Here is a 144,179-nt window from a genome sequence, read left to right on the forward strand (position 1 = left end):
GCAGGAATGAATCTGCTAGTCGCAGGCACGTGGATAGACAGCCATGTGTGTGCCTCCTTTAAAATGGACTCCTGAGAACCTCGGCAGGATTCCCTGGATCCTGGCCCCAAGCCACTCTTTCCAGCCTCTCTGTCACTTCCTACACTACATTCTGTTGTGGTCTTCATGTGTTAATTTCCAGCCTCAAATTATGTGCCTTCTTTTCCCTTCCCTGCTTGCAACATCCACTTATTTTGCAAAGCCCAACTCAAATGTTTCCTCCCCTCCTGCAACCTGTTCTCTCCCTTTGAATTAATTGTCTCTTCTATACTCAACATATTTATAGCTCTTACATCATTTCATTTTGCATAATAGTTGGGTATAATGCTTTCTCCACAACTAGATCATAGTCTCCTGGGATGAAAGGACCTCCTTTTATTCTTTGTACCGTCATATCTAGCATGATCCTTTCTGTACACAGTAGCACTGAACTCTAAATGTTTACTGTGGCATGTGACAAATTCCGTATGAGTTACAGATGCTATAGGCATTCGGAAGAGGGAGATAGTAGTTCCCCGGAGTTTGGGCTCTGCTTCTCAGTCTACATGCTGCCTGCCCAATCTCATCCACACTTAATGGCTTCACCTACAGCCTTTATTCTGATACCTGTCAAATTCTGTATTTCTCAACTCAGAGTTCCAGCCATCTCCTGAACATCGCTCACATGTTTTGTCAGAATTTCAAACTGAACAAGTGCCAACCTGAATACATTATCTCCTTCCCCAAACCCTGCCCCTTGTCCTTTATTCCCTGTGTTACGGTGTGGCTCAACCATTGCCTGGGATTGCTCAAATCCGAAACCTGGGAATTGCCTACCAATGCCTCTCACCCCCACGTCTGGGTTAATCCAGCCCTGTCAATTGGAACTCTCACCTGCCCTCTCTTCGCCATCCATACTGCCCTCATTTAGGCCCTTGCCATTCTTGCTGGCCTCCTGGAGCTTCTAGCTACACAAACCATTTTCTACATGGCTGCCGGACGGAGCTTTCAAAAGGTTAATCTGATCTTGAGGTTCAACAGCCTTTAATAAACCCTTATACCTTGAGAATGAGATCCAAACTCCCTAGCCTACCACACAAGGCCCTTCGTGTACCTGTTCAGTCGCTTTTATACCCCATGTTCTAGCTTTGCAAGTTACTTGGAGTTCCCTGAGTGTGCCATGTTTTCCCTCTTTCCCGGCTAAGCCTTTCTTGGCCTCCAAGAACCAGCCTGGACATCATGATCTCTGCAAGTTTTCTTGAACCCTGCGGGGCAGGTTGACTGCCCTTGGTCGTCCCATAGCACCTGTGGATACTTGGACGCCCACCTCCTCTGACACTTTACTACTGTCTTCTCTATCCCACCCTTAACTGGACTCCTTGAGGGCAGATACTGTGTCTTTTTATTTTCTAAGAGTCTGACTTAACGTCTGGCACCTGGTAAGTCCTCCTTAATAAAAATAGAACCCAGAAACTTGGAAGGTCACCAATGAAATGCTCCTGGTGAGGAGGGGCAGCTGTATTAGCTTGATTGTCTGCCAAACTTGACCTCCCTGAGGAATTTCCCTCCATTCATTTCCACTACTACCGACTGCTCCCATGTCTAGAAGGTTGATGCAAATCACTATCACAGTTGTCAACAGATACTTCTACCCTTAAAATCTCAGTATTTCTGATCCAGGTTGAAAATTTCCAGTGAAACAGACCACAGGCAGATCATTAATCCTATGAAATGGTCTGTGGCAGAAAAAAGTATTTGGTGGTCACAACCTAGAGAAACACTACATACAATTTCTTTTTCTTAGAGAATCTCAACAAACAGCATATATAAAGGATTGAGAAGTACTGATGTGAACTCATTTTGATTTTGTTGAGCTCAGTGTAAACCAAACATTTGACCACTGAGCTTTGCATGGAATATATATGATCCGTGAATGTCCTTGAAAAAGCCAGGCTAAGGAATAAGTGGAAGAAAACAAGTACAGAGGACTACTAATTCAGGTACTCTGGACTACAAAATAGGACTTCCTCCTGCAGGTCCAGTTACGTAGTTTCCAGGCTGAAGTCAACATTTGGCCAAGGTGACATTACCCTGGGGATTTCACATCCCAAGGAAGGTCCCACCTCTCCCCAGGAGTAGGACGAAGTTGTGTAATTATTTGCACAACTTGCACGGTTTAAGGAGCAGGACTTCCAGAATGGCCAAGGAAAGAGTTCAGCAAATCCTCTCCCACTAAACAGCAATGATAAAACCGAACAAACTTGTCAAAAAAAAAGTAAAGACATTTTTTGACCAAAGGCATACAAACAAACTGAGAAGCGTTTATTGAAGAAAATGTACTGAACCTAAGAACTGTGATATTTTTGCCTGGGGCTGTTCCCATCCCAACTTCCCTTCCTCCAGCTCTATGGCACAAAAGTTCTACCAGGGCCCTCGGAGGGGCCTGCCTTTATTCGGAGTGGAGTGTGGACAATTCCATATGTCACTGTGGCCAACACTAGCTAGCCTGAGGTCCCAGTAATGATCAGGTTTAGCGATAGACTGGCAGACACACCAGCCAGAGATGTAACAGATCTTGGGAAAGACACCTACTTTATCCCTAGTGGTCTGGAAGGCTGTGCTCATGGACAGGGCTGTGTGCACCTACGGGGACCCGCAAGAGGGCTGTGGCAAAGTAGTTGCCCCTGGCTGGATGTGACGCCTTCCAAACAGAAAATACAATCTGGAATAGACTTGGAAAGTGCTCAAACTTTGAATGCATCCCCCAGGCCACACAGATTCATCAGCAAAGGGTGGACGCCTTACTGGCTCAAGGTGTTTGTGTGATGTCACCAGTCACTGGCTGACCACCAAGCTGTGCTGACTCGGGTGATCTCTGGTAATCGAAGCTTAAACCAGAATTTTTAACCTAAACTTTTAACAAGAATTTTTAAATTTTTAACAAGAATTTTTAACCTGAACTGAGCAGAGACATCACAGGCTGTACACTGGGGTGGGGAAGGGGGGAAGTGAGTGGGACAACAGACTCCACAGAATTTGTCCAGGCAAATCATTAAACAAACACACCAAAAACTAGCCAAAGCAACCAAACGGAATCTAGAGTTGCTACAATATGGTATCTAAAAGGTCAAATTTCGAACAAAAAAATGACAAGCCATGAAAAAAAACAGGAAAGCGTGACCCATACCCAGGAATATAAGGAGTCGATAGAAAACTGTGTCTGAGGGATCAGTGTGTTATGGAGAGCCATATATATATATTATATATAAAATATATACACGTATATATATTATATACATATATAAATATATAAATGTATATATAATATATATTAATATTACATATATATTAATATTACATATATACATGTATATATATTAATATACATACATATTATGTATATTAATATATATACGTATAATATATGTATAATATATTATATAATAGTGTATATATATTATATACGTCTGATTATTTCCTGAATGTAGTTTTCTAAAGCTGGAATAAAATGAACTATTTAAAATCCCTGACAAATACTGCTGGATTAAGCTCTAGGAAATTTGTTCTATTAAACCCACGTCAGCAGTATGAGATTTTTAAAAAGATTTTTATTAAAATATGGCTAACAATATTCTGTTACTTTCAGGTGTACATCATAGTTATTCAACAGTACCCACCTGGCACTATACATATTTATTACAATATTAATGATTGTACTCCCTTATGCTAAAGAAGTGATCACCATAAGTCCAGCAACCATCTGTCACTGTACCACACTGTCACAATATTATTGACTATATTCCCTGTGCTGTACATTACATCCTTAAGATTTATTTCTTTTACACCTGGAACTTTGAACATCTTATTCCCCTTTATCTTCCCCCCCTTTTTAATTTTTCAATTACAGCTGACATTCAATATTATATTAATGTCAGGTGTACAGCACAGTGGTTAGACATTTATATAATTTAGGAACTGATCCCCCTGACTAGTACCCACCTGGCACTATACATAGTTATTACCATATTGTTGACTATATTCCTTATGCTGTACCCTACATCCCCATGACGACTGCATAACAACCAATCTGTACTTCTTAACCCCTTCCCCTTTTTCACCCACTTCCAAACCCCTCCCAGATGGCAACCATCAAAATGTTCTCTGTATCTATGAGTTTGTTTCATTTATTTTGTTCTTTAGATGCCACTTAAAAGTGAAATCATATGAAATCTCTCACTGTCTGACTTACTACACTCAGGAGAATACCCTCTAGGTCCATCCGTGTTGTCACAGATGGCAAGATTTCATTCTTTGTTACGGCCGAGTAATATTCCATTATATGTATGCACCACCTATTTTTATCCATTCATCCATTCAGGGACACCCAGGTTACCTTCATATCTTGACCATGGTAAACAATGCTGCAATATGGATGAGCATATGGTTGAGCACGTCCCCTCAATGTAGCTTTTGGGTTTTCTTCAGATAAATACCCAGAAGTGGGATTACTAGCTCCTTTGTCTCTTGTTAACAGTCTTTGTTTTAAAGTCTGTTTTGTCTGGTATAAGTATTGCTACCCCATTTTTTTTTTCATTTCCATTTTCATGAAATATCTTTTTCCATCCCTTTACTTTCAGTCCGTGTGTCTTTTGATCTGAAGTGAATCTCTTGTAGGCAGCATATGTAAGGGTCTTGTTTTCTTATCCATTCAGCCAGATTAGGGAAGTTTTCCGTCTTTATTTCTTCAAATAGGTTTTCAATTCCTTGCTCTCTCTCTTCTTCTTCTGGTACCCCTATTATTCAAACATTGGTATGCTTAATGTTGTCCCAGATGTCCCTTAATCTATCTTGATTTTTTTGGATTCTTTTCTCTTTTTGCTATTCTGATTGGGTGTTTTCTGCTACCTTATCTTTTAAATCGCTGATTCAATCCCCTGCTTCATCTAATCTACTGTTGATTCCCTGTAATGTATTCTTCATTTCCATTATTCTTGATTTCTGACTGGTTCTTTCTTATGTTTTCTATCTCCGTTTTTATGTTTCCTATCTCTTTGTTGAAGTTCTCCCTGAGATCACTGAGCACCCTTATAACCAGTGTTTGGAACTCTGCATCTGATAGGTTGCTTGTCTCCATTTGTTTAGTTCTTTTTCTGGAGCTTTGTTCTGTTCTTTTATTTGGGACACGTTTCTTTGTCTCCCCATTTTGACTGCCTCTCTGTGTTTGTTTCTATGTATTAGGTAGGGCTGCTATGTCTCTTGGTTTTAGTAGAGTGGCCTTATGTAGTAAGTGTGCTGTGGAGTTCAACGGTGCAGTCTTTCCGGTCACCTGAGCTGTGCACTCCAGGTGTGTCCCTTGTATGGATTGTGTGTGCCCTCCTCTTATTGTTGAGACTTGGTTGCTGTTTGCACATCAGTGGGAGGAACTGACCCTTGGGCTCATTTGTTGTGAGGACTGGCCATAACTACAGTGAGGAGCTGTAGTGCAAGGGCTGATCCTATGGAGCAGGATCTGCCTCAGCAGGGCTCTGGTGCCTGCCCAGTCCACCCTTTGGGTGTGTTGTTCTTGGAGGAAACTGGATGATGCTCCAGCTCATTTCAGAGCTTGCCACTCAGCGTGCTAGCCCCAGAGCCACCTTGGAGGGGACCTGCTGCAGGTCAAGTTCAGCTGCAGCCCGTGCTCCACATGGGGCCACCTGGCAGGAGCCATAAAGCAATCCGGAGATGGCCACCACCTGTGCCATGCTTGGAAGCGCCTTGAGAGGCCAAGCTGTGAACCAAGGCCAGCTGCCGCTAGTGCTGGGCTTAGGGCTGCTCAGCCAGAGGTACAGGACACACTCAAGCCAGATGCTGCTTGTCTGGGTTCTGTGAACCTTTGAGAGACCCTAGGAAGGTCTGCAGCTTAAGCCAAGGCAGGTGGTTCATAGGAAAAAGCCACTGGAAGCGGCTTGCGTGTGCCTGAAAGTTGGGGCGTGGCAAATGATTGGCATTAGAGACTCAGATATGGCAGCCACCTGCGTCTGCATGCCAGGAAGGGGAGGGCTCAACAAAAAAACAATGGCTTCCACCAATTACTCTGTCCAGGAGAAAGCTACCCCTCCAGCCCTTGTCCTGAAGCCAGAAAACTCAGTTCTCCCCATATGTTCCTGTCGCCTCTTCAGCTGCTGCCCTAGCGCTGGAGCTCAAAGCCAGTGATACAGGTGGTAAGTCCATGCATGGTCCCTTTAAGATTACCTGGGACTCCAGCCACCCTTCGTCTCATTCAGTCACAATCTCCACTGGTTTTCACAGCCAGAAATAATGGGGACTTCTCTCCCTGGCACGGGAACCCTGGGCTGGGGAGAGGGTGGGACCCCTTCCCCCTCTGGGGGGTACCTCTGCAGCTGAGATATTCCTCCCTATTTTTAATGGTCTCACAGGTGTGGGACCAGCCTGTTCCCCGTCTCTGCCCCTCTTACCAGTCTTGAGATGACTTCTTCTGTATATCGTTAGTCGTAGGGTTTTGGGTCAGCAAGATTTCAGGCGATTCTCAATGATGGTTGTTTTGGAGTTTAGTTGTAATTTTGATGTGGTCGTTGAGAGGAGGTGAGCACAGCATTTACCTACTGCACCATGTTGACCGGAACTCTCAGTATGAGTTTTTTCCATACTATATGGATCATACATATTAAAAAAGAAAGAAATCATTAGCAATCTAATAGGTGAAAGTTGTATTTTTACTTCTTCGATTATAGTGAGTGTTGAGTAATTTTTCACGTCTGTTTGCCACACGTTCTGTGAATTCCTGTTCGTGTCTTTTATGCAGTTTTCAGTGGTATTTTGTTGTTTCATTATGGATCTGGAAAGATTCCTCATCAACTATGCTTTGTCACACTTGAGAATACTATCTCAAACGATGACTTAGGTGTCTTTAATTATTAAGGCAATTAAAAAATATCGTATAATCAAATTTCATTAAATGTGGAAAGCGAATAAAACAATTTAGAGAAAACAAAAAAGATGGGAATTATACTGATGGAGCATAATGATTAAGAATCAAATATATTTAAAAGATAGGAGAAGCTGATAAAGATATTGAGAAGGACATAGTATACATTACAGATTAAAATGAAACCCTATTCAAAAGTTAACAGCATTGTCCTTAGATCTGGGGTAGGAGAAATTTCTTTGTAGGGTTCCATTTTCTGTAATGGAAATATGCATTCAAACTTTTATTGAATACCTGCTATGTGTTAATGGGAATGAAGTTAGATGGGAGTTAAAAAAAAAAGATCCATTGTGCTCTCAGTCTAATGAGGAAACATAAGCAACTAAAAATCACTTAAGGCAAGAAATAAAAATGCATAAGGCAAAAGACAAATAGAGGAAAAGGTAGGGTGCTGTGGGAGCTCAGAAAGTTACTATTACTATTGCTGAGAATCAGGGAAAGGTTTATGGAGGAACTGGCATTTCTATATGGTCATGGAAATTAAGTAGGATTTCTCTAGGTGGAGAACATAGAAAAGGGTTTTCAAGAAAGGATGTGCAAAAAAGCACAGGAGGTCACATGAGGCAGGAGGTTCTAACCCAGGCATGTACCCAGATCCAATCTGTCAGTCTTCTACTCAAGCAGATTCTAGTACTGGTAGAAATAACATAAAACAGCACTTAGTAAAATTTGTTATGAATGAAAAAAATGGCTGATGACCCATTTTAATTCATTAAATTTTTTTTTTTAACTCTGAGAATTTAAACACTAACCATGGAAAATTTAGACTCCATAAACATAATCAACACAGTAAAACTGACAATAGCTAAAACTTTATACAATTAAGCTTCTCGTCTTAGGTTGGGCTCCCTGGAAGTTGACTCCAAGACAAGAATGAGAGTGTAATTTATTTGAGAGGTCATTCCAGAAAGCATCAGCAGGGAAGGGGAAGTAAGACAGGAACATCACGCCATTTTCCACTGGGGGCGAATGGGTTCACTCTCCCCTCATCAGTTAATTGGGAAAAATGGTGTAGAACATACCTCACGATTATCCCACCAGAGGATGAGGAAGTTGGGGTATTGATCTTCCAACTACCATTTGTCACTAACTCCCAGCACTTCTGGCGCTGGATAACTCCTCAGGTGGGAAGTTGCAGGTATTTGCACTCAGAAGCTAACCACCATTCTTGTGTACTGAAGGGTGAGTGCCAACGGGGCATGGCGGGGCCACCACTACTATCTGCTATGTTTGTTATTGACTCAAAACTATTGGAAGGATCACATTTTGACAAAATTTAGACTCAGAAAATTTGCACCACAGGAAACTGGGAGATATGATTGCCATAAAAGTAAACTCACTTGTAAGCAATTAAAATTTAAAAATTTTTATTTGGACAAATTTTAACACAAATCTTCATGGTGACATTTTTTTATGAATAAACATTTTCCAGATGAAAGTAAAAGCAAATAAAAAATGCTAGAAATATTTTACCTGAATTATGCAGAAAATTGATATCAAGGGATTAAATTAATTTCAATTTGCTCAGGAAAATATGTTCTTCATAAAATTTCATCAATGCTGGCATGATTCTGATTAGAATGTTTTTACTCACAAACATGGAGTCACAGTGTCCTCAGGCTCAAAACAAGAGGAGGATCGAAACATCCTGTTCTTTAGTTGCTAGAGGCCAAAAAATGAAGAGGATTTGTGCCAGGGGAAATTGCATGGGTAAATGCAGAGTGGAAAAGCATATGGAATGCTTTGGGAATGATGAATTCCTCGCTGACAGAGCTATGGGAGCAGATGTTAAGCAAAAAAAAAAAAAAAAAAAAAAAAAAAAAAAAAAAAAACAAGAAAAAAAACCATATTCATGAATATTCTGTGGATCTGCAGATTTCTTTGTTGAAAGAGGATAAGAGAAAAATTGGATCTTATAGCCCTCTAGTGTAACTCTTCACAGCTTTTCACTAAAATATCCCATGACCTTACAGGAAAAGAATAAAAGCCCATTAAAATAATGAGATTGACAGACAACATAATATAAAATTGTGAGCAGCCTTGAAAATAATCTTAAGGCAAATAGAGTTTTGGAAAAATAGATCCATATTTCTTCACCTTATGGAACACTCGGGCTTCCCTTAATGAGAGAGCAAGTGGAGAAGGATGTTTTGAAAGGTACATTGCTCTTGCTCCACCAACTGTGTCCTGACTCAGAGATTCGGGCCTTTACTAGCCAGAGGACTAGGCATTCATCTCTCTTGATCCCAAGGAACTCTACTGTAAGAGGGCAGTTTTGTTCCTGATTTTTGCCCTTTGCTTCGAAACCTCTGGGCCCCCCCCAGCCTCTCACCCCCTGCTCCCAGCCCTCACCATGTTCCTCAGTCTGCCCACTGTCTGTTGCCATTTTTCCATTGAAACAGAACAACCCCAGTGATCAGCTAGGCAGGAAGTAAGGGCAGATTGGCTGTGGTAGAAAGCATATCCTCCCCCATTACTCACTCACTATAGGTGACAGACATAGGAAGAACGATTTCACTTACTGCCATTGGCTTCCAGTACCAGAGAAGGAGATGAAGAGAGGAGGGCGATAACCATCAGAGTACAAAGAGGTACAATAATAGAAAACCCATTAGAAGCTGAAATGTGGACTGGAAGCTGTGCCAATCAACTCACCTGTTTCCAGCTGCAAGACTTATCAAGGGGGTGGGATCACTACCCAAATGGACAGAAGTTGTGACTAAAGGTGACCCACACGTTCTGTTGCCACACTGAGACTGGAAGGGTCTTCCCTTGTTTGTGTATGACCTAAGAGAAAAACCAAATTGGGGTCTACAATTTGGAAGGATCACATGGGATTGGACTATGGGATTAAAAGGTAAAAACTATGGGATTAAAAAAAAATAGTTGGAAGACTCAGAGAAAGGAAATATACTCCTGGAAAATTACTTGCGTTCAAAGCCAGAAGAAAAAGTCAAACTATGAGGCATCTTCAAAAGACTGCACGAGAAGCAAAAGGTCACAGGTAGATGAAAAGCAGAAGTTGAAAAGGTAGTTGACTCCAAGACTGTAAGAACATTCCAAAGGCAACAGCAAATTCAAATCCATATGCAGTCAGTAAAGAATAGAAAGGATGGTGTAGAAAATTCACTCACTGATGTGAAAGACATCCTTGAGATGCTTTCCCAGAGTGAAGATGAAAATGACAAAGAGATCCAATTCTTCCCTACATGCGACATGAACACTTACTGCGTGCCAGTCACTGTGCTAGGTGCTGGGTCTAAAAGGCTATCACATTCTCTATCCTCAGTGTGTGAGAGGCAGCCATTAAACCCTGAAACACAAATTAACATATAATTGCAAATTATGATGGTTGCCTCAACTGAAAATGGGCACTAAAGATTCCCCTTGTAGGAAGAGCCACTTCTGATTGGTGGTTAGGGAGTGTCTGACGAAGGAATAGGTAGCTGGAGATACGAAGGATGAGTAAGAGAACTGCAAAGTAGAGAGTGGCCAGGGGTGTGCAGCCCTGCAGCAGAAAAGCGTGTGGAGCAGCAGAGTCTGAAAGAGGACCAGGGCATCTGGTTGAGGCGAGGAAGGTGAGGAATGTGGTGCAAGCTGTGACTGGAAAGGTACTAGGGCCAGATCACACAAGGCCACTTAAGGCTGGGTGAGGAGTTCGTATTTTATTCTAAGGGAAATGGGAAGTTACTGAAGGGTTCTGAGTAGGTGGCTGATGCGATTTCTGTTTTAAAAGGTCAACTGGTCTCCGAAGCGGGGTAAGGATGACACTGAAGAGCTTACTGAGGGGGCCAGGGCAGCGTGAAGGGCGATGGCGACTTGGAAGATGGTGGCAGCTGATGAGACAGAAGGGAACGAAGTTAGGTTCTGATCTGGAGGTTACGACTGGCAGAACTTGGGTCTGAATTGGGTATAGGAGGCACTGGGGCATGGATGGCCCAAAACAACTCATGGGTCCATTTTGAACACAGGGCCTATGATGATGCCATGAATTACGAGGAGAAAGATGAGGAATGATTGAGGAGGGAACAGCAGGAGTGCAGGTCCAGGCCCATTAGGTCTCAGATGCTTGTGAGGTGTCCAAGAGTGAAGAGGCCAAAAACATCTGGATATGTAAGTCTGGATGCAGCTCAGAAGAGAGGTCAGACTGGACAGTCATCCACTATTACAGATAGTACATATTTATTTTGGGTTTTCTGTACCCTTTCCTTATGGAAATATTCGAAGATACACAGAAGTAGGAAAAATAGCCTACTGAATCTCTATGTATGCATCATAGAACAAACAATATTTTGTCATGAGAATGGTAAGTGTCCTAGAGAAAGAGAAAGATGCCAATTACTCTAGTCTGAGTTTCCTCATCCAAAAAACTGGAATACTGTAACTGTGGAGTTCTGGTGAGAATAAAATGAAATTAACCGTGTCAACAGTGTGCAGTAACCAGTGTTAGCCAATCATATTTTGTTATTTTGGGGTGGGCAATATTGATCCAATATTGAGAAAGAAAATATATCAAGGTTAGTAGGTGGAAACAAATTGAGTTAAGTTTCTAAACTCAGGAGAAAGTATTCAAATCATTGAGCTCTTGGAGAGAAGAACAAAACAGAAGCTGTTGACACAACTATGGCAAGTTTTGGAACTCTCGCAAAGGTGAGGCAAGCTGAGAACAGTGAGGGAGAGCAAGTGACATTAAGGTTCCAATAAAGTGTGACTTGTGCATAAGACTCCTAGGTGCCCTGGCAATGGAGCCCCCACCTTATGGTAATAACATCATCTCGAGGGAAAATTCACACGAAAATGGAGTAAGTAGTTAAGGGTCAGAACATTACATGATCTGGTCTGCTGAGGAGTTTGAGAAGCTTTTTGCTGTAAAGAATGACTTCGTGAGTAGACCCTCCACAACCCCCAAAACAAAACTGAATGATGAATAAGAGGGTTAAACTGAGCCTGTGTTCTGGAGCAGAGCCTCTCAAACTTGAACATGCACACAGCCACCTGGGGATGTCGTGCAAATGCTCCTTCCGATGCAGTGGGTCCAGGATGGGGCCTGAGGGTCCGCAAGGCTTTCTGGGATCCTGCACAGCTGTTGCTCCTCCGTCTGCCTTTGCATGAAGTCTGCCACTGAGTTCTGTAGCGCAAATACCTGCGCCTGCTGGCACTGCTGCTAGAAAGACAATGGGACGTGGGACTGGACGACAGAAACCCATTCCCTCAGAAACCCTCCCGTAGAAGGGGCTTGAGGCAGCTTAGCGTCCTCCCGTGGGCATTATACGGGCTGGAGGGCTGGGAGAACAAGGAGTCAACAACTGTTGGCATTAACACTATCACCCACATGCGCGCCCTCAGGAACTCCACGTTCAGAGGAAGAGACAGGAAATGATGAGAGCAGAGCAAGATCGATATGGAGGACAGACAATGAACACCAAATTACAGGTGCTTGATGTTCCTGGCCAAGAGACGCATAATGAGAGATCTGTTAGAAAAAGGTTTTTCTAAGCTCAAGGAAGATCTCTATCTGCAGACTGAAAGAACTTACCCCATTTCAGGGAAAACGAACTATCAGACACACAGACACATTGGCAACTATTTTTAACTACAAAAGAAAAAAAGCTGCAATCATCAAGACAGGAGAAAACAAATCATTTATTGAGGGCTTACCCTGCTCTGCACACTTGGTGCTTGACATGAATTCTCTCATTTCGAGGTCACAGCATTCCAGTAAAGGGGTGGTGCTGGCCTTTAAGATGACTGGATTCAGGAACTCACACCATGTTGTCAGGATGCCCTTGCTCTCCAGCTGCCCGGGCTCTTTTATTCCTCGTGGTGGCAGACAGGCTTCCTCCAGACGTGGCACAGGCAGCTCCGGGCTCACATTCTCCCAGCTCAGGGACCCTAGAAGAAAGAGACGGAGTCTCTCTCCTGGTTTCACCATAGAAGGTCTCCAGTTGTCTTTACACCATGGGCTCGCCCTTGGACCCATCACAGGGGCCAAGAGAATGGAGCAAGATAACTGGCCAGGGGCTGAGCGTACTATGGTTAGAAGTCCCACCAGAATTAAAAGGTTGGAGTGACAAAAAATAAACAAATAAAAGAGAGCAAGGAAAAAAAAAAAGAGAGCAAGGACAGTTTGGCCAACAGATGCAAGGGGTCCACGACAGGGAGGCCTATGAGTTGCCTCACTTTACAGATGACGACAGTAAGGATTAGAGAGGTCAAGCAACTTGCCCAAGGTCACATATCCAGTATAAGTTGAGTCAGGATACAAACCAAGGCAGTCTGACTGGAACTCTTAACCGCTATGCTGTAAGGCAACAAAGTCAGTTTGGTTTCAGACTTCTCTGCAAATCAGCTTTCAGAAGAAAAGGGAGTGACAGCGAGACTTTTTAGAGAAAAAGACTGTGACCAATGATTTGTAGGCTCTGCCTCATTGTCTTTCACAATAATAGCTAACAAATATTAAACACACACTGTGTGACGGCCACTGTCCTACTTGTAAGTGCTTTTTATATATTGAGTCATCCACTTCATGAACAACCCTGTAAGACAGGAATCTTATTATCCTCATTTTACTGATGAGAAAACGATGAGAAAACTGAAGCCCAGCGAGGTTAGGTAAGTTATCTAAGAGCCAGGATGGTGCCTCAGCAAGCTGATTTTGTGAGCCCATGATGGGAACCACTCTTCCATACTGCCAGGGTTCAAAAGCATATCAATGCCCACTTCTTGAAACACATTTAACAAAAATATGCACCACAATAACGAGAGAAAAAAAAAGTTCAAAAATGAGAAAATCATGTGAAAACTACAAAGTTAGTTTTTAAAAGTATAAATGACTCATCTATATCTAAATGTAAGATTTTATTAACAAAGAGAAGGAGGAAAATAAAAGTGAGCTCAACGTGACTGAACCAAGGGGAACTAAAAGACTACCACTTCAGTTTAAAAATTCGGATAATTTAAGAAACATAGGCTGCAGAATGAATGCTTTTTAAATTATTGTTCTGCATGAATATTTTATTTAGCAATTTTCTAAATACTGCTGGTGCCATAAACTCCTCTACAGAAAAACAATGAGGTGTTTTTTAAGAAAGGTAAACAGAAGGAGTTTTTTTTTTAAATATGAACTCATGGATTCAAACTTATTTGATGAGTTTAATCCATGCAATTGTCTTTACTCACATTGTCCCAACCGTGACTAGTGGGAGCTTTAAGTTGGCTCCTGAGTCCTTGTGCCATAACCTAGAGGTCTCTGAAAGCTTTACTGCTATCAAAGCGTCTTGTATGTGTCCTTCCCCAGACCCACAGAATGCTTCAAGGTCATACTTACAATACTAAACGGTGTATCCATGCCTTCCAAAGCAATGAAGATAAAAGCAGAGAAAATCCTCATAAGAGAGAAACAAATCATAAAACAAAGGAAATGGCAAAGAGGCATTAAAAATAGCATAGAAAGGGGCAGCTGGGTGGCTCAGTCGGTTGGAGCGCAAGCTCTGAACAGCCCTGAACAACAGGGCTGCCGGTTCGATTCCCGCATGGGATGGTGGGCTGTGTCCCCTGCAACTAAAGATTGAAAACGGCGACTGGACTTGGAGCTGAGCTGCGCCTTCCACAACTAGATTGAAGGACAACCACTTGGAGCTGATGGGCCCTGGAGAAACACACTGTTCCCCAATGTTCCCCAATAAAATGTATTTAAAAAATAGCATAGAAAAAGATGACAAACTAAATGTATTAGTTATAATGATAAATATATATGGAACCTACTCCCATGTTTAAAAATAAAATTTCCATCTTACCATTTGCAACAACATGGATGGACCTAGAGAACATTATGTTAAGTGAAATAAGTCAGACAGAGAAAGACAAATACCATATGCTCTCACTTATATGTGGAATCTAAAGAAAAGAATAAGTGAATGAACTAATCAGAAACAGTTTTGGAGACATAGAGGAAAAACTGAGGGTTGCTAGATGGGCGGGGGGGTGGGGGTAAGGGGGAAGGTGAGGGGATTAGAAAACAATCAGTAACCACAAGATGGCCATGGGGTTTTGAAAATTAATTTGGGGAATGTAATCAACAATGTTGTAAAGATTTTGTAGGGTATCTGATGGACACGTGTCCCATTTGGGAGACCATCTCAGGGAAGATGTAGATGCCTGATCACTACACTGTACACCTGAACCTGAAGCTGAACAATAATGAATGTCAACTACAAGTTTGTATGTATATACATATATGTGTGTGTATATGTATGTACTTACAAACAGCAGAGTACAGCATTAGGAATAGAGACAGTGGAAATGTAATGGCTGTGTGCGATGTCAGAGGGGTAGTGTTTGGGAGGAGGGGGGTTCACACAGTGTGCGGGATATAAAAGATAAATGTCTAGTATTACTTTGTCTTGTGCACCTGAAACTAATAAAAAATAAATAAATAAATAAATAAATAATAAAATAAAATTTCCCAGACTGGATTTTAAAAAAATCAATTCTATGATATCTGAAAAAGGCACACAATGGCACAAAAAGATCAAATAAAGAAAATGGGGAAAATATGCAAGACAGACACAAATGAAGGGAAACCAAAGATTAAATACTTAAATTAGTAGAATTTGAGACAAAAACCTGAATGAAATGGCATTGAAATGTATAAAACCAAAATTAGAAGTATAGAGACTCTATAATACAATTCATACGTCTTATTTCATAGATTCTGGAAAGAAACATGCATATTAGACAATACACTTTTTTTTCCTAGTGCCCATGGAAGACTTAACAAAAATGGAATAGATAGCTACACTAACAGTGGCACTTAAACAGGTTCACTTGCTGAAGAAGACTCATGACAAAGCTTACAAATGTACCGTTGTTTACCGGGAAAGGACACACTATAGCCAGAGTGTGCAAGTGAGAATAAACATCACAGCATATGACTCACAGCAGGGGTCTGGAGAGGCCAGGTGCAGGCTTCTATTGTCCCCCTTCTGGAAGGGCCAGGCCAGACGTCTCATGGATGGGGAACCTCTGATGTGTGCACAGAACCAGGGAGACAAAAGTGAAGTCTTTGCTGAGGTTGTTTGTATTTTGCTGGTCACCTAGGCATATCTCTGCTGCAGGCCCAGCAGAACTCTGGGGCGAGGGCTGGGGAGTATCACACCCAGGCCAGGTGCAACCCTTCAATCTCATTGTTATTAATAAACAACTGCTGACAAGTTGGGTCAAACTTCCTGAAACTCTTTGGACTCATGGTTACACAGACACCCTGTATACCAATGTTTCATGCTTTGACACGGAGTCAGTGTCAGGCAGGAGTTTTAATTTAACCAAACAACTCAGGTTAATTGCAGACCTGCCGTGATTAAGCTTTGCAGCACAATAGCAAAACATGAAGTCTATCTCAATCATTTCTCAATCATTTCCAAAACGCTGAAACCATATAAGCCCTATTTTTGGACCACAATTTAAAAAGGGAATAAATATGATAAATAGAAAGTAATCAAAATGCAAATTAAAACAAGGTGCTTTTTTAAAGACTATAAGTCTGATGAAAATTAATAAGAATGTTCATATCCAGTGTCAGTAAGAGGCCTAGGGGAACTAGGCCTCTTTATTCACTGCTCCTGGAAACATAAATTTATAGACTCTTTTCAGGTCCATCTTGGTAATCTATCAAAATCATTAAAGGGTACATTTTCTCAGCTCAGAAATTACACATCTGGCATTTTATCTTGATATGGGCAGGCAACGGTGCTTATTGCAGCACAGTGGATAATAGCAAAATGTCCAATAACATGGGGAGTGTTTCAGTAAGTTATATCCATATCCAATTATTCAAAATAATTTTGTAGAGGTCTCTTTGTGGCAGGCTCTGCTAGTTGCACGTCCACAATGTTCTCCCCTCTTCATCTACAGTAACAGAACCCAGATACTGTTCAGGGCAGCAACGTTCACTGCTCCAGGCACAATGGCACAGCGGTCCTGTTCCCATTTCCCCAGCTTACCTTGTACCAAGGAGTGGCCATGTGATCCAGTTCCGGTCAATGAAATATAGGGAGTCTACTGGGGGCTTCGAGAAAGTGTTTTGCTTTCCGAATAAACGGGAAAGATGCTGTTGATGTCAGCAACCATCTACTGCAGCCCTTATATTAAGTGAGAAAAATGAACTATTCATTAAGCAAGAGCTGCTTGGGTTCTCTGTAATTTGGAGCCCAGAGAGTCGCTAGCTGTGGTAGATACTGTGATGTGCTTCCCCAGAACCCCCTTCAGGACTCCCAGATACTGGGGGTGCTACAGGCTGACAGTGTTCATTTGCCAGCTATCTCCAGGAATTGCACTCACTGAAGTTGGCTGCCTTACCCAATGTCGCATCCCCTAGGAGGACAAAGGCTCAGTCTTCTTTCTTCCATTTGGGACAATTCTGCAGGGCCCTCCCCGCTCCAGAGCTGGAGCCCTTGCAGCTACTGCCCCATTGCCTAACTTCCCCTTCTGCCTAATGCTACGTTATTCCCTTTCCCTATGGTGTTGATCTTAGGAGCACCCCCTAATAAGCTTCTTGCGCTCAAATTTGTTGTCTCAGAGTCTGTTTCCTGAGTAACCCGTCACCACCCACAGTACTAATGAAACATTTATTCATGTTAGAAAGATGTTGAAAATATATTGCTAAATGATAAACAGGTTATAAAGCAGTATGCATGGTGTTTTCTTATTATACAGATTATGTATCTGCACAGTAAAACTGTCTGCAAAGGAAAACACTAATATTTTATCCCCGGGACTTGTGTTTCCAACAATATGCTGGACTAGATGTTTAGAGAAACTCCTTCTATTAGGTTGGTGCAAAAGTAATTGTGGTTTAAATGGTTAAAAATAATTGCAAAAACCGCAATTACTTTTGCACCAACCTAATAGTTCAGAACACACAAAAATAAGTTTTAATATTTTAACATGTAGACTAGTGGTGAGAAAGTAAGGGGATTCCGAGGGTGGGGTGAGGACACAGAAATGATAGGAAAGCACAAATCCACAGGAGCTAGAGATCGTATCTCCTCTGGAGGTAGTTGCTGATTCCTGATGGCCCAGAGCCAGGTTTTCATGAGCCATTGCCATGGGGCACAGGAGACAAAGCCTAGAGCCTGAGCAGTGTGCGAGAGGTCAAGATGGAGCCCCTTGCCTTAAGGCAGGACAACCAAAGAGCAACAGCTTCAAGAAATTCAACTGGAAAAGCCCACCCTACAGATGGCGCCGGGGGAAGTCAACTCCTTGGGAACAGCCAGGCACTAGCAAGCTCACATGGGTGTGGGCCAGATCTGAACTGGAATCTCTGGGGCCCAAAATTAACACTATACCAAAGATAGAGTTCAAAATGGTCCTTGGTAGTGCCCACAACAAACTGCCAGAAGAAAACAAAAATTCTTCTTTGGAGGAATACATTTACAGACTTCAAAGAATTACCATAAAGTTACAATTTCAGAAAAAGAAATCACTAAATCCATGAGGGCCAGCAGAAACATCACACTTCAGAATCAGGTAAACACTCACACACCACACAAAACTATAGATAGTGAGATATTTAGATAAGAACATAAAATAATGATGTTTATTGTCTATAAAGAATTAAAGGTAGGGTTGATAGAACAAGGGCACAAAGGTTACCAAAAGTGACGGGTAGATTTGAAAAAAAAAAATTAAACAGGAGTTTATACAATAAAAAAAGTAATAATTTAAATTAGAAATGCAAAGGATATTACAAACAGCAGATTGAACTAAAGAGAAAATCAGAGAATTAGAAGATATATATAAATTACCAATATAGGACAAAAGACAGAATGACAGAAAATATTAATTTCAGGTTAAGAGAGGTTAAGAGAAACAGAGCATAAAGAAGGTCCAATACCGTGTTTCCCCGAAAATAAGACCTAACCGGAAAATAAGCCCTAGCATGATTTTCCAGGATGACATCCCCTGAACATAAGTCCTAATGCGTCTTTTTTTTTTTTTAAGCTTAAGAAACAGAAATTTATTTTCTCATAGATCTGGAGACTAGAAGTTCAAGATCAGGATGCCAGCATTGCTGGGTTCTGGTGAGATCTCTTTCTCTGCCTTGCAGACAGCCGCCTTCTCCTAATGAGTCTTTTGGAGCAAAAATTAATATAAGACCCAGTCTTATTTTGGGGGAAACATGGTATATGTTCCAAGTGGAATTCTAGAAAGAGAGAATGATAAAAGAGGAAAAGGCAATAACAAAGAGATATAAGGTTTCAGAAATTATGAAAGGCACTAATCTTCAGATGCAGAAACCCAAGAATTCCAAACAGGATGATTAAAATAAATCCACACTTAAACAGATAGTAATGAAACTACAGAATACTAAAGACAAGCAGAAGACTTTCCAGTAATGGTAGTCAGAAGACAAATAATATCTTTGAAGTGGCAAGAGAAATAACTGTCAGCCTGGAATTTAATACCCAACAATTAAACTCTTATGAATGTGGGTGAAATAAAGATATTTTCAGACATAAACAGACATCGTTAAAATAATTTTTAAAGAACACATCTCAGAAGCATTAAAAATGATTCTAGGAGGAACATCTGGGATGTAAGAAGGAATAGTGAGCAATACTCAACATTATACTGAAAGTCCTAGCCAGTAAAAAAAGGCTAGGAAAAGAAATAAAGGGCACACACATTGGAAAAGAAGAAATAAATATAAGTTTCTAGCGACAAAAAAACCTGTGCATGTAGAAAAACCCAAAGAGTCTATCAAAAAACTACTAGAACTAATAAGTGGGTTTATCAAGGTCATAGGAAACAAGCTCAATATACAAAAATCAATTGTATTTCTCTATACTAGCAATAAACAATGAGAAATTGAAAATAGTACTATTTACAAGAGCACCAGAAACATGAAATCCTTAGGTATGATTCTTACAAAATATGTGCAAGATATGTATGCTGAAAATTACAAAATATCAATGAAAGAAATCAAAGACCTCAACACATAATGATGTACTGTCTTCATAAATTGGAAGACTCATAGTTAAGATGTCTGTGGGAGGCAGCCTTTAAGATGGCCCCTAATGATCCCCACTTTCTGGTATTCACACCCTTGTATAACTCCCTCCCTTTGAGTGTAGGTTACACCTAATCATATGTTTCCAATGAACAGGATACAGCAAAACTGCTGTCACTTCTTCGATTAGGTTGCAAAGAGTCTGTGGCTTTTGCCTTGAGCACTCTCTCACTCTCTCGCTCTCTTGCTCTGAGGAAAGCCAGCTGCCATATTGTGAGCTGCTCTAGGGAGAGGCCCACAGGTCAAGGAACTGAGGGCGGCTTCCAGACAACAGTCTGTAGGGAACTGAATTTTGCCAACAACCACATGAGCGAGTTTGGGGGCAGAACCTCCCCCAGTTGAGACTTCCACTCAGCCCTGGCTACTAACTTGATTGCAACCTAATTAAAGGCCTCAAGGCAGAGGCACTCAGCGAAGCTACACCCAGACTCCTGACCCACAGAATCTATGAGATAATAAATATTTGATGCTGTAGCCTGGTAATTTGGGGCTAATTTGTTATACAGTAATAGATAATACAAAGATAATTCTCCCCAAATTGATACATTCCATGCAATCACAACCAGAATCCCAGAAAGACTTTTGCAGAAATTGTCAAGCTGACTCTAAAATTTATATGGTAAAGCAAAGGTACTAGAATAGTCAAAACACAGTTTTGAAAAAGAAGAACAAAGCTGGAAGACTCACAGTGCCTGATTTCAAGATGTGATAGCTAGAATAATCAAGATAGTGTGGTACTGGCAAAATAGACCCATAGATCCATGGAATAGAAGGTGAAGAGTCCAGAAGTAAACCCACACATATATGGTCAATTGATTTTTGACAAAGGTGCAAAGGCAATTTTTAGAAAAATAATCTCTTCAACAAATGTTGCTGGAACCTCTGAACAGTCATATGCAAAACAAACAAACAAACAAAGAACCTCATTGTATACTTCACATCAGGTACACAAATAAACTAAGCATAGATCACAGACCTAGATGTAAAACCTAAAACAATAAAACTTTTAGAAGAAAACACAGAAGGAAATCTTTGTGACCTGGGTTAGACAAAAATTTCTTGTCTCTGACAATAAAAGAACAATACACAAAAAATTGATAAGTTGGATGTGGGGACAGAGCCCCAGAGAACAGTTTCCAGGCTCTCGGCCTCATGTGGAAAGGTGCTGGCTTAGGTAGTAGATGGCCGTCAGCTGTGGCTGGTTGGCCGTCAGCTGTAACCATTGAGCCATTGGCCACTAATATAACTGCCGCGGCTACGGAGGGAAGTCGAGGAGAGAGGAGGAGACTGAAGGAGAGTGGAGGAGAGTCGGTCGTTTGGCAGCAAAGCGGACAGCAGGTCGCACGTTGTGTAAACCCAGCCTCCAGTGAGACCATAGTGGTATGATTCCTCGACCTATGGCTCCGTGGGTGTTCCTTTTTGGCCTAGCCATATCCTGCGTTCTTGTGTGGGGAGTGGGACCAGAGACCCCGCAGGCCGCCCTGCGTGACAAATGGCGCAGCGAGCAGGGTCTCCCGCACGACATTGGACTTCACCAAAATTCTGCTCTTTGAGAAACACTGTTAAGAAAAGGAAAGTGGCCTGGTGGAGCAGGTGGCTGGAGTGCTGTGCTCCTAATGCCGAGGTCGCTGGTTCGATTCCCACATGGGCCAGTGAGCTGTGCCCTCTACAGCTAAGATTGTGAACAATGGCTCTCCCTGGAGCTCGGCTGCCGTGAGCAGCTGGAGGTCGGCGTGAGCTACCGTGTTCTGCCATGAGCGGCCAGTGGCCAGCATGAGTGGCTGGCAGCCTGAGTGACTGGCAGCCAGTGTGAGCAGCCGGCAGCCGGCGAGAGCTGCCTTGAGCCACTGTGAGCCCAACCGATGACCGGTGACCAACTGCCTCAGCCGGGGGGAGCACAAGGCTCATAATACCAGCATGGGCCAGGGAGTTGTGTCCTACACAACTAGACTGAGAAACAACGGCTTGAACCGGAGTGGGGGATAGGCGGAAGAAAGGGGGAAAAAAAAAGAAAAACCTAGCCAACCCAGCATTCACCCACATGAAAAAAAAAGGAAAGGAAAAAGAGTCAGTTGTCCTTCCATTACCATATATACTGACTCTGGGTGGTGAACATACAATGCAATATACAGATGATGTATAATATTATATAATAGAAATGTGCATTTGAAACCTACATAATTTTACTAACGAATGTCACCCCAATAAATAAAAATTTTAAAAAAGAAAAGGAAAAAGACAAACCACAGTCTGAGAAAAAATATTTTCAAAATATGTATCTGATAAAAGAATTGTAAGCAGAATACACAATGAACTCTCAAAATTCAATTAATAAGAACACAGACACCCAACTGAAAAATGGGCAAAATATTTGAACAGCCACCTCAGTAAAGAAGATACGTGGATGGCAAAAAGCACAAGAAAAGGTGCTGGACACCATTAGTCGTTAGGGAAATGCAAATTAAAACCATAGTGAAACACCACTCCCCTCCCCTTAGAATGGCTAAGATGAAAAAGACTGATAATGTCAAGTACAAAGCAAGAATGTGCGGCAGCTAGAACTCTCGTGGGTTGTTGGTGGGAATGTGAAATGTTATGGTCATTTTGGAAAACAGTTTGGCAGTTTCTCATAAAGTTAAACATACATAGGCTGAATAATGGCCTCCTAAATATGCTCACATCCGAATCCCTGGCATCTGTGAAAGTTATTTTATATGGTGAAAGGAACAAGTTGCAGATGTAATTAAGTTAAGGATATTGGAATGAGATTATCCTAGATTATCTGGGTGGGCCTGATGTAATCACAACGGCCCTCATAGGAGGGACACGAGGAATCAGGGTAAGAGGAGAAGGTGATGTGATGATGGAAGCAGAGGTTGGAGTAATGAACTTTGAAGATGGTAGAAGGGCCCTCCATCCATCTTCCTGTATCCCACCTGAAGAAGGAATACAAGTGGCCACTAGAAGCTGAAAAAACAAGAGGAAAAGGATTCTCTCTGTAGAGCCTCCAGAAGGAATCAGCCTTTCTGACACCTTGATTTGAGCCACTTATGACTCCTTTTGGACTTCTGACCTCCAGAACTGCAAAAGAATAAATTTGTGTTGTTTTAAGTCACTACATTTGTGGTAAATTGTTGCAGCAGCAATGGGAAATTAATACAACTTGTCATACCACTCAGCAATCCCACTTCTAGATATTTACCCAGGAGAAATGAAAACATTTGTTTAGACAAAATCCTGCATGCAAATGTGTATGGTAGCTTTATTTATAATTGTCAAAAATTGGATACAAACCAGATATCCTTCACATAGTGAGTGGATAAACAAACGGGTACATCAACAAAATGGAATAATATTCAGCATTAAAAAGAATGAACTACTGATACACACAACAACATGGAATAATCTCAATGCCTTATGGTAAGTGAAAGAAGCTAGGCCCCAAAATCTACACACTGTGTGACTCCATTTATATGACATTCTGGAGAAAGACAAAACTATAAAGACAGAATAGAGATCGGTGGTTTCCAGAGGTAGGGGGTAAAGGTTGTACACAAATATCTATACAGCATTGTTCTTAATAGCCAAAAAGTGAAAACTATCCCGATGTTCATCAACTGACAGATAATAAAATGTGGTCCATCCATACAATGGAAGGTACAAAAACAAACAAAATCCTCAGTAGAAGAATGAGAAAGTTACTGGGGAAGTAAGACAAGGAAGGCAAGGCAGCCAATACAGGGCGATGTAAGTCCATTAACACTTTGGGTGACTGGAACTCAATCGTGCTGGGGAAATTCTGAGAACCAGTATAAAACACGCACACATACCTTAGTTACTCCACAAATGACAGAAGGAGCTGGGCTATTTGTACACCAATTTCTTTCAGGCATTGATGGAGTCAGAGCCACTCCTGAGGGGCATACATTCCCTGGCACTTCTGGCCTGCTGTGTAAAAACCGGTGGCAGCGGGCTCCACAGCAGAATGCCCTAAACAAAGGTCAGTCCGCTTACCAAACACAAAAACAAAATCAACAGTTTTACAAATTGGTCCCGATATTTATTCCTTTTCCAGATTTTGCATTTGTCTCTTAATCCACTCTTCTCTTCTTTTTGTGGTTGTCTCTCTGTACCGACAATTTACAAAATCACATTTTCCCAGATTTAAATTTAAAAGGTTGTCTATCATTAGTACATTTCAGTGGTCTTCTTAATAATGCCATTAAATATGAATACAGAATTTTATTACTAAGAAAATAAAGGTGGCCAGGGGCTGGTAAGTTGGAAGTGAGGCTCCATGTATAGAAGTGGTGAAGGCCAGGGGATACGGGCAGCAGAAACTACCTTCCAGAAAAAGATTTGTATTTTAGAAGGGAAATATGAATATCACAATTTAAGTTATTCCAAAATTACTCAAACTACAGGAATATATTCCTGGGAGTGACACTGTACAATTTTTGTCAAAAATAATATTCTTTGATGTTGTGCCTTCAGAAATAATCTGTGAAGGCAAAAAGTGACTGGCGATGCATAGTCTTTGAATAGAGCATTTTTGTTGACTTTAGATTAATGCAAACCTGAATATCATCATTTGATCCTATTTTCCTTAGCATGTTAAAAGAATGAATGAACTTATTTGTGTTACATGAGAAAGTACTCTGAATGAGAAAGTAATGGATTGCACGCTGAGAATAACCTATGGATTAATATTTAAAGTTTCTCAAGAGATGATGTCATAAAAAAACTCCTTGGAACAGATAGTATAATGGCATTAGTCATAGATTTCCAGAAATGCTGATCTAACAACTTTTAACACTGGAGACTTTTTATTTATAGAAACTTGTAATAATCATTGATCCAAAATAAGCTCAGATTGTGTTTGATTCTTTCTTAATATTCTATGATGGAATGGTATAATTTAGGGTATTTATTTTTTTAGTCTGGTCCATAACCATCATTATCTTGATTATTTCATCACTTTTAGAAGTTTCTCGTATCTCTGCAAATGTTGGAGAATTTTGGAGATATAATTTGACAGGTTAATTTTAATGCCAAAGATTGCCATAATTTAATATTACCAGGGAGAAATGAATATTCACTTTTCCAAAAATACAGAAGGAAATGACTTACTTTTAGAGGACATTAAAAAATGACACACATGAATATTTTAAACTTAATGTCATTTCTATGAGTCATAGCTGAATAAAATACTGTAAATTTATATAGTGTTGAAAATTTTTGGTTTGGGGGCAATTTTCATTCTTTCACATCTTCCTGGTCCACAAATCTGAGCATCTCACACTACTTCCAAGCAAAGAATTAATAATAGAGGTGAAGAAAGTTCTCATTACTAAAACTTCATTAATTTTATAAATATATATAACATAAAACATTCACTAGTACACTATGAGAATAAGCCACAAAACTATTTAAAATTAAACCACACTTTCAATAATTTAGCCAAGTATGGTACGTAACAGGAAGCCTTGATGTTCGATTTTAAGCAAATCAACATTTCTTCCAGTTGCCAATATTAGTCTAGAAATAATTAGCATTAGTTAAGGAAACTATATTATTGGTTCATCATAGGAAAAAGTTATAGAGAGCCTCAAGTTATAGAATCGTATTATTCTGTGCCTTTAAAACTTAAGGTTCTGATTATTTAGAAATATGTAATGAAATTTCCTCCTGTTCTTTTAAAAATCCTTTATTGCTGAGTTCCTACAAACTGTTCCTATGAAATTTGCAATCATTGTCCGTGGTGCTTGGTAAATGTACTATTATTAAAACCAGCCTTGAAAAACAGACAGCGGTTTCTATATAAGTGGGTTATACAGTTAATAATTTCTTCACGAAGACATTGCTATACTACTTCTATGTCATTATTAGGAGTCCCTTTGTCAGTTAATGTGTATTTCACACATAAGGCGTAGGTAGCACTTTTGGAGATGCCTTCTGAGTTGGCGAACAAGCTAATGTTATAGAGTGAACTATAACAGTTTGTCTCTCAAGAAAATTCTGTCAGTTGCCCGAAATAATGAAAGTCTTCAAAAATTACTTTGTAATTTTATAGCATTCCATTCAGGCACACAATAAATGTTCAATATATATTTGCTGAGTTCATGTTTTTGTTGTTTCATTGTTGTTAATAATAAAGAATGAGTCCCTAGATCCGATCCACCCACCAATTTATAGGAAATACAGAGGGCAGAAGAACATGTTAAGCTTCCCCAGAGGAATTCAGTCAGCAAAATCCAGATCATGGGAGATGCCACAGATAAACAATCCAGTTTTGTCAACAAATTGTAAAAGGACAAAAAAGAGGCAGACAGGGAACCTACAGATTAAAAAGAGGTAAAAGCCATATAAAAATAATGGGTGAAATTAAACCATAGTGTTTATGGATGCATGCTTAGGTGATGAAACTATAAAGTACTGAAATGATTACCATAAAAGTCAGAAGTACTCTTAGGAGACGGGGAGCAGATGGAGAGCTGCTGGGATGGTCAGCCATGGTTCTTTTCTTACATGGATGGTAGTTACAGAGGTGGCTTGCCTTACAATAATTCATTAAATTCTATATTTGTTTTACAGAGTTTTTCTACAGATGTGTTATACTTAATAAAAAAGTTTAAGAAACGAACAAGAAATACATATATTTTCAAGTTACCAACATGATATCACAACACAGTTATAATAGGTACAAATAACATCAAGATCATAGATTATAGTAAAATGTAATAAAATTAGGAAGTGATGAGTTTTGAGTAATTGTGCTTTTAATAGTTTACTTAGTTTATACAATTTAATTTCTAATGATAATTGTATTAACAACTGGCTCACAAAATTCCTGGAAATTTAACCAGTTTGAACAAGTTAAGGATAGCTGCTCCAGCACACCCCTGCCTGTATCCCAACAATTCTGATTTTTTGTATTTAAAAAAAATTTGTTTCAAATATCAAATGCATGCTTGTATGCAGTTTTGAAAGTCAAACAGTTCTACAATAATTGTTATAAAATCCCCTAGACTCTACTCTTTCCCCCATTTTCTGATCCTTAGAGGCAACCATTTCAATTATTTTAATGGATTCTGTTTTTACATGGCTGTCTTCTTATAAAGATACTGGTCCTGTGACTATATATATATTAAATTATAGTTCACATTCAATATTATTCAGCTTCAGCTTCAGGTGTACATTGCAGTGATCAGGCATCTACACCGTTCCTGAAGTGGTCTCCCTAATAAGACAAGTGTCCATCGGATACCGTACAAAATCTTTACAACATTATTGATTATATTCCCAAGCTGTCTTTCATCCTATAATTTAATATATATATAGTCATGGGATGTGGAGGACACATAGGGAATAGAGTCAATGGAATTGTAACAGCTATATACGATGTCAGAGGAGTAGTAGATTGGGGGAGGGAGAGTCACTTTGTGAGGGGTGTAAATGTCTAAGTATTACATTGTTTTGTACACCTGAAACTAATAAAAAAGTTGCAAAAAAAAAGATACCGGTCCTACTGGGTTAGGGGCCCACCCTACTCTAGTATGAGCTCATCTTTACTAATTGCAACTGCAACAGCTCTATTTCCAAATAAGGTCACATTCTGAGGTACTGGGGGTTAGGACTTCAACTTATCTTTTCTGGGGGAGAGGACAGGACACAATTTAACCCATAACAGTGGGGAAGGGATTTGGTGTTACAATTGCTTTTTAAACAGATTTTCAGCCAATTCTTTCTCCTTCATCCCTCACTTCCAAAGGTAAGCTGTTTGCTGTTGCCAATTCCTTAGTCTTCTGGAGGCCCCACAGTGTAAATTGGTTTGCTTCTTAGCTTTCCTCAAAGCCAGTTTAACATACAGTTTTCTCAGATCTGCTATGTCAATTACCACTTATAAATTTTCCAACTGACAAAGTTTTGCCATTGTTTTCTCTGATCTGTCTTTATCATTGAAGGTTTCTGCCTTAAAAAATCTCTTTATTGTTATTTTAGTGGGGTTTGAGGGAGGAGCAGAGACCTAGATATCTAAGCCAGCATTTTTAGCCAGAAGTTCTTCGTGTATCTTCATTCTCTCCTTATCAAGTGGTACCTTCTTTCTTAATTCTCTTGCGTCTTAAACCACAACAAAACTCTTAAGGGTAAGAATTTCTCTAATTCCTATATATATGAATAGTGGTGTGATAGGGAGAGATGGGATAGGGAGAGAGAGAATCAGATTTGGCTGATTCAAAGCCCATACTCTGATACTACTTTGTCCCATGAAGTGAATAAGCAAACATGAATCTAATGCTCACCACTCAAAAAGTGAACGGCTGGAAAGCATTCTGACAATGCATATGAACAGCTCTAAAAATGTTTAAAATCTCTGATGCAGCTAAGTAGTACCACTCTCAAGATTTTATTGTAAGGATAATAATTCAACAGAATGAAGTGACAATGTGAACTTTCACTTATGAGAAAATGGAAGACTAAATATTCTGAAAAACCATCCCACGGCAAAAACCATAGAAACCCTAGCTAAAATACACAAAAAAGAAAAAACAAAAACCAAAAAACTCTCCAAACTCATCCGATTTTTTAAAAGGTAGAGTTGAGCTTGTAAGAAGGAAAATCCTCAGGAGTGAAAAATAAAGCGGGAGTTACACACTAGCAATGGAAAGTGACTGATGACCCTGAGCTCATCTGTCACTCCCAGGACCCCAAAGTCTCGGGTTTGAATGACCGCATGATCTCATGTGTGTGGGAGACATGATCTTGGGCTCCAGGAAGGCCGGGGAGTGCAACTGAGACCTCTGTATAAAGACAGACTCTCAAAGGACAGGAAGGTGAAACAAAATGGAGCTAGGAGAAAGAGAATGTGGGAGAGTCAGTCTTCTTCAGTATAAATGAAGAGCGCAAAATACAACGAGAAAATCTTAAAAGCTGCCAGAGAGAATAAATGCGCAAAGTAAACAGAAATAGTCTCAGAGATATAGAGGAAAACCTGATGGTTGCTAGAAGGGATGGGGGTGGGGATGAGGAAGAGGGGGAAAGGATTAGACAGCATAAATTGGTAACTACAATATTGTCACGGGGATATGAAAGACAGTTTGGGGAATATAATCAATAATGTTGCAAAGATTTTGTAGGGTGTCAGATGGGCACATGTCTTATTAGGGAGACCACTTCATGGAGGGTGTAGATGCTTGAAGCTGAAACTGAAGCTGAATAATATTGTATGTCAACTACAATTTAATACATATATAGTCACAGGATATGGAGTATAGCATAGGGAACATAGAGTCAGTGGAATTGTATGGCATAGAGTCAGTGGAATTGTAATAGATATATACGATGTCAGAGGGGCAATAGATTGGGGGAGAGGGTTATCACTTTGTGAGGGGTGAAATGTCTAACTACCGTGTTTCCCCAAAAATAAGACCTAGTCGGACCATCAGCTCTAATGTGTATTTTGGAGCAAAAATTAATATTTTTGCTAATAACCCGGTCTTATTTTACTACAGTATAAGACTGGGTCTTATAATGTATAACATAATATAATATAATACCAGTTCTTATATAAGACCAGGTATAATATAATATAATACTGGGTCTTATATTAATTTTCACTCCAAAAGACGCATTAGAGCTGATTGTCTGGCTAGGTCTTCTGTTCGGGGGAAACACGGTATTGCGTTGTTTTGCACACGGAAAACTAATAATAATAATAAAAAAAAGCTGCCAGAGAGAAAAGAGAGATCATCTAAAAGGAACAACAATTAGACTGGCAGTAATAGTGGAACAATAACTTCAGATTGTGGAGAGAAAACCACTGTCAATGTAGAATTTGATACTTCAATTATGTATTTAAGAATAAGGGTGAAGTGAGGAAAACCCCAAACTGAAGGAATTATCACCAAAAGAAGTGCATTAAAGGAGCTTCTAAGGGTGTACATCAGGATAAAGAAAAATGACCCCAGAAGGAAAGTTTGAGATTTATAAAACAACCATGATTTGCAGGTTAAAAACAAGATGGTGCTAAAATATTGGATAACAATAACTTTTAAGACGAGAGGATGGTGATTAGCATTCTAATGCCCTTGGGTAGTTTAGGAGGGGTTAGAGCTATTTTGATTTAGACTTTAAGTACACATGCTAATATTTAAGAATAGAAATAGATTGTATAACTTCCAAAACAATAGAGGGGGAGATGTGGAATCAAAAGAACAATCTGAAAGAGAACAGGAAAGGGGGAAAATACATTTAAAAAAAGCAGGAGAGATGGCACAAAATAAAATGGTAAAGATAATTCCATATATCAACAATTAAATCATAGTAAAGTGTAAGCGGTCTAAATTCACCAGTTAAAGGAAAGATAACCTCAAATTGGATCAAAACAAAACAATCCAGATATTTGCTGTATCCTAGAGAAAACCTAAAACACAAAGACATGGTATATTAGAATAATTAATGTTAGCTGCTGTAACAAACAATCTCTAAGATAACTGGGGCTTAACGACAAAGTTTATTTCTTGCTCACATCACAATCCATCAGGTCAGGTTGCTGCTCCAGCAGTCGCTCCTTCAACCAGTGACAGAAATCTGGGATCCTTCAATCCTAGTTGTATCATCTTGGAGTTCCTTGCCTCAAGACATGTGAACAGGGGAGAGAACACATTGAAAACCATGCATGACCTTTCAGGGACCAAGCCTAGAAGTGGCATACATCTCTTCTGTCCACATTCCTCTGCTGGTCCCAGCAGAACTGCAAAAAGAGCTGGGAAATATAGTCTGTGTTCCCAGGGAGAGTAAATGGAATTAGCAGCGAGCCAGCCTCTGACACATAAAAAAAGTTGAAAATAGGAAAAGTTGCAAAAGGATATGCCAGGCAGACACTAACCAGAAGAAAGCTAGAGTAGCTCTGCTCATATTGGACAAGATAGTCTTCAAGGCAGAATGCATTATTAGGAATAAAGATAGTAACTATATAAAGATAGTAGATTCAATACACCAGGAAGAGATGCTAATTCTGAAATTATATATGTACTTGATATTTTCAAATAACAAAAGACAGAATTATGAGAAACTGACAAGTCCACCACCATAGAATTTAACATAAACCCTTCTCAGTAATTGATGTCACACAGACCAAAAATTAGTAGCACACAGAAAGGATAATACAATTAACAAGCTTCATCAAAAGGACATGTACAGGGAACAGTTTTCAATTAGCAATCATTGTGCCTTGGATAAACCTCATGGCTATTATACTGCCACTGCACAAAGCTGAAAAAAGGACATTGCATCCAACTACAGAGAATGCACATTTCCCCCCCCTCTGTATTGGATGCTTTCTTTCTTTTCTTTCTTAACAGTGCGAGAAACATTTATCCAAACTGACTATATACTTGGCTATAAAGCCAGTCTCAATTTTTCAGAATCAGTATCATACAAATCATGTTCTCTGATTACAGTGCAATTAACTTAAAAATAAATAACACAAAGATAGCCAAAAGAAAGAAAACCATGTAAGAAGATGTTCCCACTAGTGTTAATTAACTACAATAGTGAAAAATTAGAATCACTGAACTATCCAGTGATATGGGTATGGTTAAGTAAATTATGCCTCATCAACCCAATGGGCTATCATGTGGCCATTCAAAATTATTTTTTAAATTGACTATGTTTAAGATACAGTATTAAGTGAAAAATGTAAATCTATGTGTTACTCATGATTATAACCATGTGAAAACATGTGTGCATTTAGACACATTAGAAAGATATAAGCAAATGAAAACAGTTGTTATAGTGATGAGCTTACCTGTAATTGTACTTTTAAAAGGATTTTCTGTGATGTGGTTACATTGTTTAATGTGAGTTAAAAGAATCAACAGAAGACCTGATCTCTGGCAGCTGATGCTAGTGATATCTTAATATGAATTATCTTTTTATTATAACAATAGAATTTTAATTTAGTACACAACTGCCCATAACAAGAGTACATTTCCCAGACTCCCTTGTAGCTAGGCATTATGATGGGACAGAGTCATAGCTAATGAAATATGAGAAATGGCTGCCCTTAAAAGTAGAGTCTGTCCTTCCTTTGTCCTTTTCCTTCATTTTGTTGCCTGAAATCTCGCTTAGCTTTGTTATTGCACATACTATGCAATAAATCTGATACCCATTTGATTCAAATAGGGACTGCTTCTCAATTTAATGAATGAGAATATGTATGTTTTATATTCAACCAGCCTCGAGTACAAGCTCTGAAAACAAGGGGATTATTTTTGAGTATCAAATGAGGATATATTAATATTGAAGAGTACACATTTATGTTAAATATGTTCTAGTGGGAATCATACACATTAACTACAATCTCCTTGATCATTTAAGAGAATGTTTTAGCAAAGGATGAGATTAATTTATAGGCTGCTCTGCCTGAGTTAGATCAGTAATCAACCTCCACATTTTAAATGTTGAACAAAATCAAAAATTTAATTTTTAAAATTAAATAAATAATGCACTTTGTGTAATTATCACAGCTTCTGGTACAGTTTGATATCATCCAAGAACCAGGATCAGAAAAAAATATCAATAATTTGTACTATATCAGGAATGAGAATTTATCAATTCAAAAGGAGATTGATAAATATTATTGAAAACAGTCTTTATACTTGAAATATATCCAGAGTACAACATTAAAGCAGATGCAACATTCTGTCCCAAGTACTTACAATGCTCAATAATGATTAGGTATGCTATGTCACGCTGACTGTAGCAACAAATTCATTATTATTTTTATTATAATTCAGAATAGGTCAACCACAAGCTGTTCTGTAAAAACAACATGCTACTAAAAAAAAGACACTGGAGGCTGACCCGACAGTAGCCTTTTATTCTGTGAATTCTAATATTTATGCTAAGCATGGCCTGTTCAGATGTTTTTAAAAATGAAAATCAAAATTGAAATAAAAGTTCTCGGGACTAATTTACTCATCATTTCTTGAACAAAACTGTATATGGCTAGTTCGAGGGCATCTAGTTGAAGTAATTTATTCAGATTAAAATTCTGTCAGTAAAAAATATGGTACTACAAAAAGGGCCTAACAATCTGTGACGCATTTGGTGAAGAGAGCACACACACTGAGGCCTTGTTTATATTTTGCTTTCCTTTAGTGCTCATATTCATCATTTACAGACCCACAAGCAAATTGTTAAATAACTTGGTTTTCTGTCAATTAGCTGTGCATTAACATGATGGAAAATGATGAATATACAAGTCTTGACACCAGGCAAATAATCCCTTTTCCTTTTTTTCCAATTTGTCATCTGACTTGAGTTCATTAATTTTCACAATGTCAAAAGAGGGGGTGGAGAAGACAGTCATCTGTTGTTCCTTTGTACCTGTTGTTCCTGCGGTTCCTAGGTAGAATTATAAATAAAAGCAGAAAGTGTTTTATATTTGGTTTCAAATACTTCGTTTTTATATTTGACTGTTTATACTTAGCCTCATCTCAAAAATATTTATAGCATCTTTTTTAAAAATTACAAATACATGAATACATGTTCATTGTAAATATTCCTACAGAGTAGGAGTACACTAAGGCAGACTTTACACAGTATAGCTTTCAATAAGTTCAAAGACAAATGACTTCCACTGTGAGAAAAGCATGATTAGAGATGTGCTGAATCCACAGTATCAACATACAGAGATAATAGGGGTTATTTTTTTGCCAGCTCAAGCTAATGTGGAGCCAAAACAGGTGGTATTTATCAGGTTTAAGAATTTAAAAAATACCTGTTACCAAGAGGAATGTAGCTTTATACTAACCAAGGTATGTATATACCAAAGGTGTTTCAGCCTTGAACTTGAAGGTGAGGAAAATTCTATTTACGGAAGTAGAATTACTTTGTTTTCATATTGTCTAAAACAATGGATTCAGTACAAGTTAACTTACAGTTCCCACAGAAGCGTTTATTTCTTTAGCCATCTTATAAGCTTTTCTCATTTTTTCAACTTTCATTTGAGCTTGCTTAGATCGACGACCCAGATGTTTAATTTGAGTTTGCTGTTGGTAAGGTCGATGTAAAGGTTGACAAATTGATGGGGATGAAGAATGCCTAGGAAGTATTTGTATTATAGATAGAAAAATTGCACACAATAAAATTTAAATGTAAAGCAAGTTCAAAATTTTATTAAAGCATCCTCTAGCAATATAGCATAGATATCAGTACTTGGAGCAATACTGCATGCATATTTTTAGGCCAAAGTTCTCATTTCTGCTTGAGTTACATAGCACAGTTCTTTATCTGCCACTTATGAAGGTGTATAGATAATGACGTTGATGATGACGACAATGATGAAAATTATAAAAATATCAGTTTTCCTGGAAAACACCGTGTAGTAGCCTAGCCATAGTAGCCATTTGAATCTTTTTTCTTAACACATAGTAACACAAAAAAGTATTAAATTTCATATAACTAAAAAAAAAAATAGCTGTTTTTATCAGTGTTGGGCTCAGACACAGCTAGTGCCACGCCCATAGCCCCCTTGGCCTTACAAATGCAAAGCACACAGGCCCAATTTCCAACTGCTAGCATCAACCTCACTCAGGCTGAGAGCTTTCTTGTGAAAACAAGAGCCCATGTGTGGGGAAAGTGCCCGAGAATTAATACCTCCCCTCTGAAGTAACCCCTTCATCAATGACTAATGCGTATTGGTGTATAAATAGCTCAACTCCCTTGCCCCCATTGGATAACTGGAGTTGTATGTTCTATACTGGCTCGGACATTCCGGGGAGACTAAGCTCCAGTTACCCACAGTGGTAATTTGCTTGCTAACACACACTGTTCTGGCTGCCTGCCCTTCCCTGTTTCATTTCCTTACCTCCCGTCTTATCAGTGGTGCCTGGGATCACCTCCCAAATCAGCTACTCATACTCAAATCCTTGTCTCATAGTTTGCTTCTGGGAGATCCCAAACTAAGACTACATTCAAAGAAGCCTTTAAGAAAGTACTTCTCCCTCTTCAGTTGATTTAGAGTTTGGCTACTTATCTGGCTCTTTAAAGTGAATTATTCTTGGATAATCAGTAGCACGAGTCCAAATAGCAAGGAGTCTAGGGTTATACATGGTGGCAGAGAAAATTACATCATTTATTTGACCTTGGTGGTAATAGGGTTAAGTTCTATAATCAGTGCTTACATGGATGAGTTAGAGAACATCTATTTCATGATGACAGACTGCGCCCTACACCAGGCCATCTGTCTGGCAAATGTATAGCTTTGATCATAAAAATAAGTGGGCTAAATTATGTTATTGGGTCAGCACCACTCATCTCTAGTCCTGAAAAAAAACCCAGCGTGTTTGTGTGACAATGAGTCACCAGTGTCTTCTTCATGTACTAAAGGAACATTTCTCATTTCAAATATGATTGTGTGAAAACAGACTACCAATAGGTCCTCTTCAGTCTTATTAGCTCTTTCTTTTTCTTAAAAAAGAAAGCTTAATCTGTAAATGAGATGGGCTAGGTGAGACTTGGTGATGGAAAGAAAAAAAACATAATTGGTGCAATCATATTATGTTCATGTTGTTTCATATTATAATACCATCTATTTTACTACAACATGCGTTTCTGTAATGTTAATTGGCTCACATGCTATGGGTAAAGAAGGGAATAATGTCACTGTAATTTATATGCAATTTATCCTTGGCAAGAGAAGCCAGAATAGCAAGAGAAGAATTGTAACCTTCAGCAGAAAAGGAAAAAGCTCTGTGCAGCATGGGCAATGGGAGCCCTTTTGGCTGTATTTATAAAAACAAGCATTAGGACGGGCACCTAGGGCTCTCTCCCCAGGGGCACCCCACCCCCACAATCTACCCTTACTGTCCTCCACCCTACTCCCAGCCTTGAGTGGCTCTTGGTTCTTGGCAGGTCGCACTGCTTCTCATGTCCACTTAAAAGGCAACCACCCTGGCCTAGGGCTCCACTTCCACCTGCACTATCTCAGGGCCCACTACCTGCTCTATTTAAAGAGTTGCCAGCATTTCTACTCTATTGCTGTACATTTTTTGTATTTGCTGTGGTGGCCTCCAGCCATCCCGAACTGCCTGTCTGGTGGTACAAGTTCTCTCTCAAGGTACCAACTGTCCTTTTTGTTAGTGCTCTGTTTACAAAGTTGCATAAATTTTGAGCAATCTGCCCCAACCCTATTTTTCCCATATGCCCTATTATTAACTTTTGTGAGCTATTTGGCAGAATGTGAACATTTTCAGAAATGTTCCTTATATTATAATCCCAGTAAAGGATCACTTTTACCTAACTTCAGAAACAATCCGTAGCTGGTCCTGACGCATCTCTTCTGTTCTTGGTCTCTGTGATAGATATTTCATTTCTTTTTGCAGACGGTTTGAAATTACTCCAGACTCTGCGTAGTCAACTATGTCATACATTATCATTGTCGCGGGAATGTTTTTGAGGTCTAATATTCTCCAACAGTTATTTCTGCCACCAGAAGATGCAGGGGTCTCATCCAGAAGTTTGGAATACTATACGGAAAAAAACGATTAAGAATGATTGGTTGTGGGTGCTCTAGAATGTTTTTAGACACATGTCCCAAGGTTCCACTCAAATGTCACTTCATCCAAAAAGTATTCCTTGATCTCACCTCTGAATTTTATTGGCATCTCTCTTCTTGACTCTTATTACTGACTACTTGATGTTTTAGCTATCTGTGTACATCTTAGCTCCTCTACTGGAATGCAGGGTCCTTGTCACGCTAAATATTTCTTTAATGTGTGAACATTTTAATGACAAATATAACTCAAATTAAACTCAGGATGAGCCTAAACACTGATAGCTATGTGATCTGCACACCTGGTAGTGTTTGTTCATGACATGCTTGGGTTGAGTGGACATTTGCACAAACCTTTTTGAGAAATAACGAGTTCATCTCTGGAGCTAAATGGCAGATCTCACTATTTACATTTGGAATATTTGTAGAAATCCCACTTCTTTTTAAAAATTTAAAACATCAAATTAGGAATTTAAAAAATGCAAACATATATAATCAATTCAACCTGATAAATGTTCATTTAAGAGATAGGCATAGGGCAGGAGAAGCTATGATGCTAGGAAATGGAGTAACAGCTAGGCAGTCTCTCTCTGTCTCTCTCATCACACACACACTCACACAGACAGACAGACAGACAGACAGACAGTTCTCCCTCTGTATCATTTAGGCATGCATTAATTTTAATTACCACCATTTAGTTGAATAAGCCCAGTCCTCCAACAACACGGTTCCAATTTCAGTTATCACAGCATAATTGAGTAATTGCATAAAGTACAAGCTCTGCTGCTAGCTCTTCAGTCCATAGATCACTACATAAATAACAGATGTGTATGGTGATTAGTGACAAATCATGTTACTTCTTTCAAAGTGTGTCAGTGATTGGTCATTGCAGATCTGTTATTCCGTTCACACACAGACAGCAAAGTACGTGGTTGGGTTGCCTCTTTGTCTTCCAGTGAGAAAAAAAGATTGTCCAAAGAGGGAATAGGCCAAAAAAGAAACAAAAGTGGTGATGCTGGAAGTGAAATTCAAATAGAATGTAATTGGAGTTCTAAAAGAAATAGGTGACCTTGGCGATGTTGACACTGCCATCATTCAAGAGACTGTAGATAGGTAGCTAGAGGTGAAGCTGAACTTATCAACATAAATGAGGAAACTGGCTGTGGTGAAAAGGATGAAGCTGTCCCAGAGGAAGTGATGCTGGCAAAAAGGCACTTCACATTAATGAAACTCTAAGATATATCACAACATTTAAAGTGCAAAGGATAAAATGTTGGTGGGTGATTCAAACTTAGAAAGGCGTGTTAACAATTCACCAAGGCATAGAGAAGATGCTCACTCCATACTGTAAATTATATGAGAACAAGAAGGCAAGCACTTTGTAAACTACTCTAGTAAAACTGTTTTTTTATGGCTTTATTGAGATTCACATCCCATACAATTGACCCATTTAAAGTATATAATTCAATGGTTTTTAGTCTAGTCACAGTTGATAAGTTTTTTTATACAAAGAAATAAAACACTGTAATTCTCAATGTTTCCAACGTTTTATAGTGTGCTAAATACATGTTGTTGTTTTTCATGTTCCTATGTACGTGTAACAGACAGTAGGAGAGTTTTTAATGTTTTGACAAGATTTTTGTAACGGTATGGGCAGTTTGGTTTCCATGGTTTCAGCTTGCAGCCTTCTTTGTGGCCCACCACTACTGTACAAAGGGAGGACCGTCTGTATATTTTATTTCCTGAGAGTGGTGTAGTAAAATGGATAAACATCTCAGAACTGGCAATGATCTGGTCTGCACTTATTAGCTATGTGACCTTAGGCAAGTTTTTTTAATCTCATTAAATTCAATTTTTCTCATGTGTTAAAAACTGTGCTGTGTCCATAAAAAGCTCACTAAATATCAGGAATCATCATCTCTGTTTTCCAGTGTCTCAATCTGGGGACTTCTGTCTATGACACTAATCCTTGACATAGTCACAATCTGCCAAGTATGAGACCCACGTCCTTAGCAAAGATAGTTGGCATCGCCAAGCTCCACTTATTTTCTGGTCCAATTCCCTAATATTCTAGGTTAAGGCTCTAAAACAAAGAAAACAGAATTGGGAGTCTCTAAGGTACTACTTTAATTTCACGTTTCACATTGAAGCAACTGACTAAACAGTTAAGGCCATATATTATTATTATGAGCTAGAATTTTGGGATCCCTTGTTTTTAGAACTTGTAAACTGGAATAATAATAGTACCTACTTCTTAGGGTTGTTATGGGAAGAAAAGGAGCTGGGATTACAGTCATGCGTCACATAATGATGTTTCAGTCAATGATGGATCACATACAAGATGGTGGTTCCATAAGATTATAATGGAGCTGAAAAATTCCTATCACCTAGTGACCTTGTAGCCATTGTAACATCACAGCTCGATGCTTTATTCACGTTTGTGGTGATGCTGATGTAAACAGCATCTGCATTGCCAGTCGTGTAACAGTACAGCACATACAATTATAGTAGTGCGCTAGACCACCCAGGTTCGTAAGTGTACTCTAGGATGTTCACACGACGAAGGAATCGCCTTAGGACACATTTCTCAGAATGTATCCCCATTGTTACGTGGTGCATGACTGACTGTACATCAGCACTTGCTATTATTATTATTAAGGTACCTAGTTTAAGTTCCCTGATTCAGCACTGCTGTCCTATCAGTTATGCAAACTAGAAACTTGAGAACCACGTCGGACACCTTCTTTTCGTTTACCTCCCTGCCTGTCACTAAGGCCCACTGCTTTTATTTTCCAATTATCTCTTGGTTTCCAGCCTTCCAGCCCTAAACCAAGATACCACCATCTCTCCTAAAATACCGCAGGAACCTCCAAAGTAGGAGAAGGCTTTTGCTGTCCTCTAATCCTTTCTCTACACTGCAGCCACATGGATCTCTTCCCTCATCAGATTAGAACACCTCATTTCTTGAAACACTGCCCCAGCTTCTCATTGTGCACAGAATGAAGAAAAACACCACCTTACTATGGTTGAAAGCCCTGCATGATAATCTCTTCCCAGCCCTCCAGACTGACTACATTCCACACCCCGGGCTCTCTCTCCACGAGCCCCACAGACCTGTTTTCAGGCCCTGCGGCTGAGCCTTTGCCTTGGGTGTGACACCTGCTCGGCCCCAGACTGGGGCTGTGACACACTGCTGATTGCCTGCCTACCAACCATTTCCTACTTCTCCCTTGCTCACGGAGCCCTGGTTTGTTTTTTGTTGTTTGTTTTTCAGGTATGGAACAGTAATATGCTCTTGGAAGGAGGGCCCTAGCACATGAGCCATGGTTGTTCAAAGTCAATCATGGGAAATGCTCCTATTTCCTTTGACTGGTGACAGGTTTAGGGGGAGCATGTGATCCAGTTATGACCAATGGGACCTGAGGGGAAGTCTAGGGTGGGGCTTCTGGGAAAGATTTTTATTCTTGAGATAAAAGGATGCTAGGAGTCCCCTTGTTGCTTTGGAATGCAGGTGAGAATGACAGTCATCTCGTTACTACGTGAAGGAAGCCAAGAGAACTGTAGAGAAGTTAACCCAGAACCCTGATGTCCTTGAACTGCTGCATTAGCTCATCTAGGACCCTTCTATCCGGAGCCTTCTTACATGGGGCAATACATGTCCTGTAGTGTTTAAGACTCGTGGTTGGGAATATTCTGTTACCTGGAACAGAAAGCATCCAAACAATAATAGAACCCTTCTTTACTAGATCAAATTCACATGCACTCTCCTAATAGAAAATAATAGTGAATGTCAACTGTAATTGGAAAAAAAAAATCCCTGTGCACTCTCTTAGTACCATGTGTTTACTTTGTATTTTCTATTGAGGTAAAATTTACATAATATAAAATCACCATTTTAATCATTTTAAAGTGTGCAATTCAGTGGTTTTTAGTAAATTCACACCATATATCACCACTGTCTAATTCCAAAACATTTACATCACACCAAAAAGCAACCCCACATTCCTTAGCTGTCACTGTGCAGACAGAAAAAGCCACATATTATATGATTCCTTTCATATGAAACAGCCAGAATAGGCAAATTCAGAGAGACAGAAAACAGATTAGTGGTTAAATAGGGGCTGTAGTAATGGAGAAATGGGGAGTGACTGCTTAATGGATGTGAGGTTTCCTTTTGGGGTGACAAAAAGGTTCTGAAACTAGATGGTGGTAATGTTTGCACAACGCTGTGAATGTACTAAATGCCACTGAATTGTGCACTTTAAAATGGTAAATTTTATATTGTGTATATTTTGCAATAAAAAATATATGATTCTTGGGTCAAAAGGCTTTCTTGTTGTTGTTTTTTGTTTGTTTTCAATATCTAAATCTAAATTCCTTACTTGTATGTAATCTTTCCGGGTGACAATATCTAATTCATCAGTTATTTTGAACTTTCGGAAAAGATGTTCATCTTCCATAATTTGATCATGAAATTTCTTTCTCCCCATTATTGTGTAAGCATCAACTGCTGCCTATAAAGAGAATAGAAAAAAGACTTTTAAATTAGTAGAATGGCAATAATTATCAGCATACACTTTACATACTTTTCTGACAAATACATCAAATATTGTTCCTTCCTTCTAGCAGCCTGCTATTCAATAAATGGACTGTATTTACAAATAAAATATTATATAGGGATTTTTAAAACTGCTTAAAATTTTTCCACAACCATATCTACATAGTTTTTTAAATGTTTCCATAACCATATCTACATAGTTTTAAAACGTAGCTAGAGGCGTAGCTGAGTCTATCATTCTCAGAGGACCAGTTTTTAAAAGATCTGGGTTTATTCCCCTTTAAAAAAACATTCTTTTCCCTTAAAAAACAAAACAAATCTATAAGGCCATTCGTGCTGTCAATACAGAGAAAGCTTATCTGGTTATTAAATAGGTCACCCTAGGAACTGCGATGAAAGGTATTATTGGGCCAACTCTTTTTTATGTGTTAGTTAATACATGGCCCCCAAATGGAAACATGTACATTTCAGATTGCTTGGACCTCCATCTCATCCTTTAGACTTTGTTCTCAGTAGTCAAAGATTGACAAACAAAGGTTTTATATATTTTGTACTCAAGGAAAGCACCTGAGAAGACAGATAGAAGATTCACAGAACATACGGAGGCTCAAATCCCGTCTGGCCCTATCTGTACCAAACCCTTCTGTGCACATCTCTCCTTGTGCTAAGAGCTACACAGAGACTTGAGTAGAGCCTTAAGTTTCCCCACCCTCCTTCCCACTCCTCATAAGCATGTGCTGCCTCTTCTAACACATATTTGTATTACGTATCTGCGCTTCTGGCCACAAAGGGTGTGCTTATTTGCATCTATTGGCATAGAAGCAAATTCAAATTTTTTTGATTCGAGATCAGTTTCTCTTTTCCGTTGCATTTCAGAATGTGGTATTTGTGAAAGTATGGGAACTCTGCTGATATGGGCCATAGAGGAGTGGTTGAAACAGGATCAAAACTCGGAATCTGTTCTTTTTACTTAACAATACAACAGTGAGCATTAATGTATTTTCTATTCTAATTCTCACTTTTGTTATCCAGAATATTCCTTTTTTATTTTTTTAAATTGCAAAGCTTAGAACTATTTTCCATATATGGAAAGAAAATATTCAAATGGTTGTTTTATTCCTAATGCACTAAATTAAAAGGGACAGAAATAGTTTACTAAAAATGTGATGGAACCTCCCTTTAGGCAGATCATTTTGGTTTTCCATTTCAGTAGATTCTTTATACACCATGCATCTAAAGAAAAGGCAGTATTGGCACGTATCTCCATTAGACTTTCTTGCAATTAATTTTCTGTGGGTTCTAATTAATCATCCCTGCAAGGATACTAAAGGTAAAAGCAAATAGTTGTACACTGAACAGGTCTGAAAACCATTTAATTTCTGCTTTGAGAATTTGTTTAGATACGATTATATTTTACTTTAGCTTAAGTTACTTAGAAAGGTATTTCTTGTCAGTTCCTCCCTACTCTAGTCCACTCAGCCACTACCCCGATCTCCCCAAGCCCCGGTTTCTTTATTTGTACAGTGCCTCTCAGCTGTGTGGTTCAGCTGCGTCAGGCCCATCCCAGTCTCTCAGCCAAAAAACCCTACGCCTGGCAGCACAGGGCAGGCTCGCTGCCCACTTGTGACAGGGGTTTGAAAAAAGTTTGCCATACAATGGCCAAGATGTTTTTGCTCATACATCTGCCATGTATGGCCAGATTCAGGAAAGTCCTTTTGGAGAGGAAGGAATGGGAAAGAAGAGCCCAGCCCCAAAAGGAAGGGTGAAAACTAGGCAAGGATTCCAGGATAGCAGCCAATCAGACTAGGATTCAAGAGGCAGGTTCCATTCTTAGTGGGTGACTCAAAGGGTCAGAGGGGGGCATCTCTAAATTTGACACCTCTCCTGATACCCAGCATTAATATGGCCCAGAAGCCCCCAAAGCCCTGTGGCTACTTGCTGGCCTAGATCCATACTTGGGCTCATCAAGTTACTCTAATATCTCAAGTCACTTCCCGGCCTGGCTGGAAATCCTCCTTCATGAAGGTAGTAGTAACTGGTATTCCTGCATGGGAACAGTTTCTTGGTTTGGGACAGTTCAATTATATACAGGCTCAGCATTAATAAAACCACCATAACTGCTGGTGTTGTGTCAACCTCGCAATGTGCAGAGTACAGTGGAAAACACAGAGAAGTGTTCAAGTCTCAGTTCTGCCCCTGACAAGCCTCTCCAAGTTTTAGCTTCCTCATAGGCAAAATGGGAGTAGCATGTTATCAGGGGGCCGTAGAAGAGAACGTATTTCGTGGCGTTGCTGACTCAGGAGGGGTTCAGAGCATGGGCTCTGGAGTCAGGCTCACTGGGTTTTGATGTCAGTTCCTTCCCTTTCTAGTTATAAGACATCAGGCAAGTTACTCAGTCTTTTAAAAATGAACGTAACGACAGAATCTACCTTCTAGAGTTTATGAGCATTAAATAATAATGCACATAAAATGTTCAACATCGTACCTGATAGTGTTCATTAAGGGCAGCTATTAATAATAATATTTTTCCCTTTTACAAAAATTCCCAAGCCTCAAAAATAATGGGATCTTCCATTTAAAATAACAGTTGCTGAATGTTAATGTTTAAGAGTTGTCAATTACCCAGAGGTGTTCCAGGCCATGGTGGGGGCACCTTTAGCACAGTGCACGTCAAACTACATTGTGCCTAGGATCAGCTGGGGGTCTTGTTCAAAGGCAGACGCTGATCCAGTGGGTTTGGGGTGGGGCCCGAGAGTCTGCATTTTGAATAAGCTCCAGGGGAGGCTAGTGCTGCGGGTCTGCAGACCACATTTGGAGTAGGGAGGCTTCAGAATATTCTAAATATAGTCGGTGGACTAACTACAGTGACAACCCTCTGTAAATAAGTGTTGCTCTGAAAATAGATCATCGAAGTAGGTAACTGAAATGAGATCTCTTTTTTTTGTCCACATGGCTATCCAATTGTTCAAGCACCGTTTGAACTGCCTTGGCACCTTTGATGAAAATCAATTGATCATCCATGTGCGGGTCTATTTCTGAATCTTCTATCTCACCGATCTGCTGGGGTGCCAAAAAAATGTATGCACATGACTTGCATTCATCTTTTGTTATCATTATACCTTGAGTGTTACAATTTTAATACAGTTTTTTTCCTTTCTTAAAATGTGTACATATTTTTTTGGCATCCTCTGTATATGTCTATCTTTATGTCATCACTACACTGTTGGGATTACCGTGGCTTTTAGGTCTCGAAATCAGGTAGTGTAAACTGTCTAACTTTGTCCTTCTTCTCCAAAGTTTGTTAGGCTATTCTATATCCTTTTACTTGTTTTTGCTTTTTTTTTTTTTTAATACATGAGACGTGCCATTGAAAAATGATAAGGAAATAAAACTAGAGATGGAAATAAGAACAAAGGAAAAGCTGGAACAACAACAAACATCTGTGAAACTCCCCTCCTTCATAAGTGAACTTAGATTAAACACCTGAATGGACTAAAACTGACTTCTTTCTTTCATAGTGAGAAATAGGTAAACTTATGGGGTGGCCGGTTCGCTCAGGTGGTTAGAGCGTGGTGCTGATAGCACCAGGGTTGCCAATTCGATCCCCGTATGGGCCACTGCGAGCTGCGCCCTCCTCAAAATAAAAATAAAAATATAAAATAAAATAAAACAAAATCTTAAAAAAATAGGTAAACTTAGGAAAGTTGGATCAGTTTGCTAAAAACACAATTTCTACATTCAAAGAACAAAGGAGCTGAGTGAACTCACAGTGAGAAAAATTCTACTTCTACAGGTTTTTCTATCCACCATGAATCCAAGTGTTACCAGAGTTTGTTCTGAAGCTGAACTAAGGGGAAAAAAGAACCTTAACCTGTTCTGTCCAAGTTGGGTATGATCCAATCACTTAAAACCCTTAAATATGTTTAATGAAAAGCTCAAGCTGAATGGCATGATCACATTTTTACAATAAGAACAAAACACTTTAAAAATATATTTGAGTGTGTGTTTTCATGGGGAAAAAATGAAGGATACACAGCAAACTATTAACACTGATCACCCCAGGCGAGTAAAAGCTATAGCACAGAGAAGAAAGGCATAAAGGCATATTTTCCTTTTCTTAAATCTCTGTGCTATTTCCTTTTATTCCAACAGTTACTTTGTAATTTAAATAAAAACTTAAGTTATTGTACAGCATTTTTATGAGCTTTAATATACACATTGTGCTTTCCAGTCACGGCCTCGAAGGTTCTCATTTGCTCCAGCCTGGGGACAGTAGGGGCCTCCAGGAGGAGACCTGGGAGAAATTCAATTCCTGGAAAAGCCCCATTATATAACCTCAGAAAAGCAACAATTGATGGTATTTTATAGGGCTGACTACAAGCTTACTCTGTAGATAAATGTGGCATGAAAGCAGCATAAATATCCACTTTGGCATCTGAAGTTATTCTATATAAATGAACAAATATTAATGTTTCTGAAACACCATATTCTATATGAAGACATTCTATAATCCATTTTGATACATTTCTGAAACTGAGTTCAATTTTCTCTGACACTGCCTGAGAACAGAGAGAAAAGCAGTCTCTTTTCCTTTTCTAATATTCTTCAGAGAATAAATGCTGCACATTCTGGATCTGATCAGAAACTGCCAGGCTGTGTGGTCTTCTATCCTGAATTCATGCCATTACTGATGATTTCAGATGGGCCATACTTTTCATGTAAAATATTTCCAGAAGGCTATAGGGAGACAACCTTTGATGTATGGTTTATGAAAGGCTAAATGTGAGAATGCACATATTTTTTACTCCATTATAGACATATATAAGGGTTAAAGGAGAAAAATCTGTGCTGTAGATCTTTGCCATTAAAAGTATGGTCCCTGGACCACCAGCAGCGGCAGCACCTGGAAGCTGGTTAGAAATGCAGAATCTCAGGCCCCATCCCAGATTTACTAAATCAGAAACTGCATTTTTAACAAGATTCTCAGGTGATTCCTATGCCGTAGACACGATTTTGGTGAATATTCATTAAACTTACAAGTATGAGAGCACATACAAAAAAGGATAAATATTATAAAAGTTCATTTCCAATAGTCCAGCACAGTTTTTCTAAATATGGGACCAGAACTAAAGAAACAATGATAAAATGCCATTAAAACAATATGGCATCAAATGCTCTGCATCCTCGCATCACATCGGAGTCCCCACTTTCTTTCGCCCTAGCCCTACTTCAAATCAGTCATGTACTTCTGTCGCTTTTCTCTCGACGAGACCTAATTCCTACCATCAGACTCTTATCCTCATCATTACGATACAGGCATTTCCCGCTTGGTCTTCAACTTCCTACCTTCTCCACAAAGTGTCCTTTGAGTGGTTCGGGCCAGTTTGCTATGCTCTCTGTCTAAAGTTCTACAGCACTCACAGATGCGCTGTACAGCTTCACAGCTACAAGCGTCAAGTGCCTCATTTACTTACTGGTAAATGTGTATCTGTTCTCATTTCCCCAAATAGATTCTAAGTTCTTTGAGGAAACAGACAGCTTACATTTCTTTTTATCTCCCCATAGCATTAGCACAATACTTAAAAGTGCTTCATAAGTTCTTAGCAATCATCTTGATTAGGTAGGTCCAGCTCCAAAACAAACAGGAAAAAAAAATTGACCTTTTCTTGTCAGTTGAATTATTATGATAGGAGTTTATGATAACAGACCAAGTCCTTATGTCAAAAACCTACTGAGAATTTTGTGTATATTTAAATTTTTACTAACTCACTAACGGAATTCCCTAAGTTATTCAGTCATGGTTGTTCTTACAGTGTTCCTTGTGGTTAAGAAAACCATAGTCATGGTTTTCTCCACTGTGACACTTCTGTTTGTCCTCAGAGCCACCACTTACAGCCCGGGGCCTGACATACAATAGGTGATTAATACATTTTGTTAGAGGAATGTAGCTTGTGCCTGGAAAGCAGCTTGTTTACTTTAAAAAGCTTGGGAATGTGCATAGGTTATTACAAATACAGATTACAAAAACAAATACGATAAAAGCTTTGTAAAAAAAAAAGTCTATTATTGGGGCAGCCGGATGGCTCAGTTGGTTAGAGCCGAGCTGTTAACAAGGTTGCTGGTTCAATTCCCACATGGGATGGTGGGCTGTGCCCCCTGCAACTAAGACTGAAAACGGCGACTGGACTTGGAGCTGAGCTGCGCCCTCCACAACTAGATTGAAGGACAGCGACTTGGAGCTGATGGGTCCTGGAAAAAACACACTGTTCCCCAATATTCCCCAATAAAAATTAAAAAAAATACTCTATTATTAAGAAACCAGGGGCCGGCCCGGTGGCTCAGGCGGTTAGAGCTCCGTGCTCCTAACTCCGAAGGCTGCTGGTTCGATTCCCACATGGGCCAATGGGCTCTCAACCACAGGTTGCCGGTTCGACTCCCTCAAGGGATGGTGGGCTGCGCCCCCTGCAACTAGCAACGGCAATTGGACCTGGAGCTGAGCTGCGCCCTCCGCAACTAAGACTGAAAGGACAATAACTTGAAGCTGAATGGCACCCTCCACAACTAGGATTGAAAGGACAACAACTTGACTTGGGGAAAAAAAAAAAGTCCTGGAAGTACACACCGTTCCCCAATAACGTCCTGTTCCCCTTCCCCAATAAAATCTTTAAAAAAAAAAAGAAAAAGAAACCAACATTTTAATACAAAGAATATTGGTTGGTATTTTCTAGGGCCTTATATAAGTAATTATTCCAAATTTTTTTTAGCTAATAAATAGAGACACTTTGAAACATGATGTTTTAAAAAAAATACTACCTGCCTGCTGGGCTGTTTAATGGTGGAATAACAGTCTGTTATATTTAAATGCAATTCAGATCCTACATATCTACATTAAAATGTTAAGATGTATAGATGTTAAGAAGCTAAATTAACATAAAATGTACGTGGTGAAACATCACCTTACTTGATGGCTTTAACATATTTTTTCCGCTGAAATACTTGTAACCACGGCCTTCAGTATGAAGAAAAATTTTAAACACGATGAAAGGTGGAAATGTTTCGCCACCAAATCTGAAATAAAGACCAAAAATTAGTCATTTAGCATCAGGTTTGGGGCTCAGTTATTTCTCAGTATTGAAGATAGTTCACGTAGTTTCTTGCATGCAGGGTAAAGGCTATGCCAGAGCATGGAAAGAACTGGTAATGAAATGGATTAGAGAAGATGAAAGAGCCATACTTTGGTATGTGTGCTCCCAACTATTGTCATACATGTGTCAGACTGGACACATCATGGGAGATGAAAGCCACTCGTTTCTTCACATAATAAATGTAAATAAGAACAACCCGTTTACTTTGTAATTATATCCTGAGAAGTTATGAGGACTTAAGAAAATAAATGTCTAAGATTTTTTCCCCCATATTAACGAAGTACGTGTTGAAATAAATCATCATAGAAACATTACCTGAATTTAACTTTACACTTCATGCTTGGATCTTTAACAAGATCAGCCTCTAAGGGGCTCACTTTCTTCACTATTTCATGTGTCACACAATGTTCCTGAAATAGATGATGGTGCTATAAATGGAAGGTGGTACCCTGCCCAGACGCAATTTACCGAAAATAACAGAGGTGGCATGATAAAGTGAACAGTATACCAGACTGGGAGTTCCGAAGACCTGGGTTCTAGTCTTGGCTCCTCTACTTATCACCTGTGCAGCCTTGAGCCAATTACTTTATCCTTTTGGCCTCCGAGTTTGGGTATGTGTTCCTCCTTGAGGTCCCAGGCACTGTTCTTTCCCTATGACAATACTTTTCACTATGTATTGTAATTAATTATAAACTTGTTTGTGTCTCCTACTAGACTGTAAGCTTCATGAAGGTAGGGGGTGTCTTTCTTCTTTACCACTGTATTTCTAGCATCTAGTACAGTGACTGGAACACAGCAGGTGCTTAACAAGCATCTGATGCAAAATGAGGATGATAATGGTACTGATACTGGCTTTTAAGCACCTTTTATATACCAAATACTACATTAGGTGCCTTATATATATAACCTCATCTAATCCTGACAACTCAGCAATACCATTCAAATATTACCATTCCCATTTTACAAATGAGTGGGCTGAGGCTCTGGGAGTACCAAAACTTACCCAAAGGCATACAGGTAGTAACTGGGAAAGCCAGGATTCAAACTGACATCTGTTTGACCCTAAAGCCCCCACTTTTCCCCCCATGAGACTCTGCCCAACTTTTATGCCTATGACAATCACATAAAAATGTAGGCCAAAGGGCTTTTACAATGATAAAACATTATTAATATAAGGTAGTAACTTGAAGCATTAGGATAACATGAAAAAAAGACTTAATTTTCTGTTACTAAAATTATGACAAAACCAGTATTATGACACTTAAATACAAGTTGTGTATGTGAAGACAATGGACAATGGATCTGCAATGTCACAAGTTTACTTGGGTGCGTTTTCTCTGAGGTATTCTGCTTTTACTGACATCAGAAATGGGTCTGTGGGTCAGATGAAGTGTACACATTGCTCAGACTGTATGATTTTTTCAGAGCTGCTAAAATTCCCTTAATGTGACTATTACTAATTATAGACTACTGTAATCATGGCTGATTTTATTAGGAGAATATCTGGTGTTATATGAAGGAAGGATTAATACTCTGCCAGGGTTGCCAGAGTTGTTTTTTGGGGGCAGTGGGAGATATGCATTTTTCTTTTTACTCAAATAGGACCACATTACTCATATTGCTCTGCACTTGCCTTTTTCACTAACACAATATCTTAGCTATCTTTCTACTGCAGAACCATATGCAAGGCTTCAAGGTTTAAAACTATGAAAGCACCAATACTTCTTTAACCAGCATCTTATTAATGGACATTATATAGTTTACTTTTTTTGCTGCTACAAATAATACTGCGATGAAATTGTACATATATTGTAGAATAGATTCCTATAAGTGAAACTGCTGGGTGGAAGGTAAGGGCACTTTTAATTCAGAAATTTTTACTGTTGGAAGATCACTGTCTCACATCTTTAAATAAGAAACTGAAATTTTAAGAAACATCATGTTGGTTTCAGAAAAAGAAACAATAGTCACCTATGCTAAAAACAAGTCCAGAAATAGTCATTTAGGGCTAATCAAAGAAGCAATCCCAGAACCCCACGCAGTAATATTAGATTTAAATAGGAGAGAAAAAAAGGTTACATATTCTATCTTTACTTAACAGATCTTTTAGCTTGATAAGTAATTAAATCTGTCAGAGAAAACAAAAAGCAAAATACATACTGCTGCACAAATTGTTTGCTTTAGGAGTCGAAATGTTGTTTTGTTCAGATGAGACACCCATGCTCTCTGTATCGTTAGAGCTGAAATATCTTCACGAGTTCTGAAAGCAAAATAAGAGGTTAAGATTTGTGAGGTCGTCGTTTTCATTTTCCTAAAATCTTGGGGAACTCTGAATTTATGCTTCCTCCTTTTGTACCTCCCCATCCCCCACCCTAAGACTGACCTAATGAGGAACATTTGGATGTGGTAATTGGAACTGGTCAATTGCAGAATCTAGTTAAACTGAGGATATGAAATACTTCAGAATCTTTCCCTTGAGATTACAAAACCATCCTGGCTAAAACTGTATCATCAAAAGGCATATATATTATAAATAAAAAAGTGTGAGGAGACAAACTTGCTTTCTAAAAACATCCATGACCTAAAATGATTGTTACAGTTAATTCTTAAAAACACTGTCAAACTTGTTCAAGTGCTAAGAAAATAGAATGTGGAATTGTAGAAGTTACGGGCCCAATTCTCTTCTGGGAGCAGATGACCATGCTCTTGAAAAAGAAACTCCCTTCCCTGATCTTTGCTTGAACCAGGTTCATCCCAGTCAGGTCAGAGAATTATTTTGTGATCATGTCCCAGCACTGGCAGGTTGTAGGGAACTCCCTCTCCCAAACCTTCCAGTCCCATCATTACCCCTCACAGGGCTACACGCAAAGAGAGGTCCTCCTGTATCATGTCGCTGTTGGCTGGCAAAATGCAGACTACAAGGTGTAGAGTAGAAAAGTCTTGGAGTATGGAAACAAACCTTTGACTCCGTGCCGATGACATTAATTAGCTGTTTAACCTTCTGCAAACCACTTACCCAGTTGCTGCTTCTCACTTATAAAATGTAGTAATAATAAGACTGCTTCACAGGGTTGTGTCAGGATCAAAGAGACGCATGTTAACATGCTTTGTAAATTAAGAAATACTATAATTATAATAATTATTCAATTCAAAAGTAATTTTAAAACATACAAAAAACCCTCTAATTTACAAAACAAGTGTTTGATGTTAGCTGGGTCAATATGGTATGGAAACGGTTCAGTTGTAGAAAATGATACAAGGCAAATGATGGCTACTTACGGTGGTACTGCCTTTGTCTGTATGTTATTTGACAAACGTACTTTGCAGCCTTTTCCCAAGCGTGGATTATTGGATTTTTGGGTAGGTGCTGCTGAAGAGAGCACAGGATTATTGGATTTTCGAACACCAGTAACTGGTGCCTTTGAGGAAGGATTCATTCTCCTTAACAATGAAGTACTCTGAAAGTACATAAATTAAGCATTTGAGATCATAATCTATATTGTTACTTTGTATGAGACTCAAGTGTCATATGATTGTTGCACTAATTCCAGAACCTCTTAAAAAAGGAAGGCCTCATGGATCTCTTAATGTTTACAGTCTTTGTGTGCTAAAAATATTATGAGGAATATGGGAAAGAAGAGTGGATCCATCCATGGCCTTCTTACTGGTCTCCCTGTCTCCAAGCTCTTTGTCCTCCTATTCATCCTGCACAATGCAGCTGGACTTCACTTTTTAGAGTAATAATCCAGCCTTATCACTCTCCAATTCAAAACCTTTCAGGGACACCTCATTTCCTCCAAGCTGAAATCCAGACGCCTTAGAATGGCATTCAACTCTTCACAATCTAGTTCCATTCTCTTTCAAATCTCAAAATACCAACTCACACCAGCATTCCTGTCTACACTCTGGGAGAACAGGAACTTCTTGCCAAAATCAATCAATGTTTTACAACTCTGGGCCACTGATCATGCCCTATCCTCTACTTGGAATGACTTCCCTGACACCAGGAAACATCGATTCATCCTTGAAGATCCTAGCTAATGAATGCCTCTTCTTTGAAGTTTTCACCTTGTTTACAGAACGGCTCACTCCTGTCTCCGAGGTCCCATAATACTGTATGTTTTTCTCTTACAGTACTTCTTATGTTGCACCATAACTTGTTTTCTTGGCTGTCACCCCAACAAGCTCATTGAGGGCAGGAGGCAGCTTGCTAACTATGGAATCCCCAATGCCTAGCAGAGTGAAGGGTTTTTACATGCTCGTCTAAAACTTTTCCACCCTGGTTTTATCATAGAATAGCTGTGAGACTTTGGGCAAATCCCTTAACCTCTCCATAGCTCAGTTCCCACCTTGGTAAAGTGAGAGGGTGTGTACTAAATGATCTGATTCCACCTCTGATTTTCTATCCTTTCATGCTTTACTCCAATTTGGGTGCAGTTCCCAAATTCTTAGTCACTGTTTAGACTCTTCCACTAAACCAGGGGCTCTTCATCTTTTCTTTTGGTGCCATGTACCCCTATGGACAGACTCCTTCCAAGAACTAGGTTTTTAAAAATGCATAACATATATAGGATTACAAAGAGCTTCAATTATATGGAAATCATTGTTGCAGTATTTTCAAAAACAAAATTATATAAATGAGTCTTCTTTATGCATTAAATGAGAGCTCTAATAACTACTGTACTTGTGAAGTGGTAATGAGTAGAAATGATATTTCAAAAAATCTGCCATGACTATAACATGATGTGAAAATATCTGTGCTTTTTATGGATGACAAAGTCACAGGTACTGCTGGTATTACTGTGGTTTGTTGCCTATTCTATAATTGAAAGAAATGCTAAAGTTCAGTTAGAGGTTAGTGAAAATAAAGCTGTAATATTTTCCCCATCCAAGTTCATGTACCCCCTGAATTAAGAACTCCTGCCCTAATTTATCACTATACTTCATTTTTATATACAGAGGACATTCCATTACTAATGCAGAGCCTTCTCAATATTTTTTTGTTAGAGATGTGGATAGGGGATGGCTTGGAATATACAATTCACTCGAGAAGGAGAAAAGCAGTCCTTAATGTCTAGGAGCTGGCCTGGCACTCACAGTTAGGCTTTGGTGTTACCCTGGCGTCCTAACCGCACCCAATCCAGAGCAAAAGCCCTGCTTCCTGGAACTCGTCCCCAAATTACCCAACCAAAGCCCAAATCCTATAATAAATCTTTCTGACACCCTCTTACTGAGATGCCCCGCTGTTTACCAAGGTGTTTGTTTTCCCCGCATCAATGAGAAACAAACCCAACTTATTCAATTACATGGGTGCTCCTAGTGGTCTTTGCCTGGAGGGCAGTGACACGCCACCACACAACCCCCCAAAATCTTCTGGAAGCCGGCCTGGATGGGTTTACACTTTCTATGTAATCCCATAATACAGAATGAAATATGAACACACCCCTATCACAGGCTTTAAAGGTAGACTACATAGGTTTGGATCCTGGCTTCTCACTTTTCCTCTGTGGGGCCTTGTACAAATTATTTCTCTGTGCCTCAGTTTCCTCATCTAATAGATTAGGAATAATAATCGTGCCCACCTACTTGGGTTACTGGAAAGATTATGTTTAAGGAGCTTAGAACAGAGCTAGGCATATAGTAAACACTGTGTTAGAGCTTGCTATTCTTGTTAATAAGATGGTTATTGTCATTATTACTTATGTCTTCTAGTATGAAGGGACAAACATTTGATTCCCAGTGGGGGGGAGGGATAAGGTCAGGTCCTTTCGATACTAAATGATGTGGCCAAGTAGTTTAAATTTAAAATCTCAGAAACGTCCAGCCCATGGTAAAAAAACAAAAAATCTGAAAACCTTTTGTGAGGTAAATCCAGGCCCCCGAGGTCAGCGGTTTCGGCCTGCCGGGCTTTCGAAGACGCCGGAGGCCCTCCGAGCGCCCCCGCCCGGCAACCTCCGCGCACAGAATTCCCAGCCCACGCCGCCGGGCGCCCAATCACCGCAGCGAAAGCCGATTCCCAGAGCCGCGCGGCGCCCGGCGCCTCCCTTCTCGCGCCCCAGTGTGCCGCCCACACTGAGCTGGCGCTTTCCGGCCGCCTAGCAACCGCCGGCGCAGGGGCGGAGCCTCTGGGAGGCGGGGCTTGAGTCCGCCCGCCGCGTGAGGCGCGACGCGCTGCAGCTTAGCGACGTCGCTTCCAGCTCAGGCTTCCGAACTGAGCTTTCGCGGGGTCGACTTGGCTGTACCACCATCACCCACACCGCGGCCCGCTTGCGTTCGGAGGAATCAGGGCCCTACCCGGCCGCCGTAGCCGCCTCTCTGTAGTGGGCGGGGCCGAGGCTGGGGTGACCCCGCCGGAGCCGCCGTTGCCAGCGACATGTTCAAGGTGAGAGCGTGAAGCCGGGTCACGGCTGTCGCCGCCCCCTCCCGGCCTCCCGGAACCCTTCCCGCGCTCTCGTGGGCCTCTCTGGGGGCCATGCCCGGCTCACCCCGAGGCTTTTCCCGCCTCCGGGCTGGCTGCGTCCCGGCGCCGCGGTTCATTCACCTGTCCGCTTGAAGCCAGCGGCTGCCGGGCGGAGGGGTGAGACTCCGGGGTGGGTGGGTGCTGCCATTTGGGTCATGCTCTCGTGAATAAAACACTTTGAAACATTAAAGTGGCCCCCAGAAGTATTCACCCCCTCCTCAGCTGGTGCCCTCTTGGGCTTATGGGTAGGGTGAGGCTAGCTCCGGGCACTGCGGGGTTAGGCTTTGGTTGCCTGGCAGGGTCAGGTTTCAGAACCAAGTATGTGAATGGGGGAGGGCCGCTCTCTGAGAAGCTGCTGCAGGATGTGGGGGAGGCCAGTATAGGAGTGGCCAGGTGAGGGGGGAAGCTGGAGCTTTGCTCCCCTCCTCAGCGAGCATTATTTAGTATTGACAAGTCGACCCCCTTTTTTACATTTTATGAGTTTGTGTTCTTTGAAAGAAATTGACTTGTACAGTGAAGACTGTTTGAAAACCTGCGTTTTAACGTGAAGCTATTCTACTTTTTTAAAAAGTAAATGATAGTTTCTATCATGAAAAGCAAATCACAAGCTACCAGAAATTAGCCTACAAAATGGTCTTTAAGAAGCGTAGCACCCATAAAATAATGCTAATGAAATTTCAAAATTGTACTAAAAAGTTGTATTGCGCTCCTGCAATGTGCTTTGGGCATATTAGTACAGGCTGTAAAATCAGAACATGGATTTTGCCTTCCAGCCCTAGCTGTGTGACCTTGGGCAGGTCACTTAACTTTTCTGTGCCTGTTTTCCTATTGGTGAAATTGGGCAAATAACATCTACCTCATAGAATTGTTATAAGGTATAAATAAGTTAGTATGTGTAAAGCACTTGGAAGGGGCTCTGGCACACACAAATACTATCTAAGCATTTGCTTTTGTTTCCTGCTCAGTTTAGTCAGGATGACAGATCCCATAAGCAACTTGCATTTGTTTGATTAATTTGTGTTGAACACCTATTATGTGCTACTAGGAACCCAGCTCAGTGTTAAGGTTGCAGTGACAAAGGATATGCTGTGATCAGTTTACATGGGTATCAACAATGTAAAAAGTGGTAAAAAGGAGAGCCAGATCTACTCTGCTTAACCAGCTTTTTTTTTTTTAACTTTATTTATTTAGGTGTGTTTTTCCAGGACCCATCAGCTCCAAGTCACATAGTTATTTCAATCTAGTTGTCGAGGGCGCAGCTCACAGTGGCCCATGTGGGGATCGAACCTGCAGCCTTGTTGTTAAGAGCACTGTGCTCTAACCAACTGAGCTAACCAGCCGCCGCCTAACCAGGGGTTTTTAACCTGTGGTCCTCAGCTCCTTAAAGTGTCTGGGTAGAATCCAGGGAGTCCCTGAACCCCGGTGGAAAAAAATATCTTTATTTTCACCAACCTCCAAATGAAATTTAGCAATTCCTTCAGTTCTGAATGTAGGGAACTGTCTCAGTTATCGATTGTTGGAGAACGAACCGCTGCAAGCCAGTGCCTTAAAACAACAATGATTTATTCTCATTATCTGCGGGTTGGCTGGGAAGTTCTGCTGGCATCCCCCAATGGCTGAATTCAGCTGGTGGCTGGTCACACGACAAGGTTGTCTTGCTCCCATGTGTGGTACCCCTCAATGTGCCTAGCTTGGGCTTCCTCACATGGTTACTGGGTTCCAAGAGGGCAAGTCCCAATGTGCAAACTTATCTTTGCATCGCATTTGCTGATGTCAAAACAAATCACATGGCCAAGCGCAGTGTCAATATGGTGGGGGACTACACCGGAGCATGAATAGGAGGAGGTGTGGGCCACTGGGAGCCATTCATTTCATCTACTACAGCAACAAATCAGAGTAGTATCAGCAGTACCTGTCACCAATAGAAGTCACAGGACCAACGCAAGTCACAGGTGTTGCAGATCTCAAAATGTCATTTATGCTCATCACTACTTCAACATTACAGTATAGGACTCACGGTTAGATCTTTTTATTTAATAAGCTAATAAAGAAGCACATACGTATTACTATCGGATTTAAAAAATATAACTATTGCAACATAATTGGTATTTTATGCAATTAGAAGCATTATTTTGAGGGGTCCATAGGGCTCACAAGACTGTTGAAGAGGTCCGTGGCACGAAAAAGGCAAGGAACTCGTGGTGACTTCAGGGGAGGCGTCACAGAGAAGGCATTTCAATTGAGTTGTGAAAGACAGGAGTTCCTGAGGTGGATGAGCTGGGGAACGTCAGCACCGCTTCTCCATTGGAGGAAGTGCCAGTAACTCAGTTCTGCTGTGTCAAGGGAAAGAGAGTGAGCTGAAGGGATTCTAACATGTCATTGGAATAGAAAAGATCCCAAGAAACCTCGGAGAACAGCAAAATGTAAGGAGTAGGCAGAGGGAGAGGAAAGGCCAGAGGTGTTCGAGAAGCAACTTTTGAGAAGTAGAGGTAAAAGCACAAAAGAGGGATGTTTAGAAAATCAAGGGAGGAAAGTTTCAAGAAGGGCAGGCTATGTTAGGATGCTTTCAGCTGGGAAAACCCACTAGCTTAAATAGTGAGGAAAATTATACCTCAAAGGCCAGAGGAAGAGTGGATTCCTGTGCATCAGCAATGCCATCAGGACCCAGTCTCTTGGGTTTCAACAGTAAGATCGGTTCCCCTATGGTTGCAAGATGACTGCCTGTCACACACGCTTTCCATTCACTAGAGCAAGAGAAAGGGAGAGGACAGCACTCCCATGCTTGGATTATGATGTTCCTTCACCATAACTTAGGTCAGGTACCTGCCCCTGACTCAGTAGTGAGTGGCGGGAATGCCATGCTCTGATTGGCTTAGACAGGAGCAGCTCCGGATCTTGTCACTTTACCCTAATCACAGGGGAGAAAAATGAATTAATGAACACAGTGGGGGAGTGGAGACTGGATGTGCAACCAAGAATGTCCATTACAGAAAGATGAGTTAGATGAATTTGGAGACGTGATCATTGATTTGGGCAATTTGAAAAGCTTCCATGATACATACAGGTTTACTGCTGGAAGTGAGAGCTAGGTTAGTGTGGTTGGTGACTGAGATGTAAATGCACACAGTGGCGGTTGATAAGCTGGACTGTCAAGGGAAAAAGAGACTATGCTGACTGGAAGGACATGTTGGGGCAAGATTCTAGAGTTGTTTTGTGCTGGTTGCAGCAGTCAAGATTTGGCAATGTTTATGGCCTATGAAGGAATGTGGAAAGGGAACTTTTACAAGAGAGAACCCCTCCCTCCTGTGAGATGGAAGAAGGATGGGAGTGATTGTAGACCAGTGGTTCTCATCTGGATGGTATCACCCCATTTGAGTACACTTTGGAAACTCGGGTTGTCATTGACATCTTTAATTTAGTTGTGTTGGACATTTATATGCTGAAATATATAATTCTTACAAATCTTTCCTTTTTCTCCATTATGTTACCAACAAATCAGTCTACTGGTCTCTGTTTTTGGGGACTTATGTATGTAACTGGGTGATGAATTTTATTTCAAGATAGCAAAAGGGTTACTTAAAAATATTAGTCATAAAATGGCAGTGTTAAGTCTAGTCATTGAGAACCAGTGCTTCTCAAACTTTTAATGTGCATGCAACTCTTATTAAAATGCAGTTTCTGATTCAGTAGATCTGAGGTAGGGCCTCAGATTCTCCATTTTTAAAAAATCTTTATTTATTTAAGTGTGTTTTTCCAGGACCCATCAGCTCCAAGTCAAGTAGTTGTTTCAATCTAGTTGTGGAGGGTGCTGCTCACAGTGGCCCATGCGGGGATCGAACTTGCAAGCCTGGTGTTAAGAGCACCGCGCTCTAACCAACTGAGCTAACTGGCTACCCCCATATTCTCCATTTTTTAACAAGTTCCTGGGTGATACAGGTGCTGCTGGTCCCCCATCATACTTTGAATAGCAAGAACTGAAGTAAATTGGTAGATGAATGGTTTCTTGTGTTTTCAAGGTGAGTGATTTTCTGAGCGTGGTGGAATTTGGAAGAGGCACTGACCAAGGAACAAAACAAGATAAGAGAGGCTTTGAGGGCTCTGCTGAGAGCTGCTAGGGCAGGTCTGTCATGATTGCAGTCCAGGAGTGGGGACAGAGCAGATGGTAGGATTGATCTGGATTTCAGAGTTATCAGCTTGGGTCACCTAGGACTGGAGGGCAAGGGAGTTGATAGTATAGGTGTCGGGAGAGAAAGTACAGTGTGTGTGATTACTTATGTGCATATATACAATTAAAACATTTCAACTGTTAAGCATTGTTTTAGCTATTCATCTTCAGGTCAGTAGGGGGCACTAGTGGATTAGAAAACACATTTGAAAAGCTGCACAATATTTGCATTCTATCGCAGGAAGCAGCTTTTCTTTCTTTTCTTTTTTCCCCAGTTCTTTGAATTTATTCTATTCTTTTTTTATTATTATTAAATTTATTGGGGTGAACATTTATCCATAAAGGTATATGTACTCTGATGTTCATTGCGGCATTATGTACAGTGGCCAAGACATGGAAACAACCAAAGTGCCTTTCGGTAGATGATAGGAAGCAGCTTTTCTTACTGATTCAGAAAGCTTGAACACTGAATACATGCATCCGGTCCCCAGATTCACAGTAGTGCATTTCATTCATTACACAAATGGTTATCATGTGCTGTAACCTGACGGGTACAAATGAAAAGACCCAGTTTTTACCTAGGAGAGAGTCCCCAGATATGACAAATAATTTCCAGGGCCCTGGCCACAGATAAGATTTAGTTTGTTAGTGAGGTCCAGGAACTTCTAGTTGTTTCTTTTTTAATTTTTTATTGGGGAATATTGGGGAAGAGTTGTGTTTTTCCAGGACCCATCAGCTCCAAGTCAAGTCATTTTTGTTTTTTTTCAGTCCGGTTGTGGAGGGTGCAGCTCAGCTTCAAGTTAAGTTATTGTTTTCAATCTAGTTGTGGAGGGCACAGCTCAGCTTCAAATTAAGTTATTGTTTTCAATCTAGTTGTGGAGGGCGCAGATCACTGGCCCATGTGGGAATTGAACTGGCGACCTTGGTGTTAGGAGCACTGCGCTCTAACTGAGCTAAGCGGCTGCCCCAGGAACCTCTAGTTTTGAAAAAGCCCCCCAGGTGACTGTGAAACTTCCATTGCGGGAGCTCACAGTGCTGTTAGCAGCATAGACATAAGCAGCCTGTTCCGATGCAGTGGCACTAAGGGCTCTAGTGGAAAAGTTGGAGAATATAGATGGAGCAGTGGGTCTCATCCTGGACTGCACATTAGCATCCCCTGGGGAGCTTGGCAAGTCTCGATGCCCAGGCTGCCGACAGAATCTCTATGGTTGGGTTCTAGGCATCCAGTTTTTAGAGCTTGCAGCCAACCTTGAGAACCACTCAGCACTTGGAGGAATAAGCACCAGCAGGGGGCATCAGGAGACTGGGGGAGACAGCTGGCGCTGACCTTGGAAGCTGGGCAGACCAGCTGGAAGGGGCCTTCCCGCCAAGTAGAGCAGAAGAGCACATGCAAGGACACAGAAGTGCCACTGTTCAGCGCAATGTTAAGACTAGCACCAACCTGAAATTGTGTGGGTTACATTAACTCAGACCTAAAGCTTAGCACAAAGTAAGTCCTGATAGATGTGAGCCGTATAAGTAACTGGCCTCTTGTAGGACGGAGGCTGCTACGGGACAATTATGGTGGTGCACATTCTTGGGGCTTTCTCCAAGACTTTTTCATTTCTAAACTTGGTTGTTGACTATGTGGCAGACGAGGGAGAAGAATTCAAGGATGCCGCCCAGGCTTTTGGCTTGGGAAATTCAGTGGCAGTTAGAACCATTCATTGAGATGGGAAAGTGGGAGAAGGCCGAGTTTGATTTGGGGGGAGATGATCATTTGATTTTTACGTGGTTGGGCTTGTTGAAATAATTGTGGAATTCAGAGGTGATCAGCAGTTGACATGGAACCCAAGGGCATGGAGTTTTCGTGAGAGGTGTGGGCAGGAGACGGGAGAAGCATCAGATGCCTCGAGGGTGAGAAGGTGCCTCGGTGAAAGCTGGTCTGTATCCCTTCCTTCCTGAAGGACGGAGACGTGACCTGTACTCAGAACTCAGCCCTCAGAAGCTCCTAGGTGACTGTATCCTCGACTACAGAGCATTATTATGTCACATAGTCGCTGGGGCTGTTTGGTCTTGACGTAATGCCCTTATTGCCTATCTCAGTTTCTGAAATTAATTTTATCATGAATAATATGTTACTAGTACAAACAGGAGAATTACACTGCCAAATGGAAAAGGAAAATCCTCTGTAAATTGGAAAAGAAGTACTGTAACTTTATTTTACTTGATTATTTTAAATGCCACATATTTTGAAAGATAATAAAGATTTTTCTCTTTCCTTACAATGTAAGCATCTCTGAGGGAATTCTTCTGAAGGAATTATAGTGAATAGGTTTTTACTCACATAAACACATATTTATGTGCAGAATTAGTGTATTTTTTTTCCCTTTCTTACTCTTCGGAGATGTTGGGGTAGGTAGGTCACAAAGAAGAAAATACTGCCCTGCACTGCTGGACGCGCACAGAAAGCACAGGCTCTGCTTCTAGTTGTAGTGTTTCTGGTTTCTGGCTGAGTGACCTCGGTGAGGTTTCTTCATCTCTCGGAGTCCCCTTATCAGGGTACAGTGGGGGCAGTCATATGCTCATCCATGTTGCACAGGATCGTTGGGAGGTTCAAATGTGATAACGTATGTGGAAAGCACAGTAAACTACCAAGCACGATATGAATATGAAGTGTTTTCAGTGTCTTCTGCCTCACATCTATCCACTGAAGTGATCTAGAATTTCAGGTTAGCACTGTGGATTTAGGACTGCGGAAAGTAGATCAAACTAGGATAAATTCACTTCTCATTTAGAACTGAATTCTGCTTAGGCCACTGTAACATTCTTCCGTCTACTTCTAAAATGCACATAGCCTCTCATGTGCAGCTGACACTGGAAGAGGAGAAGGAAGCAGTAGATGAATTATACCTTAAAAGCATGAGAGGCAGAGATAAAATGGAGAACAGCAGATAATGCGCTAGACAGTTATGATATATGAATTTATTACCCCACGAGGCTTATGCATGTTTACAGACTTCCTTGATAAGAAGGTTTAATTTATAATCTGTATGTATATGTTCTCCATACCCGTGTCCTTTCTAGACTCAACTGGAGCTTCGTAGAGGCTAGGAATGAACTTTGGTATTTGTGTGGTACATGTAAAATTACTGCAAGTAATTAGATGCATAGAAATCACTATAGCAAAGATATGTATCTGTTTCAAAAACTTGAGAGTTATTTATAATATCACAGAAAACTACCAAAAGATTTTTTAAATGAAGGAATTAAAGGAGTTTGTATCAGATGATTTTCTGCAGTAATGCTTAAGGTGGAATTTTATGGTTAATGCATACAGCATGAAACTATGTAGATACTTTCAGGGGGAAAAATCTCTGTCTAAAGATGTATTTCAGAATTTGGAAGTTGTTTTTTATTCTTGCTGAGGTTTCTTAATTTTTGCATGGTCTCATGCCAGTTTTATTAGAAAGCTTGAACAGTGCCAGTTTCTTAATGTTATTAATGGGTTTTAAAAGTAGTCTTCATTGTGCACTAAAACTTGTAGAAACCAGAATTTAGAGCAAGGGTTGTAGGGTTTTTAATATGCCTAAGAGCCTGTAACTTTGACTATTAAGCTGTATTTTCATGATAATAGCATTACAGATAGTACAATTGTATTTTGAATGAATATTGTTTTAAAGGCACTTTAAATACAGTCACCCTTTGTTTTCTGACTTCTTTCTGACTCTTTGAAGCAACACAGTGTATGTTTATTCAAAGCCCACGTTGGCTCCAACTTAAGGAGGTCTGTTTGGTTGAGTGAGGATAAGGAGCCCTCTGTGGGAGCTAGAGGTAGATTCACAAGTGCATGTTCATTGCTTTAGTTGGGAGGGGTACCCAGTGGTCCCCTTTTTTTCAGATTGCCTATTCGTTCCTTTGAATGATTTTTTTAAATAGGATATATGAAAATAATAGGGGTGGCCGGTTAGCTCAGCTGGTTAGAGCGTGGTGCTGATAACACCAAGGTTGCCGGTTCGATCCTGCATGGGCCACTGTGAGCTGTGCCCTCCTTAAAAAAAACACACGAAAAAAACACAAAACCAAACCAAAACAAAACAAAAAACCGGCTTCTCCCTAGGAAGCCAATGCAGTGAAAATAATAAAGGCTCACTTTTCTTTTTTTCCCCATCCCACAAATGTCAGTCCTTTTGAAATATCAGCCTGTTTTTCTTTGTGCTTGTTGAAATGAATCTCCTCTTGCATTAGAAGTAGATTCATGTGTCGCATTATGACATAGGTTAAACTAGTGAGTAAGTAAGCACAGGGATAGGACTCCAACAAGCTTACTAAATCCTCACGAAGTTTACTTACCTCACTTGGCAAATATTGACTCTCAGCCTGTTTATGGAGTCACATCACTTGGGAACACTGTTAAAAATGGTTGTGTATAGTCCAAATATTGATGGACTTTTCTTGTTTTTGTTCCTTATTTTCGCAAAAATTTTTATTGTGATTCCAGATTTATCATAGCTGAATTGAGCCTTGCACATGATTTTTTTCCCCGAAAGAATTTTGCAGTTTCTTTTCCTTAAAGAAGAAACCCATGACTAACTGAGATGAGTGCGAAGGCAGTTGTCGTCAGTGAATTTGGTTTTCTCTGTGCACACAGCGCCTATCAGGAAATGAAGCCTATTGGGAAACAGTCGGTGCACACAGTGGTCTGTTAGGAAATGAAGCCTAGATAGACTGTACTTTGACAGAATAGTTTTTCCTCTTAGAAAATGTAGGGTTTTTTTAATTGCTTGAAAACATAGAAGCATTTGAAAGGCATGTCTTGAAGTAAATGTTCCCCTGTGATTTTTTTTCCTATCTATGTTCTCTTAACTCAGGAAAGAATGAATGGATCTTGGGATGCCATTCTAAGAGAGAAATATATATATACAGATGCCAAAAAATGTATCCACATTTTAAGAGAGGAAAACTGTATTAAAATTGTAATACTCAATATATACCGATAACGAAAAATGAATACAAGTCACATTTGACGTCTGCAATTACAAGATCTGCTCAAAGTGGTTCCCATCAGCGTCCAGACACTTCTGATTACGGGGAACTACTGCTTGAGCAACGTTGACCAAAGTGTCCACTTGTGTTCATTTTTTTGGCACCCCCGGTATATACTGGGGGTGCCAAAAATGTATACACATGACTTGTATTCATGTTTTGTTATCGGTACATAGTAAGTGTTACAATTTTAATACAGTTTTTTCCTTCCTTAAAATGTGTATACATGTTTTTGTCTCTCTCTAATATATATACGTATATACATATATATATACATATATATATATATACACGTATTGGAGTTTTAGGTAAGCAGTGGTAAGTTTCTGTCTGCATGAGGAAGTTCAAAATAAATTTGAAACATGATAAATTATATGTCATCTGTGTTCCAAGTCTGTGAAACCAGTACATCCCAACCAGATGACTCAAAACCTGCCTGAAGGAACAATTATCTCATCACTCTTTGGCCCTGAGGTTTTTCTTCCTGTTTATCAGTCAAGTTTATTATTTTTGTGTGTGAATTTAACAAAATCTGGTAACTATTTTTGAAGAGCAGGAAATGAAACAATCACAGATGAAACAGGTTTTTTTGCTTTGCTGACCTAATTTTGTGGTGAATCTTGCCCTCCAAAGATAAAATAGAAGTTGGTTTTCTGTAAGAAAAGAATAATATTAATCTTGAAAACAGCCTCAGTTTTCTTCTTTAGTCATCTCTTCAGAGCATTCTGTTTGTAGTGGGTGAGGAAGAACAAGGAAATATAAGTTACTCCAGTACAGAATTGAAAGTTTGTCATAAAACAGTTCTGTTTGTTATAGTTGGAAGAGTTTTTCTTTTTGTTGGTTAAAGTCTGAATTCTTAAAACATTGGCTTCATAATGCCTTCACTATGAAACAGATTGAAATGGTTGTGGTTTCTATTGTTGAAGTATAAGTGCTCCCAAATGTATACATCCAAATGAGTGCCCGTCAAAACAGTCTTTGAGAGGGCAGATTTAATTATCCTGTCTATTTCTTTCAAACGCACTGTCACTGATCAATATATTTATTCCAAAAATATCATCACCGTTCAAAACATTTTGTCCCTCTATGTTTGGAGTTATCTTTATACTTTCTGGCAAATTCTTTAGAATATCCTCAGGAGCCAGCCCTTTTTGTTCTTTGCATATTACAACAGAGATCAATAATCACTGTAAATACTGCAGGAAATACAGATAATACTAAAGAATCACCCTTAATCCCACCATCAGTAGATAACCACTGTTAACATCCTTTCAGACTCGCTTCTGGGCATGCTTATATATACCCTCAGTTTGACATTTTCAAAAAAACTCACAAACTTCTTCCCTCCCCCGCTTTTAAAACAAATGGCATTTTCTTATCTGCTTTTCTCATTTTTATTTCAAATATATTGAGACTGATTTTCTTATGAGCGTAAAATTTGACCTGAAGGCATTTAGAAATGGAAACCATAAGAGCACATATTAAAAGTAAATTTCCATTATTAATTTGTTATATAAGTAGTTGCAATAAATTCTGACTCAGTATATGCTCTATCAAGGTTACTATTTTGAAGAAAAAATACTTTTTTTGAGGAGGCGTAGTTTATTTTCCTTCCCGGCTGCATTGATTTTTTTTCTTTTTTTACCATCTTAGCCATTTTTTTTAGTTCCATATATATTTTTTGTTGTGGTTGAAGAATCACATAACATAAAATTTACCATCTTAATCATTTTTAAGTGTGCAGCTCAGTGGTGTACAATATATTCATACTGATGTGGAAAAGACCTCCTGAGTTTTTTCATCTTGCGAAACTGAAACTCAATGCCCATTAAACAACTCCCCATTTCCTCCTTCCCCCAGCTTCTGGTAATCACCTTCTTCTTCCTGTTTCTATGAATTTGACTACTTTAAGTACCTCATGTAAACGAAATTATACATGTGATACTTTTGTGATTGGCTTTTTCACTTAGCCTGGTTGTCCTCAAGGTTCTGCTATTCCTTGTGATGTAGGAATATTTCTCTCCGCGTCCCCAAAAGATGTAGGGGCCTTTGGAGTGAGTGAGTGAGGGCCAGGATCCTGTCTTGTGAGAGAGAAGAATGGAAACATGGACCCAGGAGAGGCAAAGAGTTTTAAAAAGAGGATAGTTTATTGAAAGCAAAGGGTCAGAGCTCCCGAGCGGGAGGGGGTCCCAAGTGGGGGTGCCCCGTGACCGAGGCAGAAGTTCTTACTTGTATACCTTCCCTTGCCTGCTTGGGGAAGGGGGCTGGAGCCTTCTAAGGGAATTCGTCTATCAGGTTTGTCCTGTTTGCCCATCCTGAAAGGGATTCACGAAATAGCCCATTCCTATCTATCAGATCTGCCCCTTTGTCCAGCGAAAAGGGATTTGAGATTATTTATTAACCCCAAGGCGCTCTCATATCTTTGTCCTGGAATGAAGGGGACATTCCAGAACCTGGAGTGTCAGGATATGGCTGCTTTTTTGTTTATTCCACCAGGAGCCTCCCTGTCTACCTAAGGACGTGCTAACTAACCTGTCTCACTTGCATGTATATGCACCACATTTCCTTTACCCATTCACCTTTCCGTGGACACTTGGGTTGCTTCCACTTTTTGGCTATTGTGAATAATGCTGCTATGGACATGGGTGTGCAAATATATCCCTCAGGCCCTGCTTTCAATTCTTTTGGACATATATCCAGAAATGGGATTGCTGGATCATATGGTAATTCTTTTAATTATTTTGAGGAATCTCCATACTGTTTTCCTTAGTGGTTGCAGCATTTTACATTCCCACCCACAGTGCATAAGGGTTCCAGTTTGTCTATATCCTCACCAACACTTGTTTTCTGTCGTTTTGATTGTGGCCGTCCTAAAGGGAGTGAGGTGAGAAAATACCTATTTAAAAATTATATAAGTAATATTGAAATAACTTTTCTTTGTAAAAAGTCAAAACAGTATAGTTAATTGTCAGGTTTCCATTGCCTCCTTCCCTCTAACCCCATTCTCAGAGAAAGCCTCTGTTACCAGTTTGGTGTGTTGCCCACCAGATTAGAAAGGATTGCTACACAAAATATAGGTACTGTATTGGACGCTCATTTTGGGAGGAGGACATATTCTTTTAATGCATCAAGACTATGGACTCATTTAGTTTCTCCGTTTTTAATTCAATTTATGACATATTACTAAGGCCAGCAATGTAACCTGATTTGATTTGGGCAAAATTATTGATTTTTTCCCCATCATTTTGTTTTACCCTAAATTCTTTCACAGTTTATTTGTTGTTTTATGTTCTTTTTTTAGAACGAGAATAACCTCAAAAGCATTGTCAGTTTTCATAGCTCTTTTTTTAAAAAAAAATCCATTTTAGATTTTTACCTCTTAAATAACTGAAAAGAATCAGATTAAAAGCATTTTATTTTTAAATGAAAAATGCTTTCAGATGGAAATGATTGCAGGAAAGGCTGATTGAAGATCAAAGAACAGTGTAACATTTTGGGGGAAAATATATAACCGTGCATTTATTTTTAAAATGTCCCCAAATACATTTATTTTCCACAGGAATAGAAATAAAAACAATCTTCTGCAATAACTTTGGAAACAGCTGCACATTTTAATGTGCAGGTGATATGACAGCTATGTTGTACAACAGCTAAAGAGCAATAATTAAAGCATTAGATTTATTTATGCAATTTTTCATACCAAACCATTTTGAGTAGATTATCATTGAAACCCCATCTGACCTTGATATTAAAAGGGAACTTTTTGATTGGGGATGTTTTTAACATTAATGGAGTCGCCATGGTTCATGGTTGCCTATGTTTGCTCCATGTAGAGATCGTATCTACTCCTGGGTGTAGCTGAAAAGATTGTGGTGTGTAGGAGTCATTCTCATGTTCCGAACCTTTGGTTTCGTTTGTTCCTGCTCTTTACAGAGGATGTCCCTGGTGGCATTGAGTCTTAAGATTGAGCTGTTGGGTGACCCTGCTAAGTAAAAAGGAGGAAGGAAGGGAAAAAGGGCGGTGGGCAGGCAGGCGTCAACTTTCTGATGGTTGATTCTGCCTTCTCTCTGCAGTTGTTGCCCAGAGTTTCCAGTTGTGGTACATTATTGCTTTTTCCGTGTTACTTCTGTCCCTTGTCTGTTAGTGCACTTATCACGGCTGGTGTGATTATTTGTTTATTTGCTTTATTAGATTGTGGAGGCAGCGACCACATCTTACTGTCTTTGAAGCCTATTATTGTTTCATTAGAGAGTTGCTTTCATATTGTCCTTTGACTGTGGGGCTTGTGGCACTGTTCAATGAGGGAGGGAAACTCGGAAGAAAAGAGGTTTTGGAGGAAGAGAATTCATTATGAGGTAGAAATGGAGAAACCTGGTGAAGATATCCTTGGGAGTTAATCATACACGCCTGAGGCTTAGGGACAGGCTGGGGCTGGGAATACAGATTTGGGCATGAATGGCACAGGGTGGGAGTGAAAGACTTAGATTTAACAGAAATTGCTCTGGAGTGAGGAGAGGGTTAAGGAGTCAGCAACCTTGGAGAGATGGGCAGAGAAAGAGAGGCCCAAAAGGAGCAGGAAAGAGTGCCCTACAAAGCCTGTAGAATGGAGCGAGAGGAGAATCTTGGAAATGAAGAGAGAGTTTGAACATGGTGGAATGGTCACCAGTTTGAGGGTACAACCCAGATGCAGATGTCCATTGGAGTTTAGTAACTTGGAGGCCATTGGTGGCCTAGGGAAGAACAGTTTTAGCTACTTTGAGTAGTGAAGGGAGGCGGGAATAAAGTAGAGAAAACGAACAGTCAGTCTTTCCAACTTGGAGTTGAAATGTAATGAACATACAGAAAAGTGCACAGATCACAAGTGAATTTTTAAAAACTGACCAAACTAGTGCACCCAGCACTCTGGAAGACCTCATGGCACTTCTAGTCACCCCCTAGCTTGCCAGGGTGTCCGCTGTTTTGCCTTCTAACTGTAGTCTATTTTAAAACTAAAAATAGGGTGATAGTTAGAAGGGGAATTAGGGGTGGAGGCTATTGGTTGTGTTTTAAGATGAGTAAGATTTTCTTGAATGTAAATAAATCCCATAACTTCTCTAGTGGGTGTCCAGTCATTATTTCTTTTTATGTTAGGACAATTTTCATTTCATTCTTTTAGATGTTTTTAAAAGTAAGTATGTTTGAGTGGGGAACAGCATCTGTTTGTGGAATAGTGATTTTCTAAACTTGGCTGATCATGAGAATAGATTCTTGGGCCCCTCTAGGTTTACTGAATGAGACACTCTGGGAATCGATGCTTCTAGAAAACTGCCCAGGTGATTCTGAAACCTTAGGCACACAGGCCTGCAAAGCAAGGCTTACATTTTATCAAAAAGGAAACTGGTACATATTTTAAATGGAAGGTCTACTAAGGTGATAGATCTGTAATTGTGGGTGAGTCAAGGGTCACCCTTTTTAAAAATGGAAGAGATTATATGCTGGATTCTCCATAAAGTTGAAAAAGAAAGCCAGTTGTAAGGGTTTGGAGACCCACCATTATTAAGCATCTTTGAATAATTCTGAGGGTGGCTTATTTAGCTTGAGGCTTTGTTTTTAAAGCAGTTTTACTGGCACACAATCAGAAAGTGGTCTTGGACCTAGAGTTCTGGGCAGTGTAGTTTTACTTGGAAAACAGGGACAGTTTAGCCCTCTGAGTACCCCTTCTGATCTGAGTGTTTATGACCTCACCAGATTCGTGTCTTTGTTAGCTGTGCCCAAGACTCTGCCCTTGCTGCTGGAGCTGAAGGCTAAATTCTATCTTATGCCTGAGTCCTTATACGAAAAATTTTATTTTGAAAATTGTGACCTGAGTCTTTTGAATAAACTCATAACCTTCCTGGAAACGCTGTAAGGGCAGGGGCCGCGTCTGCTTAAGTGTGTGTCCTGGTTAGCACTAGGCCGGACACAGAGGAGTCGTGCAAGAAATCTTCCTTTCTGAAATAAAATTCCAGTTGACCTCTTCTAATTGTTATATATAACCCTGGTTACCTTCCCAGGTTTGTTGTGCTCTTATCAGTCCTTGATGAGCTTCAGTGGAGAAAGAAGCAAAAGCCGTTAAGACGGTGGCCTACCCTTTTACAATACTTCTTGTCAGGGCTCTATCCACCCAACTGCCAATCCTGGTGCTGTTTCCATTGACGATTAAGCCTCCTGTGGACTATGTAAAACAAAAGTTGAAAGACAGAGTCCAAAGGTCTAAGATGGAGAATATACCTTGATAGGGAGAATATAAGATATCTTGCTGGGGAATAGAATCAGACAGAAAGAAAGAAAGGTTTAGCCATATGAGCCAGAGAGCTTAATGGGACACCCCCCCCCCAGGTTTGCAGAGCTAAGGATCACCTTTGTTTGAGCCAAATTTTAGTTTTCCCTATGCTGTGTATCTCTTACAGCTATATTAAAAACCTCAGATAAGCTAACACATTGGGGTCCTTTATTAAAAGCCTCAGACAAGCTAACACATTAGGGTCCTTTATTAAAAACCTCAGAGAAGCTAACACATTGGGTTCCTTACTTTGAGACTGACCCTTGGCTAGCAGTTCCCATCCATATTTGGGCCTGATTTTGGCATGGTTCAGGTGCACATGGATTCTTTTTGAGATACAGTTTGCACAGATTTTAAGTTGTACACATCTTACAACAATTTGAGTTTTGACATCCCACATCCCAAACAAAATATGGATCACCCCAGAAAGTTCCCTTGTACCCCTCTCAGTAAGTCCACCTCCTCTACCCTTCACCCCCAGGCGTCAACTGTTCTGATTTCTTCACTGTGTATTAGGTTTGAGGCCGTGGATTTTAAAACATACGTATTTTCTTAAAGTCTGCATGGTGAGAAATGTCGCCAATAATATTTATTCAAGTAAATCAGTACCTCTCAATGTGGGGTGGGGAATGCCCCCCAGGAGACTTTTGGCAGTGTCTGGAGACGTTTTTGACTCATGCCTGGGAGGGGGTGCTATCGGTGTCTAGTGGGCAGAGGCCAGGGATACAGTTAAGCCTCCTGCAGTGCACGAGACAGCCTTACAGCAGAGAAGGATCCAGACCTAAACAGCAATCGTGCGGAGATTGAGAAACTCTGAAGGGAGTTATGTGCTCTCTGCAGAGAGAATTCAGGCTCTGTGGATTTCCCAGGTCTCCTGGGATGACGTTTGTTTTTTCTTTCTTTTTGTTTGTTTGTGGACAGCCTGCAGGAAGCTGGAAGGGCAGCTACAGGAGGTGGCTTTCTTAGGTGCTACCGCCCTCTGGCCATAGTTCTTGCCATGGAATAGGAGTGAGGGTGGGCTTGGGGCAGGGGAAGGCTAACAGGAGAAAAAGAGGAAGAAAACAACTTGGGCAATAAAGGCAGGCTTAGCATAATAAAATGAGAAAAATGGATAAGAGGGGAAAATAAAGTACAAATTAATAATCTATGAAAATTCAATAAAATGTTACATTTAAAAAGTAAACGAGTTGAGATTGAGAATAATCAAGTACAGAAAAAGCAGAAATCTGAATCAAAACAGTAGAAGGCCACGAAAAATGGAATATGTGAAAAGTAGATAGTATTAAGGACTGAAAGCAGGGATTGAGAATTAAGAAGGTTAACATAAGGCATTATATCAGATGAGGGTGAAGCTAGGGGACACTATGAGCCCCAAATGCTCGGAGGATCACGTGCTCCATGGGGAGTGGGGAAGGGGCGTGGTAGCAGCTCCAGCCGTGAGGAAGGGCCTGGGAAACAAAGTCCAGGGCGGGGCCAGCTGGCTCAGTGGAAAGTCCACGACTCGAGCAGTGTTGTCAGTCAGTCATGGGCAGGCCCCGGGAGGGGGCAGAGAGCCCCGAGTGTGCTCCTCCAAAGCCCCGCAGCCTACAAGGCCCTCTGCTGGGGTGTTGGGAGGGGCCTCACGGACTGTGTCAGCAGTAGCTGATTGACCTTTACCCTGGAAGCAAAAGAAATTTGTAGCAATAGTGCCTGGAAATGAAGACCTTGCAAGATGAACACATAATACTTCAGGGTGTGGTCATCATTTCTAAAACAGTTCAAGTAATAACCACTCTTTTAAATCACATCTAGCTCTTTATTTGCTTCTGCAATCTGGGAATTTCCTTCTTTGTGTGTGATTGCAGGCATATAATTCAACAGACATTTTTGTTGTTGTTGTTTTTTGGGGGAACACCCTTTTTGTTTTGTTTTTTAATTTTTTATTGGGGAATATTGGGGAACAGTGTGTTTCTCCAGGGCTCATCAGCTCCAAGTCATTGTCCTTACATCTAGTTGTGGAGGGCGCAGCTCACTGGCCCATGTGGGAATTGAACCAGCAACCCTGTTGTTCAGAGCTCGCGCTCTCACCAACTGAGCCATCGGCTGCCCCATTTTTGTTGTTTTATCTAACGTGTTTGGTGAGTATTACAGAATAGCCTAGTCTTTCATATTACAGGCACTGCAAATCCCAGCAATATGATTTCTGTGATGCTAAGTCATGCCTAAGTAGTTAGAACAAGTCAGCCACTCATTTGTTTTTCCCCTCTCTTCCGTCCATTCATGCAGGCAGTACACAGTTACTGAGCGTTTATGTGCCAGGCACTAGGAACGCAGAGTAAGACACAGCCCCATCCTGAAAGGGCTTCCAGTCTGATAGGGAGAACTTGATCGGCATAAATAAATGGATAAATAAGAAAAGCAATGAATTTCCCTGCTCTTAGGCAGTTGTACAGAAAGACAAAGCAGAATAGAACATTCTAGGCCTAGGAATCAGTAGGTGCGAACTCATGAAGTTGGGAAACAACATGGGAGAAATATAGGGAGTTCCAGTTTAGTGGGAGAAGGCCGAATGACAGAGAGGAGCTTAGCGAAGGTGGTGGGGGACAGACCATAACGGGCCTTGTTTGGCCCACATAAAAGTCCTAGGTAATAAATACTGAAAGATCTCAAGTAAGGGTAGAAGATCATCAGGTTTGCAGGTTAGAACGATCGTTCTTGTGTATTGTGGTGCTTCGACTCATCAGAGGGCCAGGTGAGCAGTTAGAATGCTGCTAAAACAATGCAGAAAAGAAACGAGGGCCCAAGGGAAGATTGTGCAGGAGGGGCTAGAGAAGGTGACTGGAGATCATTTAATAGGCAGAATGACCGGACTTAAGGACCAGTGGGATGGGGTTGGTGGTGAAGATGACCTCCGAGTTTCTGATCAGGTTGTCTAGTTGGGTGGTCGCACCATTCCTGAGAGAGGAAGTAGAGGAAAAAGGCCAGGTTTAGGGGGAAACTGTTAGATGGTCATGTGCTGTGTAGATACAGGGGATAATTGAGGGAAAACTTTGACTTGATTCCACAGCACACAGGCCTCGTGTGGACTTGGAGGCACAGGCAAGGCCTTGCTGAGTTGGTTTTAGACATGCTTGGTGTGGGGAGCTGATGTCCCATCGAGGTGGAAATGTCCACAACTTCTAGGATAAGTGAGTTGGGAGCTCAGGAGAGAGCTCTGGGCTGGGGCTGCCTTACCTGGGCGTCACTGGCTTCGTGGCGAAGCCATGGCGGTGAGTGCCCCAGTCGGGGAAAGCAAGGCACGGAGAGACTGAGTTCGGGAACCGAGATTGGAGAGCCCAACTCTGTATGGGAATGGAATGGGAGAGCTTCTGAACGTTTGATTGTTAGAATTACAGCAGTAATCTTCACTCTGTTCATTGAATTACTAGGTGAGATTATTAACAGTGCTTCTCCTTATTATGTTGGGGGTGTGTTTGTGTGTGTGTGAGTGTGTGTGTGTGTGTGTGTTTGTGTGTGTGTGTGTGTGAGAGAGAGAGAGATTGAGACTATTTTATAGTTTTAAATTTATTCCATAGCATTTTCTCTATTATTTCTAAAAGTGCCTCTATGTGTGTATGTATATATCTTTTATTTTACTTGAAAGGCTAAGTAGAAAAACTGAGGAATTACTGTCTTTGGGAAATTAAAGGTGACCTGAAATTTTAAATCCGTGAGAACTTAAGGTTTTTTAGGTTCTGGCTTCCGGAAAACTTCAGGAATACAGCACAGTAAGCCTTGCACGGCAGGAGTGGCTGAGGTTGCGAATACGCTCAGGTTATGCACACTCAGTTTGTAACATTCAGAGAAGACTTAAGATTGCTTCTGTGTTTCAGGTAATTCAGAGATCCGTGGGGCCGGCCAGCCTGAGTCTGCTCACCTTCAAAGTCTATGCATCACAGAAAAAGGACTCACCTCCCAAAACTTCTGTGAGGGTTAATGAGGTAACATGCTGTTCATGTTATGATACGTTTTGAACATCTGATTTACTTACTATAGGAAGTATACAAATTGTGTATCAGGAAGGTATGACATGTTAGAGGATATTTAATAGGAGGAAATGTATTTCCTTATAGTTTGTTTTCCTTTATGGGGAGCTACTAAACTGTCTTTCTCAACAGATAAACTTTAATTGATGGTACTTAGCTTAGGGCATAATATTTCCTAGATTTTTAGTGGGGAATCTGCTGTGTCCCAGTAGATTGATTGTAAGCACAGCTCGCTTCTAAATGATCTGCCTGCTTCTAGACTGCTTATCAAGCCAAGAAAACATTTACATTTCCCCTCCCTAAAAAAATGAAAGGCCTAGCCTCATTCTGCTTCTTGGCTGGATTAGAGGCTCTTAAGTAGATGCTTAATAAATATTAAATTCATAAAACAAGAAATCTTCTCTCCATTGTTTACATTCTTTTTTTGCCTATACTTCTCACTGGTATTTGGTTTCTGTTGACTTTGAATAAAGTGACCTAAAGATCTACTTTCAGTCATGAGCAGGGTTACTTAAACAGAGCTTACATAAAGCTAATTAGCTTATCTCTTGCCCTTTACTCTGTTCTTCTCAGCCCTTGGGACAGTAGTATTTTTGAGGGTGAAGAAGGCAGGCAGTGGTGGCTGTGAAAGGTTTCTTCTCTGGGTAGGGAACAAACCTGCTGCCCTGCTTTGATTAGTCCCAGACTAAGCATTTGAACTAAGTAGCATGCTCTTCAGTTACTCTCAAGCTTTTCTTTTTCTTACCCCCGTCCAACTCACCCGTTAGAGTAATATTATCCTTTTTCCAAACTAAATCTAAGGTGGTATACCAAATTTTAGTATATAAAACGGACAAAGGGGGACTGCTTTGTCTGCTACCAGTAGGGCAGGGGGAGGGTAGAACGTGGCCCTGCCCTTTTGGCCTTGGCCTTACTGATTATTTAAGGAAATAAGTAAGGTACAGAGATCCTCTGAAGCAAGGTTCAGGGTGCATGTAACCCTTAGGGTCCCTACAGTTCATGAATTACTAAAAATATGCTGCTGACAAATTTGATAGCTGATTATGTTATCTCATGACTGTATACACTTTTTCATTTCTTTTTGTTTTGTTTCCTAATGTATGTAGCTTTCACTCTACTCCGTTCCTGAGGGTCCATCTAAATATGTGGAGGAGCCAAGGACTCAACTTGAAGAAAGCATCTCACATTTCCGACAGTATTGCCAGCCATACACAAGTTGGTGTCAGGTACAGCTCTTCTGAAAATGGAGTGAACGCATTTCTGTTTAGAGTCAATAGTGAAGAATTTATGTCGGCTGCATGTTTTCAGAAAAAAGCACGATAAGGGGCCCCACTTAAGAGTGCCCAACTTACAAATGTTTCTCAGGGCCATCTTGGGGGTAGGGGGGAGCAGAGAACCCTAGCTTCCTGATGGTGGCTGTTGCCATAGCTGCACAGAGAATTTCCCTCTCACTGGGCAGCATGTGGCACCTCAACTAGAGATTGGATGGCTGGAAAGGATCTTGTTGGTCACAACTATGAAAACTTTCTTGTCCACTAGGAGAGGATATGGGGCTGGAACTCTAGTAGAAGGAAAAGGATACAATGTAAGCATTTATATCAAAATTGGGAAGCCCCCCCACCCCCAGTGCTCCCCACCCCCCGAGTTTACAAATCAGTACTACTTTGTTTTTTAAAATTATTTTTAGTTTTCAATTACAGTTGACAAATCAGTACCACTTTAGACAGGAATGGTTACAGAGTATTTTGAATGCTATAATAGGGTAAATAACTAAAAAAGGGTGGAATTACATATTTCAGTACTGAATATTTGCCCCAATAATCAAAGAACTACCTATAGAGATTGGCTTCTGTTACTGCTTAGGTTTTAGATCAGGCATTTGTCATTATGTTCATGAAAGCATTTCTGTGATTTTTAACATCTAAAACCAAAGTTTACAATCTACAGAATGCTTTCGAGGGGCTTTGATACATATATTTTCTGTACTTGGTCTTGATTTTGAAAATTGATGAAAAATTTGTAAAAAAGTATGTAGATGTGTTTGACATGGTCTAGATTTACTTTGCTTGAGATCTACAAATTCGGTTTTCATCCAGAACTTATTTAAAAATGTTTAATTTCTACTGTGTTATCATATCAGTGCTGAACCAATTTAGAAAGAAAACAGTATGCATAGACTCTATCAATAGTATAAATTAGGCCGTATATTTAAGTATCATAACCATATTATGGAGTTATGAAATACCTAAAGGCTTTATATATACCGTGTTTCCCCGAAAATAAGACCTAGCCAGACCATCAGCCCTAGTGCGTCTTTTGGAGCAAAAATTAATATAAGACCCGGTCTTATATTATATAAGACCGGGCCTTATATTATAGTAAAATAAGACCGGGTCTTATATTATATAAGACCGGGCCTTATATTATAGTAAAATAAGACCGGGTCTTATATTATATAAGACCGGGCCTTATATTATAGTAAAATAAGACCGGGTCTTATATTAATTTTTGCTCCAAAAGACGCACTAGGGCTGATGGTCTGGCTAGGTCTTATTTTCGGGGAAACACGGTAATGTATTCTAAAATGCTTGCACTTTATTCTCCTGTTCTAGAAGATTTTTAAACCATGTCCTGGTGGTTAAGATAAGGTCAGCAAATTTGTGCAAATATTTTTGTATCATGTAGCTATGACTACTGTTATTTCTCTCTCTCTCTCTTTCTCTTTCGTTATAAAAGTCCTTTGTCTCTTTAGCTTTCAACCTAAGTTTGCCTTCTGTTTTTACTTTTTTTTGTCTATGTGTGATACTCAGTGCAACAAAATACGCCCTTTAGATGATAGAATAGTTATCAACATGTTTATTTGCACTACTGCTACATAAAAAATTTTGTGATTGTAATGGTTTTATTTTCCTATAAAATAAAATCTTCATTAATAGAAGTATTTCTAATTCTTGGCTCCTTTTTCAGGCCAACAATTTCTTACCCCTATCTTCAAGAACTAATTTAATTTTTCTTCATGTTAAAAAGATTATGCTAGCAAAAGAAGTGGGCAGTCACCCTAGACACTGATCTCTAGTTTTTCTTTTTTATGGTCAGAAAAGAACAATAATGAATTTAATTAGCGATGTTCAGTTTTTTTGTGTTCTTTATTATTTATGTTCTTGAGATTTACAAACTAAGTTCTCATCCAGAACTTATTTAAAAAAATTTAATTTCCACTGTCTATATCAGTGCTTTTATTATTAGATTTAGCACTTATTATTTAAGGTCATTTAACAGTATTAGTACAACTAGTTCTGACTTGAACTAAATTGAATAAAACTGATCGTTTTCCAAGTGGCAGCTGGTTCCAGTACCTCCTGATACCTGTATATCTCTTTTTCATCTTTACTGTAGGCTTTTTGAAGGTGGGTACTGTCTAGCTAGCCCCTTGTTTTCTTTAGGATCATCTGATGTTCATGTAGAAAGCCTTTTTATTGTTGTTGTTAAGTGAATGTTAACATTTTATTTGCCTCAGGATTGGGGTATCTTTCCAAACTGAGACATAGACTTCTTTGTCCCATTAAAGCTGGTCATTCCTGTTTCAAATGGGCAGTTTCAGATACAGGCTCTAAAATCATGGCAAATCAGGAAACAGACTTAATATGAAAAACAGATTTATTCTCACAGGGAAAAAAATTGCCACTTTAATTATCAAGGGGATTGATTTTTGTCCATGCTCTTCAATTTTAATAGACAATGAAAAGGCTGGGTTGTTGAAACCACTCTACTTGAAATCTTTGCTTCTTGTGGCAATCATAAGCCATTCTGCTGAGCAATTTGTGGTGAAGGGAAAATTACAAAAGAAAAAAGAAAACACAAAAAAGATAGACAGTATATCTTTATTCAAAAAGTATTGATAACGTGATAATTTATTGTTCTTCCTAATCAGCAAAACTTATTCATTTTCTTTTCGCCTTTTTAGGAAATATACTCCCAAACTGAGCCCAAGATGCAAAGTTTGGTTCAGTGGGGGTTAGGTAAGTTGATTTTTAATGTGGCATAATCAGTTTCTTTTAACTGGAATCTTTAACTGGGGTTCCAAGGATGGGCTCCAGGAGATCTGTGAATTCCTTAAAATTGTATGCAGAATTTTAGAGCTACGTAAGTTTTTCTGGAAAGACAATCTTTTCATCAGATTTCAGAGGATTCGTGTCCCCAAACACTCGGGTAAGTCTCTTCAAGATCATTAGGATTGTTGGGCTAGCAAGTGCAGATACACTGGATTTTTTTTCTTTAAATCTTTTTCAGGTGCATTGTCCCTAACTCATGCTAAGCCACAATAACTCATCAATAGGTTTCCAGAATCTGGAGAGCTCTTTTGCACAGCTATTAATAAACTTTGTAGAAGTTTAGAGGCAGAAAGGAACTGGGTAGGTGTGCCTAAGAAAGGCCTTATTGCATAATTAGTAGTGTTCTTAATTTTTTTTCATTGTTTTTTATTGTCCTTGATTTTTTTCCACATCCACTTAATGCATACGCTCATAAACTGGGTTCACAGTCTATGACTAATCTCAGTTAGGAACTGGTAACATATTTCATTCCCATTATTGGGCATCTCAACAAATCAAACTCTTGTTTTTACAAGTGTTTGTTTCCATGACGGAATAAAGTAAACACGAGTATGGTTTTTTCTTTGTGAAGAGTATCAGAGAATATTGATGTACTGATACCCCTGAAACTACCAGAAAAATAAATTTTTCACTTGAAGACAGACATATTAATAGCCTACCAGTTCTTTAAATTATTCACGTATGTTAATAAGTAACATCTTAATTTTATTAATTTTATAAACATTTATTTAGTGCTTATTATGTGCCAGAACTAGCCTAAGTGCTTTACAAATATTAATTTCTGTATAATCCTCGTAACAACCCTGGCAGTTAGGTACTTTTTTACCTTCATTTTTTTTACCTGAGGAAACTAAAGAACTCCTGATCTTTTTTTATTATTATTATTAGTTTTAGGTGTACAAAACAATGTAATAGTTAGACATTTGTACCCCTCACAAAGTGATAACCCCCCTCCCCCAATTGGCTACCCCTCTGACATCGTATATAGCTGTTAGAGTTCCACTGACTCTATTCCCTGTGCTGTACTCCACATCCTGTGACCATGTATATATTTTAAATTATAGTTGATGTTCAGTATTATTCAGCTTCAGGTGTACACTGCAGTGGTCAGGTACTTACACCATTCATGAAGTTGTCTCCCTAATAAGACAAGTGTCCATTGGATACCCTAGAAAATCTTGACAACATTATGGATTATATTCCCCAAACTGTCTTTCGTATCCCCATGGCAATCTTGTGGTTACCAATTTATGCTGTCTAATCCCCTCCCCTTCTCCCTCAACCCCACCCCCTCCCATCTAGCAACCCTCAGTTTTTTCTCTATATCTCTGAGACTGTTTCTGATTAGTTTGTTCATTTATTGTATTCTTTAGATTCCACATGTAAGTGAGATCGTATAAGAACTCCTGACCTTTTATCTGTACATGTGTGACTGAGGAGTTCTCTTCGTTGTCACCTGTCATGTCCCATTGAGTCATAGCAGTAGGCATTATTTGCAATATGTCTTTTTTTCTTCTCTTGGACGCATAGTTACTGCAAAGGCTCTTGAGAAGAAACATTCCATTGTGAGTTGTATTGTTGTCTGCCAAGGCAGTCAGTCCATTTCACAGCAGTCATGGCCAAGACATGTTACCAGAAGCTGGGCTTCGGCTTCAGTGCATCTTATAGCATGTCTTCTTTCCCATTTCTTTGTGATTTACGCACTTCGGCTTAGCTCACCAAGGCCATCTGGTTGTCCCTCTATCAAGTGCTCTGTGTGCATGCCTAAAATTGAAAACACCGTGCTGATAGGCAAAAATAAAGGGAAGTAGAAAATTGTTTCAAATGACCCAGATAAGAAGATGGAAAGTTAAAATTATGTTAAAGACAAAATAAGTAAAAGGCCAGATGGGATTTGATACCAACAATGCAAGCCCTGTAGTAGTATTTAAAATGATCATTGCATTTCCCAGAGAACCCAGGAAAAGGAAAACTGGCATGAGTCTGGTGTTATCTGGGGGAGAGAATTACTGAGTGTTCCAATTAGTGCAGTTCCACATACATTTGTTAAGTCACCATCATGGCAGGCATTGGCGATCAAAGCTAGGACAGTGATCCCAACCACTGACTACAATAAATTTTTCAATATTAGTGCGAACACAGTCACAGACCACTATTGAAGGTATAGAAGAAGAAGACTAGTTTAATAGCAATTGGGGAGATGGGAGCAGTTAGGGAAAGATTCCTGGGATGAATCTTGAAGGAACAGAGTTAGCCACACCAAAATGTGGGGGTGGGACTTGAGTGGCATTCCACACACAGGGCACAGCATGATCGAGGCTTGGAGGTAAGACTCAGTATTACGTGTGCCAGAAACCGGAAGCAGACAGGGAGTGCCAAAGATGAGGTTGAGAAAGAGATGTGAAGGCTTTTTAAGTCATGACCTAGCTGAAATCCATTTGTTAATTCATTCAGTATCCATCAACTCCCAGCAGCATTTTAAATAAATTATCTGTTGAGTGAACATCCACTATTACCACTGCGGAAAGTAACATGGAAGTCTAAGCAAGCTGCCATTAAGGAATGGATGTTCTTGAGGAGACATAAAATATACCCCAATTAATTGAACACAAGATGCTGTAGGATTAGGTACCACAAGAAGGTGTAGAGAATAAATGTGATGGGACTTTAGAGGTGGAAGAGAGGTGCGTGGGCTGATGAGCACAGGAAAGGCTTTTCTGAGGAAGTAGGACTTAGAGCTGCCTGTTTTTTAGTGGAATTGGCTCAGTGGAGAGAAGAGGCGGCAGCACGTGAATGAGGTATAAGGCATGTTCAGGCATGGCAACTAGGCTCCTGTGTTGCATTTATTTTTATTTATTTTATCAATATCAACAGTGACTATTTCCCGCATAGACTTGCACTACAGTTCCTTCATTATCCAAATTTATTCTGTTCTTGAGTTCGAATGAGTTCAGATGGCAAAGGATACTTTTTTCCCCGACTCTAATGTATTTGGTTCCTGAGTTTCAGAGAACAAGCAGCAAAGCTTCAGAGGCAGATTTATGCAAATCTATAGGCATACCTCATTTTACTGTGCTTTGCTTTATTGCACTTTGCAGATACTGTGTTTTTCACAAATTGAAGGTTTGTGGCAACCCTGCGTCAAGCAAGTTTATCAGCACCATTTTTCCAGTAGGCTCAGATGAGGGTTAGCATTTTTTAGCAATAAAGTATTTTTTTAAATTCAGTATGTACACTGTGTTTTAGACATAATGCTATCACGCACTTAATACACTACACTGCAGAGTAAACAATATTTTGTATGCACTGGGAAACCAAGCAGTTTCTGTGTCTCGCTTTATTGTGGGGGTCTGAAACCAAACCCTCAGTATCTCCCAAGGTATGCCTGTATCCTGTGTTTGGATAACAAGAGTTTGGATAGCCCTGAATTTGTATCTGTCCTCATGTGAACAGTTGATTCAGATCTATTACCTTTAGGATGAAGGTACCTTAATATTACTGTGTTGTCAGCAGGTTGTCAGACCAAAAGTGTTTGGAAATTGGATACTTGCTATGTGAATAGTAAATGTGTATATATACATATATGTGTGTGTATATATATATATATATATATCATACAAAAAGAATGGGTTGAAAAGAGGCCTATTAGGAGAAAGCCAAAAATATACATACATTATTTGAAAAGTGTTTGCCACTATATATACTAGTTATATGTAAGATTTTTTTTGTTTGTTTTATTTTTTAATGAACAATTTATGGAACTGTTTCCTGATGTGATTCTATTGTAGACAGCTATGAATATCTCCAAAATGCACCTCCTGGATTTTTTCCAAGACTTGGTGTTATTGGTTTTGCCGGCATTGTTGGACTTCTTTTGGCTAGAGGTAGGTACAATTTTGTGTTGTTTTTTTAAAAAATGGTTCAAAAGGGAGAGATAAGATATGTATTTGGTTCTTTCTTTTCATTTGCCAATTTTCAGAATGGGTCAGATCCTGAGTATGGCCTTCTTCATATGTAATTGAGATGGTTATTTTCTCCAGTATATTTGATTTTAAGCGTATATAGAAATTGTAAAAAATAAAATGAAAGAAATTGTATACTCTTCAGTTGAAAAGAGAAATTACCGTATTTTGCCGTGTATAATGTGCACTCTTTTGCCCAAATTTGTGAGGGAAAAATAAGGATGTGCATTAGCATTGGTAGTACTAATTCCGTATCTATGCAAATGTTTTTAATTCTTTTATTTATGCTTGTGTGTTAAAAGTGTAACTCTAGAAATCAATAGCAATATCCATATGCAAAATAATACCCTGGAATATGATAATCGGTTTTGTTGAAATTATGACAAACTTGCAATGACGAAGAGTTCTTGGCCTTCTTTGATGCGTAAATATGGTACATTTGTTACCGGTACATAAAATTTCTTGTACATTGTTATCTGTTCCTGTGTTTCATAATTATTTGTTACATAAAGTTTCTTGTTCCATAATATGTTAAAAAATAAATGCTAAAATTCCTTGATAATGCAAAAAACAAGTACTTAAATGGAAACAAATAAAAATTTGAAGTAAAAAATTAAAATGAAAGACTTTTTCCCTGAAAGTTTGGGTCAAAAACGTGGGTGTGCATTATACATGTGAGTGCATTAAATACGGCAAAATACGGTAGCTATCATTTATAGGCACATTTACTTGATCAAATTACTGTTGCTCATTGGTACAGAAAGAGTGAACTTTTGTTAACCAAAGTCTGTCATACCTGTGACTCTGTTCCCAAGTTGCACTGTTAAGATCAGGTGATAATCGAAATAAGTCAGACAGAAAAAACAGAGAACCGTATGATTTCACTGATACGTGGTATATGAAGCAAAAAACAGCAAAAGAACAACACAAACAAATGAGAAACAAGAATTCCTAGACACAGAGGATAGTTTAGTGGTTACCAGAGGGTAAGGGCGGAGGGGGGTGGGAGATGAGGGTGAGGGGGATCAAATATATGGTGATGGAAGGAGAACTGACTCTGGGTGGTGAACACACAGTGGGATTTATAGATGATGTAATACAGAATTGTACACCTGAAATCTATGTCACTTTACTAACAATTGTCACCCCAATAAACTTTAATTAAAAAAAAGATAAGGTGATAACCACAGTAAATAAAACAGTGATTTCAGAGATTTTATTAATTTTTTGACATGTCATCGCTTCAATCAGAGATATATTTTAAAACACTTAAAATTAAAAGTTAACAAATGTCATCTTAAAAACGTTACTACACGACTCTGCTGGATTATAAAACATAGGCAATGAAGGATGATAAAATACTTCATATAATGAGACGAATTGTATGAACCACTTGAAGTTTCACTGATGGTAAAATTCAGACTTTACAAAAATTCCTAAAATAGAAAGTTTATGAACCCTCTAATCAGACCCCCATAACTACAGAGACTAGTTTGGTACCCATTCCTCCAGTTTTAAAAACCTTTGCTATACATGCCTTAACTGTTATTTTAGAATTCCGGAGACGCCGCACAGGTGCCACTCCAACTCCTGTCGGAATGAACTCCCGTCGGTGTTTCTGGGCCCTCGTCTTGTGTTGTGCAGAATATAATATATAAGAATTAAATTTGGAGTTCATTTTTACTAATTAGCTCACAAAAGAGTTAAACCAACTTCTTTCCCTCCTCCTTTCTGTAAAGCTGTCCAGAAAAGCATTCCTGTCTTACTTAGGGAGTGATGGAATTTATGAAGATCCCAAAGCCTGGGTGTTGGAATCTTGGCTAGTGTAGGGAGCTGGGAATGTGGGATGCAGGGAGATGAGTGTTCCCCTTCCTCTCCGTGGTTGGAGCATGTGGGAGACTTGTAGCCCTAAAAAAAGCTCCCTGTGCCAGGCGTGCTTACGTTCCTACACTGTTGTGTGTTTATCCCCCACACATCCACTGGGGTGACCATCCTGAGGAGGATTGGGGACTGTCCTCTCCTGGGCAGAACGGCAGCATGAGGTCACCCACCACTGTGGATCCTAGGCCTTTTTTAAAAAAATATTTATTAAATTTATTGGGGTAGCATTGGTTAGTAAAATTATATAGGTTTCAAGGGTACAATTCTATAATAAGTCATCTATATATCCCATTGTGTGTTCACCACGTCAGTTCTCCTTCCATCACCATATATTTGATCCCCTTTCCCTCATCTACCACCTCCCTTCCCCCTTACCTTCTGGTAACCACTAAACTTGTCTGTGTCTAAGTTTTTGTTTGTTTTGCTCGTTTGTTGTGTTTTGTTTTTGTTTTCTTGTTTGTTTATTTGTTCCTCTCATTTTTCTTTTACTGTGAGGGCTCGGTAGTATTAAAATAATTTAAAACCTTAATTCTTTTTCAAAAAAGTACGCACGTGCGTACACACTCACACCTAACAGGTCTTTTCCTGTGGGTGCTGGGGAAAAGGGCCTGAGGTGAACAACGTCAGGTGGTCACTAGGCAAGATGAGTGGATGGTGGGTATGTTCATGAGTGAACTGAGTGATTTGCACGCTCCTCCAGGTAGGTGGTCCCCTATGCTGGCAGCAGCAGGATGGGCTCAGCAGGGCCCTCCTGGTAGGGTTTCTTTCTCTTTTTTTTTTTTAGTCTAACATTTTATTAATTTACTTTTTAATTTTGTTTTTTAGATAAAAAATTGTGTATATTTAGGTGTACAGCATATTTACATATATATATTTAGTGAAATGATTACTACAGTCAAGGTAATTAACGTATCTTCTCCCATAATTACCTTGTGAGGAGAGCACCTGAAATCTCCTTTGAGTAAATTTCCAGACTTCAATATTATTAACTATAGGCACCCTGCTTCACATTAGATCTCTAGGCTTCATCCTACAAAACTGCAACTTTGTACCCACATCTCCCGGTTTCCCCCACCTCTCCGCCCCTAGTAACCACCCTTGTACTCTCTGCTTCTGTGTTTTTGACTTTTTTTAGGTTCCACATGTCAGTGAGATCATGCAATTTTTTTCTTTCTCTGTCTGGCTTATTTCACTTAGCATAGTGTCCTCTAGGTTTATCCATGTTGTTGCAAATGGCAGGGTCTCCTTTTTTAAGGCTGCATAATACCCCATTGTATGTATTAGGTTGGTGCAAAAGTAATTGCAGTTTAAAAGGTTGAAAATAATTGCAGAAACCGCAATGACTTTTGCACCAGCCTAATAGCTACCACAATTTCTTTATCCATTCATCCATGGTCAGACACTTAGATTGTTTCCTTATCTTGGCTGTTGTGAATAATACTGCGATGAACATGGAAGTGCAGATATCTCTTCGAGATACTGATTTCATTTCCTTTGGGTATTTACCCAGAAGAAGGTTTGCTGGCTCATATGGTAGGGTTTCGTGAGCATATCTGCTAAGGTAGTCTGCCTCAGTTGATAACGATGGCCACGGCTGAGGTGAGTGGGTGATCGTTCCGAGGAATTGGGCCCAGCTAGGTCCCTCAGAGGTGGCAAGTGGTTGTTGCCCACTATTGTTGCCCCCTGGTGACTCCCCCAGCACTGGCAGCCAATGGTTCCCCTCTGGCAGTGCTGATAGTTACAGCCTAGACCACTGGCTTCTTGGGAAGTGTGGGCATGGAGATGGTAGAGGCAGGCGATTGCTCCTCCTTCTTGAAGTTCTGGGCTCCCAGTTCACTGTGTGAGCCAGTAGGAGCTGGAGGCCCAAGAGCTGCTGGTTATCAGCTTTCCCCAGAGGAGTTAAAAATGGCTGGTTGGCAGGTTTGCTGCCCTTCACCTGGTCCTCACCGTGTGAGCTGCCCAGATGCTTAAAGCCTCAAGTGCACATACAGGTGGGATCCCAGGGATGTAGCAGGCTTTTCTCTTCTGGAATAATTATATCCTTTTAATCAAGGCAATAGGACAGGGAAAGAAACATAAATTTGTCAATAGTCTGTTCTCTTCTGTAACCTCGGTTCCATCTTTGGGGATTTGTCTGTTTAAAACCAATAAAGTAGCACTTACATTATTCTAACTGTGTAAGTATTAGTAATGTACATTGCACTAGCATCTGCACACATCCCATGTCAATACCCTGTGCCTCTCCGTGGAGACTGCTTCTCGTGTCAAGGCCATTTTACCCGTTTTCTTAATCTCATTCTCAGCTTTCTCCCAGCTCTCCATCCTGCTCTCTGTTCTCTCAGTTCCCCTTTGCCCAGGGCTGCCCATCCTCTCGCAGTCTGGGCTGAGACTCAACACAGCTGTTGTCTTGGGACGTGGCTCCACACTCTCAGGTTTGACCCCCTTTTCTGGGTTTCATGTCATCTGCTTGGTTTGCTCTGCCATGTCGTTGAATGCTTCAGTCGCCTTCAAAAAAGCCTACGTTGGAGGGAAACTTTCCAAGTCCTTGCAAGTCTGAAAATTACTTTGTCTGCATACCAAGTGATAGTTTGGTTGGGCGTCGAGTTTTTTTTTTCGTCAAAACTTTGAAGGTCACATCTTCTAGCATCCTGCATGGCAGGATGTGAGAGTCAGCAGCCAGTCTGGAGGCTTGTGTCTTTTGAAGTCACTTTTTTTTTTCCTGGAAACTTTGAGGATCTTCTCTTAAGCTTCAGTGTTCAGAACTTCGATGGTACTGTGACTACATATAATTATTTCATTCCTGGTTGGGCATTTTGGTGGCTTGTAGCCTTCGACTGTAGGAAGATACCTATCTTGTATTTCTTTGACACTTTACTCTCATTCTTTTTCCTTCCTGAACTCATATTAGTTAGTGACTGAGCTGTTTAAACTGACGTTATATGTCTCTTATATTTTCTTGATTATTTCGTTGTATTCCTTTTTTTTTAACTTGGTCATTTCCAAGAGCTCTTTCTTGTTCTCTAAATGATCCTTTTTCATTGAACTCTTCTTTTACTGTAGTAGCTTCTTGAATTTATTCGATGGTACTTAATTACGGGTTTAGTTTTTGCTTTTAAGTTCTTCTGTTTCTGGCGGGGTCATTTTTTTCCCTCTTGCTTATCTCGATTTTCTCTTTGGATTGCAGGCTTTCCTCAAATGACTAGTGATTCTTGGTCGTGCAGTCATGTTTAAGTGATTGAAATGCCAATAAGAACTTTTTGTCTATCGATGGGGCTTGCTGGCAGGCCTGTTCTACCTCAAGGTGTGCTAAATGGGAACTGAGCTTACGGGGGGTGGGGTGGGGTGGGGTCCCGGGACCCAGTACCCATGTGAGGGAGGCTCTATTCTCAGGTACTTATATGCACACACACCAGCTATCTAGGTTCTCAACAGAAAATCCCATTTCTTTAGAGAGACCCCATCCACTTCTTACGTTTTTGCCTGGAGAGATGGCTGGCCACAGGAGGTTTTGCTTTGGGATGACATGGGGAAAGGAGAAGGTCAACTGGTCCGTGCACAGGACTTGCATCTGTCCCCCTGTCTTGATCTCTGGTTGCCCTCTCCACCCTCCACAATACCCGCCATCTCTGGGCTTCCAGGCCCTTTCTGCTTCTCCTCCACTCCAAGGACTCCAAGGCTGTGTGGCCGCCCTCTTGCTTCCGTCCATTCTCCATGTTCTGAAAATTGGTTGGTACTTCTTGTCTGTCAATGGCCCCTCCACACATTGTCTCTTTGTTGTGGGTTCTATTATCTGTATTTTATTCTTTTGCTGTTATTATCATGGAGTATTAGGAAGGATAGGAGAGGAATGCTTGTGTTCAGTATTTAAATAGGAAGCCAGTTTACTATAAAAGAACATAAACCTTAGAAAACAAAATAATGTGTGGTTTTCTTTTCAAAACAATCTTTTCTTCTGCTTCCTTAGACATAGTGGTTCTCTTGAAAACATGCTGATGAAAGAAGCCAGTCACAAGGGCCGCATATTATGTAATTCCATTGATATGAAATGTCCAGAGTTGGCAGATCCTTAGAGATAGAAAGTAGATTAGTGGTTCCCTAGGGCTGGGGGTGATGGGGTATGGGGAATTGGCAGGCAACTGCTAATGGATGTAGGGTTTCTTTTGGGGGTGAAGAAAATATTCTAAAGTTGATTGTGGTGATGGTTGCATACCTCTGTGAATACACTAAAAGCCATTGAATTGTACACTTTAAATAGGTGGGTTGTGTGAATTGTATCTCACTGAAGCTGTGAAATGTGGCACATTCTCTGTCACTCTAGGACCGAAGAAGTCTTATTCAGTGTTAGATGTACAGGCAAATTGTGATGGTAAAGATGGAATCATCTGATGGTGTCCACAACGTTTTATTTAATAGGTTCAAAAATAAAGAAGCTGGTGTATCCACCTGGTTTCATGGGAGTAGCTGCCTCTCTTTATTACCCACAACAAGCCATCATATTTGTGCAGGTAAGTTCGACCCAGTAAGCAAGGATGTCCCTCATTCTTGCTTATGTATGTATGTGTTTACTATTTCATTTTATTTTATTTTGTAGCTTTTATAACACCAGACTTGTTTGCACATATAAATGAATACAGCAAATTTAAGTGTTTTACTCCACTATGTACCTCAGTTCTGGCCCTCCTTCCAATCATGTCAGTATTTAGAGAATGCACACTAATTTGAATATTAATAAAAGAAAACTTAAGGTAGCTTTTTTTGCATATTGACATGGACATCAAGAGACTCAGATTCCGAAGCTGAGAGTTACAGGTCATTCTGGGTGTGGGCGTGTCCAGTCACCACCTCCCTCCTCGGAATTGCAGGCACACTCCAGTGCTTGGTCCTCTGTGCCTTGTCCTGGTCCTGGCGCCAGTCTCGCTTTCCTTGCTGGGGACTTTGGGGAGTGCAGCCCCCTCTGCTGGGAACACCCTTCTCCGGGTATTCAGTTGGCTGCTCCTTTCTTACCCGTCAGGCCTCAGCTTGATGGCCACCTAGCAAGTAGAACACAGTGGCAGGCAACATGGCTAAAGCTGAAGTCTTAGTCAGCTTGAGCTGTCATAACAAAACACCACAGACTGTGGGGCTGGAACAACAGAAATTTATTTTCTCACAGTTCTGGAGGCTAGAAGTCCGACCTCCAGGTGTCAGTAAGGTTGGTTTCTGGTGAGACCTTTCTCCCTGGCTTGCAGACGGCCGCCTTCTGGCTCTGTCCTCACAGGGCTTTTCACTGTACGTGCACATCCCTGGTGTCTCATCCTCATCTCACAGTGATACCAGTCATATCGGATTAGAGCCCCACCCTTATGACCTTATTTAACCTTAAAAGGCCCTACTTCCAAATATAGTCACATTGTTAGGGCTTCAACATATGCATTTGGGGGCGGGGACACAATTCAGTCCATTAATAGCTGGACCAGCGGGTCTCAAAGTGTGGTCCCTGGACCAGCAGCATCAGGATAACCTGGGAACTTGTTAGAAATGCAAATGCTCACAGAACGTGAAGGAAGCAACCATGTGGACAAAGGCAAAATGCCTTTTGTCTATGAATTGCAGTGATCCTACATAAACATGGAGGTCTCTGTTTGGCTTAGGACAGCTGGCTAAGTCTGATGATTCCCCTCCATACAGACTTTCAAACCAGCACTCCAGGTCCCGATTTCCTTGCCATTTTGTTTAATATCTGCTGATTAAGTGTGCTGGGTTATTTATAGACAACCAAATGAGGTGACTTACGCATCTGTCTTAACTGGTTTTTGAGATATCTTACAGTTTTTGAAAACAGGAGTCCAATATGCTGATTGGTGCTAACAGTTGGGGTACAGTTAAGGTGCTTGCATTAGTATGAAGGTTTTACTCAAGTTAAATGGTATTTGCTCCTGCTGAAATGCATCTATAGCTGACGAAGAGAGAAGACAGAAACTGTCATGTCATGCTTCTCCCCAAAGTCATCGTGGGTTTTGGATTTGAGTAGTTTTTCTTTTACTTTCTCCCCTCCTTGATGACCTTTGGGACATTCGGAAAACCCAGTGAATGCTCCCCCATCAGCGGAATGTTATGAACTTTGCTGCTGGTGGTGATGTGATTATCTAATTTTCGTGATAGGGAAACAAATTCTTTTGAATCAAAATACGTAACAAAAAATAATTTTAAAAAAAGAAATGCAACTTCTCAGGCCCCAACCCAGACCTACTGACTCAGACCCTCTGAGGGTTAGGGCGAGCAATCTGTATTAAGAAGCCCTCCAGGGGATGGTAATGCCCACGATGTTTGAGAACCACTGATACAGACTAGACTCCTTCCGGGCAGTGGTGTCTGGCTTAGTGGGACTCTACATGTAGAGTCTCGGAAAATTGGCAAGAGCAAGGCAGGCTGTAGGTTTTGAGCTCCTGCACAGCTTAATGGAGACGGACCCAGCTGCCAGAACCGCCATATCACACAGACTCGGTCCTAGAAGGAGCAGCAGTGCTGTCGCCACAACTGGTCTCTAAGGGCTCTGAGCTGTGAGGGCACTGATGTGACACTGAGCTCCCTGGAGCCCTTGTGACAGGATGGAGTCTAGATTTCTGGATCATGTTGCAGTTGTAAGTGGGAGTCCAGTGGCTGCAGCTGTGGGAGATGGCTTGGGTGGCAAATGCCAGTCATATCTTTCTAGCATGGGCTTCACATTTTTTATAGCAGTCCTGGAGGCAGACAGTTAACGTCCCTCTGCCTGCTTCAGCCCCCCAGAATCATGTCTACCTGCTCTAGAGCATAAAAATAATCTGACATCGTGCCAGTCCATTACAGTTTAAACAGGAAATGGAGAAGGGAGGGTGGGACTGGCTGCTGGTTGAGAAGCTTAGGTGGCTGCCATTAGGGGTAAAAGCCTTTTTTAAAAAATCTTGTATGCGACAGTGTGTATTGCATAAAATCTTTTGTATTAACACCTAAGATAGTAGGATGCAAATCTGAGTTGTGTTCTAATTTATTTTTAAAGTCAGTGGGAAGGAGTTTTGTCTTTTATTTTGTAGAGTAAGTCAGAACAAAACAATTAACTTTATTTTCACTTGATACAAAACATTAGTGATCTGTTTGGGATGATGAAAATGTTCCAGAAAAGGATAGTGGTGATGGTTGCATAACATTGTGAATATACTTAATGCTGCGGAATTGTATACCTAAAAATGGTTAAAATGGTGAATTTTATGTGCATTTTGCTTCAATGAAACAAACATTAGTGATTAAAAAATTTTTTCTGATATTGTTTTAGTGTCGTTTAGTTCCTATTTCACAGTTTCAATTTTTTTTTTAATAATTACCCTGACATTGGATAAGCCTCATAATAACTTACGTTCTGCTTTCTGTTCAGTAGTATTTGGATAAAAGTGCTGTAAGAAAACCCTTAAAATGATGGCAAATGTTATTTTTCTCTCAGAAATTTATAACCCTGAAAACAGTGTCTTATGCATGGTAAATGCCCCCTATATGTTTACCGATGGGTCTGAAAATAACATTGCTCTGTATTTTAAGAACAGTTAGAGCTACTGGATGAATATAACTTATAAGAAACCAGCACGTTGCAACGACCACTGGATTTACTAGCACCATGACTTTAGACAAGTCATTTTGCTCCTGAATATTTCCTTATAATCTTTGCCTGCTGACCGCACAGGGTTGTTATACAGAATAAAGATAATTCTGTGAATTTGTAAACTAAATTTGTAAACTAAATGTGCTTTGTAAACTAAAATGATCTATATGGATACATTATTACAAAAATTAGGAAGAGAATAACTGCTTTCAGAAATTTGAGGTACTGTCATGTGGAAGAGTAATCAACATTCTTTTTTTAAGTAGCACCAGAGAATGCAAATTACTGGAAGCATTTTTTTAAAAAGAAAGCTCAATACTTAACGTTTCCAACCATTAAAGCCAGCTGGCCAAAGGTGGACAAACGCCTTTTATGGCAGTGAACCCCCCAGACCCCGAAATATTCTCTGAGATTGGGGAGGGATTTTGGATCAGGAGGCAAAATCCCTGTAGGAACTCAAAGACTTTATGTTTTGGGGGACCTGGGAAAACTGAGAGCATCTTCATTGGGCTTACCAATTTCGTACCTAAGCCCCTAAACTGAATGATTGGTTTTCAGCTTGGCAAATGTGACTTGGTTGGCTGTTACAGACTACACGTGATAGGTAGAAGAAGCCTTCTTTCTGTGTCTGATTTTCAGGAATTTCCCATATTAGCAGTGATCGCCTGCATTTTTTTTCCTTGAAATTATGAAAGTTAGAAATATACACCTGATCGATGGCAAATTGTTTTAAATGATAACCATACACAAGCAAACTATTTTTCTTCTTATTCTGTCATTCTTACTATTTCTTTATTTGCTCACGTTGCACAGTTTTAATGTGTATGTCCCAAGACTGTGTATGTCCCAAGTCGTCATATGCTTAGATACAGTTCTATTGGGAAAAAGAAAATGCAAAATTCTTTTCTTTACCAGTCATGTGTGGATTAGCAATAGGTTTTTATATTTTGTTTCAAGGTCAGCGGGGAGAAATTATATGACTGGGGTTTACGAGGATACATAGTCATAGAAGATTTGTGGAAGGAGAACTTTCAAAAGGTGAGAAAAGCTTTTTTCATTATCTTCCTTTTGGTTTAAATATGTGGTTTCTCTGAGGTTTTGTAAAATTCTTGAATACCCTGTTGCTCAATCTTGCTTTTTCTGTTTATTTGTTACGTCTCTCGCTTAGACTGTGTGGTGACCCTTCCTGGAGGAGCAGTAGAACTCCTATACATTTGCTTGTTATCAGAAGGGCTGAATAAGTGGTGACCATAAAACACATTCCACTGTATGGGCGGGGGGTTATCACTTTGTGAGGGGTGTCAGCGTCTAATCATTATGTTGTTTTGTACACCTGAAACTAATTTTAAAAACTGTAAAAAAAAAAAAACACACACACATTCCACTGCAGTCTTAGACCATAATTTCCATTGTATTGTATGTATAATTTGCTCAAGGTGTAGTGTATTGTCTGAAAGTTTTGTCAAACCTGGACTCAAAGGTAACATATTATACTCCCAGGCAAAAGACAGATAACCAAGACTCCTCTTGCTATTTCACTTGCCATGAGCTCTGTTCTTTCCTTGAGCAGCACCGTATCTGGTCATCCCCAGCCTTCTTGGTCCAGTTAAGGGCATGAGCCACGGCGTGTTGGGGACCAACTGCCACCAGCTACAGGCCGCATTCTCTGTGCTGACTGGTGGACAAACGGCAGAGGGAGGAGGTTGTATAACTAAGGAGGTGTCATCTTGCATCTCTTTTCACAGCCACATAGCTGATTGGATGTTGCCCATATTTGCTGGAATTTTGTCTTTTTCCCCTAATAAGGAAGAGTGAGTACAGAAAAAGGCATCGTGTCTCAGAGGCAGGCACAGTTTGCTGAGGAGGAATTCAAGTTCTTACTATGTTAATATAATATTATATTAACATACCTTCTTCATTGTAAATTGAAGAAAGTTCATTTTGACTCCTGTCATCTCAAATCAAAATACTACTCTTAAAAAGCATAAATCATCTCAAGATTAAAATCCAGCATTTGAAACTGGAATTTGGAAGTAACATTATATAGAATAAATATAAGCCCTCCTCGTTGTATACGTACATAATCTTCCAGTGACATCTTGACTAATTTCTGTATTGATGGTTTCTAAAGGAATTAGTCTCTATCAAGCCTGTTTAAACTAGCTTTTAAGTAGGAAGTTTGGTATTAATATCAAGTGCCCTTTGGCAATCCCTTTTAAAAAAGAAACACTCATTTTATTTATTTTCATTTCTCTGACATTTTCTTTGGAAGCTTCCTTTCCTGTTTAAAAAATTCCCTAAGTCTGCACTGAATTTTATATGGGAAAGAAAATACTAGAATGTCAGGGAAGCTGTACACAGCCCTAGAAAGAAATGTGGAAAGTGAAACTCAGCCTCAGGTCTGAGTGCTCAGTGTGTTGTGGGGTCCCGCGGCATGCACACCAAAGCCCAGTGGGGTCCCCGCTGGGAGCCTCTTGCTTAGAAATAGCCCTCTCTGCTCTGATTCAGCCCAGTGTAGGAGCAGCGAGACTGTGGTTGGAATTCAGGTTAAACAGGCCAGCATTTTATGGTAATTTGAAAACGTTAGATATTAAAAGTACTCCAGTTTATATGCGAGTGTTTGGGGAGTGAGCCATTAAAGCTGTCTGATTAGCTCCTGGCTGCTCTGCATTTCCTTCTCCAGTCTTCTGTGCCCTAGGCCTTTTCAGAGTCAGTGTAGAACTTAGTGTTCTCCCATTTGTTTACTTTCAAAGCATAATTTTCCTGACAGCTGTCTGTTCTCAACAGAAGGTAATAAAATTGATGGTGACTACTTAAACATTTAGCACAAGTTTTAAATGAAAAGTAGCAGAAAGCTCTATTAATTCAAGATTTGATATACTTAGAGTTCAGGAATTATTTGATAGTGGAATGCCATTGTTTTTTGATTCCCCTGCCCTCCTCTTGTTGGAGTTTGTGAGTTTCAGTGTTTTGTTTTTGTTTTATTAATGAGAACAAAGATTTACGCTACCCTGGAACAGAAAGCTTTCAGGGCCCAGGAACTGTCTCTTTGAAGGGAGTTGGGGAACAGTTCATGAAAGAGATTTTTGTTTGTTTCTTAGCTTGTTTGGAGATTGGTTTTCAAGTCAGGCTTCAATTACATCTCAGTTAGGTACAATCTAATTCATAATTGTACTATAATGATATAACACATGTACATGCTTTTGGTTATAAATAGTCAAAAAAATTTGTGGACAGTATGTTTAAAACAAGGCCCTGAAATTTTAAGTGGTATGAATGATACCTCAGTGCTCAATTATATTATTTCCCATGGAGCTATATTACTCTCAAAGACCCTGAATATGTCTGTGGCATTTTTCTGCTCTGCCAAATCCCTTTTCCCTTTTAGGAATTCATTCTAAATGTTTGCATTGAATCTTCTACCAATAAAGTGTGGATGAGGTGGTCTTGCAGTTCAGTCATTGTCATTGATCAGTTAAGAGAATTTTATCTGCACCAGCTAAAGTGAACTCTTTGGGGTGGCCGGTTGTTCAGTGGTTAGAGGTGGTGCTGGTAGCACCGAGGTTGCCAATTCGATCCCCACGTGGGTCACTGTGAGCTGCGCCCTCCTTAAATAAATAAATAAACAAATAAATAAAGCGAACTCTGTCAGAACTGTGAAGCAAAGATAGGTGTGTCCAGAAATACTGTCATTGTAGGGTGGACTAGGGTTTGTTTTTGTTTGAGATAAAAGAACATAGAATAATATACAGTTGACCCTTGAACAACGCAGGGATTAGGGGCGTTGACCCCCACATAGTCAAAAATCCATGTATAACTTGACTCCCCCAAAACTTAGTTGTCCTTTGGTATCCATGGAGGATTGGTTCCAGGACCTACCGCAGATGCCAAAATCTGCAGGTGCTCAAGTCCCCTATATAAAATGGCGTAGATCAATGCATACAATTGGCCCTACGTATGTGTGGACTCCCAACCGTGGATCAAAAAACAGTACAGGTATTTATTGAAAAAAAATCACGTATAAGTGGACCCACGTGGTCCAAACCCATGTTGTTCAAGGCTCAACTTTATATATACAGTTTAAAATCCAACAATATAATGACCACACATATACAAAACACCCATCCACCTTTTACAGTAGGAAATTACTAATGCCTTCCAAGTTCTCCATGGGCCCTTCCATTTCCCCAGAGGGAACCACGATCCAGAAGTTTGTGTTTTTCATTCCTTTGTTTATCTTTAAACTTTTCTTTTAGTTTAACTACATATATATACAAGTATATTCTAAAACACTGTAGTTGAGCTTGCTGGGTTTTTGCCTTTATAATGTAAATATTTAATATAAATATTTAATATAAAAATATATAAATATATAGAGTTTATCTAGATGGAGTCTTATTATGTGTATTATTTTGTAACTCGTTTTGTTCCCTTAACATTATGTTTATGGGCTATGTATGGCTATAGTTTATTCATTTTCACTGCTGTAGAATATTTCTTTGTGGGAATATACCCTGTTGAGGGCCAGTTGGGTGGTTTTCAGTATATTTTTGTTGCACACAGAGCTATGAGCATTTTTGTACGTGTGTCAGGGTTTATTAAGAGTTTTTCTAGGCCAGATTCCTGGTTCATAGGGTCTGCATATCAGTTTTACTAGATGATGCGAAGTAGGTTTCCAAAGTGGTTGTTTCCGTTTTTGTCAGTGTGCTGGTTTTAAAATAATTTTCCCTGTGGGGTGTGTGTTTACTTTATTCCCTAATTTTTATTTTGAAAAAATTTCAAAACCACAGAACAGTTGCAGGAATAGTACAACAAATACCCCTTCACTTAGATTCACCAATATACACTTTGCTACGTTTGCTTTGTGTATCATTTTGCACACGGGTGGGCACTCACACTCTCGTGTATTTTATTTTTCTGAACCATTTGATATCTAGTAGATATCATTGTGCTTTCCACCCATATCTGATTCAGCATGTATTTCTAAGGAACGTGAATATTCACCAGTATAATCCCAATGCCATTATCATACTCAGCAAAGTTAACATTTCATTGTTTACATAAACATTACCTAATATACAGTCCATATTCAGATTTCCCCAGTTGCCCCAATAATGTGCTCTCCTTCAACAACTTTTTTTTTTATAGCTGAGGGAATTATTACAAGGCAAACACCCTTGTACCCATCATCTAGGACAAAAAATAGAACCTGACCAGCCACCCCCCGAGCCCCTGCACGTAGCCCACCCCAATCCAGTCTGCTTCCTCCATCCAAAAAGACCTACTATCCCGACTTCTATAGTAGTAACTTCCTTGTCTTTCTTTATGGCCTTATCACCTAAGTATTTATCCCTGGCACTTTAGTCTTGCCTGTTATTATTTCTGATTTCATATGCCTTTTAAGTCATTTTTTTTTCTTTTGCCTTTTAAGTCACTTTTAATCTACAGGCTCTCCTTCCGTCTGTTTCTTTTCCTTACGACGTATCTGTTAAAAGAACCTGGCATGTTGGATCTATAACGTTTCCAACAGTTTGGGTTTTGCTGATTGCACACTTACGGCGCACTCAGTTGAACAAGTTCCTCTCTTCTCTGCCTTTCCTGAATATTGGCAGCTGCATCCAGAGGCTGCCATATCAGGTTCATGTCTGATCCTGTCGGCAAGGCTGTAGGTCTGTGTAGGCACGTAAGTCTGGTTTTCACTTTGCTCTTGGTGTTAGTGGCAGTTGACGCCCAATGCCTAAACCCCTTGGTTGACTAGGGGTCGGAAAATGGTGTTTTTTACTTCTGTCGTTTCACTTTCACATATTAGTGGTACTACTTTAATAAGGAACCACTTGCCCTCATCTACTCTTTAGTTACCCAGTTATAGGAAAGACAGGGTGAATGCTTTTTTTCTCTTGTTTATCCAATTTTTAAAGTAATGAATTGGTTCCTGCCCATCCTCAGGAGGTCATCAATTCGGTTTTTTTTAATATCATTGTGAATTTGTAGATTTAAACATATTTGGGTTTGAATGCTTTGTAATTCTTATCCTTATTAAACTTCAAATTATCCCAGTTTGGCCGGTGGAAGTTGGATCTGTGATAGTTTCCTCACTGTCTGGCATGTCAGATGGTCTCAGAATTTTTCATTGTTGTTTTAATGTATATTTACTTGATTAGTAATGAGGTTGAGCGTCTTTTCACAGGTTTATTGGTTTCTTCTTGAAGTGCCTGTTCATGTCCTTTGGCCATTTTTTGTATGGGTCATTCGTTCCTCTCTTAATGATTGATTTTTTTCCTAGGTACTAATACTCTGGGTCAAATGTTTGCATATGTCTTCTCCCAATTTGAGGCTTGTCTTTTCAGTTTTGGTGTCTTTGATGATCAGAAGTTCTTAAAGTAGTTGATTTATTAATTTTTTCCATTCCAGTTTTCACTTTCTGACTCTCGTTACTTAATAAAAGCATGGGACTATTTATTGATTGTCCATTGCTAATTTGAAACCTTTCAGAATAGTCCCAGCCCCAGGTCTGAGTATCAGAGATGGAGGCCAATTGTGGGTGTCAGGCCTCAGGGTCTTAGATGGCTCCTGTCCTGTACTTAGCCAAACACAGCAGCATGTCTCAATAAATGTCAGGTTTAGTTTTCACTAGGTGTTAAAATAATGTAACAAGTTGCTATCAAAGATTGTATGTAGAATGACTGTTAGAGGCCAACACAACTAAAAAAGAAAAATGTTAATGATTCTTTAAACGGCAGGGAAATACATAAAGAAATACACAAACACGTTGCTAACATGAACACTGAGCAAAGCTTCTGAAGCTGAGCTTTTAATAGTTGTATTCAGGCCCTCGCTGGCTCAGCAGGAAAATGAAAGGGAAGCGGCCGCCACCACCCTGAGTAAATATGCCCTGCTTTCTGTTCCTCCATTTGACATTCCTTAGCTTCCTAAACACACTCCACTATAGCTGTAAGTAAGTTATGTGATTTAAATGATTTAAAACTGATCATCTTTGAAATAAGCCAGTCACAGAAAGAGAAATACTGCATGATTCCACGTACATGAGGAGTCTAAAATAGTCAGTCATAGCAGCTGAGAGCAGAACGGTGGTTGCCACGGGCTGGGGCAGGGAGATGTGGGGAGGTGTTCACTGGGTATGAGGTGTCAGTTATACAAGATGAATGTGTCCTAGAGATCTGCTGTGCAACACCGTGTCTGTAGTGACTTAAAACTTGGTCAGGAGGGTAGATCTCACATTAAGTGTTCTTGCCACAATAAAATAAAAAAATAAGGACAGAGTGGTGGGTTTTCCATAAATCTAACTTTGTTCTGAATTTGTGCTGGTTTTGCTTTCTAGTTTTTGCTGTTTAAAATTCTAAGAAAAAAAGGTACCAGGCAATGAATTTTCCTTTTTCTTTTTTTAACATCATTACTTAGCAAAATGAAAAGTTAGAAATCCAGTGGGGGGAAAGATCATCTCCTTTTTTGAAAGGTGTACACTTTTGATATCAGAAAAGGTGGCCCAGGCAGCGTGCAGCAAGGACTCTGGAGTGAGCACCCTGGGCTCCGCCCTCTCCGCCCCTCCTTACAAGCCGGGAAACCTTGGGAAATTGAAACCTCCAGAGCTCTGGGAATTGGGGATAGTAGCTTATGAGGGCTGTTTTGAGTATTAAATGAGTTTATCTATGTGAGAAACACGTAAAATGGACAGGCTTTAGCACGATCGCCATGATGGATATCACGTGACACTGTACATTTTCACTTCTGTCTGAGAAGATCACATCCCCTGATGGAAAAGGGAGCAATAGGGTTTATCCCCGTTAATCAAGAGCCTTCCTATCAGTGTTTTAGTTTTTTATTGCTGCCGTAACAAATGACCACAAATGTACTGGCTGAAAGTAATACAAATTTATTATCTCAGGCTCTGTAGGTCAGAAGCCTGGTGCTAAATCAAGGTGTCAGTAGGGCTGCAGTCCTTTCTGGGGCTCCAGGGGAAAATACTGCTCACTCAGGTTGTTGGCAGAATTCAGTTCTTGTGCTTATAGGACCAAGGTTTGTTTTGCTGGCTGACAGCTGAGGGCTGCTCCCAGCTTCTAGAGGCTGCAGTTTTCCTTGGCTCTAGCCCTCTTCCTCCATCTTCAAATTCAGCTACCGCAGGTTGAGTCCTTTTTTCTTCCCATTTCCCTGACCCGGTCTTTTGCCTCCTCCTTAGACTATAGGAACCTGTGCGATTCGACTGGGCTCGCTCGGATAATCCAAAATAATCTCCTTGTTGTAAAGTCAGCTAACTAGCAAGCTTAATTCCAATGCCATCTTAATTCTCCTCTGCCTTGTAAAGTAACGCAGGCACAGGTTCCATGATTGGGTTGCAGACCTCTTTGGGGGGCCATTATTCTGCCTGCCACATTTAGTGAACTGGAATTTCATTGGGGTCTTTAACAGGTCATTTATCCTTACCTTTTATTTCTTTATACCAAAAGTTAAGTGACCTACCACATAGCATAGGTAATGTTTATTGAGCACTTGCTGTGAGGTTGACCCTGGGGGCTAAACTCTTAGCTCACTAAGAATTTATGAGGCAGGTTCTATTATCCCCGTCCTACAAATGAGGGAGCTACACTTTGGAGAAGTAACTGATCAAAATAATTCTACTGGTGAGGGATTCAGACATTTCACTGGGCTGCTATACCTCAAAGGTTTGGCTGGAAATACCCCTTCAACATGGCAGTGTGTATTAATTAGAAATAAATGTTTCAACTTTGCTAATAGAAATGATCATTCATGTTCGTGGACATGGTAAGAAAATTAATTTTCTACTGTAGCCTAGCCAAATTGACACATAAAACTAACCATCACTGTTGAGCTCATTCCTCTAGCCCTGTGTAGTCCAAGATGGCAGCCACTAGCTACTGAGTACTTGAAATGTAGCTAGTCTAAACTGAGGTATGGTGTGAGGATAAATTCACACCAAATTTAGAAGACATAAATATATGGTGATGGAAGGAGAACTGACTCTGGGTGATGAGCACACAGTGTGATATATAGATGATGTATTACACAATTGTACACTTGAAACCTATGTAATTTTACTAACCATTGTCACCCCAATAAATTTAATTTAAAAAAAGAAAAAATATAAACTATCTCATTTTTATATTGATTATATGTTGAAATAATAGCATTTTAGGTATGTTGGGTTAGATAAAATGTGTTAATTACTAAAAAAAACAATGAAACCCAATACATGTGAAAATTAGATTATAAGGAAACTGATTGAGTTATAAAATATTTTAAATAAAATTATTTTCTGAAAATGCAAAAAAAAATAATAATAATTTCTGGCTTGTGCTAAACCACAAACTGTTTTTTGAAGTCAGAATGTTGTTTTTTCTGAGATCATGGAGGTTTCTGCCAACAGAGATCTGATTTGTAACAGGGTGGCTCAATATTTCTTTAGTGAGATGTTTGACTGTCATGTTTTGTTGTACTATAAGTGATATGTAACCAAACAAGAAAATTGTCCTAGCAACAGAGTTGTTTTCCTCAACCAGAAGAATGTTTTTATGTGCTTATTTTATTAATGTCCAAAACATTAAAAAGCTTATGAATTTAGCATCTTATATTTTTGAGATTGAGATGCTGGCAAGTATAGATAATAAACTATATAAGACTATAACTAGAACTACTTGGCAAACATTATGTTAAAGTAATTCAGACCTAAAGTATATTTAACTAGAGAACCACATAGTTTTTATAACAGACCCAATTGTTGGATATGGTTATCTCACTTACATCCATAAGCCTCTTTTTAACTCCTCTTGTTCTTCATTAATTACATATCCAAACTTTTTTTATCCTCATCAGGTCTCTAGCTTCTTATACCCCATTCCATTTGTTTATTCAACAAACGTTTGAATGCTGTGTGTGTTAGGAGGTCCTAGGGATACTGTGCCCTCATGAAACATGTATTAGTGAAGGATTCAGACATGAGTAAAAGATTTACACAAATCAGGAAGCTCATGGGTGCTTTGCATATGAATAAACGGTTCTTATCTAAATCAAAAGACAGTAGACAGGGAAAAGCCTTGATCTGAAGGATGAATAGCATTTAGCCAGGCAAAAATTGGGATTGTTCATTCTAGGTCAAGGGATACATTTTGCAAAGGTCTCATTCCAGGACAGAGCTTGGCAAGTTGGAAGAGCAACAGCAAAAAGGCCTCTGGGTGTCTCTCTCTCTCTCTCTCTCTCTCTCTCTCTCTCTCTCTCTCTCTCTCCCCCCCACCCCTCGCCCTCGCCCTCCTCTCCGCCTCCCTCTGTGTGTGTGTGTGTGAGTGTATGTGTGAGTGTGTGTGTGAAAGTGGCTCTGGAGGACGAGAGTAAGGCACACAGGTATTTTACAACTCTGTTCAGATCAATAAGGAGACCTGGGTATTGTATGATGATCCATCAAGCAATACATATGGCCTTTGTCATGTTCCATGGTCAAGTGGATATGGTCTGTAGATAGGTGACCATATAACTTATCATCCAAACCAGGATACTCTAGAGAGCAAAAGGGGGCACTATTAATTATGCTGGGACATTGGGTATAACCAGTATAATTTGGACAAGCCAGGATGTGTGATCCCCATGCTTAGAGACCAGTTCTCAACCACTCCAGTAAGTTGCCTGAAGTTGCCTAGAAACCATGCTCTGAAATTACAGGGTTAGTCACATTTCCTGCTTTCTCACTTTTCCCCCTCCTTCACCCATAGATAACTCACAGATGGCCACCAGGAGAACCTGCACTGAGTTTAGACCAAGAATCACCGCCCCATTGCCTGCTTAACTGCAGCCTACTGTTTTTCAGATTGCCGTCTCACGGAAGCACAGATTCTTGATGTACATCAGGTCTTACTGCCGTGTTTTTAGAATGAAAGTCTTAAAAACATATAGGAAAGAAAGTAAGGCCTTAAACATTTGGCACATGAACTTTTCCCACTAGAAACTTTCCTACATCGTTTCTCATGGATGACATGACCTAATTATATGTTCCCAGATGGTGGCCAGGCAGAATGGGTGTGGTCCGATTATAACCTCTTTCAGAGTAAACATGTTTTGTGATTTGGCCCCTATGGTGGGTGATGCACAGAGCAGAGTACCTACAGGAAGTATCCCAATAGATGTCAAACCTTCTTTAACAATGACCGTGGCATTATTAGTAAAGAAATCTTTTCACTATTGATTTTATTTTATTTTTTCGTAGAATCAGCTGTTTGGCTGAATCTGTATAGTGAGAATTAATGGAGCTTTATTTCCTGCTCTGCTCCGTGCCTCAGTCATTCTCCAGCAGGGCCCCCCAGGAGCCTTAGTAATTCCTGAAGTTTACTGAGAAAATGGGTCACTGTGCATTATAATAAAACTTAATGTTTTTTAATTAAAATGTATTGGGGTGACAATGGTTAGTAAAATTACATGGGTTTCAAGTGTACGTTTCTGTAATACGCCGTCTATATATCACATTCACCACCCAGAGTCTGAAACTTAATGTTTGTATTCAGCCAAATGCTAAGGACTGGCCCTTTGAGATGTTCCACTATTTCTTTAGAAGTTTCACTATTTCTTTGTAAACTGTACTAATATTTTTTTAAAATCAGTTTCAGGTGTACAAAACAACATAATGATTAGACCTTTATATATTTCACAAAGTGATAACCCCAATAAGTCTATTATCCATCTGACACCATACATAGTTATTACAATATTATTGACTATATTCCATATGCTGTACTTTATATCCCCGGGAATATTCGTTCATAGCTGACATTCAGTATTATTTTACATTAGTTTCACGTGTACAGTGTAGTGGTTAGGCATTTGTATAATTTATGAAGTGATTCCCCTTGGTAAGTCCAGTACCCATCTGACATTATACATAGTTATTACAACATTATTGACTATATTCCCCATACTGTACTTTATACCCCCATGACTCTTTTGTAACTACCAATTTGTACTTCCTAATCCCTTCATCTTTCCCACCCAGGCCCCTAACTCCCCTCCTATCTAGTACCCTGTTTCCCCGAAAATAAGACCTAGCCGGACAATCAGCTCTAATGCATCTTTTGGAGCAAAAATTAATATAAGGCCCAGTCTTATTTTACTATAAGGCCCGGTCTTATATAGTATAATATAATATAATACCCAGTCTTATATTAATTTTTGCTCCAAAAGACGCATTAGAGCTTATTGGCCGGCTAGGTCTTATTTTCAGGGAAACACGGTGACCATTCGTTTGTTCTGTGTGTCTGTGAATCTGTTTCCGTTTCATATGTTCATTTATTTTGTTCTTCAGATTCCACATGTGAGATCATATGGTATTTGTCTTTTCTCAGTCTGACTTATTTCACTTAGCATAATACCCTCTAGGTCCATCTACTCGTATGTTGTCACAAATGGTAAGATTTCATTCTTTCATATGGCAGAGTAATATTCCATTTTATATATGTACCACCTCTTCTTTATCCAGTCATCTAGTGATGGGCATTTCGGTTTCCATGTCTTGGCTATTGTAAATAATGCTGCAGTGAACATAGGAGTGTAGATATCTTTTCAAATTAGTGTTTTGATTTCTTTGGATAAATACCCAGGGGTAGAATTGTTCAGTCATAAGGTAGTTTATTTTTAATTTTTTGAGGCACCTCCATACTGTTTTCCATAGTGGCTGTACCAATTTGCACCAATAGTGCGCAAGGGTTTCCTTTTCTCCACATCCTCGCCAACACTTGTTATTTGTTGATTTATTGATGATAGCCATTCTGACAAGTGTGAGGTGGTATCTCATTTTGGTTTTAATTTGCATTTCTCTGATGATTAGTGATGCATCTTTTCATGTCTATTGGCATCTGTATATCCTCTTCGGAGAACTGCCTACCCAGGTCCTCTGCCCATTTTTTAATTGGATTATTTGGTTTTTTTTGGTTTTGAGTTGTATGAGTTTTTTATAGATTTTGGATATTAACCCCTTATCAGATGTCTCATTGGCAAATATCTTCTCCCATTTAGTAGGTTGTGTTTTCATTTTGTTGATGGTTTCCTTTGCTGTGCAAAAACTTTTTAGTTTGATGTAGTCCCATTTGTTTACTTTTCCTTTTGTTTCCCTTGCCTGAGAAGATACATCAGTAAGGATATTATTAAGTGTAATGTCTGCAAGTTTACTTCCTATATTTTCTTCTAGGAGTTTTATGATTTTGGGTCTTAAATTTAAGTCTTTAACCATTTTGAGTTTATTCTTGTATATAGAGTAAGAAGGTGGTCCAGTTTCATCTTTTCGCATGCATCTGTCCAGTTTTCCCAGCACCATTTATACTAACTACTAATATTCTTACTTTCTGTTTTACAAGTCAGGAAATGTGAAGAATTCACCTGGAAATAAGTAGACTACTCCACGCTCTGCCTATTTTAATCAGGTAAAGAACAGGAAAACTCTGTGGTTATTTTCAGCATTGTTAGCACCAGCCGAAATGAGTTGTCTTTAATTAACTTTATTTAATTATTTCTAAATTAATTATAAAAATAATTAATTATAGAAGTTTCAGCTTTATATGGAAACATAAGCGTCAGGACGATATTTCATTTCATCTTTAATTTCTGGGCTTAAGTGCCATGACTTATATATAATTGTGTTTGTTCTTGAGATGTCCCTGGGGTTTTCAGACAAGCTAGAACTTGACAGTTGTGATTTGTCTACAAAACTATTCTAAACAATTGAAAAAGTGCCATTATTTCTTAGGTTTATTTTTTTCAAACAACACTTCACTGTAGTAAGCACATTTGTATTCATCTAATAGTCATTCAGTAAACATTTGTTGAATGCATGACTGTTGTAGAGAAGCTCAAGGTTATATAGAGATATTATCATGAGTGACAGGGAATTCATAGGTGTATTATTCTTTCTTTAAAGATTGAATAACCAGAGGCTGGAGAAATTCAGGATGATAACAGATGAAGTCAGAAAATCAGTTTGATTTCTTCTGATCTTTTACTCAATTCACTGTTTATTTTCATTCATTTGTTTAATATTTATTCATTGAATACCTGCTAAGTAAAAAACACTAGTTATATTAACATTATTTTGTGTATGTATTAAAAATTATATAGTAATCATGGTATATCCATACAGAGGAATGTTATTATGTATCAATAATATTTAATTGCTTGGGAACATGTACACAATTAATATTAAATACAGGGGAAAAGGGGTAGTATGATGCATTTTTAGAGAGGATAAAGACCAAGAAATACAACAAAATATTTAAGTAGTACCCCCTTATCCACAGCTTCACTTTCCGTGGTTTCAGTTGCTTATGGTCAACCGTGGTCCAAAAGTATTAAATGGAAAATTCCAGAAATAAACAATTTACAAGTTTTAAATTGCATGCTGTTATGAGTAGTTCCACGGAATCTTGCACTGACCTACTGTGTACCGCCCAGGATGTGAGTCATCCCTTTGCCCAGCATCTCTACAGTGTACCTATAGCACGATAAGATATCTTGAAAGACCACATTCACATAGGTTTTATTACAGTATATTGTTATAATTGTTCTATTTTATTATTAGTTATTGTTGTTAATTTCTTACTGTGCCAAATTTATAAATTAAACTTTTTCATAGGAAGTTTATGTCTAGGAACAGGCATAGTGTTTATAGGGTTCAGTGCTACTGTGTTTCCCTGAAAATAAGACCTAGCCAGACCATGAACTCTAACGCGTCTTGTGGAGCAAAAGTTAATATAAGACCTGGTCTTACTTTAATATAAGACTTACTTATAATATATAATGTAATGTTATATAATATAATATAACATAATATAATACCGGGTCTTTTATTAATTTTTGTTCCAAAAGACGTGTTAGAGCTGATTGTCTGGCTAGGTCTTATTTTCAGGGAAACAGGGTATCCGCGGTTTAATGTATCCGTTGGGGGTCTTGGGACATATTCCCTGTGAATAAGAGGGACTTCTGTATATATCTTATTATGGTAGGATTATGGATGATTTTTATATATTTTTCTTTTATATAACTTTCAGTATTTTGAAATTTTCCGCAATGAATATGAATTTTGTAATTTTTTTGTATCAATGTTACATTTATTGTAAATGATGGCTGTTATTTAAAAATCATGAAAGCCCTGGGTTTGAAGTTTTTCTTTCTCAAGTTGTCTCCATGTTTTTGGAGACCCAGAGAGCTATATAATCTTAGAATTTGAAAGGGGTCACCTGGCACAATTTCCAGCCTCAAACATAAATCCCAGAGATGCAAATAAGATCTGCCCATTGCGTTTGACTGATAGGTCTCTTAAGTCCCTTTTAAACTGTAATAGTTCCTTCTCCCTCATTTTTCCCTTGTCATTTATTTGTTGAAAACCTGGGCTTATTTGTCCTTTAGAATTTCCCATGTTGTGGTCATGGCTGAGTACATCCATTTAATGTCATTCTTCTTATTTGTTGGTTTCTCTCTTCCCTACATTTTCCATAAACTGATAGTTGGATCTGAAGGCTTAATCAGATTTAGGTTAAATTTTTTCGTAAGAGTACTTCATAGACAGTGTTATGTTTAGCTATGTTGAATGAATGAATGGATTTGCTGTTTTTTTTTTTAACTTAGTGTATTGTGCACATCTTTCCCTGTTGGTACTTACAGATCTATCTCATTCCCCCTTTAGCTGCGTAATAATTTACTAGTATGGACTACCATGATCTATTGAATCCTAATTAATGTACGTTGTTTCCAGTTTGTAATTTTTAACAATGCAGTAAATCTATTAAATTCTTAGAGAAGTCCAAAACAGATTAACAAACTGAGACAGAAAAGGTAAGCTAGTGATTGACATGTTTAATTTAAGAATTTTTGTTTTTTTCTTAAAAGATCAAATGAGTAGTCACTTAAAATTTTTATAAACCTCTAATTACTAAGTAGATTCATTACATATTAGGAAAAAAGTTACGTGGAGAAGAGCTGGTTTGTCTTTAAATAGCTGTATGCCTCATTCCAGAAAAGAAGGATGGGGTGATCTGAGGAAAGGTGTACGTCAGGCTGACAATGGTATAATCACGTTCTCCTCCAGCAGATGGATAGAAATGTGGTTGTTTGGTTTTCAGAAGGGCTGATAGAAGGGCTGATTTAGGCATCTTTTATTTATTCATTCATCCATCTGTTTAATTATGCTCAGATGCACAGCCAGTTGAGAATCTGAATGTAGTATTGATGAAACACAAAACCTCCCTGGTTTTCAGTTGGCCCATCTGTAAAATGGGAACAATTGCACTTTTCTCTGGCTCCTTATGAGCCTCATGGTCATATAATGGTAATGTAAATATTTGATACAATTTCTCTCTTTAAAACTAAAGAATTTTCAAAGTGTAAAATTTTAGAGTTTTTATTTTTTTCTGGCACATTTTCCTTATATTTTTCTTTTTGTTTCAGTTATAGGTAAACATTGGAAACTCCATGCAGTAAGCCAGTATTTCTACAGCAAAATGGCAGAGAAGTCAGTATTGAATGTAATAAAACTGGCTTTCTTCTTCAGGAAAAACTATACTTGTTATCTTGGGTGATGCCATATTACAAGGGGACTAATCAGAAATCCTTTCACCTAGAGATAATGTACAAGCCTTAGAACTCCTTGTTCTTATGTTGCTATTTATGTACACAATTAAAATTCCAAGTTAAAAAAAGTTGTCTTTTTGTGTGTGTGGATATTATGGAGAGTACAGTTTAAGCGTATCTGGTGCTTGTGCGGGGTGTGTGTGTGGTGTGTGTCTCTGAGTATATACGTATGGAGGGTATGTGTAGTATGTATGTGGTATGTCTGAGTGTACGTGTGTGTGTGTGTGTGAAAACCATTTCCTCTCAGGGCAGTATCAGCTGGCAATTTACAGAGTCTGTACCCCACAATAGAATTGAGTTGAGAAGAGTTGCTCTGGAACTGAGAGACGATGCTTTGATAGCCTGAACAAGGAACAAAATCTGTAAGTAATAGTCTGCCCCACACTGATGAGAAGACATACAAAAGGAAATAGTGACTGGGCCCCCTTGGGTGCTGTTGCCTCCCAGCTTGTACAGAGCATCCGGCTCTTGAATGCCAGTGGGAGAGGCATAATGAAATAGGCTCTGTCCTCTGCCAGGGGAGGAATGCTGTGTGGTTGTGTGTGTGGCTTCTCTGTATGTGGGCCTTGTATTCGCCTTTGTGGCCCCTGAATGCACAGCTCATTGAACTCCATATTCCCAAGAACAGTAGGAGCCTCTTTTGACTTGTCAGCCAACCAGGAGAGAGGGTGGGGCAACAGTATGTGAAAGAGAATTGAGAATGTCCAAATTTCAATCAGATTTGGAAATTAACAGTCATATTAATATAGGATCAACTTAATTACTGATTGTTGATCTTCCAGAATTGATAGCAGTTGGTAAGATAGCAATACATAAATGGAACACGCACATGTTAGTGTTAAATACATTCGATAGGTTCAAAATGGCAGGAACGGTGCCAGCATTGTTACTGGATTAATGAGCTGAGGCAAATTTGTCCCTAGGATAATCCCACTAGTGACCCAGAAATCTTTTATTTCCTTGTATGCTGAAATACTTGAGTTACTCTACCATTTAAATATATTAAAGCTGTGCCTAAATTATAATATCATGATAAATATACTATTATTATTTCAGGCCTTTCTCATTGGCATGGCTTCCTACATCACCTCAAGCAAGTAGAGGTTCCACAAGTTTCCTCGTTCTTGAAATTGCTTGATCTAGAGAAGATGAAGAAATGGCCCACACCACAGCATGCCCTGGGGACCATTAATCAAAAGATATTTGAGTGCCTCCTGACTGTAAGCTATTACTTCCCCTTTTTAACCCTTTATTCAGTATTTAAACATCTTCCCTCCTCCAAGGGGCATGTTGGGGTGGGGAGATCATAGAGTCTGGTCCTAGTAGTACCTGGCCCGTATTTAGGACTGTAGGGGACTCACCTCCCAGCCAAGGTAAGTCAGTTGCCCTTTATACTATAATATTTTCCTTTTGCAGTTGTTTGTATCCAGTGCTGCTTTTTTATACTTAACTCTCTTTGCATGCCATCCATGAACCCCAAACTGTAGGAATGTAAGATTTACATATCATAATATCTTGCTTTTCTCTAGCTCTTCATACTTTTCAAAGTGCTATTTTATGTCTTTCCTTCCTTGGCTTATTCCTGACCTTGGTATGCTTGTACTGTTTTTCTCTGTCCTGAGCTAATACTCTCTACTTAATATTTACACTTTTTATTGTTTCTTATGACCATTTGTCCTTATAATAAAACTGTGAGTCTCAACCCAGTTTGTGTGTAACTTAATGTAGTGCAGGGCGGCTTGCTGGGTATCCTGCCGACTACACCAAGTGTCATGCGGGACGGCCTGCAGGGTCTCCGGTCCCGCTCCCCACATAAGAATGCAGGACATGGTGAGGCCAAAAAGGAACACCCACGGAGCCATAGGTAGGGGAGTCATACTACTATACTCTCGCTGGCGGCTGGGTTGGAGAAACAGGAACCAGGAGCAACACAATTCTCAACCCTCACTGCGCCGCTTGCAGGCTCAGCCACCATCTTCTTGCTCGCCCCCATTTTTCTTCTAGCGTAGCCACGGCAGTTATATTAGTGGCCAATGGCTCACTGGTTACAGCTGACGGCCAACTAGCCACAGCTGATGGCCATTTGATCACAGTCGATGGCCATTTACTACCTGAGCCAGCACCTTTCTATGTGAGGCCGAGAGCCTGGAAACTGCTTTTTGGGGCTCTGTCCCCACACTTAATCAGCATAGTTCTTTTTGAATAACTTTGGGGACTTTGGAGGGAATGTTCTCTGCCACGCAGAGTGATTGCAGCTCCTCTGAAGAGACAGATGTGGTGTGCTGTGTTCTGTGATACTGCGGTCGTTGGTTGAAGTCCCAAGATCATTTTTGTCAAAAGTCAACATTTAAAAGCAGTTGCTTCAGTGAGAAGAAAAAGGGGCTCGGAGCACCAAAGAATGTTTTCATCAGTCTTCTCGCCTGTTTCACCCCTAGGGACAAAATCAAAAGAGTAGTGGTAGATAGAAGAACCGAGGCCAGCTGAGGGACACCCACCTGGGAAGTGGAGTAGCAGGTGCCTAGGCCACTGGGTCCACAGTTTTTGTCCTAACTGCTGTGCTGGACCCGAGCCCAATAGTGGCCCATGTAATGCAAAGCACTTCCCTGATGGATCAATGACGTGATATCCAAATGACCTAAAGAAAATTAAAAATATGGGAAAATAGGCTTGCTTGTGGTTAACTAGCAGATCAATGACAGTTAACATTAGGCCATGTAGTGAATATTACTGATTTTGATTAGTTTAAAGGTAAAAATTCAGAATCCTTGAATTCAGCAAGAAAAGAAAGATTCTGTTCTCCTCATTGTCCTGTTTTATTGAATGCACTTTGCACTGATCTTTTGCAGAAGGCTTGGTATTTAGAGAAACATTTCTTTGTGACTAGCAGTATTCATGTTCATTGTGTAAGCTGAAGGATTTACCCTGAGTGTAAAAGTTTTCATTTTTTAATTCAGTGCACCTTCCAGTCTAATGCAAAAACCACTGTCAGAGGGACCAGCAATATATTACAAATATACTAAACTCTCATCCAAGGCTTAATTTTAATTAAAGATAAGTATTTGGAATAATGGCTTTGTTCACTCCTGGTTGAAAGAAACTTGCTTGAGGTTTTGGTTTTCACCCTGTGCACCTCCTTCTGATAGGTTCAAATTTCAAATCAGTAATTAGCCAGCACATACTTCTAAAGGTACAATTAGGTCAAACTCCAGACATGACTGAAGTTCAAGCTTATTTATGTTTATGAAATGATAACAAGTAGATTTCTGGGTGGAGAAAAGGTTTGTTTTTCTAAGGCAAACATTTTGCTATTTCACATTTTGTTCACTTAGCAGTGCTGAATGAGCCGTCTGTATTCCACATTTCAAAGCCTTTGTCTTCTCCATCCACTCTAGAGCTTTGTTGTTGGCCTTTAGCTATGGCTCTGGAAGGCAAAAGAACAGCGAAGGAAGTGACTCTTCTCCCTGCCTGCCTCCCACCTGTGAAATAGTCTCCATACTCAGTATTCGCAGAGTCAGTCTGTAAACTCTGTCCTCTCAGGTACACCTTGGAGGACTCTCCCTTCAGTGCTGGCCTGTGTTAGGAGTGGACAGGACAGATGGGAGAAAAAGTAAAAGGCAAACATGGAGAGAAATACAGGATTCAAACACTGCTCCCCACACTCAAAAGTGAAGACCCAGTGAATCTCTCGAATGCTTAGATGGTACAGTACTGGGATTTTGTTAGTAACCCCAAATTCGTGTGTGGTTGGAGGAATGATTTTAAATGTTTTATTCACGACAGGGAAAATAATCAGCTTTTAAATATCAGCCATCCAATTTATCTTCCATGTCTCTTCTAAATGATGAGAAAATGGCCTTTGGGTAATGATACTGTCAGATAGTACATCACTTCCTCCTGAAAGCCCTGGAAGAGAAGAGGAAGGGGATTCTGAAGATGGCATTGGCACTCAAGGTGTGAAAGGGAAGAGGGAAACAATGGGACTCGTTCGTTTTTTGCAGTAGACTTAGTGAAACTGGTTGACTCTTGAAACCCTGTGCCCATATCACACTGACGCAAATACAAATAACAAAAACATTTTAAAAAAAATTCTAAGAAAAGCAAGGAACTTAATATTATGTCTAATTTACTTTGTAAACTTTGGTTCCATGTGTCAAATGGGGCCCCTCCTCTAATGAATGCAACATGATACGTTTCTCCTCATTTTTAAAAGTTTTAGGTTACGGTGTGTCTTTGTATCTCTGGCATTTGGGGGATCATACCTCTGATTCATTTTCTGAATCCTCCATCAGGAAGGAAACCCTCACTTGCGCAGGAGGGAGGCTGTGATCTTTTGGGCGGCATGTTCCCTGGGCCTGGCAGTCTGGTGGTTTCCAGGAAGGAAAGCAGAGGCTGCTTAGTGCCTTGTTAGCCTCACATCGCCATCGACGCTTCAGAACCGGAAGTGGCTATGGTGCTCCCGGGGCCTTCCCTGCTTCGTGTACCCCACTTGCCTCTCTAGATGAGGGTGTGGAGGAAAATGTGTGTCCTTTCTGCACCTCCCCACTATCCTACCAGGCAATATTTTCCACTCCTCACTTTGTGTTACTGGCTCTTTGTGCTCCCTTTGACCTAAAGATGCTTAAGTTAATACTAATAGATTTCTTTGTGTGATTGCTGTTCTCCCCTTGGGACACCTTCTGTTCTTGTTACTCCTTTCTAGGCCGATGTGAGATTTAGGAAAAGCTTGCACCCTTGCAAAACATTTTTACCTTGTTTGTATTCCTGTTGAATTCACCACGACTCTTACATTTCTGAAGAACTGAATTTCCAGACATGAAAAACTTACCTCTGACTCCTGGATCACTTTCTAGATTTCTTAAGGCCTCATACATGTTCTACCCTTGTTAGCAGACACGTGATCTCTAGTAGACGATAATCTCCTGAGACCAGGGCAGATATCTTTCTACTTAGTGTAGCCATGGTGCCGACCTAATGCACTGATGTGTACGTTGCAAAGTGTGTGCTGAGTGAATTCTTTAAAGTTCCAAATTGCGTTACAGTTTGGTTTTAGTCGAGCCTTCAAGGGTACCCATAGGCATTGAATTTGTTCGATTGCCACCAACCTGAGAGTATATGTCCCTGTATTTCTGACTTCCAAATCTGAAAAACAGAGGAGGTTGGGCTCGGTGCTCTGTAAAGGCCTTCAATCTCTGTGACTTTTCCCCCTTAGATTTATTAAGCACCCATTGAGTGCATAGTGTAGATATTCTGTTATGGTGGGCAAGGGGGAGAAATACAGTTTACAATTCAGATGTGAAGACAAAGCAAGTACACAAAACAATCAGAATAATTACAGGGCAGCAGCATCATAACATACAGATTAACTATATGATCGTGATTCCAATATTGGTCTTGTGCGAAGAAGCACCCAAGGATATTTATGTAAAACACGAATATAATGTACCTAGGCAATGGATTTACGTTTTTTTGTATACACTAACTTTTTTAGAGAAGGAAGGAAAGTAATCAGAGGAAACGGGCCTGGTAAAATGGGATATTGGCTTTGGATGGATGATTTTGCTTTTACTGAGTTAGGACCTAACTCACGCTTTCTTTATGTGATGATCACTCTTTTCCCCTTGAAACACTTTCTGTCCCCAGCAAGTCCAGTAAGAGTAAGTCCAGAGTTGGACTGTAGCTCATTCCTTAATGTTATTGCGTATAGACAAGATTTAATGTCTTATTAGTTTCCAGTATGAATAGGAATTTAAATACCTGGCTAAGAGTAGTACCAGTTGAGATCTTGCAGGTCCTGCTTTGATGAATAGATATGTTTAATTTAAAATTAATGTTCATTTGCATAATAAGATATGCCACTGTCCTTTAGAAATCTCTTAGCTTAGACATGCCACCGTATCATATTTACTGTTGTAATATGCTTATTTTTTATTCATAGATAGGATAAACTTCAACCCCCTGAAATAATGACAAATTCAGAATGTTACCAGACACCAACTTTAAATGTTTCCTTAAGTAAACGTCACATTAGAGCTTGAGTGAGAGCCGTGGCCTCTGTGCAGAAGAGAGTTTACATAGCAGGTCACATAGATTGTTTGTGCAAATGATTTAGTAATTTGTGGCGAACACCTGATTTACGCCTGGGAATTGGGCATTTTGGTAGTTGCTAGGCAGGGCTGCCTATGTGACCAGCCACCAGTGAAAACCCTGGGTGCTGAGTCTCTAATGAGCTTCCCTAGGCAGAAACATTGCTCACATGTGGCTGCATTTTTTTCTACTGGGGAAATGAACATAAAGTGAATGTGTCCGCTCCTAAGCTAGGAGGGAGAGAGCCTACAAAGCTTGTGCGTGGATTTCTCCAGACTCCGCTTATGTTGTTTCCCTTGTATCCTTTGCTGTAATAAACCTAACCCATGAGTACAACTATGTGCTGAGTCCTGTGAATCATTTTAGCAAATCGCCAAATGTGTGGGTAATGTTGGGGACCCCCCCGAAATAGCATGTTGAGATGGTATTTGTTTTATTTATGTTATGCCATCTTCCCCTCAGCTTTAGAGGAAAAACATAAATACAAGGACTGTTATATTTACATTAAATATTTCCAGGTCACAAGACATTAAAAACAGTTTTTATTCGTCTTCCTCAAGCAAAGAGAAAGTAGTTTTTGAAAGCCACTGAAAACTCTAAGCTCCCTTGTTTAGACCAGATTAGTGATTGGATTTTTTTTTTCTTGACTCTCACAATAGAGTCTTTCTTCCTTCCCTCACACTATGGAGGCAAGCTGTTTGGGCTGGTTCATAAGTAAATAGGTCATAAACTGCACTCTATTCAAAAGTGACGTACTTATGAAAGCATTTATTTGTCCTACAGAGAGAGCACTGGCTCATTTCAAATATTGTTCTCAGCCTAGATCAGAATGCTAAAGAGCACACATTGCACATTTTGTTTTAAACACAATAGTCTGATTGTTTGTTTTTTGATGGTGCCATAAATATTTCCCTGGGAAAGCACTACCAAATAGATAAGACTTTTAGAAGACTGTGTGGGATCATAGCCCTAAATATAACAGCTCGAACTAGAACTCTCAAAAGACAACATAGGAGTAAATCTTGGTAAAGAAGTAAATCGTGACCTTGGATTGGGCAACTCTTTCTTAGATACAACACCAAAAGCACAAGTGACAGAACAAAGAAGTTGGACGACCTATAAATTTAAAAACTTCTGCACTGTACACAATAATATCAAAAAAAATTAAAAGACAATGCATTGAGTATGGGAAATATTTACAAATCATATATCTGATAAGAGACTGTACCAGATAGATAAAGAACTTTTACAGCTCAACAATGAGAGTACAAATAAGCCAGTTAAAACTGGGCAAAGGATTCGAACAGACCTTTTTTCCAAAAATGGTTTCCAATTTATACAAATGGCTGATAAACACATGAAAAGATGTTCAACATCATTAGTCATTAGGGCAATGCAAATGAAAACCACAATGAGATACCACTTCACATCTACTAGGATGGCTATCATCAAAAAGACAGACAATAGCAAGTGTTGAAGTGGATGTGGAGAAAACAGCCTGGCAGTTCCTCAGATTGTTAAGCATAGAGTTATGATGTGATTCAGAAATTCCAATTCTAGGTATATACCCAAGAGAAATGAAAACACGGTCTGCACAAAAACTTGTACACAAATGTCCATTGCATCATTATTCATAAAAGCCAAACAAGAAGCAACTAAATGTCCATCAACAGAGGAATGGATAAACAATGTATTTTCATACACTAGACTGTTATTCAGCCAAAAAAAAGAATGAAGTACTGATGCTTGCTAAACTGATGACGCTTGAAAACATTATGCTAAGTGAAAGAAGCCAGTCACATACTGTATTTATTGTAAGACCACATATTGTACGATTCCATTTATTTAAAATGTCCAGAATAGGCAAATCCATAGAAAGTAAATTAGTGATTGCTTAAGACTCTGGAGGGTGAGAGTGGAGTGTGTCAATAAGAGTTCAACTAGAAACAGAGCAAGTACCATGTTTCCCCAAAAACAAGACCTAGCCAGACAATCAGCTCTAATGCGTCTTTTGGAGCAAAAATTAACATAAGACCCGGTCTTATTTTACTATAATATAAGACGAGGTCTTTGTAATATAATATAATACCAGGCCTTATATTAATTTTTGCTCCAAAAGACGCATTAGAGCTGATTGTCCGGCTAAGTCTTATTTTCGGGGAAACACGGTAGGAGACAGACAAGATCAGACAATTAAGTTCGCGAACTTGTTGCAATGGTGTTGCTAACCTTTTTTGACATCAGAGAGATTATTCATTATGAATTTGTACCAACTGGACAAACAGTTAACCAAGTTTACTATTTGGAAGTGCTGAAAAGGCTTCATGAAAAAGTTAAACGACCTGAGCTTTTCGCCAACAATTCATGGCTCTTGCATCGCAACAATGCACCAGCTCACAGGTCACTGTCTGTCAGGGAGTTTTTAGCCAGTAAACAAATAACTATTGGAACTCCCTCCCTACTCACCTGATCTGGCCCCCAATGACTTCTTTCTTTACCCAAAGATAAAGGAAATATTGAAAGGAAGACATTTTGATGACATTCAGGAAAATCAAGGGTAATCCGACGACAGCTCTGAAGGCCATTCCAGAAAAAGTTTCAAAATTGCTTTGAAGGGTGGCCGAGGCACTGACATCAGTGCATAGCTTCCCAAGGGGAGTACTTCGAAGGTGACCATAGTGATATTCAGCAATGAGGTACGTAGCACTTTTTCTAGGATGAGTTTGCGAACTTAATTGTCAGACCTCATATATTGACAGGTTTATTGCCAGGGATTGGCTTAGGCATTTGTAGGGGTTAGCTAGGCAAGTACAAAATCCATAGGGCAGGCTGTCAGGAAGAGCAGGCTGGAACTCTCAGGTGTGAGCTGAAGCTGTCCACAAGTGGAGTTTCTTTTTTCTTTTTTTAAGGAGGGCGCAGCTCACAGTGGCCCATGCAGGACTGAACCAGCAACCTTGGTGGTATTCGCACCGAGCTCTAACCAACTGAGCTAACCGGCCACCCACTAGTGGAATTTCTTCTTCGACGAAATTTCGGTTCTGATCTTAGGCCTGTCGACTGAATCAGACCCACTTATTAAAGTCAGCTGATTATGAACTTGAATCGTATCTCAACCTTCACAGCTGTACGTATGTTAGTGTATGAGCACGTGGGAACTGTAGTGTAGCCAACCTGAGACACAGAACTGACTGGTGGGTCCAGCTGTGGAGGGCTAGTAGCTGCTGACAGGTTTCTTTTTGAGGTGATGGAAATGTTCTAAAATGGCGATGGTTGCACGATTCTGTGACTGTATGGAAAACTATTGAATTGTATACTTTAAATGGGTGAATTGTGTGGTTTGTGACTTATATCGTATTTGCAAACCTGTCTTTGTAACAGCACTATTCACAATAGCCAGGAGGTAGAAGCAACCCAAATGTTTATCAAGGGATGAACGGATAAATAAAATGTGATACAGCCATACAACGGAGTATTATTCAGCCTTAAAAAAGAAGGAAATCCAAAACAAACGAAAATTTAAAAAAGAAATCCTGTCACATGCTACAATGTGGATGAACCTTGAGGACATTATGCTAAGTGACATAAGCCAGTCACAAAAGGATAAATAAATATTGTGTCATTCCTCTAATGCGAGGTATCTAAAGTAGTCAAATTCATAGAAACAGAAAGAATGGTGGTTGCCAGGATCTGGGGGAGAGGGAGGTGGGGAGTTCTTGTTTAATGAGTATAGTTTCAGATTTGCACAATGAGGAGTTCTGGAGATCTGTTGCATAACAATGTAAATATACTTAACACTGTTGAACTGTGTACTCGGGAGTGGTTAAGATGGTAACTTATGTGTTTTTTTTTTAATCACAGTTTAAAAAATGAAAGAAGAAAAAAAAAGACTGTCCTGCATTGCCCGAGTAGCACCCCTTTTATCTGAACTCTGTCTGCCCTGATACCTTGTTCTGTCCTATACAGTGTTGTATATAGTCTCTGAAATGAGAATGAGGGAATTTCTCAAAATGTAATCAAAATGTAAGTAGGGAGTTCAAGTGACACTGGCTCAATTGTTTTTCTTTGTGGTTTATTTAATTTCATTAACCAATTTCTAGGAAGCTGATGATATTTAGAGATGGTGAGTTTGCAGGATAGAAACTGAGGTAGAGTTGTTTACATTTATTTTTTTCTAATTAAGACAACTGGTAAAGGCAACTAAAAATCTGGTCTTGAATGATAGAAATGTGGCTGTGTGGCCCTTTTCTGAGTTTGATGGACAGCAGGGCCGTCCTCTTCAGGGAAGTGACACAGAGCTGAGACCTGTGGTAACCGCCCTGCTGTATTCTGAGACTCTAGCCCCAGTTTCAGGCTTCGAGTGGGGAAGTAGAGCAGCTCCCAGCTGAAGCATTGAACCAGGAAGTATTCTCACTTCCTGGTTTACCCCTTTCCTCTCTAAGATCTACTGCCACTTGTCACAGTTGACAAGATTCATCCAGAACTGGTGAGGCCAGGCAGGCTGGAGGCCTCGTTCCTTCTGTCAGGAGGGCCCTCGCCTTACTTGGTCCAGAGGTTCTCAGTCAGATGCGTTTCCCCCCCCAGGCAACACTTGACAATGTCTGGAGACATTTTCGGTTGTCTCAACTTGGGAGGGTGGGTGCTACTGGCAGCTTGTGGGCAGAGGCCAGGGATGCTGCGTCCAATGCTCAGGACAGCCTCACAGCAAAGAATGACCCGACCCCCAATGCTGGGGGTGAGCAGCCCTGCCCTGGACCTTTGCAAAACCAGCTCCTTATCATCCAGATCTTGACCTAAATCCATCTTTGGTTAGGTGGGTTCTGATCAGCCAGCACAGGTAGTTGCATTTTCCTTGTTACACTACCACTGTATTTTGTCTGTCTTTTACATCATCTTCCCACCCAACATTCCCCCATGTACAGTATCCTGACAACTAACATAAATTCCAAAATCTGCAAAGATTTAAAGTCCTTGTTCTTCCTCACTGCTGTATGCTCAACTTCTTGCATAGTGTTTGGGAGCTAGTGAGATGCAATCCATATTTGTTTCATCGATGAATGAAAAGGATTTAACTTGCTCTAATAACTCAGCCTCCACCCTCCACCTGTGAGAGTTTCAGCCCTGCCATTGAGGTCACCAGTCCAGATCATGCCAGCTCCTTTTTCTTTCTTAGTCCTGAAGCCCCTGGCCCCTTTCTGCTTCCCCAACTCCTACCACGGTGGGAACAGGGGAAGAGTGAAACTTCTGGGCGAGTCCCCTGGGGGAAGCAGACCTGCAGGGCTCAGGGGAAGTCTCTGTAGCATTTACCATCAGAGGAGTGGGGGAGAGAGAGGATCATGGGAAATAAAAAAGCTAAATAGGGAAGGGTGGGGTGGGGGAGTCCGAGAGTACCTGGCCATTCAACACTTTAGAGTGGGAAAGAAAGGAACTAACATTTAGTGAGTGCCTTTTAGGTGCAGGGCAAAGTAATCTCATTTAATTCTTTTAATAGTTCTGAAATGAGGACACTGGTCTGGCGTGATCAAAAAACACATCTAAGGCCACACAATCAGGAAGTGGTAGAATGAGATTTAAATCAAGGGTTGTATGATTCCAAAGGTCATGCCTGTTAAAGTCTTTGGGGAGACCATATAAGATGAGTTCTATACTCAAAGGAGCTTCTAATGTGGAGGGGAGGGCAGGCAGGCCCACAAATTAGCATATGAAAGTTGTAGCAGGTATGACCAGCTTGGAGGTACAAGTGTCACTACCCTGTAATCAAATTAATGGCTCAAACACCCACATACCCCAATTAGTAGGCAGTCCAGTATGTCTTTCTCCCTCTTTCTCTTCCTCCGCCCCCCCACAAACTCCCCCCCCCACCAAATTGTGTGCAAGGGGTTTACAAGGTCTGAATTGGTCAGTTCTAAGTGACACACACACACGTGGTCATTACCACCTACTGAAATTGTCATTGTAAGGGCTGGAGTGGTGGTCCAAAGTTACTATTTGTATTCCTATAGCTGATTTATACTCATGGATTCAGCCACTGCTCGAAAGGGGGTCCCCATGCCAAGGTTGTTGCAGCCTCAGGCGCGTACCACCAAACCTGCTATGATCATATATGGCCACAGCAATATTTCTGGTTCCACATGTTCTTGTGGAACCTGGCCATCCCTCCCACCAAGAGGTGGACTAATTCTCCTCCCTTTGAATGTGGACTGACCTTAGTGACTTCTTCCTGTCGAATTAGAGGCAGCAGAAGTAACACTGCGTGACTTCTGAGGTTGGGTCATAAAAAGTGACGTGGCTTGCACCTGGTTGCCTCGCTGTGCTCGTCGGAACCCAGTCACGATGCTGGGAGGGAGCCTCCCATAGGGAGGCCACGTGTTTGTGTTCCACTGACAGTTTCAGCTACTCTGTGAGCAGACAGTCAGCGTCAACTGTCAGACATGTGACTGAGCCAGCCTTCAAATCTTCCAGCTTGAGACATAGAGGAGCAGCGACAACCTGTCCCTGCTGTGCCATACCAGAATTGACAACGCACAGATACCCCCGTCTTCCTCATTTTTAAAGGCCTAGCCAAAGGTCAACCTTGGTGTAATCATTCTGTTGCCTCCTAGGAAGAAGTGTTCTGTTTTGCCTTTATTTTGACATAATGTTCATCATATATTAAAGCTACTTGTGTCTTCCTCTCAGGTGAACTGTGAGCTGTCTTAGAGGATGGGCCCACACTGTGTCCTCTCCTCACTGGCACCTGGTATGTGGCAAGCTAAGGCTAACAGCTCCTTATGTACTTACTGCATGAACCATAGACTCAAAATTTAAACCCTTTGTACAGTATCAGATATCTTCCGTAGCTTTGTTTATGTATATAGGTATGTGGGTGTGTATGTATGTATTTTTTGTTTAAAAACAATTCCTATATACATCCACACAATGGAACATTTTTCAGCCTTAAAAACAAATGAAGTTCTGACACAGGCTACAACGTGGCTGAACTTGAAAGACACTATGCTAATTGAAAGAAGCCAGACACAAAAGGACAGATACTGTATGATTCCACCTAAAGTCATCAAATTCATACAGACGGAAAGTAGAAGGGTGGTTGCCAGGGGCGATGGGACGAAGGGGAATTAGTGTGTAATGGGGAGAGACTTTCAGTTTGGGAAGATGAAAAGTTCTGTGGATGGATGGTGGTAATGGTTGCACAACAGTGTGAATGGATTTAATGACACTTGTATGCTTAAAAATTGTTAGAATGGTCAATTTTATGTAAATTTTACCACATTAAATAGATTTCTGTATAACCTGTTATATCTGAATATCACCAAGAAGATACGGGACACATCCCCAAAACTCAGCCCTGGCAGAAGCGATAGAAATGCCTTCTGGACAGTTTCATGTCTTCCCTGGAAGTCTTCTGGGAAAGAGCCACACGAGAAGTCATGTGCACACAATGTGAGCTGCTTCACTTTCTCATCATGTGCTGCTCAGAGCCTTTAGGTCAGAAGTTCAGCCCGTGATCCTCCCCGTGTGCTTCCGGCTCCTGTGCTTTTCTGTGTCTTGGGCTCTGCCAACAGATTTCCAACTGGGCAGGACTCGTAAGTAAGGTGCGCGTCTTACCATCTCCACACTCTTTGTGATGACCGTGGACTTGGTGGCACACATTGTGAAGTGGAGTACCCAAGGTGCCTGACCCCTGGGCTTGAATGAAAGAATGCTAACCCAGGAGCTAGAAGGCCTCGATGCATATCCCAGGTGTGTGCCTCACTGTGTGACCTGGGCAAGTTGTTTCACAGCCATGTTCCACTCTTCCTCTCCCCCACCTGTTGCAAGTGCATTCTGAATGATACCCTCACACGATGTGTGCTTTCCTACCCCTCTTCCCAGATTAAGACTACTGCAGTCCCTCCTTATCCGTGGTGTCTCTTTCTGTGGTTTCACTTACCTGCAGTCAAACGGTCCAAAAATATTAAATGAAAAGTTCCAGAAATTCACGTGTTAAATTGCACGCTGTTCTGAGTAGTGAGATTAAATCTCACACCACCTGCTCTGTCCCACCCAAGATGTGAGTCATCCCTTGATCTGGAGTCTCCACGCTGTGTATGCCCCCTGCCCATTGGTACCATAGTGGCCGTCTCCGTTATCGGATTGCCTGTCATGGTAGCACAGTGCTTGTATTCAAGTCACCCTTATTTTACAGAAATTGTGGAATACGATCCTTGGAGGGAACGCAGCATTAAAGTCACCGTATGATCACCAAAGGATTACAACCTCTGCAGGAAGACTGTAATGAGTGAAAAAGAAAGACAACATGTGATTATAATGTTCTTCCCAAAGATTTTGGCAAAAAAACCCCCTTCAACTTTCAAGGATCCCCATCCATCAGCGTCATCTATTCCTGACATCCAACCATCAACATTGTCATGACTCAAATGAGCCAGAATTACCTGAAGCAGATGATCTTCCTGATGTATCATCAGAAGGTCATGAGTAGTGTAACGCTGTGTCACGTTGCCTACGTCATTCACCTCGCTTCATCTTACTATGTAGGCATTGGTCATCTCACATCATCACAAGAAGAAGGATGAGTACAGTATAAGATATTTTGAGAGAAAGAAACCATATGCACATAACCTTTATTACAACATATTGAACTTGTTCTATTTTATTATTAGTTGTTGTTAGTCTCTTACTGTACCTAACTTATAAATTAAAACTTTGTCATAGGTATGCATGTATAGGAAGAAACAGTGTCATAGAGTTTAGTACTATCCATGATTTCAGGCATCTCCTGGGGGTCTTGGAACATATCCCCCACAGATAAGGCGGGACTGCTGTATTAGTCATTCATTCTCTTATTGTGAGTCAGTTTAATCAGACTGCAAGGGGGTGTTGGGTAATTTTGCCATATGGAGAAGGCAGGCCTAGAAGAGGTGAGGAGTGAGGGAGGCAGATAGGACAAGGGGAGGTTTTGGTAAGCACCGTGGCACTGCACTGGCTTCTAGGAGCAGAGGAGAGGAGTCAGGAGCCAGGAGACTGCCAGTCAAGTGAAACTACTACCTTTGCAGTTATACAGGAATATATCATGAAAACAGGCTAAGCTGGGATGCCTTAGTGAGGCAGGGGGCGGGTACCCTCCGTAGACTGAGTTTGATGTCTTGAGGAGAGGAAAGGGAGAGAATGCAGGTTGTGAGACCTCTAGTTCTGTATTTTCTGAGACCACAGCTGTATCAGTTAGGATTGGGTTCAGCTGTGAGTAAGAGACCCTAAAACTAGTGGCTAAAAGGACAGAAGCTCAAATAAAAGAAGTGTAGAAGTAAGCAGTCTAATGCCGGTGTGATCGCACCATGGTCATAAGGGACCCAGGCTCTCTAGCTTTCTACTCTGCTATCCCTAGGATATTGTCCTCATCCTCATGGTCTCACATGACTGCTGGAGCTCCAGCCATTACATCATAGTGCCAAGCAACAGAATGGAAGAAGAGAGAAAGGAGCACCTGCCACTTCCCCTCAAAGAACTGTCAGAACTTCCACCCATTACTTCAACTTACTTGTTGACTGTAACTTAATCTAGCTGCAATGGAGTCTGACAAATGTACTCTTTTAGCATGAAGCAATATGCCAAGTGAAATGCTGGGATTCTTTTCATTTGAAAGAGAATTGGAGAGTAAATATTGGGTAGGCAGCTAGACCTTGCCCCACACCCATCTGAAAGACAATAGCATAGTCACTAGGAAATCCAGTTCATTCCACCACACATGCTTTATCATTTATTGAGCAGTCCTAATGCAACAACCACTTTTACTTGAAAACTTTTAGCTCCTTTTGATGTGTATAAAGATCTCCAATTTGTCCTATTTATTCAGCAAACATTTACTGAATGCCAGGCAATGGCAGGCATAGCACTGGAGATGAAAAGATGAGTAGGACACAGCTTTTGAGCCTTCCCTCACTTGATCACCACTGCTCCTGCTGCCCAGATTTATGCTGCTGATCCCGACTCTACACTCTCATGTTCTGAAAACAGCCCTGACCCCCTGCAGAAGGGGAAATCGCAGTCATATCTTGTAGAGGAAGAGAGGAGGTCATGACATTTTAGGCAACACTGAGAACCCAGAAAATATGGAATGCAGTGTGAGTATCTATTGTTTCAAACTGAAGAGAGCCGTTTCCCTGGTAGGGAAAAAGTTAGACTTAGTACTAAGAATAGAGCAAGAGAAACATCGGCCCTGTGCCTTCAGCTGAGAAATTAATTTCGTTAGAGTCACAGTTATTGTCTATTGTCCCCATTGGTGATTATGGTTGGGCTGAGATCTGATTTCCACTTCAGTTCTCACAGTTGGCATTATTACTTCTCTTTGTGTAACTTTTGGGAAAAAAATTCAACGTGAGTCAGATTTTGATTTTAGTTCCCACCAAAGAGAGACTTAAAAAATTAATTATTTTTTTTATTTTTCAATTACAGTTGACATTCAATATTATTTTATATTAGTTTCAGGTGTATAGCACAGTGGTTAGACATTTATATAACTTATGAAGTGATCACCCCAATAAGTCTAGTACCCACCTGGCACCATGCATAGCCCTTACAATATTATTGACTGTATTCCCTGTGCTGTACTTTACATCCCTGTGACTATTTTGTAACTACCAATTTGTACTTCTTAATCCCTTCATCTTTTTCACCCAACCCCCTAACCCCCTTCCATCTGGCAACCATCAATTTGTTCTCTGTATCTATGAGTCTATTTCTATTTTGTTTGTTCATTTAGTTCTTTAGATTCCGCATATACGTGAGATCATATGGTGTTTGGAGAGACTTTTTTTTTTAACACGATGAAAACAGACTCAGACTTAGATCAACATACTTACATCACAATGGAATATCTTTTAGGAGTCCTGTTGAATTCTCTGCCTTTCATTGTTTCTGAGTCCGCAATTGCATGACTGTTCCTACCCTAATTTAGAACGGAGTGCACCTGCTGTCTAAACCCTTTGACTTCCTGTAGCTCAGACTTCCTTAGTTTTTTCTTGTTCTTTTTAAATGATATTTACAAACCTGAGATTACTGGATGCTTCCCAGTCAAAGGAACACTCAAAATTCCCAAACTTCAAGAAAACACCCAATTTCCTGATTCCCAGCCTTTCTTTTTCTGAGAAGTGGGTTTGGATCTTCAGCTTTCCCAGAGACTGTATGGCTGATCAAATAGACTTTCAAAATGTTCTTCCTTTAAATTACCCAGATTCTGTTTCTGATGTTTGAAACCAATATTTTTTTAAATTTTGGTAAAAAATACATAACAAAATTTACCATCTTAACCATTCTTAAGTGTACAGTTCAGTAATATTAAATATATTCACAGCAATGTGAAAAAGATCTCCAAAACTTTTTCATCTTGCAAAAACTAAAACTCTATCTATATCCATTAAACACTAACTCGATATTCCCCCCGCACCCCTCCTCAGCCCTGGAAACCACTATTCTTTCTGTTTCTATAAATTTGACTTTAGATACCTCATATAAATGAAATCATATAGTATTTGTCTTTTGTGACTGGCTTATTTCACTTAGCATAATGTCCTCAAGGTTCGTCAACATTGTAGCAAATGACAGGATTTTTTTCCTTTTTAAGGCTGAATAATATTCCATTGTGTATATATATATACACACACACACACATACACACACACACACACACACACACACACACACACACACCACATTTTGTTTATCCATTCATCCATGATGGACATTTGAGTTGCTTTTACCATTTGGCTATTGTGAATACTGCTGCTGGAAACATGGGAGTGCAGACATCTCTTTGAGACCCTGCTTTCAAAAGTAGGATGACTGGATCGTGTGATGGTTCTGTTTTTAACTTTTTGAGGAACCTTCACTCTCTTTTCCTCTTTCAGTTTTAACACACAGATGTGTAATTCTTAATCTCTGCAGATTCAGACATGTACATCTAGGAAACACCAATGTTTTTGGCAGACATAGGAAAAAAGGGTAGAGCAGAATTAATATTGAATTGAAATTATCAAAAGGAAGTTATAGCAAAGTCACAGCAGTGAGCCTTTCATTTTAAGGTCAGACTTGAAATTTTTCAGTCTGATTTTCACTTCTTTATACTCTTTTTGGCCTCTTCACATTAATCCTCCTTTTCCTTTATTAGAATGAGTTCTCAGAGATAAAGAAGAGTTCGGGATCACTTTTTTCCCCTCTCCTAGCTCTCTGTAATTGTTATGCAGGTGAATTCAAATGAGGCAGAAACCAAAGCCCCTGCATGTACACTAATACATATATGGCTAAAGTTACATGAGCTTTTGGTCAGACCGTGCTAGCAATAAGTTTGTTGTCAAGAACTGTTGTGCTGCACCTTTACACCAGATTAGTCTGATTGTTATCAAAACACACACACACGGCCCCATGTCTTGAACAGTCTAATTTTAGACATTTTTTTTTTTGTCCTAGGGGAACTCCGGCATCAGTATTTTTGTGAAGCTCCCCAAGGCTGGGAACCACTGTGCCAAAGAGAAAAAGCTTATTGTTATAACTTGCCCCCCAGCAGCATTATTTGTAAATTTACCATTTTTTAAATTAACTTTATTGGGGTGACATTGGTTAAACATTATATAGGTTTCAAGGATACAATTCTGTAATACGTCATCTGTATATTGCATTGTGTTCACCACCCAGAGTCAATTCTCCTTCCATCAGCATATACTTGACCCCCTCAACCCTCTTCTACTATCCCCCACCCCCCTTCCCCTCTGGTTACCATGAAGCTATTGTCTGTGTCTATGAGTTTTTGTTCGTGTGTTGCTTTCTGTTTTATATCATACATATGAGTAAAATCATGATTCTTCTTTTCTGTCTGACTTATTTCGCTTAGCATTTTTATTAAAAAATGACACAAACTTTCATTTCAAAGTTAAAGTACCACATAATCTGTGACATTTATGGCCTGATAAATATAAAAGCAAGTATCCCTCAAGGATTATTCTTTCTATAAGAAAGAACAGATGGATCAAATGTATGTACTGTGAACCAGTATGCCCTGAAATTAATTTCCATTAAAAATAATTTTTCCGTCTTATGAATATTTGCCCTAACTATGGCTTATGTGTTATTTTTCACATTTGTATGGCACATTACACTTTTCAAAGAGCTCTAGGTCTCTCTGTGTCTTATTTGGAGTGTCCACTGTGGGTTCCCACACAATTTGCTTCTTGTGATTCTAGTGAGTATTGAATGCTTGTGACTCACTCTTACTGGAATGCTTCCCCTTTTAATTCTTTTTCTCAGTTGGCCTCCTGGTCTCCTTCCACCTTTGATGTTAACTTTGTGGTTCATTTCCTGTTATTTGCAGCTTTGGAATTAAACACATAAATGAAATCAAAGCAAATGAAAAGCCCAGGTCAGCTATCTTGTTAAGGGTCACAGCTGCGATTCTGAAAAGTTCTAGAGCAACAACTAGCTTGTCCTCCCTCCCTCCATTCCCAAATGAAGGCCTCTCCTGCAGAGGCAGTTACCAAGGTTGGCCAAAGTCAGAAAATGTGTTATCTGTGGGAGTGGTTTTTTTTCTCTGTTGGATCACATGTTTTGTTGCTTGGGAAATGTGTTTGATGAAACTCAACTGCATAATTGGTTCCAGTTTATTCAGTGTGTAAGGCCTTGTCCTTGACCATCATTTACCTGTGAGATACCGGGAATAATAATATAGTACAAATTGGCTTGTTGGTTGGCCGGAGGGGGTGCAGAGGAGGCATTATGGGCAGTTTGTTGTCTTATGCAGAATTTGGAGTCAGAGATACTTGCCTTCATTGCAATTTATCACTCAGTTCAAAATTCCAAGGCCATAAACTTGAACATCCACCTCACAAGTTGGTTGTGCAGATTAAAGGAAATTTAAACTTTTACTGTGTCAATTCTGCACAGTAAAAGTTTCTTAAGCAGCCGCCTAGTGTGATCACTTAGGAGAAAAACATTCTGGTTTTAGAATACTTTCTGTCATAAGAAAATGATTGAATTTACCCAGTCTTGCCTGTAACCTTACTTCATGCCAGGCTCGTGCTGTACATGATGGGAAGCAGGAAAAAAAAAAGCGCCATTCAGTACCTAGGTGGGGAAAGAGCTACCTCTGTGTGATAGATTCCGTACCATGCGGCAGTCTATAAACTGGGGCTAAGGTTTGAACTGGAGAGGGGTCTGGGCCCCGTGGGCTGGGGCAGAGCTTGAGCTGGGAGTTCAAGGATGGAGAATGAGTGGGAATTCCAGGAAGGAGAAACCTCTCCAACCACTGTGCCGTTACCTCAGTGCTTGGCTCTGAGTCTCACAGCCTTGGCTGCATTTTGCACTGGGTGCTCCCTCCAGGTGAGGAAGATAGCAGCCAGTAGCCCCAGGCTACCACCTCCAGCCTGTGAGCTATCTAGAAACAGTGGGAGCTCTGAAACCCTGGTGCATCCAGCCCTGAGCCAACTCCCGGGGTTCGGGGAGGTTGGAAAGGGGCAAGGCATTGTGACTAATAACAGGACACCAGGACCATGTAGGTGGAAGGGGAATTCTGCAACCAAGCACAAGAAAGGAAATGAGGAATGGGCCGGGCCAGCACTGTGGGCACTACAGGTCACAAGCTTTGGAATTCTGCTTTTTTTGCTTTCCAGACGGAACATTAAAGCTCTGCACTGTTCCATAGAAAGACAGAAACCAAATAACCCTACGTGTCGTTCCCCTGCACTGTCTACATTAAGGTCAATGTCATACTGACCCCTGTACAGTACAGACACTTCAAAAAATGTTCAATATGGTGCTCACCTCTCTGCCCTGCCGCTCAGCACATTTTCTGTATGATTTCTCACAACCCCTTCCCCTCCCAACATTCTTTTCCCCTTCCGTCTCACAAATCATGTGATTCTATTTTTAAATGCTTTCTCTTTGTCCTCATCTTCCTTATCCTTTAGAATTTTCACCCTATCCTCTTTTGGACTTTTTTCTAAAACAAAACAACTAATCATGAAAAACTTTCCTAAAACTTGGTAGGACGTTGTATGTAGCGTATACTGGGAAAATTGGGACTCTTACCCCTGGGGCCACGCCAGACTCCTCTCTAAGAGTCCAGGCAGGAGTGTGTAAATTGTGATGATGCTGTGATTCTGTTTTTCAAAAAGAAAGAAGTTAGGCATGAATCCAACAGCATCAGCCAAAACAGCTTTTCAAAAATAGATCTTCCATATAAATACTCACATTAAAAAATGAATGTTTCAGTCAGAACAAATAATCCCCTTCTAAACTTTTAAATAATTCTGAAAACATATTTGATATACTCTTAACTACATATGCACAAATGTGTTACATATTTTTCTTTGTTCACAGTAATCAAATAGTAAAGGCAAAGTTTTATCTAAGTTCTGAAGATTCTGTTGTTTCCTTAACAGGAAATGAAACTGCCAATGTTCCACAAAGTAAAGTACCTAATTTGATGAAGAAATCATGCTGATACACTAGAAGAAAATGGTGTTAAGCATAATCGACTGAACATTTGTATGTAAGTATTTTTAAAATTAAGTTGCCTTAAAAAATCAAATTACTTTATAGACAGAGTCATGTAATGGTATGATCCACAGTTAAAAGTGTATAAGAATTGTGACTTATGGGAGGGGGGTGGTAGATGAGGGTAAAGGGGATCAAATATATGGTGATGGAAAGAGAAGTGACTCTGGGTGGTGAACACACAATGTGATATACATATGATGTATTACAGAACTGTACACCTGAAATCTATGTAACTTTACTAACAGTTGTCACCCCAATAAACTTTAATTAAGAATAAAAGAATTGTAACTTACATGCTGATTAAAAAACACAAGTCACAACCATTTAACACTTTGGGATAGGGTAGTTGGAGTTGGAAGTAGAAAGAGAAGTCATTGTAAAATTTTAAGAACAAAGCAATGTCAGGGCATATATACTACTTTTTCTTTTTTGAGAGTCTGCTTTTTTTGTGTGACCTGTTTATATTTTTGTAGTAACCCAGTTAGAAAGTTGCATAGCTTTACATAGTGCCAAAGGTTTGTTTTGTTTTGTTGTTAATTACTTGGTTGGCTGATTGTTTCGTTTACCTTACAATCCTCCAAATTACTTTTTAATTATGGCTTGTAATTCTTGCAATATATGCTTTATCACTTTGCTCACCTTACACCTATGACTTTCTCTGTGAGAGTAACTGGAAAGCAAAATACTAGAAGTCCCAGCCTCCCTTACCACTAAGGATTGCCATGTGACACACCCTAGCCAATGAAGTGTAGGTGGAAGCACTTAGAGATAGCTTTCTTCAAAAATTTTTTTTTAAGGCCAAGCTAGGGCAGCCGGTAGGCTCAGTGGTTAGAACGCAGTGCTCATAACACCAAGGTTGCTGGTTTGATTCCCACATGGGCCAGTGAGCTGTGACCTCCACAACTAGATTGAAAATAATGACTTGACATGGAGCTGATGGGTCCTGGAAAAACACATGGTTCCCTAATATTCCCCAATAAAAATTGAGAAAAAAAAAGGCCAAGCTATATGAGGACAGGCTGTGTATTTTACCCTCTGCCTTCCCCCTTTCCCTGTGTAGAAAATGGACACATTGCTTGGAGGTGCTGGAAGTGACATTTAAGCTGATTGCTGAGGAAGAATAGGAGTGAATTAGGTGAAGGGGAATAAGGATCTTCAAAGAAAGATAATGCCATGCCAAGAAATTATATGTAATAAAGAATGATTGAAGAGCTGAATATCTGACATGTCTATCTTGGAATCACCAAAAGCCCACTCAGTGGATAAAGGGCTATTCCAGCACCAGTGGCAGAATTAAGGCCACAATTGGGTGAATGAGAACAACAAAGAGATAGCTTTGGACTCAAAGCTAGCCAAACATTTTCATGAAGGGAACTTTCCAACCATGATTTGAGCTACCATGTAGGTAGGAATTTCCCCATCACCAAATGTGTTCAAGCAGAGCTGACTGAATGCCCACCCAGGAACAGTAGAAGCGGGAGTCCTGTGTTAACGTAGGAATTGTACTATTTCAGTCTCATTCAAACATTTTTGCTCAAATATGCCCTAAGAATTTTGAACAACTATGTATTCCCCTCACACATTTTATTTTGTCTTTTAAAATTTTAAATTTTTATATTTTCCCTCAATTTCAAACTGTTATATTTGTAAAATCATAGGTTAAATACCCCGTTTCCCCGAAAATAAGACCTAGCCGGACAATCAGCTCTAATGCGTCTTTTGGAGCAAAAATTAAGGTAAGACCCGGTCTTACGTTATATTATATAAGACCCTGTCTTATAGTAAAATAAGACCGGGTCTTACCTTAATTTTTGCTCCAAAAGACGCATTAGAGCTGATTGTCCGGTTAGGTCTTATTTTCGGGGAAACACGATAGCTACAAAGAATGTGATTTCTGGTGTACTGTATTATCCAAATACTTTAAATCTGTTCTTGTTGCTTTAAAATCTTGGCACAGCTCATTTGGCTCATTCAATTAATGGAAAGTGCCTGCTTTATAACCTAATAGCAAAGCCAGTCCTCACTATCAAACCAATCAGCCAAATCAAAACTAACTTTTAAATAAGTGTGCACAATGCTCTGCTCATGAAACAATGGTGAACCTAAAACTGACGTGATTCCTGGTGTTTGTGCTCTAACGGGAGAGACAGATCTTAAAAGCATTTCACAACTAAACAGAAAATCACAACTGGGAAGAATGCAGTGAAGGAGGTGTTAGTGGAATGTATAATGGGTGGGTAGATGGTCTGGGAGGGCTTCCCTGAGGAAGTGACATTTAAGCCAAGAGCTCAAAGAAAGGAAATGGAAATCTTCAAAGAAAATCTGACTTCATTTTCAAATTCAAATAAACATGAAATATTATCTTACTTCTACTTCTAATGCTCAGATAAAGTAGTTTTGTCACCTAGATAAAGTAAGTTTCGATTTCTATCTATATATCTCTATCTCTATCTCTATCTCTATCTCTATCTCTATCTCTATCTCTATCTCTATCTACCGGGGGTGCCAAAAATGTATACACATGACTTGTATTCATCTTTTGTAATGGGTATATATTATTAAAATTTTAATACAGTTTTTTTTTCCTTTCTTAAAATGTGTATACATGTTTTTGGCACCCTCTGTGTATAGATATAGATATAGATATATTTTTTTTAACCAAAGCTTTATTTTTTCAGGTTTTGAGAGAGAAAATCTAATCTGGGATAGAACTTTTGTGTATGATGTAATTGGCAGTCTCTTCTGGGGGAGAATCAACAATCCTGATAAAATGCTTGAACAATCTCTTGGTAGAAAGTTATGTTTACCGTCCTGACCCACAGCTGACTGACTGCTGACACGCTTTTTAACTAGTAGTTCCTTTTTTGTACCACTTTCAAGGTCTGACAATTAAGTTCGCAAACTCATCCTAGAAAACAGGCTACCTACTTCATTGCTGAATATCACTATGGTCACCTTCTAAGTACTCCCCTTGGGAAGCTATGCACTGCTGCCAGCGCCTAGTCCACCCTTCAAAGCAGAGTTGTTGTCATCATATTACCCTTGATGTCCTGAATGTCATCCAAATGTCTTTCTTTCAATATTTCCTTTACCTGCAGGTAAAGAAAGAAGTCATTGGGGGCCAGATCAGGTGAGTAGGGAGGCTGTTCCAATACCGTTATTTGTTTACTGGCTAAAAACTCTGTCACAGACAGTGCCGTGTGAGCTGGTGCATTGTCGTGATGCAAGAGCCATGAATTGTTGGTGAAAAGTTCAGGTCATCTAACTTTTTCACACAGCCATTTTAGCACTTCCAAATAGTAAACTTGTTTAACTGTTCAGCTGGTACAAATTCATAATGAATAATCCTTCTGATAGCAAAAAAGGTTAGCAACATTGTTTTTTTTTAATACAGCTACTAATTTTTTTTTAAATTTTATTGGGGAATTTTGGGGAACAGTGTGTTTCTCTAGGGCCCATCAGCTCCAAGTCGTTGTCCTTCAATTTAGTTGTGGAGGGCGCAGCTCACTGGCCCATGTGGGAATCGAACCGGCAACCCTGTTATTCAGAGTGTGTGCTCTAACCACTGAGCAATCTGGCCGCACCAGAAACATTGTTTTGACTCTTGATTTGGACTGACGGAATTTTTCGGTCGTGGAGAATTGGCTGACCTCCATTATGCACTTTGAGGCTTTGTTTCAGGGCTGAATTGGTACACCATGTTTCATCACCAGTGATAACACGGTCCAAAATATCTTCTTGCCTCTCCAAAAGGTCTTGGCAAACTTCGACTCTCCTTTGCTTTTGTTCATCAGTGAGCTCTTTCAGGACCATTTTTGCACACACCTTTCTCATGCCAAGATTTTCAGTTGAGATTTTCCTAACTGTTTCTCTATCGATGTTTACTTAGTCTGCTATGCTTCTCACAGTCAGCCAATGATGCCAATGATTTTGACGCACAATCTGATGAATTTTTGCAATTTTTTCATCAGTTCTGCTCATTATTGGCCACCCTGACCTCTATTTATCAGTGACGCGTTCTCTCCCCTCAGAAAAACGTTTAATTCATTTGTACACTGCCCTTTTCTTCATGGCATTATCCCCATAAACTTGGACTGACATGTCCCTGATTTCACTTCCACTCTTGCCAAGTTTAACAAGAAATTTAATGTTTGTTCATTGCTCTAATTCAAGTTTAGACATTCTCGCGACGGCACACAAAAACACGCAACAATAATGGATGCCACTGAGCAAGACACCGCCACACGTCAAGATGAACACAGCTGTGAGACACTGATATACTAAGGTTATGAAACCTCACTGAGCTGTTTGTACAGTGCTACCAGTGTAGGTGCACGGTGGCAAGTTCACGCACTTAATTGTTAGACCTCGGTATCTGTCAGAAGAGGATCTTTGAATTGGCTTACTCGGGAGCCTCTTTCTTTGTGGAGTTTGAAGTAAAATCTTGGTTTGTGCTTCTAAGCAATCTGAGAAGCTGGTGAAGGGCAGCAGAATATGTGGCCCCGAAATATGCCTCTTTGGCATAAGATTACCTTGAGCTGGTTATTTTTAACAAAGAGCAGCTACGGGAGCTCTAAAAACACAGTAGAAGTTACCCTTTTCTAAGAGACGTTTACATGCATAAGGGAACTCTCCATTCGTAAGGGTGTCTCCCTCTCTGTACCAGGAAGAGGAGGATGACGGTAAATATTGGGAGCTGCTCCTCAGTGGGGAAGGGAGGACTTCGCTCTGCATAACAACCTGACCTTGTTCACTGTGCTTTGCCTGGTCACCTCCCATAACTGGCTCCCCCTCCCCCACATCTTCTTCTGTCTTTAGCTGGAGATGGTATCTAAGGTATTTAAGCTGGTGGCTTTGGCCATATGGGGGAGTTACTCAGTTTTTTCTGGGTCTCTCTAATGTGTGCAAGAGGTATGCGTGTTACTAAACTTCTTTTTGTTGTTTTCCTGTTAATTTGTCTTTTTAGTACAGAGGGGTCTCAGCCAAGAACCTAGAAGGTAGAGGGAAAATTACTTCTCTCCCACACTGCCTTAACTCTCAGGGAACAGTTCCCTCAGGAGCTGTACATTCCTGAATTATTCTTTGGTTTGGCACTCAGAGATTTTTACTCTTTAAGGTAACAGTCTGCTAAGATTCAGGGTGGATGAGGCATACACCTTTTTTTAGGCAAGTGGGAGAAGGATAATTACGAAAGGCGAGATGGGCAAAGGGAACTGAGTCTGACCTCTTTACCTCAGTAGCATTGTCAGGCCGATTATTTATTTCCAGAAAGAGTATATACGGAATTTGAGGTTTAAAAAACAAGTTCCCAAAAACTCAGTCCCAGGGAATGTTCTCATATACCTCAAATGGCAAATGTTTCCCAGTTTGAAGTCCTTAAGCTGGGTGACTCCTATATGCTTGGGGCAGAGGTTTATATAAATGACCCTAGAGAGTGACTTATCAGAGATCATTCAGGAGGTTATTCTAAGGGCCCTGGGGTGGGGGGCCCTGGGGCAGCATCCTACATCTTTTTGAGTTTCCTCAAAGCCGACTCTTCTTAGTGGCTCCTTTGAGGACAGAGTGATTATTGTTCAGTGGTTATTTTTGCAGAAAGATCATGTGATGCTTTAGTCTGAAATGCAGGCCTTGATAAAGTAGACTAGAAAGAAACAGAAAGTATTCCGAAGTTGTCCCCTATGGGTTAGAGCATTTGAAATCTAAGAGTTTGTTTTAAAAGCTAAGTCTTAAATAATTAACATTTGAACTAAAATGTTGTGTATATTTCATTGGAACAAAGGCACGTGCTTTTAAAAAAATACTTTTGGTTTTGTCTTATCACTCGTAAATGTCAACTTTAAATTTTCAATTACTTTCTTGATCCAAATCCCGGTGAAGATATTCATTTCTACAAATCATTACCAGGAAATACCTAGGTTTTTAAAACATACACTTTGCTTTTCCCCATTGAGTTGTAGTTAGAAAGAATAATAAACTTAATGAAATTCAACCGAGGACGATACACCCGGAAAAATACTAACACAATAACCTGGGTTGCAAAACTTGTTTAGCGAGTTTCAGCTGGAGGTTAATTAAAGCCTGCTTGGAAACCTCTTAAAACACAGACTGGAATGTAAACCACACACACAGCCACCTAGATTCTTCTCTCAGGAGCTTTCTCCTCACCACTTCCCTGGATTTTGGTGGGAACATTTCCCTAGAGTTCCATCTGATCTGGCTGTAGACCACAGTATCTATGGCCATGGGTGTCCGTGACCGTGGCACAGCCCTTTTCCTCCTGTAGGGGAGAAGAAAATTTCCCCTTCCCCTTCTTAGTTCTTCTGGCTGGTCGAATAATTAACACAACATAAGACAGATTAACAGAAGAAAATAACTGAATTTAATTACGTATGTCCATATAGCATTCCATAGGAATATGGGGCCCTAGGACAAATTTGGGCACTTAAGGCTTACGAGGTGTGACAATTAAGTTCGCAAACTTGTTGCAATGATGTTGCTAACCTTTTTTGATATCAGAGGGATTATTCACTATGAATTTGTACCGACTGGACAAACAGTTAACCAAGTCTACTATTTGGAAGTACTGAAAAGGCTGCGTGAAAAAGTCAGACGACCTGAACTGTTTTCCAACAATTAATTCATGGTTCTTGCATCACGACAATGCACCAGCTCACACGGCACTGTCTGTGAGGGACTTTTAGCCAGTAAACAAATAACGGTACTGGAACACCCTCCCTACTCACCTGATCTGGCCCCCAATGACTTCTTTCTTTACCTGAAGATAAAGGAAATATTGAAAGGAAGACATTTTGATGACATTCAGGACATCAAGAGTAACACGACGATGGCTATGATGGCCATTCCAGAAAAAGAATTCCAAAGTTGCTTTGAAGGGTAGACTAGGCCCTGGCATCGGAGCATAGCTTCCCAAGGGGAGTACTTTGAAGGTCACCATAGTGATATTCAGCAATGAGGAATGTAGCACTTTTTCTAGGATGAATTCATGAACTTAATTGTCCGACCTCATATATGCCGTCTTGAGCTAAGGAGAACAGTGGGGGAGGAGGGGAGTTGGAGGGTAGTGGTTTGGGACTTCAAAGGGTAGAAAGGCAATTATGGAGGTGGAAAAGCAAATGTTTGGTACATAAATATTTGCTGGTTCATCTTTAACAACGGGACACAGGGAGGACTTTGAACAAATGGTCGTTGCTAGGTTCCTCCCCATCTATACACCTAGTTCATAGTAAACTACAGTTACCTGTGGTGAGAGCTCCCTCCCTGGAGCAGGTCCTTTATCTAAATTCTTTTAAGCAGTTAGGGAGAAGATCCAAGTTTCTCCCTGAGTCTTTGTTTTTTAAAAATAACCAGCTTAAAATAAACAGTATCCCAAAGGCATATTTTGGGATGGCAAACTGGGTTCCTCTTCACTCCCATCTCTGGGGAGGGGCAATAGGACAGTGGGTAAGTAGCCCCTCCTTAGCAGTTCAGCAAACGGCATGTGTGCTCCACTCCTCGAGCATTTTAGCTCCTCTGGGAGGTGCGGTGGTGTTTGGGTCTAAGGGGTTGTAACAATTTCCCCCAGTGTTTCATGTTTGAAGTCCACATGGCTTAAGATACAGAGCAGAGGGACGTTCTGGACGAGAGAGCACAGAGAGAAGTCAAAGGCAGAATAGGAAAAGGTCGAAATGCTGCCTGATATTTGACTGGCCTGTGAGGGAATATTGAAGTGGCCAAATATTCTGGACCATTAGCTGTATATTCTTTCAGAAGTTCCTCAGAGTTACCGCTATTATTTCTTTCGTCCAGGCTTGTTTAGAGTGATTGTCAGCTAACCCAGCTGGTGGATAAGCATCTGTGAGGTGTGCAGGAAACAAGGCCCGGGTATAATTATAACATAATACTTTAACAACATTGCACAAGACTGCCTCAGTACTATATGCCAGAGTACACAGCGACCGTCTGGCTGACAGGCATTTGGATGGTGATTAGTGTTGGATCATGTCCTGGAATCAGGCTTTAAGCCAGAAAAGCTGGAAAATGATTTTTGTTTTTCAACTCCTTGGAGGCCTTTGTGGAAAATTTAGGAGAGCAAATTTTTGTTTCTAGTAACAGAACTCAATATAATTTGAGGAAGAGAAAGAGAAGTGAGATAGTTCCTGAACCACTTGCCTTGCCTGGAGGCTGGTCTTCTGTGGGAAAGTTGAATTTTCTTGCAGAGCTGGCTGAGAAGTGAGGCAGGGAACAGTTAATAGGAAGACCACATATCCCCTGGTTCTTGCAAAGCTAATCTAAGCGCAGGCCTTTTCCAGGTGACAAAGAAACAGTCTTATCCCCAGAGTACCACCAGTATTAATGTCTAAAGGCCACAATGTCTGGTTAAACAGAGTCGTGGTTCGTGAAGTATACCTGGAGCCTGACTGTCCAGTTCAAATCTCAACCCCATTGCCCTCTGGTTGTATAACATAAAATAAATTGTTTCACCCCCCTATACCCTACCTTCCTCATACACAAAAGGATGGTTTTGTTTGAAGGATTAAATGACATAATCCATGTCTAACACATGGCATGTAGTAAGTGCTCTGTAATTATTAGCTTTGTTTTTTTTTCCAATTGAATTGTGACTCTCAAAATGGGTGTCTGTTACAAGAATAACATTAGAGTTGATTCTACCGTGTTTCCCCAAAAATAAGACCTAACCGGAAAATAAGCCCTAGCATGATTTTTCAGGATGACATCCCCTGAACATAAGCCCTAATGCATCTTTTGGAGAAAAAATTAACATGAGACGCAGTTTTATTTTCGGGGAAACACGATATCTCTGTTTTCCCCTAAGACTGGGCTGGTTTATTCCATTTATTTAATGAATGTTTACTAAGTGCCCACTGTGTGCCATGCATGGAACAAGACCCTCAGGATATAAAGACTGTGGGACATGGCCCTGCTCCCAGGATGTTGACAGTTAAGGTTAAGGAGGTAAACATTTTTGTTCACACTGTTACGGCAAAAGCACAAATAAGTAAGTAAATCTGAGGTCAAATAGTGTAGATCAACTGCTTAGAAAAGGGACAGGTGTGTGATAGAGAATGCACCTGTCTTTGGAGGCACAGACCTGGTTGACAGCCCAGACCTGCAACCCCTGCAGTGAATCCAAGTTGCTCAACCTCTCTAAGCCTCAGTTTCCTCATTTTAAAATGGGTCTGACTGGCTTGGGAGAGCTTCTTGTTAAATATTCAGGAATTTTGCAAGCCGGTTGTTAAAAGCATTGGTAGCTTGAAATCAGCCTTGGTGTAACTATTTGCACCATGTTAACCAGCAAATTCTACAAATCAAGGCTCTCCCCCCACGTCCACCCCCACTGGTTTACCAGTACACCACTGGAATATGTGGGGGAACAAGACTTTATCTTTATTCCCTTGGGGTCTTTGTCTGGGTAGGCCTGAGAATTTAACTAACATAAAACAGATTAACAGGAGAAAAGCATACAAATTCATTCAGTATAAATTTTGCCTGACATGGGAGCCCTCATAAGGAAATGAAGACCCAAAGAAGTGGCAAAATATAAACGTTATACCGATTAAACAAAGAGAAGCAATTGTGTAAAAGTAAAATATATGAGGAGTCTAAAGAAAGAGAAGGATTATTTTAACAAGCTCTGTTTGTTCAGAATTCTCTTGGCTTTGACTCGCCTTCGAAGAATTTTTCTTTTCTCCTCTACAGGGAGGGCATCTTTTCACGTGGAAGTTTTATCTCCTGTTTTCAGAAAGAAAACGGGAGATTAGAACGCCCTTCTTGCATCTGCTGTTTTTCGAGTGCCTTTAGCTCAAAATAATCCTTATGCCAAAGTGGCATATTTTGAGGTATCATATTCTGCCACTGTTCAAATACGCTACACTATTGTTATGAAGATTCATGAAATAAAATCACCACAGCATCTGGTATGTAGTAGATGCTCCCCATAGGGTTACCCTAAGTATACCACACAGAACATATTGATAACGTACATCCTGCACATCTATGTTCATAATTTCATTTAGTCCTCATAGCAACTCTGAGGTAGTTTATTTTTTACCCGTAAGTGAAGTTTATTTTTATCCCCATAAATGCAGAAGAGCCAGGTTGTAATTCAGTTTCCTTTGACTCCAAGTAGAGTTTTCTTCCCTCCAGACCCAAACTGCCTCTGGACCATGTCTCTGCAAACAAGGATCATCATTGCTGTGGCTTTAGCTGGTTCGAAACCACTTTTGTTGTTGTTATTATTAATTCACTGGATGAAAGAAAGCAGTATTAGCAGTGAGGTGGAAGAAGACAGCCCTGGCCCACAGCTGGTGGAAACCTCCCAGAGCTAAGCCGGAAGGGAATGCCACGGCGCTCAGCCCCCACTTAAAAGGCACTCCCTGCTGTGCCCTTGTCATTATCAAAACAGACAGCTGTGAACACACTTGCTCCTAATAAATGTTCCTTCCCTGGGAACCTCTGAAGCTCAGAATTACCTAGACATGGGTGTCAAGTCTGGGGTAGGAAATGTACAGGATGAATCTGGGACATCTTAAAAGCGAGGAAGCTAACAAAGGCTTCGGAGCTCGGGTCCAAAGGATTCTGAAGCCCAATTGAAGAAACTCTCATTGGATAATATGGACGATCGGAGCTTCAGTAAGAAATATAATGGCAGTAAATTAAGACACAGGAAATGTTTAAAGTCCATGAGTTAATGATGTTGCTTGGGGGTGCTAATTGAAAGATGCTAGTGGGGGTGCGGCCGGTTAGCTCAGTTGGTTAGAGCGCGGTGCTCTTAACAACAAGGTCGCCGGTTCGATTCCCACATGGGCCAGTGAGCTGCGCCCTCCACAACTAGATTGAAACAACTACTTGACTTGGAGCTCATGGCTCCAGGAAAAACACACTTAAATAAAAGTTTTATATATATATATAAATATATAGCACTTATATAAAGAAAGGTGCTGGGGAAGCCAATTCAACCTTTTGAAATCTAGTAAATACAAGGGAAGTATCAAGGATTTATCCTGCCTTTGCTGGGTGAACTATACTTCATGGCAATGAAATACAAGATGGGGAAAAGTTCTGTTTCTAGAAGTATTTTAGCTAACAAATGAATAAGGAATGCCCTCCACAACTAGATTGAAAACAATGACTTGTCATGGAGCTGATGGGTCCTGGAAAAACACACTGTTCCCCAATACTTCCGAATTAAAAAAAAATGAAGAAGGAATGATAGAAATAGAATGTCACCATGTTGGAACTCCTAGTGAATCAGTGGACCTACATATTCATTAAGGAGGGCGCAGCTCACAGTGGCCCATGTGGGGATCGACCCGGCAGCCTTGGTGCTATTAGCACAACGCTCTAACCAATTGAGCTAACCGGTCACCCCCCCCCCACACACACACACACATACATACGGCTTCTAGCGTCACAGAAAGAGACAACCAGAAATTACATGCTTCTTGATGGAAAACAATCATCTATGAAATACTCTTGCTAAAAAATCAAACCCGAATTTGATCAAGTTTGGGCCCAGTGGGTAAAGTCTTAACCTCTGACACTTTGCCTCCCTCCCCTTTTTAGCCAAATAGAAGCAGGTCAGGGCAATAACTTGAGTAACATGGACCCCTTTTAAAGGAAAGAATTTTCACAGACCCCCAGTGGTGATTAAAATTATTATATTACTTACTACAGACATACTAGATGTGAACATTTTATGTTCATAGCTCCTATACAACTATAAAACCAGTATACATTTACAATTCAAATAGAAACAAAACTACCAAACTAATAAAATTCAAATGAACATTTAATGTGAGGGAAGATGTTTTGCTGAAATGAAGTTGCTGCTTGCAAAGGAACACAAAGGAACACGGTTTGGTTTCAGCATTGTATGTAGTTGAATGACACAATTTTCCCACCCTTTTTCTCAAAACTCTCCACAAGGTTCTCCTTCAATAGTATAATGTCACTTTAGCTGGTCTTTGCTAGATTAAGAGCACAGTGTCAATGATGTGGTGTCAAGATGAGCAGCATAAATACAAAATGAAATGGTTGTATTCATAATTGTGACTAGGATTCGCTTACAAGGTGATTAGTTAGATCAGTGGATCTCAACCCTGGAATGTCCATTTAAATGTAATTAAATTAGGAGTCGCTCATGGTGGGGTATTAATTTCTTAAAAGCTTTCTAGGCCATTCTAATGTGCAGCCACTACTGATTTTGATGACTGAGAAAATGCTTATACTTATTATTCCTTAGAGTATAATCCAAAGGAACACTAAATTCAATTATTCTTATAGAGAATATGAGGTTCTCTGAGACTACGGCAGTGAACGCCGAGGGGTTTGAGAAATTTGGAGTTTGATTCCCAGGCCTAGTTATGTGGCCTTAGGCAACTTAACCTCTCTGAGGTTTAGTTTCTCTTTACTAAAAGAAACTAATAGGGCCGGCCCGATGGCTCAGGTGGTTGGAGCGCCGTGCTCCTAACGCCGAGGTCGCTGATTCGATTCCCACATGGGCCAGTGAGCTGCACCCTCTACAGCTAAGATTGTGAACAACGGCTCTCCCTGGAGCGGGGCTGCCGTGAGCAGCTGGAGGTTGGCGTGAGCTGCCGTGGGCTGCCGCGTGCTGCCGTGGGCTACCGTGTGCCGCCAGGAGCAGCTGGTGGCCAGAGTGAGTGGCTGGCAGCCAGCGTTGAGTGGCCAGGTCAAACAACGGCTTGAACTGGAGTGGGGGCGAGGGGGAGGCGCAAGAAGGGGGAAAAATAACTAATTAATAGTACCTACCTCATAGGGTGTTTGAGAATTAGATGAGAAAATAATATATATAAAGTGCTAAATATAATGCCTGGTTCCTAGTGAGCACTTACTAAACGTTAGCTCTTATTTATTATTCACTATTATGTTGATAACCATCTCGAAGCTACTAAAACATTTTCTGGGCACATCAGAGCCACAAGAAAGAAAGAGGTGATGGGGGAGTAGATTGCTGGAGAACATTATGAGGAAGGGCATTTGGTGGCCTTTGATACGGTGGGACAACAAAGGCAATGATGCTGGGGTTCAATGATGATGGTGGGGTCAGTAAGGGTATAGGCCTGTCAGTCTGAGCTGTGGGTAACAGCTGACTGGCTTGAAGCCCAGACTGGCAGTACAAAGGGATGGTAGTGAAGCACAAGTCACCCTGAGGTGACAATCCACAGGAAGAGATGATGAAGAAAAAAACAAAGATGAGGCCAGTCAAGCAAACAGATAGAATGCGAGGAGCAGACATGGCCACCTACGGACTCTGAGGAGGCCAAGCCTGCCACAGTCAGGAGGATGGTAGCCGGTTTCCCAGGTCACAGCCAACTCCATCAGTTGCTGCTGAGCAGCCACTTGCGTCATGAAGCAGTGATTAAGTGCCATCCACTTAGGCCCTGCTGGGGACTCACAGGATAGGGTTGAGTGGGTGTAAGGCATTCATCAATCCTTAGGTTTCTTCTGTATTGTTGCTTCTGCGTTTCTATGAAAAAGACTCTACTTCCTTTCCCTGGAGAAAGACTATCCCATGAAATCTAAGCAGTTGCTGATCTTGGGCTTTGCTTATGTTGCCAGGACTGATGCACCTCGGCTCATGGTCTTCTTGAAGAAAAGAATTCAGTCAAGAGACAGCATTTGTTAGGATAGAACAGCGAGAAGTTTATTAGTAAACTCCCTCTGAGACAGGGAGCGGGCTGACCCAAGAGAGGGAAAGGCCTCTCCTTACACTGTGTGAGGGTTTTTATCTCTATGGGTAGAATTGCGTCCCCCTCTCCCTTCTCTTTCTCTCTTCCTCTCCTGCTGAGGTGCCCAGTCCTCCCTTTTGGTTCTCAAGGCAGTTTCTGTCAATTTTCTTTTTAGGATTTGTTTGAGAAGCTCACTAAAATGGTCCTAACAAGCAGGATGTGTGCTCCGATAAGTGGGTGTCTTCCTTCTCTGGCTTTTAACAACATATCCCTTTGATTTAGGGGCACGTGTAAGCCTGGAGCCCTGCTGGGCTAGTAAGGCATTGGTGACCTAGGTGAGGGCAGCTGCAAGGGGGCTTGACCCA

General features: G+C 40.1%; 2 protein-coding genes, 1 non-coding gene and 1 pseudogene across 3 annotated transcripts; 2 read left to right on the forward strand and 2 right to left on the reverse strand.

Annotated features, from left to right (window-relative positions):
- Positions 1–31,193: 31,193 nt before the first annotated feature.
- Positions 31,194–31,348, reverse strand: LOC117030568 (uncharacterized; annotated as a pseudogene).
- Positions 31,349–33,293: 1,945 nt separating this feature from the next.
- On the reverse strand, positions 33,294–54,711 carry CXHXorf58 (chromosome X CXorf58 homolog). Its single transcript, XM_033102588.1, has 9 exons — positions 54,636–54,711; positions 54,192–54,513; positions 50,497–50,596; positions 48,652–48,746; positions 48,148–48,259; positions 41,016–41,147; positions 36,378–36,607; positions 34,019–34,181; positions 33,294–33,482 (listed from the first exon to the last, which is right to left on the reverse strand). The coding sequence occupies exons 1-9, from the start codon at positions 54,709–54,711 to the stop codon at positions 33,444–33,446; spliced, it is 1,269 nt and encodes a 422-aa protein (XP_032958479.1). The 3' UTR covers positions 33,294–33,443.
- APOO (apolipoprotein O) lies at positions 54,481–108,552 on the forward strand. The gene is made up of 9 exons (XM_033116813.1): positions 54,481–54,718; positions 74,139–74,246; positions 75,398–75,517; positions 78,256–78,310; positions 82,192–82,287; positions 88,660–88,751; positions 92,813–92,893; positions 105,220–105,285; positions 108,302–108,552. Exons 1-8 carry the CDS (start codon positions 54,710–54,712, stop codon positions 105,253–105,255), a joined length of 597 nt encoding a protein of 198 aa, XP_032972704.1. The 5' UTR covers positions 54,481–54,709; the 3' UTR covers positions 105,256–105,285; positions 108,302–108,552.
- LOC117030443 (small Cajal body-specific RNA 3) lies at positions 89,775–89,914 on the forward strand. Its single transcript, XR_004424397.1, has one exon. It is a non-coding gene; the product is annotated as a small Cajal body-specific RNA 3 (non-coding RNA).
- Positions 108,553–144,179: the final 35,627 nt, after the last annotated feature.

This window comes from Rhinolophus ferrumequinum, chromosome X (assembly GCF_004115265.2).
Source record: "Rhinolophus ferrumequinum isolate MPI-CBG mRhiFer1 chromosome X, mRhiFer1_v1.p, whole genome shotgun sequence".
NCBI classification, from domain to species: Eukaryota; Metazoa; Chordata; class Mammalia; order Chiroptera; family Rhinolophidae; genus Rhinolophus; species Rhinolophus ferrumequinum.

Coding starts and splice junctions, on each gene's coding strand:
- APOO (XM_033116813.1), top strand. Junction 74,247..75,397: donor CTTCTGTGAGGGTTAATGAG/GTAACATGCTGT, acceptor TAATGTATGTAG/CTTTCACTCTACTCCGTTCC. Junction 92,894..105,219: donor GGAAGGAGAACTTTCAAAAG/GTGAGAAAAGCT, acceptor CTGTTTTACAAG/TCAGGAAATGTGAAGAATTC.
- CXHXorf58 (XM_033102588.1), bottom strand. CDS start 54,711: ATGTCGCTGGCAACGGCGGCTCCGGCGGGGTCACCCCAGCCTCGGCCC. Junction 50,597..54,191: donor CTGGATTTACCTCACAAAAG/GTTTTCAGATTT, acceptor TTTTGCTTTCAG/AACTCGTGAAGATATTTCAG. Junction 36,608..41,015: donor CCCGGAAAGATTACATACAA/GTAAGGAATTTA, acceptor TTTTCCGTATAG/TATTCCAAACTTCTGGATGA.